Source organism: Rattus norvegicus, chromosome 17 (assembly GCF_021556685.1).
Source record: "Rattus norvegicus strain SHRSP/BbbUtx chromosome 17, alternate assembly SHRSP_T2T, whole genome shotgun sequence".
Taxonomy (NCBI): domain Eukaryota; kingdom Metazoa; phylum Chordata; class Mammalia; order Rodentia; family Muridae; genus Rattus; species Rattus norvegicus.
This window is the reverse complement of record NC_141550.1, coordinates 61,347,595-61,483,297: the sequence shown is the minus strand read 5'-3', so window position 1 is coordinate 61,483,297 and position 135,703 is coordinate 61,347,595. Positions and strand designations below refer to the sequence as shown.

At 43.6% G+C, this 135,703-nt stretch overlaps 1 protein-coding gene across 2 annotated transcripts; it reads left to right on the top strand.

Annotated features, from left to right (window-relative positions):
- The first annotated feature begins 16,249 nt into the window (after window positions 1-16,249).
- Mkx (mohawk homeobox) lies at window positions 16,250-94,984 on the top strand. Of its 2 annotated transcripts, none has more exon segments than NM_001432285.1 (7): window positions 16,250-16,356; window positions 18,311-18,583; window positions 20,270-20,426; window positions 27,151-27,307; window positions 27,713-28,048; window positions 92,185-92,227; window positions 92,341-94,984. In NM_001432285.1, coding segments are annotated over 6 exon segments (1,071 nt in total). In that variant the 5' UTR covers window positions 16,250-16,356; window positions 18,311-18,395; the 3' UTR covers window positions 92,531-94,984.
- The last annotated feature ends 40,719 nt before the right edge of the window (window positions 94,985-135,703 follow it).

Here is a 135,703-nt window from a genome sequence, read left to right as displayed (position 1 = left end):
TTTTTAGTGACTTTTCTGCTGTTAAGCACAGAGTCCAAAGACATGCATCTGCTTGTTTACCTGCACCTCTGGAATTGCCTGAGTCCAAATCCCAGCTCCACTGGTGCCCACCATGGGCAATCCTATACTGAGATGTGCTTTCCTACCACATAGGTCTAATGACTTCATGCCCTGAATGGTCACTGTGTCTGAGTCATGTGAGTAGTATTATAGAAGTGTGTGGGAATACAGTCAGTGCTGTGTACGGAAACTGTGAGTTTAAAAAATATCCTACACCACAAGAAGACTTGCAAAGTCAACTAACCTGGGTCCGTTGGGGCTCACAGAGACTGAATCACCAACCAAAGAGCATGCACGAGCTGGACCTAGCTCCCCTCCATTTGTAGCAGATATCCAGCTTGGACTTTCATGTGGGTCCCCTAACAATTGGAACAGGGGCTGTCTCTGACTCTGTTGCCTGCAATTGGATTCCCTTCTTTTACCTGTCCTGCTTGGTTGTGCCTCAGTGGGAGAGGATGTATTTAGTCCTGCTAGGACTGGATGTTCAAGGGTTCAGAAGAGGTAACAAGGGAAAGAATTGAAAACGTGGGACTGAGAATAGAGGGGGGAAGAGGGGCACAATTGGGGTGTAATATGAATAAAAAATCATGAAAAGATATACATCCTTTATTGTGTTCCTTTTCATGAGATTCTGGAAGAATGGTGTCAGAACAAATGTCCTGGAGTGACACCTCTGCTCTGCAGACATTTAGATATTGATAGTTCCACTTCTCCTATACTTGAGGTCATTTCAATTGACCCTCGATTAGAGCAACGCCTTTTCTCCAATCCAGAGCTCTCCCGTGCCTACGACATTACAGCACACTTAAAAATCACCAACGAAGTTGGTGGAAATCTCTTAGCATTTTGTAGGCTGCCATTTTGTGCTGTTGATGTATCCTTTGCCTTACAGAAGCTTTCCAGTTTCACGAGGTCCACTTCATTGATTGTTGTTTTTAGTGCCTCAGCCATTGGTGTTCTGTTAGGAACTAGTCTCTCGTGCCAATTTATTCAAGGCTGTTCCACACTTTCTCTTCTATCAGATTTACTGTATCGGTTTTATTTTGAGGTCTTTGATCCACTTAGATTTTGTTTTTATGGTGATAAATATGGATCTATTTGCATTCTTCTGTATGCAACATCCAATTAGACCAGCACCAATTTTTGAAGATACTTTCTTTTTTCCATTGTACAATTTTGGCTTCTTTGTCAAAAATCAAGAGCCCATTTACCTCCCAGTCCTTGAGTCTATTCTATTGATCAATTTGTCTGTTTTTATGCCAATACCATGCAGTTATTATTACTACTGCTCTGAGGTACAGCTTGAAATCAGGATAGTTATACCTCCAGAAGTTCTTTTGTTGTACAGGATTGTTTTAGCTATTCTGGGTCTTTCTTTTTTTCATATGAAGTTGAGTATTATTCTTTCATGGTTTGTAAATAATTGTGATGGAATTTTTATGGGAAATGCATTGAATCTGTAAATTGCTTTTGGTAAGATGTCCATTTTTTATTATGTTAATGCTACAGATCCATGAGCATGGGAGATGCTCTTCTGATATCTTCAATTTTGTTTGTCAGAGACTTGAAGTTCTGGTCATACAGGCCTTTAACTTGCTTGACTAGAGTTATACCAAGGTATTTTATATTATTTGTAGTTATTGTGAAAGGAGTTGTTTCATTAATTTCTTGCTCAGCCCATTTATCCTTTGTATGTAGGAGGGCTACTGATTTTTTTTTTTAGCTAATTTTGTATCCAGGCACTTTGTTGAAGGTGTTGTTGTTGCTGTTGTTACAGTCCAGTCATTATTCCCCTCCTGGTCCATCCTCCAACAGTTCCTCATCCCATTCCTCCTCCCCCATCTCCAAGAGGATATCCCCTCCTTACACACACACACACCTGCCAGGCCTCCCCATTCTCTGGGGCCTCAAGTCTCTCAAAAGTTGGGTGCATCTTCTCTCATTGAAGCCAGACCAGGCAGTCCTCTTCTGTACGTGTCTTGGGGTCTCGGCCCAGTTTCTGTTGCTATGTCTCCCTTTTCCTTTCTGATTTTGGTGATTTAGATACTGCCTTTGTGCCCTGTCTTAGTCAGGGTTTCTATTCCTGCATAAACATCATGAACAAGAAGCAAGTTGGGGAGGAAAGGGTTTATTCAGCTTACACTTCCACATTGCTGTTCATCACCAAAGGAAGTCAGGACTGGACCTCAAGCAGGTCAGGAAGCAGGAGCTGATGCAGAAGTCATGGAGGGATGTTTCTTACTGGCTTGCTTCCCATGGCTTGCTCAGCTTGCTTTCTTATAGAACCCAAGACTACCAGGGGATGGTGCCACCCACAGTGGGTCCTCCCCCCTTGATCACTAGTTGAGAAAATGCCTTACAGCTGGGTCTCATAAAGGCATTTCCTCAACCGAGGCTCCTTTCTCTGTGATAACTTCAGCTTGTGTCAAGTTGACACACAAAACGAGCCAGTACATACCCTTTAGTTAGTTTGGCTATGAGTTTATGGATCTTGTTGATTTTCTCAAAGAATCAGCTTTTGGTTTTGTTGATTCTTTGTATTGTTCTCTTTGTTTCTATTTGGATGATTTCAGCCCTGATTTTGACTATTTCTTGCCCTCTATTCCTCTTGGGTGTGTTTGCTTCTTTTTCTTCTAGGGCTTTCAGGTGTGCCGTTAAGTTGTTAGTGTATAATCTCTCCAATTTCTTTATGAGGGCACTTAGTGCTATGAGTTTTTCTCTTAACACTGCTTTCATTATGCCCTATAAGTTTGGGTGTGTTGTGCCTTCATTTTCATTGAATTCTAAAAAGTCTTTAATTTCTTTATTTCTTCCCTGACAAAGTTATCATTTAGAGTTGTTCTGTTTTTGTGCGTATATGGGTTTTCTGTTGTTTTTGTTGTTATTGAAATCTTGCCTTAGTCTGTGGTGATCTGATAGGATCCATAGGATTCTTTCAATCTTCTTTTATCTGTTGAGGCTTGTTTTTTGACTGATTATATGATCAATTTTGGAGAAGGTACCATGAGGTGCTAAAAAGAAAGTCTGTTCTTTTGTTTTAGGGTGAAATGTTCTATAGATGTCTGTTAAATTCATTTGGTTCATAACTTCTGTTAGTTTCACTAAGTCTCTGTTTAGTTTCTGTTTCAATGACATGTCTATTGGTAAGAGAGGGGTGTTTAAATCTCCCACTATTATTGTGTGGGCTTCAATATGTGTTTTGAGGTTTAGTAAACTTTCTTTTATGTGCTGTCCTTACATTTGGGTCATAGATGTTCAGAATTGAGACTTTCTCTTGGTCAATTTTTCCTTTGATGAAGTGTCCTTCCCCATCACATTTGAAAACTTTTGGTTAAAAGTCTGTTTTATTGTATATTAGTAGGGAAACTTCCACTTGGTTCTTGAGACTGATTGCTTGGAAGACTTTTTTCCAGCCTTTAACTCTGAGGTAATATCTGTCTTTGTCACTGAGGTGTTTCTTGTATGCAGCAAAATGCTGGATCCTGTTTGCATATCCAGTTGGTTAGCTTATATCTTTTGGGGGGAATTGAGTCTGTTAATATTGAGAGATACAAAAGACAGATGATTGTTAGTTCCTGTTATATTTGTTGTTGCTGGTGGCATTATGTGTAAGTGATCCTCTCCATTTGGTTTTGTTGTGAGATGATGAATATTTTGTTCTTTCTTTGATGTTGGTACCCTCTTTGTATTGGAGTTTTCCTTCTAGAATGCTCTGTAGGGCTGGATTGGCACAATGATCTTGTTGAAATTTGGTTGTGTCCTGGAATATTTTGTTTTCTTCATCTATGATGATTGAGAGTTTTTCAGGTTATAGTAGCCTTGGCTGGCATTTGTGTTCTCTTAAGGTCTGCATGACCTCTGTCCAGCCTCTTCTGGCTTTTAGGGTCTCGGTTGAGAAGTCTGGTATAATTCTGATAGGTCTGTCTTCATAAGTTTCTTGACCTTTTTCCCTTGCAGCTTTTAATATTCTTTCTTTGTTCTATGTATTTGGTGTTTTGATTATTATGTAACAATAGAATTTTCTTAACTGGTCTATTTTTTATTTTATAGGCTTCTTCTATGTTTATGGCCATCCCTTTCTTCAGGTTGGGAAAGTTTTCTTCTATGATTTTGTTGATGTTTTTAGGTCCTTTGAGCTTGGAATCTTTGCTGTCCTCCATACCTATTATTCTTACATTTGGTCTTTTCATTGTGTCCTGAATTTCCTGGATGTTTTAGATTAGGAGTATTTTATGTTTTGAATTTTTTTGACCATGTGTCAGTATCTTCTACAACTGAAATTCTCTCTTCTATCTCTTGTAGTCTGTTGTTTATGCTTGCATCTGTATTTCCTGACCTCTTTCCTAGTTTTTCCATTTTCAGGGTTGCCTCCATTTGTGTTTTATTTTTTTCTACTTCCATTTTTAGATCTTGGACCAATTGTTCAATTCATTCACTTGTTTGATCATGTTTTCCTTTATTTCTTTAAGGGGTTTATTTGTTTCTTCTTTAAAGGCTTCTACCTGTTTACCTGTGTTTTCCTGTATTTCTTTCAGTGTGTTATTTATATCCTCCTTAAGGACTCTATTAGCTTAATGAGATTGGATTTTAGGTCAGCATCCTGGTTTTCAGGAGTGTTAGTGTGTCTAGGGCTTGTTGTGGTGGGAGAACTGGGTTCTGATGGTGCCAGAATATATTGGCTTTTGTTGTTTATGGTAACGTGATAACCAATGGTTCCATCGCTAAGCTATGCCCCACCCTCACACTCAGCCCTAAAGCCTGACTTTTAACATGGACAAGACGTGACAGTAACTTCTGAGCATTCACAGCATGGAGTTCATGCTGTGTGGCTATCTCAGAGGGGCATTAATTACTGAATTATTCTTGAGTTAATTCTTGATCCACCACAGGAATTTAGACTTGCATTTTTCTTTTGTCCCCTAGACTTCGAATGTGTGAGATTCCATGTCTCCGAATTCTACAAAGAGCTTGCCTCTCACCATATGATTATCTCTGGTGTGAACTGGCCTGAGTATCTTTGTCTGGAGCCTGCCTCTTGTGTCCCTTCATTGTTGCAGGTCTCCTGGGAAGACTGTGGCCCTAGCTGTAGCAGACCTCCTGGGATGCCTTCAGACTGTGGAGTCTGTGGCCCTGGCTGTAGCAGACCTCATCGGGGGCCTTCAGACTGTGGAGTCTTCATAGGAGCAGACAAGCTGATGTTCTCCCCAGGTGGAAGGCCTGTTGAAGGTGTTTATCAGCTGTAGGAGTTCCCTGGTTGCTTATGCTTACTATTATATCATTCCTTGATAGTAATACTTTGAGTTTTCATTTCTAGTTTGTGTTTTCTTGATCTCCTTTAGTTGTCTTATAGCTCTAGCTAAAACTTTAAGGGCTATGTGGAATGGATATGGAGAGAGTGGACAGTCTTGTGTTGTCCTGGATCTTCATGGAATTGCTGTAAGTTTCTCTCTACTTAATTTGATATTGACTGTTAGCTTGCTGAATGTGGCTTTTATCATGTTTAGGTACATGCCTTGAATTTCTGATTTCTTTAGTACTTTTATTTTTCATGAAGGGGTGTTGGATTTTGTCAAAGGTTTTTGTCAGCACAATGGAAACTCCCAGGAATCTATGAGGGTGACCCTAGCTAAAACTGCTAGCAATGGAGGATATGGAGCCCAAACCTGTACCAGGTTACATGAGCCATCTTGTAACCAGGAAAGACTTCCAATGGAGGGACTGGAACACCAACTCCCCACAAAACCTTAGACCCACAGTTTGTCCTGTCTACAAGATGTGTATGGGTAAAAGATAGAGCAGAATTTGGAAAAAAAAAAAAAGGGCCAAGCAATGACTGATCAAGCTTGAGACCTATACCATGAGAGGGAACCTATCCCTGATAGTATTGATATTCTATTATACTTGCAGACAGGAGCCTAGCATAACTGTTATCAAAGAGGCTTCACCTAGCAACTGGTGGAAACTGATGCAGATACCCACAGCTAAACATTAAGTAGAACGTGGGAAATCCTGTGGAAGAGGGGGAGGAAGGATTGAAGCAGGCAGCAGGGTCAAGAACTCCACAGAAACAAACAAACAAACAAACAAACAAACAACCTATAGAATCGACTAACCTGCCCATCAGAGAACATGCATGGGTTATAAAAGCTGTGTAGCTCAGTCTACATGTGGGACAGCAGTAGCAGGGTCTGGTCTGTCTCTGACTCCATTGCTTGCCTTTGGAGCCCTTCCCCTAGCTGGGTTGCCTTGTCTAGGCTCAGTAGAAGAAAGTGTGCCTCTTCTTACTGCCTCTTGATATGCCAAGGCTGGTTGATATCCATGGGAGGCCTCCCTTTTTCTGAGGAGAAGTGGGGCAATGAATGGGGATATGATATGAGTGAAGTGAGAGGGAGGGGCTGAGGAGAGGAGAGAGGGGATGCTTGATGAGATGTAAAGTAAATAGCTTAATTTATAAAAAAAACACCAACGAAGATAAAAATCAAAGGAGGGCTGGTAACTTTGGGTCACAGTGTGACTTTACAAGCTACTCAGTATCTACTGCCTGCTCTGTAGGATTATGGTTCAAACACTTGGGAAACAGCCAGTGTCCCATACTTGGGACAGATGTCTCTCTAGTCTCAAGCTCTAACTGCTTTACCACCAAGTAGACAAGCGTGTGCAAACAATACCTCTCTCTCTCCAGTCCTGCTGTCTCTTCTGTTCACAGGTATGAGATGTTTGTGCTAGTGATGGGGAGAGGGGAGGAGGGTTAGAGCTTGGCTTAGACCAGAGAAGAAGAAAGAAAATCAGGACATGAACTCAATTCATTTCTTATTACCATACTTGTTTGTTTGATTATCTATTCTTTCAACGGAAGCCTTAAAAATCTCAGTTGAAACCGAGAGGGCTTGGGCATAAACTGTGAAAAAGACTGATGTGAGAGGGGAGAATGTTGTTTTTCAATCAGGCTCAAATTTCTGAAATAGTGTTCTCTCTTTGCATGTTTCGGGGGAGGATGTTGGTAATATGGTTACAAAGCCTTTAGCAGACACATAAAATGGTCATTCTATCGTCTCCGAGTCCCTGGTGCCTGCGCACAGATGACTTATAGATTGCATGGGTGAGGTTTGCTTTCCTTTGCTTCCTTAGCGGGGAGCGAGGGAGGCCAGGGCCACGCCTTTCAAATCAGATCTGATGTCCTTTGTGGCACAGGGGTTTTTCTTGCCGGTGCCCCATAAATAGTTACGATTTGTTGTTTTAAAATGGCAAAATACAGTTTAAACTTTTGCGGCTGCTTTTCTGTACTGGGACCTGGTGAATACGATGAGCCAGAAAACAGTGATTCCTAAAAATGAATCGCCACCATCCACTCACAAAGATACAGCATTAAAACGCAGACACTTTAAAATATGTTGAAAACCAAGAAGGGAAGGAGGGTGAGTAGGAAGGAAAGAAGGAAGGAAGGAAAGGGGGAAGGAAGGAAAGGAGGAAGGAAGGAAAGAAGGAAGGAAGGAAGGAAGGAAGGAAAGAAGGAAGGAAGGAAAGGAGGAAGGAAGGAAAGGAGGAAGGAAGGAAAGAAGGAAGGAAGGAAGGAAAGAAGGAAGGAAGGAAAGAAGGAAGGAAGGAAGGAAAGAAGGAAGGAAGGAAAGAAGGAAGGAAGGAAAGAAGGAAGGAAGGAAAGAAGGAAGGAAAGAAGGAAGGAAGGAAAGAAGGAAGGAAGGAAAGGAGGAAGGAAGGAAAGAAGGAAGGAAGGAAAGAAGGAAGGAAGGAAAGGAGGAAGGAAGGAAAGAAGGAAGGAAGGAAAGAAGGAAGGAAGGAAGGAAAGAAGGAAGGAAGGAAAGAAGGAAGGAAGGAAGGAAAGAAGGAAGGAAGGAAAGAAGGAAGGAAGGAAAGAAGGAAGGAAGGAAAGAAGGAAGGAAAGAAGGAAGGAAGGAAAGAAGGAAGGAAGGAAAGGAGGAAGGAAGGAAAGAAGGAAGGAAGGAAAGAAGGAAGGAAGGAAAGGAGGAAGGAAGGAAAGAAGGAAGGAAGGAAAGAAGGAAGGAAGGAAGGAAAGAAGGAAGGAAGGAAAGGAGGAAGGAAGGAAAGAAGGAAGGAAGGAAAGAAGGAAGGAAGGAAGGAAAGAAGGAAGGAAGGAAAGAAGGAAGGAAGGAAAGGAGGAAGGAAGGAAGGAGAAGGGATGGGAGAAGAGAGGAAAAAAGGAAGAAGGAAAGGAGAGAAGGGGGAAGAAGGGAAAAAGGGAAGGAAGGAGGAGGGACAGGAGAGAGGGAGGGACAAGAAGGAGAAAATGACAGAAGGGAGGGAGGGACAGAAAGGACAGAGGGACAGGAGGGAGAGAAGGAGGTAAGGAAGTCTGGAGTTTTGAAAACAAGCTAGAACACTAGAAGTGTTCTGGGCTGATAAACACAGACACAGGTCCCAGCAGTTGGGGAGGACAGTGGCTTCCAGTCTTCTTTCCAGTATCCCTGGTTGTAGCAGCTTTTGTGATCCACAAAGCACTCTTCTCATGCCCACCTCTGGCCACTAAGATCATCTTGTTACAAGTCTATTAGTTAGAGTACTGACAAAATCCTGTAAGTGCGAAGGAAGCCTCAAGGACAGAGGCTAAAATAAGATGTTTGTTTGTCTCTCTCTTAGTAACTCAAAGCTGAGAGCCAGTGAATGCTGTCCTCCCTTGAACAAATTCCAGACTGACCACCAGGAACTGGAGAGATGGCCCATTGCTGAAAAGCACTGGCTCCTCTTGCAGAAGACACAGGTTCGATTCCCAGCTCCCACATGGCAGTTCACAATGATCTCTAACTCCAGCTCCACGGGATCCAATGATGTTTTCTGGCCTCTGAGGGCACCAGACAGTCACATAATGTACATACATGCATCTGGTCAAAGTACTCAGACAGGAAATAAACATTAATAAACATACAAAATCACACACAGACACACAGACACACAGACACACACACAGACACTCACACACATACACACACAGAGACACACAGACACACACAGACACACACACACAGACACTCACACACATACACACACAGAGAGAGACACAGACACACAGAGACACACACAGACACACACACAGACACACACAGACACACAGACACATAAACATACACACACACACAGAGACACATACACAGACACACACACACTCACACACATATACACACAGAGACACACACAGACACACACACACATACACATATAGACAGACACACACACAGACACACACACACAGACACATACACAGACACACACACAGACACATACACACACACACACACTTACACACATACATACACAGAGACACACACAGACACACACACACACAACAGACACATACACACAAACACACACAGACACACACACACAGACACACACACACACACACAGACACACACACAGACACACACACACCATTACCTGTTTTGGCTCCTAAGAATTGCTTTTACATTTTAATATAGTTGCAAAAAAATGGAAAAATAATATTTGTGGCATGGGAAGATTGCATAAAATTCAAGCTTCAGTGTCCATTTAAATAAAAATCTCCCTCATTGACTCATGGTCAAGAGTTGGAAGGGAAGGAAGAAGGGTGTAAATGGTTAAATACAGTGCCCAGGTATGAAATTCTCAAAAATAAAAACATTAAATTTTTAAAAAGACAAGTTCTGAAGAAGCCAAGGGTCAGGAAGGACTGCTGCTCAGTTCACGGTCTCCATTGGATTCACCAAGAGCAGGGAATAGTTCCACTTGCTTCCTGGGTGGTCTTCCCACCTCAACTGACACCATCAACATAGACGTCAATATGGCAGGAACCTCGTGTTTTCTCTGCCTTTTTTTTTTCAGTTTCTTGAAACAGGGTTACTTTTTGTAGTCCTGGCTGTCCTGGGATTCCCTCTGTAGACCAGGCCTCCAACCCAGAATCTTCCTGCCTCTGCCTCCTGAGTGCTGGGATTAAGGTCCTGTACTACCACCTCCTGGCAAGTAGCTACTAGTTTAAGACTCTGGTAGAAATTTTGTGCTGTACACAATCCTCCCCTTCTCTCTGACACAAAGGGAGGGCCACCAGGAGACTCTAGGGCAGCTCAGTGCAGAAAATAAGCTGTAAGCTGCTTGTATTCCCCCTCTGATGCTCCTATTCAGATATTTTACACATGGATACTAGGTGAGATTATAAAATGGAATCAAGACGTATAGATGGGGGGTCATATAGAGTATTGGCACGTATTTAATTATATACACATGAGTTAAAATATAAAGTCTTGTTCTCTGGAGTCCATTACGGCCCGTGTAGAGTCTTACTAGGTGGTGGTCAAGTTTTTGCCGCATTATCCTAAATTCCTCTTTCCTTTATTCTTTCCTACTTACCTTTCTTCTTTCCTCCCTCCCTCCCTCCCCTCCTTCCTTCCTTCCTTCCTTCCTTCCTTCCTTCCTTCCTTCCTTCCTTCCTTCCTTCCTTCTTTCCTTTACTCCTGCCTGCCTGCCTTCCAAGGTGGGGTTTGACTACATGGCCCAGGTCTTCAACTTTTAGGTTTAAGTAATTTTCAGTGTCCACAGTAGTCAGGATTATAAACATGGTCACTTTGACTTAAGGAAATTGTTTCTCAAGCTGGAATGCTGTTCTCAAAATGATTTTAGTGTTGGAGTATTTCCAGGTCCCTGAAGAACAGCAGTGTGGCTATTCTCCCTGTGCATTATATAGTAGGTGCCCAAGCACACAGAAGGTCCCTAAGTACTTTGCTATCAAGGGGCTGAGATTCTGTCTATCCTATTTCAGCCACTGTGAAATAAAACAAGATGCAGGACTTTGGCCTCAGTTATTGATTGCTCATAATTTGTATTTTTAAACACATTATAGCCATTTTTTAACTGCAGTGATAAAATACCTGCATGTTTTCAAAGGGACAGGGTAAATTTGACTCATAAGTAATTATTATCAAAGACGGCTATCTCACCAGACACTGTGGTACCTATAATCCAGTCCTCAGAAGGATGCAGCAGGCGGGTCCTGAGTTTGAGGACAACCTAGATAACTCAGTGAGACTCTGTCTTTAAAAAGAATTAAAAATTATTGTGGCTGAGAGATGCCTCAGCAGTTGAAACCCTTGGAGCCTGCAGAGAACCCAGATTCAGTTCCCAGCACCCTCATGGTAGCCCACAACCATCTGTGACTCTAGTCTAAAGGGACCTGATACCCTTTTCTGACCTCCCCAGGTACTAGGCACATACTTGGTGTCCAGACATACATGTAGGCAAGTCATTCATACATATAAAATAAGTATGATAAAATAAGTCATTATTTTTATTTATTTATTTATTTATTTATTTATAAGTCATTATTATTATTATTTCTTATATTTATTAGCTGCTTTGTGTGAAACAAAGTTACTCTCCGTGGACATCAAGCACGGAGAAGGCAGTAGCAAGACAGTACTTGTACAAAGAATCCCATCTTATCCCATATCGCTCATGGGGACCAACCACATCCTTGTTGTGGAAAGCGGAGTGCGCGTGCCCCTGGCTCCCAGAAGCACACTGCTAAGATTACCGTCCTGCTTCTGAGTAGATAAGAGACAAGCCCAACCATCTGCATTAGAACCACAGACAGGAAGCATGTCCGCGCTGTGCCCTGATATTACATATGGGATTATATTAAAGCTCTTTGGAGCATAAGACAGCTTTGGAAAATTGAAGATTAAACGGATTCGAGCATTCTGGTCATTCTGTGGTATTTCTCAGTCTTGTTAGATCACCCTATAACCTGGTTGGGACTTTCCAGAAAGAAGAAAGTTACTTTAAATTAGTGGAGAGAGACTCCCTATTACAGTCCATGGATTAATTAGCTTCTCAATCAAGAACTTTTAACTATCGATTTATGTCTCTATCTCACAAGACAATTAGATTTCAGAAGACTTGAAGAGCCAAGTATAAACAATTTTTAACTATTAAAAGGAAGGGATGGGGGCTGGAGAACTTACTCAGTGGCTAAGATCATACTGCAGTGGACCCAAGTTCAACTCCCAGCACTTACGTTGAGCGGCTCACAATCACCCAGAGCCCCAGTTACAGAGAATCCAATACTCTCTTCTGGCCTCTATGAACACTCATGTACATTCATGTACATACATGATACACACACACACACACACACACACACACACACACACACACAGAGAGAGAGAGAGACACACACACACAAATAAAAATAAAATACCTAAAAAAAAAAAGAGGAAATGAGAGAAAAATCCCTTCGGTAAAAGACAAAATTAAGTATGGTGAAAAGAAAATCTGACATATAGAACACATGGGTCATGTTTAAACTTTCTGGAGATAACAGGGTAAGGATGGAGCAGAGAGCCAACAAGATATTTATTCTATGTAAACGGCCCCCATCCATCTGTCCACCGACATATGCTCTCTAAATCAGTCATCTAAAAGCACGTGCAAATGTAATTTGCTTTAAAAAGTCAAAGAGCTCGTCCAGCCACAGTGCTGCAAGTCTGTAACTTCAGCACTAAAGATGCCAAAGAAGAAGGAGTCACATGAGTTCAAAGCCAGCCTGGGTCACAAATAGTAAAAAACAAAACAAAACAAAAAAAAAAACCAACTTCTGTTAACAATAATAATAGACTAAGAAAGTTAAAAAAAAAAGAAAATCACAAACAATCAGACACTTTTCTCTCTGTACAGGCAGACTACAAACACTGAACTACAAATGTTCACATATTGCACAAGGAAAGGAGGCCTCAGGAATGTTTGTGTCTCATCAATAGGATGAGGTAGGGGAGGAAGGAGACACTAAAAGAAAAATCGGGAATCTTTATCAGTTTTTAGCAAGCAATATGTCTCCCTCAACCTAGCAATTCTGTAACTGTTTCTAGAAAAGGGTTTAAGCATGAATAGGAAGAAACATATACACGGATGAATAGTAATTACTAATAATGGAACTGGAGTAAATCGCTCAAGTGGCCGTGACTCAATAGAGTAAGGAGCATTACGCAGCAATATAAAAGAGAAGTTAGAGCCTCACACAGTGTGCAGAAAAGCTCTCCGTGATGTCACTTAGTGAAAAGGCTAGTATTTCGGTTTAGTGACAAGCAATTAAGCTATTTTAACATTGGTGTGAGAGTATATGTTCTTGTATACAATGTGGTACCGTTTATTAGCAAACTGAAAGAAAAACTGTAATGCATTTCTAATCACGTATGTGAAGGCTCTGAGAGAGGTCAAAGGGATGCACACAGAGGGCACTAGCCACATTTTGGTGTGTCCTTTGCAGAATGCAATTTGCCCAGGTGGACTCGGGGTGTGTGCTATTCTTTCCTTGAGAGTTAACTTATGGGGAGGGCTTCTACTCTTCCAAAGGTTGTTATTTATGCAATTAAACTGGAAACAATCTAGAAGGCTTGTGAGATGCCTTTCAGAACCTACTCAGATTTCGGCCTTTCCTAATTGTACTGCTGTCCTAAAACACCAACTTTGGGGCTCCGCAGTCAATTTGGCTAACTGTAAAGTGAGCCTGGTCATTGTTCATACACTTGCTACCTCAGAACATCTGAGCAGAAATGAAGCCTTTTATACCATTTGTTCATTCTCTGTCCATGAGTATTTACTGAGACCATGAGTTTTAAAACACTTTTTACCTCCTGCAAGCACTTTGATAAATAATAATTCTGAAATGTCAAGGTACCTTGGTAAAATATATCCAAACGCCAAAAGCAACTCCCTCTACACTATAAGGGGGGAAATAACATATATCTGTAATTATATATAAATTAAATAAAATAGATGAAAGATTTTTGCCAAATGTTCTGATGTGTCCCTAGCTTCAGAAATAGCAATGTGTTACTTTCAGGTTTTTCAAAATACCTTAAAAATAGAGTAAGGCAAATTTGTGGAAAACTTATTGTTTTTATTTTACACCTTAGTAAATTCAGATTAAAAACCAACCTCAAATTAACCAGAATTAAGTTTAGGGTTGGGGCTTCCTTTCTCTGAGCAGGGGTTTCCTGTTTTGTCTCTCCTCGAGCAAAGGGTACCTTCCACACAGTCCACAGGAGTCTCCCCACTGCTGCTTCAAAGGGCAACCTTCACATCTGAGGCTGACAATCCACCGCTTCAGAGATTGGGAAAGTCTAAGTAAAAATCCATTTAGGAAAAGGCGAAATTTAATGCGACAATAAAGGTGTCTGAGCTGTTCTGAAAGCAGATACTTCCCATCATGCACAGGCTGCAACCTGGACTGGGAACTGTTCGGAAGACACTTTCATTTTTAACACGGGCCCTCTACTGTCCCTCCACTGCAAAATAGACCCAAACCATTAAGCCCCCCAAGTCCAAATGGAGAAGTGATATATTAATTTTCAGTGACCTCATGTGACTAAGGTGCTGTAGCAAATGTATATTTGTTTAATTCTGATCTCTTATGTGCGGGGGGGGTTGGGGGAGGAAACTGTGAAACTAAAGTGCCAATGTATCGCGAAGTCCCCGGGATTTTTTTTTTTAAACGCTTTTAAGTACATTGAAACACTAAAGATCACAAAATTCCTTTTTTCCGTACTACAATAGCATTGCTGTAGCACACAGCTCCGTAATCCAGTAGAATATTATAAAATCAGAATCACATTTGCGATTCCCAGGAAGGGCAGCTGCAGAGAAGTAGGTCAGAAGGGAAGGTTGCACCCCAATGCCTCCCGAGCATCTTTACAGAGACCGCGGAAGAGAATGTACTTTCTTCCTACGGATTGTCAGCTGTACTTGCCTCTGTTGGGAAGCTTCCCCTCTGAAAATCCGTGGTTGGAAATGGTCAGATTTGTCCCTGGGGTTTAAGCCGCTGAGGTAGTGTCTGCGAATCACAAGCGCAGCGCAAAAGGCAGCAATGCAGCATGGCCAAGGAACATCATATAACAGAAACCCGGGAACAGCACAAAAGGCGATCGATTAAACCCTAGTGCACAACTGCCTGGAGTGGGGGAAAAAAAGCCAGTCTCTTCCTGATTTAAATCGTGCCTTGCTGAGTTCCTTGCCACTAATTGAGGAGATAGCAACTTTGAAGAATCGAGGGTGAGATTAGTTCTGGAAATATCAGCTTTATTATATATTTATTATATATTTCAGTCACTTTTAGACCATATAAAAGGCAGATTCTTAGACGGGGCTCTGCATCAGCCCTGTGTGGCTATCATTAAGGGAGAAAAGTCCAAAGGATGCTAATTCTTTCAGGCATTTTTTCTTTTTAAAATCTTCTTTAGCTCTTAAAAGACATAGCGGTACCAAGAATAGCAGGGCCCAGCCACTAGAGCGCAGGCGACTTCGTGTTCCATCTCCGTGACCCTCTGAGCTGTCACAATTTCTTGAAGCTTCTCCCATCCAACCGCGCAGTCTTTGCTAGACTACAAATCACACCTTAGAGAATGTTGCAGCCATTCTTTCGCCTTGCTCCATATGAATTTAGGTTCTAAGCCTGGGGTGCTTGTAGATCCAAGTCTCCTCGCACTCGGTCTGCTGCACACCTGGCTATGGCAGCACAGGCACCTGAGCTCTCCTTTCCCCACCCCTGTCTTCCCGCTCTGCCTTCCCGCATTTCTACCTCTGCAGTGCTCTTCCCGCGAAGCGGACGCTTGCCTGGCCTTGCCCTCCACAGCCGGGACTTCGCCGGCCAGCCTAGCGACACCAAAAGGGGTTCCCAGGTGCAAGAAGCTTTAACCTCCTGGTAATCAGGAGGGAAACGCCTGGGGCGTCTTCACCGCCTTCACGCTCCCGGCCTAGCTTGGTGACATTTCCGGCACCAGGAGCAGTTAAGACACAGGATTTGCACCGCAACCTCTGTACTGGTGACGCGAGCCCCGGGCTCCGGACAGCTTCTCCTATTGCTTCTCTGAGCGCAAGAGGAAAGAAAGAACCGGTCTTGCTGGGCGCTGCTAGGCGAAAGCATCCGGGAGCGTTGCCCCGCTGGGAGGATGCGACCGCCCGGGACTCCCGGCGTGGCCGGAGGCAGCGTCTACGCGAGGAGTTAACTGCAGCTCCCGCTGCCCGGCGGACGCGATCGCTTCCTCTCTCGCCGCCCGGGAACATGGATACCGCGCCCGCGGGATGTTCGCGGGCTGGGCCGGGCAGTCGGGAAACATGAGAAGGCTTCGGTATTCCGGTTCCCGGGCCGCGCGCGCCTGTCTGGGTAAATAAAGCCGAGACGACGCCGGTGGCCGCGGTGAGCGCGTTGGAGCCTGCGCCGAGAACATGCGGCGGGGATGGGAGTGTGCCTAGTCCTGAGACCGGACAACCAGCCACTGGCTGAGGTCTTCGCGGCCACAGGTACGGCCCCGAGTCCCCTCCCAGGAGCGCTGAACCCTAGGCTCACCCAGACTGGGGGCGCCGCTGCTCCCCTGCTCTCTGCACACCCGGGCTCTGCCCTCCCCTCCCCCACCTCCCTCTGAGGTCTTGTGGGGGACCCGCCCCGTGTGTCGGTCAAAGCTTCATGGTGGGTATGGGAAGTAGCTAGCAACCCACCTGGCCGCCCTCGCTTTGCTTTCGAATTATCCGCGGGGCAGTTCTGCAGGGATCGCGCTGGTCAGCACTGCTAAGAGCGTATCTGGGTAAGTGTAGGGCGCCGGGGCTGATAGGGAGTATTTGGGGACCTCTTACGGACACCCATGAAGAATTAGGAACCGCAGGTCTCAACTGCCTCGTGCCTCACACCGGTTCAGGGCTCTTCTGCCACCGCGCCTGCAGTCGCAGAGCTGGAGCATGGCGGTGTTTGCAGACTGTGGGAAAGGTCCTAGGTGGCAAAGCTCACCAAGGCTTTGCTTAGAAAGCGCGCTGTTGCATTTAGGACTGGACTGGTGGAAAGGGGTGGAATGGTATGGGGTTGGGGGAGGACGCTTACACCCACAAGGAGGCGTGAGTGCCAATTACTGGGATGGGGGCGCCAGGCTCCCAAACTTGCTTTGACACTTATCGACGAGGCTGGGTGCGCACTACAGGCCTGTACCTGCCTGCGCAGGATTCAGCCCTAGGGCACGACGCAGTGGCCACCGGAGGTCTGACTTCACTTTCTACACCAACACTGACCGTGGCTGTCGCCTAGTTGCTGTGGCTTGTCCTAAATGTCGCGTGTGGCAGCCACTGTGGTGACAAGAGGAAGGGGAGGGCGGCGTTGGCGAGTGTAGGCGCCGAGTATCGGAGAAGCTGTGTGTGTGTGTGTGTGTGTGTGTGTGTGTGTGTGTGTGTGTGTGTGTGTTTTGAAGGGGTGCTGGCAGCGCTGTGTGAGCAGCTCTGAGTAGACCGAGCTACCTGGAGTTGCGCTCAGTGTGTGTGTGTGTGTGTGTGTGTGTGTGTGTGTGTGTGTGTGCGCGCGCGCTGGGGGGGTGGGTGGAGGGAGATCCTGCCAGTGGGCATGTCCCGATTCTCGCTACAGTATTGCGGGTATTTTACAGCCCCGCGGCCTTGCTCCGGATATCCGCACCTGGCGGGCTGAGGCCCGAGGCACCCTAACTCCAGAGGTGAGCCCCGGGCTGTTCCGGAGCCCACAGTCTGAAAGATGTGCGGGTCTCTGCCAACTTGGAGGCTTCTGGCGTCCCAAATGGGCTCGAATTCCTGCGGACCTGTAATCTCCAGGGACACAGGACCTGGCACCTTCGCTGGGGGTGGGGGTATCTGTGACATCTTTGTCCTGAGACCATTTAATTTTCAGGTTTGGGGCTCTGTTCACAACTTCCCATTGCCCTTATCCCACCGGGAGAGTTTAACCGAAAGACGCAGGGTTCTTCGCCATACAGCCCAGCATCTAGAAAACATGAAAATCCTGACACCAAGATCTCGGGCGCGTTGACGCATCCTTGTGGATGCAATTATCTATTCATGTTACTTTAAAATCCTCTGTTCCTTCCAACCTCCGGATACCCCAGAAGAGGCTTTAATCTGTGTGGTGCTTAGTGAACATTTCCCTTACTTGTTTATTCTGCTCCGCTGTCCTGATTGTGTTTCTCTTAGAGACTGAAAGTTCCTTGGACATTGCTTTTCCTCAGTAGGTAAATTATTTGTTTGAAGTTCCTAGAGGTGTGGGAGCTTGATTGACCAGAGAAGGGTAGGGGACTGTCCCAGGAGTGCTGTATGATTATGTATGGAAGAAGGGTGTTCCCTGGTCACTAGCCGCAATACAGCCCCTCCCCTCAGCTCAGCGGCCCAGCAGCCCCACCAAGTTCAGGGCTCCTGACTTGCGGGAACCTGGGCACGGTCGGAAGTAACGTGCTGCGTCTTCGTCTTCTAGAACCCGAGCCCTGCTGCGGAGCTCCTGGTGGCCGGACTCTGAGGCGCTGCGGCAAGGCCGCCGCGCGTCCCTGTCAGCCCTTACCATGAACACCATCGTCTTTAACAAGCTTGGGGGAGCTGTGATTTTTGACGACCGAGGCACCCCAGATCGGGAACGTGGCAGCCGGCCATACGGCGGCGTCCTGGACAATCCACATACAGGCCCGGAGGTGGGCATTCCAGACGGCCCGCCCCTCAAGGACAACCTCAGCCTGAGACACCGGAGGACCGGGTATGCTCATGCTCGGTCCGATGCTGACCCACTAATTCAAAAGGGTAGGGGCGGCGAGAAGCGGGTGTGTGAAGTGTAACAAGATCAGGAGTCCGCAGCTTCCCCCAAGAGGGCAGATCTACGTCTCCTGGACCCGCACGCCAGGTTCTTAAGGATTTACCATCTCGAAACTGGGGGGATTAATTCCTTAGAACAGTGCGAAGGAGGCTTAATAAAAATTGAGTTGGCGCCGAGTCTTCCCATACCTTGGGGTGCCTTGGTACTCAGCGACCAGGCTCAGTTTCTTGCTTCCTCTGCAGTATAGCAGGAGCAGATTGAGCGCTGTGCGCTGTGACAAGGTGGAGTCAAGCAGATGGTTCCCAGGTGAGACCTCGGGAGCTTCCTTTTCTGTTACCCGAGGATCTTAACCCGGCCTGGGGCTAGATGTTGGGAAGGCGGACTCCCCCCATGGCGTCCTTGGCTCACACGGCTCGGCGGGGCCCGCGGCGAGCCCGGAGAAAAAGGCTACCGACCTGTAGTCTTTCTGTTCCTGGAGCTAAGAGGGTTGTCAGGGCCCGGGAACTCCGGGGCGAGCCCTCTCTCTGCTCCAGTACCGGGATTTGCAGCGCAGTGTGTGCCCGGCCAGGTCCTTGCGGCACCTAAAGCTGCCGGCCCTCTCCAGAACCACGGCACCAGCTGCTTATTTTGCAGCACCGCTGGTTGCTAAAAGAGATTAGGCTGTTATTATCAGTCAGCGCGGGTGGAATTGCGTTTCAAAGTTTGATGAAGCTCACGCCCTTGAGGCAGGGGCTCAGTCACACGAACGGGAACTGGGGGTGGGAGCGCTCGCAGAGGCGCGGCGACACCTCCCGGAGCCTCCCGGGAGCGCAGCACCCAGGGCCGGCTCCAGGGCCAGCTGCTCTACGTGTTCCTCCTAGGAGTCTGCTTTCCTGAGGGCTTTTTCTTTTCCTTTTCCTTTTCTCTTTGCTTGCTTGTTTGCTTCCTTCCTTCCTTCCTTCCTCCCTTCCTTCCTTCCTTTCTTCCTTTCTTTCTTTCTTTCTCTCTTTAACAAAAATTTAGCTGTTGGGACAACGCTTTGTGCTTGCTTTTCATGCTCTTAAAGAGGGAAAGGACATAGCGCTTTGTAGGGTCTGCTCTTTTTCCAGCGTCTCGCATTTTCAGAGCATTAAGAGAAACAAACGAGAGTTCATAGAGCCTAGGCCATCTTCTTTGGCTTTGTTTCCGGCATCTAGTGTGTGTTCCTTGACCACTGGTGACCCAGAGCAAGAGAATTTGGAGGGCTGGTCCTCCCCTGAGGAGAGGTCGCAAAAAGTGTCAGCTCTGAGTCCAGATCTGAAGTCTAGTGAACGGTTTTCCAACCACGTGGCATTCGTCCCTACCCCCACACCCTTGCCTTAATGGGATCAAAATAGCTACCCCTTTCAGTATAAATATAAGGCTTTGCATTTGGTGCGTGATTCCGTCACCAGCTAGCTATTCAGAAAGGTGCACAGGAGGGGCCGGTGCTCATACCGAGGAGAAATTGTAGGATTTCCTTTTCTTGTTTTGTCCTTGCTTTGGGGGGCTGTTAGAGTGGGTTACTGGGCGATTGTGGGATGGGAGTGCTCTGCGGTTAATCCCGAGGAGGGTGCTGACATCACCGAAAAGGTTCCGCTAACACGTCCCTCTCCTCTCCTCACGTCCCAGGGCGAGGCCTGGAGGGAAGGTGAGGCACAAGCGACAGGCCCTGCAAGACATGGCGCGGCCGCTTAAGCAGTGGCTTTACAAGCACCGTGACAACCCGTACCCTACGAAGACTGAGAAGATACTCTTGGCTCTAGGCTCGCAGATGACGCTAGTGCAGGTAATCCAGACTCCTCTAACGTGGGTCTCCCCGCTCGCTGCTGGAGAGCAGAAACACAGTAAGATTGCACCTCATCCCTCCTAGGATGGTGACACCGAATTCCGAGGCAGGTCCAGATCTTTGCCTTCTGTTGCCATGGAGGATGAGAGCTAGGTACAGGTACCAGGTCCTGTTCTGGAAAAGGGATTTCACCCTTATCAATCATCTCAGTGCGAACGATTGGGTACAGTAGGAATTTACATGATGCATTGTTGCGGGTGGAGGGAATGAAAGGCCAGGCAGGGGTGGTGTGATAGAAATATGGGTAGGAATCTGGATTTAAGAGCAATGATGGATAGGGATGGTGTACCCACCGTTATTTTCAGTCATCAGTGTGACTTGTTTTACATAGGAACTGCAGTGAAGCCATCTCATAATGAAAACAGTGTACTGCTTTATTGTTGAGCTCACTGCTAGGAGTCAAGCACCTCGGTCAGTGGGTATGTGTCCAGAACAAGTAGTAGGCATGTTTAAATTGAGATGGGAGCATCAGTTACCAGAAGTCTACTTAGAGCACAGATTGTTGTATCCTGCTCTGCTCATCGTTCCTGATTTTGTAGTTCTGGGGCGAGGCCATAATATGCATTTCTAAGGAGTTCCAGGCGAGGATACTGGTTCAGCTTTGAGAATCCAAGAGCCTGCAGGTGCATATTGGACCCCAAGTTAAAACTCACTCACGTACATACTAAGTAAAAATAACCATTCTTCAGAGGTAGGTCAGAAAACAGGAAAGGCAGCAGGGGAAGAGGCTTTTAAATGCTGCCTCATCCTGGCACAGCTGGAAACCCCAGCCCTGCTTACTGTTGGGCTAGGGGGAGAAGATTGTGAGTGTCTGGTTCACGATGTCAATCATGCCTGCACGTTTGTTTCTTTTCTAGTGAACAAACACTGCTTTCTGTTTAATTGGCTTCTGTGAGCACAATCAGTATTTGGTATTCTCCCAGACACGTGCTACAAAACAGTTACTATCAGTGTTTTACCAAAGTGAGTGGAAGCTGCGGGCAGAGGACTCCAGATAACAAGTCCCGGATTAAATGCTTTTGTAGCACTCTGCAGTTTCCTTGACTGAAATGTAGCGATGCAAACGTCTGTGTAAACACCAGACTCAGAAGGAGGAGTCCACAGGGTGAGCTAGAAAGTTCTTTCTATTACAGTAGCTGGGAATTGCTTTTATATTACGGTAGCACAGGCATGAAAGTTTGGACGTTTCATCAAACGTATGACAAGAGGATACTGTGAGATCCAAGATAAAACTGCACTCGATAACTAAAGATCTCTTCCCGGAGTATTTAAGAATTACTGGAAAGTTTGACAAAGCATTTGTGTTGGCTCGTAGCAGCTCTCCACAAAATTCTACCGTGTATTTTTCTGCTTATTTTCAGAATAAAGTTTTAGGGAAAAACATCTGCTTTCCTTCCTATTAACAGGAAATTGTAATAATGGTGATTTGCCACAGCACCGGAGGCAAAACCCAATTCTGTATTCTTGGCTTGAGATCTATTTAGCACAAAACTGTGGACTTTGCAAAAGCAGTTACTCAATAAGTTGTTGTAATCAGAAAAAAAATCGACTTGTGAAAATACATACACATGCTCCCATGTCTATTTAAACATGCCTGTTACTTGTTCTGGACACATACCCGCTGACGGAGGTGCTTGACTCCTAGCAGGGAGTTCAACAATACAGCAGTACACTGTTTGCATTATGAGATGGCTTCACTGCTGTTCCTATGCAAAACAAGTCTATTTGTCAAGTTTTTAAAAACAGTTTTTAGTGAGAAATTTAAACTATTATATTTTTAATTGTTATCCTGGGAAGACTGCAATATAGAGTTATATTTTTAATTTACTTATGCAGTAATTTGCCATTTATAATGACAATTTTAACACAAAGAACTTGGTAACATTATTACGTTTTTGAAAATTTTGTGAATTTTTTTTCCTTTGTTCTTTTATACCACTCAAATAGAGCAAAGATTGTTTACAATAATAAATAATACATGCATGACAATGGCTTTTTAATTGTTGTCAGTGTGATAAATTTCTTAAACTTTCAAGTGATAAGTGGAAAAACTTGAATGCATAAAATTACCACCTGGAGACCTTACTTATAACCCAGCTCAGGTTCGGTTACTTTCAACTATGCACAGTGGCGTATATAAAGAACATACGTCATATGCAAATGTAAACCCACACATCCACCTATCTGTGTTTTATATATAGGGATTTATGTAAGTCAAACATAGATTAAACATCCAAAGCATAGTCCAATTTTAGAAATTACATAAATTATGCAAATCCTTTATACTTCTGGAGGCAAAGTGTAAAGCTGTGATTTGAGTCAAGTTTTTGATCCCTGAGAATTAGACTCTGTCCTGAGTCAGTCTTTCCCTGAGCCACTTTCTCCTGTGGGGCCAGCCCTCCGGAGAGGAGTTGTCTTCTCTTCCTCACAGGATTCACCCCACAGCATGGCTTGTTCCCTGCAGCACATTAACCCTCAGAAAGCTTTCCTCTGGGAAATGACATTAACGTCACCCATAGCTTTCTAGAATGTCTCTCTGGCCATTCTAGGAAACCTTTAAGTCTGGTTGGTTTTGGAATGCTGTACGAAACACGCACAGGGCAGCTCCTTAGCTTTGTCCTATAGGACGATGACCAAGCTCGAGCTCGACTCACTTTAATTGTCTACAAATATACCATGCACACATGCCTGCAGGCGGTTATGGAAAACTGCTTTTATTCCTTGGTTCATGTTGACTGCAGGACCTCCTCTTGCTTCTTCCTCGAGCTTTATAGCAGCAGGCTGTCCCCCAAGGCTATTTCATTCCTCAACAAGATGCTCTAAGTTTGGACACTTATTCCACATTTAACATTTTCCTCTGAGTGTGTGCCAGGCGTTTCCTACACAGAAATTCTAAGTTGCTTTGCTCCTCTTATGCTGCTGAGGAAGGCTGTGGAAACCTGCTTTTCCTCATCTCCCATGAAGCCTAGAAGGAAAAGGGTGGAAATATGTTTTAGTACTTTTTCTGCTACACAGAATTCCAGAGGACATTGGTTAACATCTACAGTGTTCCTCCCCAGGAAAATGGAACAGAAATGAATGGACGGATGATGTGATTCTCCTTTATTATTAGTCATTGACCCTAATGGTTTGGTCCTAATTTGCTAGGAGTCTTTAACTCTTGTTTGCATGTGTCATCATCCTTGTGACATCACAAGAAGCGTTTTGATCACAATTAAGGATTTTGTGGCATGCTTTGATGTCAACCAGACAAAATATTATACTGGGTGTGGAGCCTATCACTAACAGTGTTCATGTAGTATAAAAACGTGTTGTGTGCTCCTCACATAGGAGTAGCTTGTGCTGTTGTGTAGCAGTAAGGAGTGTTGTGAGATGGAAAGTTGGTGTTATTATAAGATTCATAGCTCACCAAGGAATAATGACTGGGTGTCTCTGGTCTGTGCCTCTTCTGGGACTAGAGTTTCACATTCCTGTGATGTGCGACTGAATGCTTGGTAAAGTCCCAGTACTATAAAACGTTGCTCCCAACATTGGCATAGCTGCTTTTGCTGAAAGTGGATTATTTACTCTAAGGCAATACTTAACAATATTCAACAAAATCTTACATGAGACCTTGCACATCCTTCCAAGTGTTATAGGTATGGAAGGAAGGTTATTTAATTTAATAACTCAGACTAAGCTTCTTAATGTGATGTGTTTAAAACCGGACAGACTCTAGTTCATTCCTCTGGGTTCATGCCACAGTTTCTCTGTCCACGTGACAAACCTACATACCTTTGGTGAAGATGGCAGAAAGCAGTTTTCCCTTCCAGCTTCTAGATATTCCGCTCTCTAAGCTCTCATTTGAAAATGTGGTGTTTTTAAAGGCACTTCTGACATTTAAATGCTATTCTAGCACCCAACCTTGGAAAGAGAATACGCACGAATATGAAGGAGTCTGAAGCAGGTGTCAAAGGTAGAAAATGTGAGTTTATATTTTCATCGTCAGTGACACGGGACATTTCCATTAAGTCATAAGGAAATTGCAAAAAATAATGCAAATTCATCAACCATCAGTGCCTCTGCTGTTCATGGAGGTCAATATGAAATACCTCGTCCTGCACCTAGCTGTTAAGTTGTACTGTACGCGTCTACTGATAAAATACAGCAGCATGTGCACGCTAGTATATTGGGCATCAGTTGAACTTATAAAACCAGTTTAAAAAAAGCCTTCGTTAGATAACACAGACTATTCTGGGAATTCCCCCATGTTATTAGAATAAATAGGTTAAGTACTATTAAAAGGTAGAGATGGTCCCTAATTGTGAAGACAGTTAATATCCACGATGTTTAAATATTCTTCCATTTTTACACATTAGAATCATAGTGAACTAATGTTTATTTTCTAACTAGAAGGCCGTTCCACTCTTATTATATGAAGTGTCTAAGAATTGGGTTTTACTCTGCACCGTGTGGGTATAAAGCAAGCTGGTGACATTGGTCAGATCTAACGAGTACAGTTTCAATAGTAAAAAAAAAAAAGTAACACAAAAAGGTTTGGTGCTGGATCCTATGAAGAAGGGTAAAAATGGGCCTAGTCACATGCGAATGGCTTTGAATGAGCATTAGTGAGTAGGGGGTAGGCCGAACAGCTAGCGGCAAAGTGATTGACAGATAGACAGTTGGTGACCTATGGCTCTCAAAAATGTCAGGACACACCGGATCTGTCTTATAACGAAGGCATTGCTCTTTCGTGTCGTTTCCAGGCTAAGCATCCAGTCCAGAGCTTTGCATTTGCTAGGCAATTGCTCGAGCTGTGGGTTACATCCCAGATGTTTGTGAGAAGGTCAGGAGAAGTTGGAATGAGCGAACTAAGTCTACAGGACATGGCATGTTTTCAGGAAATTCAGACCAAGAAACCAGTCCACTTTTCAGTATTCCGTAGTCACAGGACAGCAGGGCACTAATGGTGATTTGAGGAAGTGAATTAACTAAGTCAAAATAATGCATCACGATTGCATTTGATAATAGTTGCTAAGATCCATGTAAGAGAAAAGAATGGAGAATAGGGAGGTTCCGAAGAGTGTTTTTAAAGGACCTAAGCAGTAGTCAGGGGATCGCATGAATCTTTGGGCCTCGAGTGAGAGAACGAGAGGCAGGGAAGAAAGTTAGTGAACAAGAGGCCAGGTGCTCCCGCTTCCAGGGTCAATGGCTGCCTTGGGTCTCAGAGCATCACTTTTATGATAGGGGTTCAGGTAAGTTTGTATGTTTGTAGATTCATGTGTGTTGATATGGCCTTGTCAAGGCCTGCACTTCACAACACAGCTAGTATACAGTACTACTCACTGTCTATTTGCTGAGTAAATGGACGATGCCTATGTGTGGAAATGGAAGTCTGAGAATTCTATGACCCACTGAGTAATAGCTCAGCTTGGCCGGAAGAGAAGTTGATGCAGAGTAAGGTTTTGCTATGGCTTGGTACGCAGTGCAGAAGGACAGCCATCTTGGCAGAAGGGAACATATGAGTGTGCCAATGTTTAATTTATGTGAATAAAACAGTACAGGCTAGACGTGGAAGGAGAAAAATATAACTCTGCTTTTTAAAGCAGAAGTCACAATCGTTTCATATAGTAATTAGGAATCAAGTAATTTCCAAAGCTACTCATTTTGTAGTTACAGCACTTACACTGTACTATAAATGCCTTCAGTGTATTTTATACAATGACTGAGGAAGAAAAAAATCTTCCAGTGAAAACATTGTCATACAAACCATTGTAATAATAGTTTGTGTTCTGGGACAAATTCACAGAAAAAAATAATTATATTTGTATAGTTTATTTTTTAAAGCAAATATTGTTCTTTTAGCTTTTTTTTTCCTTCTGAGAATGTTATATGCCTTTGATATCCTGATATTTTATGAGAAAAGTACATTTTACCCTCTGGGAACTCAATGGCTCCTTGCAGAAAGAGTGAAAGTAATTTTTCTTTGCTTTCAAGTATCTTTTTTTGTCTTCACTGATGTGCATAAGAAGCAACGTGCTTTCAGTTTCAAGCTGGGTGTCCGTTGGCCTCTGTCTCCTCACTGCTCCGACTGCACTGCCTTTGGTCGGTTGCTAGCTCCTCTGTTAAGTGTCCAAACTCCTCAGTTGGCTCTGAAGCTTGGCCCTCCCTGTCTTCATTAAGCCCACTCACAGGTAGCCTTCCCCTCCCTCTGAGCCTGTTGGTCTCAAACTTCACCTGCCCCCTTTTAAGTCTCACGCGTGCCTTTTGTTCTCCTGTTGGCTCTTCGTCCCCGTGCTTCTACAGTAACTTAGCTTAGACAGGACACACTGGCACATCCTCAGAGGACACTCTTACTTTTCAAAATTTCAAGAAAACAAGTTACTCCACTCAATACCCTCATTAGTTTTTCTACTCCTTGTGCTTGTGTAGTCTTGTATCGTTTGTCCTTCCACTCCCTCTCCTCCTCCTCTTCCTCTCTCCCCACCTCCTGTCTCTTTTGAGATGACTGTCCCCAAACCTGACTCTAAAACCTGACCTCAAGTGATTCTCTTACTGCCTCCTCCCAAGTAGCTAAGACCATGGGTGCGTACCAGGGACCCTGGACTTGGATCCAAAAGAGAAAGCAATTGCATGACAACCATGTTTTAATGCACTGTTAATTGAAAAACTAATGCCGTTTTAGGTGTCAAATTGGTTCGCTAATGCTAGACGACGGCTGAAGAACACTGTCCGGCAGCCGGATTTAAGTTGGGCCTTAAGAATAAAGTTGTACAACAAGTATGTTCAGGGCAACGCCGAGCGGCTCAGTGTGAGCAGTGCGGATGACTCCTGCTCTGAAGGTTCGTTCTGGTTTCTGTTTCCCTGTCTTTGCTTTGCTATTGGAACACGTTTGCCCTAGGTGCTGTCTTAAGACCCCATGAGATATGGTAGTCCACAGATTGTTTTCTATTGCCTGAGGCCACTTCCTCTTTATAGTTTTGTAAAGCATCAGGAGTTATAGCCATTTCTGCTGTTTATAGATTTGTCATGTGGGGGAAAAGCATTTTCGTCTAAGTTAAATAATCTGGGGAACAATTACATAGGTTCCTGCTTCTCTTTACCTAAAAATAATTATACATAAAAATAATCTTACATATGTCATGTATTCTTCTGTGTGTGTGTGTGTTTTCAATGACTAAGTGTGACAGTTGAGCAGCTGGGGAAAGTATGTGCAAATACTATTTGGTGATATTTTGCCCCCTTAGATGGAGAAAATCCCCCAAGAACTCACATGAACGAAGAGGGCTATAGCACCCCTGCCCACCACACTGTGATTAAAGGGGAGAGCTCAGCGATAAAAGCTGGTGGGAGACCGGAGTCAAGGGCAGCTGAGGACTATGTGTCACCGCCCAAGTATAAGAGCAGCTTGTTGAACCGTTACCTTAACGACTCTTTGAGACATGTCATGGCCACCAGCACTGCCATGATGGGGAAAACAAGGCGAAGGAACCATTCGGGGTCTTTTAGCTCGAACGAATTTGAAGAAGAACTGGTGTCTCCATCATCATCAGAAACTGAAGGCACCTTTGTCTATCGCACAGGTAAGCCCATGCTTTGTTCTTATTATGGTGACGTGTGTAAGATAGATAAAAGCTGTGTCGTAGAGATTTACTGCAACAGATGGGAGAAACTGATACGTGGGTTGCTATAATTCTTGTGCAAAACTTTTAATTTGTTTTAAACCGGCAATAGGTACATTTGTTGGTAGATGATGGTCTCAGAGAGCCTTGAGACTTTTCTCTTTAAGCATCTTCATTCTCACTGACAATGTTAGTCATGATGACATGATGTCGGTACTTCTGTCTTTGCTGTGCATCTTGTGTGTGTAGCCATGCATGGGCCCGTGTATGCAGATGCCTTCCCCTATGACTTTTGGCTTTATTCCCTTGAGACTTGGTTTCTGCCTGAACCTAAATCTTAGCTTGTACCCAGTGAGACACAGAAATATTCATGGCTCTGACACAGGAGCACTGGGTTATGGGCACAAGTCCCATCATGATTGACTCTTTTAATGTGGGTGCTGGGGATTGGAACTCAGGTCTTCGGGCCTGTGCAGCTCATTTTCTTGCACTTGGAGCCATTCTGCCTGCCTGATGTATTTAAAGTATTTAAAGGATGTATATGTTCCCTTCATGAGTAATCCACATGGTGGAGAGATGAGCTGATCGTGACCAGCCATGCAGATGTTTCCTGTTCTGTCTTTTCTTTCCCATACTTTGATTGCTAGAAGTGATAGGAAATGAATACAAAGTAACACAAGGGCCAGAATTTTCAGAGGGGAAGACACAAGCCTGGATCTCATGACTTTGAAATTTCTCTTTCATTCCTAGAAAGTACAAGTAGGGCTGACCAATAGCTTTGAAGATTTTATATTCATTCCAGAGATAATGAGCTGGTTCTACCTGACCAAGGAATCCAGATGGCAAGTAGTAGTAATCTTGACTTTAGCACAGTGAGATTTGCATTCAAGAAGTATTTGAGCAGGGCCACTTTGGAAGAAAGGATAGATGAGGTCTACATCTGGTATATTTGCCGCCTGGCTCCTAAAAACTGACAGTGGATGAGTGTGAATGTTAGATCTGGAGACAAGAAAGCACTCAATCTAACCAAGGTGAGAAAAAAAACCATGAACACACAATGGTTAATCCTTGTGTGAACAGCACAGCCTAACCTGCATAAGAGGTTCCAGAAGGGACACCTCTGCCAGAGCTATGATTGTATCTACTGCCAACAGTCACTGCCTGTAGTTACTGTACCATTAATCAATGCCTAGAGCTATCCTGGTTATACTAGTACTACCAACCAGGATGCCTATAATCATCCTACAATCAACCAGTGCCTGTAGTTATCCTACCACCACCAACCAGTGCCTGTAGTTATCCTACCACCACCAACCGTGGCTCTAGTTATCCTACCACCACCAACCAGTGCCTCTAGTTATCCTACCACCACCAACCAGTGCCTCTAGTTATCCTACCACCACCAACCAGTGCCTCTAGTTATCCCACTACCAACAATTATTTTCTATAGCTATGCTACTACCATTGACAATAATGGTATTTTCTCCAAGAATTTGTTGAGTACCATAAGGCCAACAACATGGCAGTTGTGACAACTAAATTATATTTTTAAGGAAGAATGAGGTAGGAAATTCCCTGTTCCTGGAGACCTTTTCAGTCAGATTTAGTTCAAGTCTCTTTTCATTATAAGACTCATTTTTCAAAGTATGTTATAGGACAGGGACCAAGTCAGAAAGACCACAAGGTGGAACTTGTAGCTAAAATAAATGACCTAAGCGATCTAAGCATATCATGGCAGAAAGAGAAGATCGCAGTCAGGGATGCTACCTCTCCATCCACTGCCATGACAAGGATGTAGCTTGTGTATGGAAGGCTCTTCTCTGTCTACTGGGCTCTTCTCCTTCTAATAATGATATCTGTTTAACTCTTAGTGACTGAGACTTTGTGAGTTACACTACTGCCACTCATTGACAAAGTAGCAACGAAACACTTGGCCCTGCTACCAGGACTGCAAACCTTTGCACAGCCTGGTGCTACTGAGGGGGCCACATGGCAGCCACAGAGTGTGAGGAAGGAATCCAGTTAGCGCACTAACCTCAATCGTCACATTGGTTAGTCTGAAATCTCAAGTGTCTGCAGATATGAGCAGCGGTGCCTTTCTAAAGTGTCAGGGCACCCTATAGACCCGAGTCAACTTTAGTTTGCATCTCTAGCTCCTACATGAAGTAATGCCAAGCAAATGCAGAAACACCCTCAGAAGGAGGGACTGGATCTAGGAAGAAGTTAAAATAAAAAGCCACGTAGCCAATAATGAAAACGAAGGGACCAGGAGATGACTCTGTGGCGAGGGCATCTGTTACACAAGCAGGAGGACCACAGTTCAGATCCTCAAGCCTACACGATGCCATTTGGGTTTGGTGGCCCTCCTAAAATCCCAGCAACTGGAAGGCAGACAGCGAATCTCCAGGGAAAGCCAGCTAGTGAGGCAAGCTGGATCAACAGGCTCCGGTTTCGATTGAGAAGCCTTTTCATAACAGATATGGAGGCAAGTGATTGAGGGTGACTCCAAGTATTAACCTGTGGCTAATATATGCACATCCACATAGTGTAAACACAGGGGAACATGTGTAATCACACACACAAGCACACACACATGTCACGAAGAGCCGTGAACAACTGTTTAACAGTGTACCACCTGTAACTGACTATGCACAGTACTTTTATATTAGTCTTAAAATGAATGATAAATTCATAAATAAGAAAGTCTGATCAGTGACAAATAACTCAGGGGAAAAAATCAGGTTTTTAGTAAATCCGGTGCCCCAAAATTGTGAATCAGTGGAACCATTAGGTTTTGTTATTTAAAACTTTGAGTAAATAAGCCCTCTGTTTTCCACATTTTCTGGAACATTCAAAACCACAGAAAATGTCTCCATTTAACAATCCTACTCTCACATCAGATTAAGGTAAAGTGAAAGTCTCTTTATGGTACAGAACACTGAGCTAGCTGCAACAAACTGCAGAAACATGGAATGAAGCTATGATGATACAAATGAATGTTCATGCATGGGTACAGCAAAGGGTTTTCTGGAAGAGAAATGCAATTAGTGAGGTGAGTTAGGAAGCAACTGTCTATTTAGAAAAAAATATGTTTCTTATAAATGTGTTTATGTTGACGGAAGTGTTGAGTCTTTTGAAAATGCATGCTTTTTTCAAAGGTGACAAAACACACTGTCAGAAGAAATGCTGGGCCTGCAGGTGATGCTTTTCAGACCTAGATATTTTGGCTGTTTGTGTTTCTTAAACCATCCCTAACGTCCTTGGTCCATATGAAGCGCTATCCATTGGCCAAGCTCTCTTTATAAATAAAGCCCACTTTTCAGTTATTCAGCCAGTGAGAAAGCAACCTATACATGTAAACTTTTTCATGCATGCATGTAAACTTCAAAAGAGCAATCTGATTTTTCCCTCTTAATGTTCAGGCTTGGAGAATTAAGAGAGGCTAAGGGCCTAAAAGTGCTGTGCGAAGTTTTGAGCCAAACAATAGATGACTGTCTTCAGCAGGGAACTGAGGGATAGCCCTGTCATAGCCAGGTTACCTTGTGTGGAAATAGAAGCACAGGAGGGCTTCCTGAGTAGACACTGTGGCTTTCCTCAGCATCCGAGCCTCCTCCAGACTCCTTCATGTCCATCTGGCTAAGTCTCTGTCCTCATTAGAACAGAAATGTTTAAAGTCAGCCATTCATTCATTCTCCTACCCCACCAGCTGTAGTTACAAAGACTTTAACTCCATTTTAAAAGACCACTTGTCCAGACTAAGCAATTATATCTCCCTGCCTCCTTCTCCCCTGCTATTTAAAAACCTCATGGGCTGGGGATTTAGCTCAGTGGTAGGCAAGCGCAAGGCCCTGGGTTGGGTCCCCAGCTCCGAAAAAAAAAAAAAAAAAAGAAAAAAGAAAAAAAACCGTACCTCATTAAGAATATGGAATCGGGAATCAAAATGGAAGTTGGGGTGTGGAAGGATCTCGGGGCACTGAATTATATTTCAAAGGTTTTTTTTTTGACAGTCTCTGTGTAGACCAAAGAAGCCTGGAACTCAGAGGTCTGCCTGCCTCTACCTCTGAGCACTGGGATTAAAGGTAGCTCCACCATGCTCAGCGTGGACCATTCTCATTAAATCTTCAGAAGGAGGAGAGAATCTTTGGGTTATGAAGTAAAAACCATCAATGCAAAGATGTTTTGTTGACCTTTATGTAAACATTGTTTCTCTGGGTTTCCCAGTCTTGGCCAGTATGCCAAGGCCATAATAGATCTTCAGTAAATAGTCACTGAAATATTTTCAACACAACCGATTGTAATTCCCAGTGTTCTAAATGAACTAAGTGACAGGCAAGCAGTCACTCGGTGTGTCCCTGGGAAGAAGTCCTGTGAATTGAAACAATGATCATTTTTAATCATGTTGGACTGATAAACAGGAATGCTCAGGACTTGCGGGAGGGAATTTTGGTTATAATCTGACACCTTGTGCTTAGTTGCTTCGGAAGCATCAGAGTAAAAGTCTCTAGTATCGTCAGTCCCTCTGTCTAATCTCTTCCTCATATCTCTACACAAGACCAACTAGCTATGCTACCTTATAAAACGAGTCTTTGTTAGGACCTTGCCTAGACAGTTTAAGTTTGAGTCATGCCTCAAAAACAAACCTATTGAATTTTCTTTTCTGTGGAAAGAGAAGAAGAAATTTCTCAAAAGTGTGGTGATTGGAAGATATCAGGAAGCCTGGAAATAACATTTAAGGACTTCTACACTCCACTTGACTGGAAAGCAAGTGTGTGTGTGTGTGTGTGTGTGTGTGTGAGATTTTTGTGTATGTGTGTGCACTGTTTATGTGTGTATATATGTGTATGTTTGTGTATATGTATTTGTGTGTGTGTGCTGCATGTGTGTGTGTGATCGTGCATATGTGTGTCTGTGTATGTGTGTGTTTGTGTGTATGCACTGTTTATGTGTGTATATGTGTGTATGTTAGTGTATGTGTATTTGTGTGTGTGCGTGTGTGCGTGTGTGTGTATGATTGTTCTCGGCTCACAAATGAACCTCATTATAAGTGACTAGGACATACAGACATTTTTCTGAGCCCCACCATCAGTCTATAACTCATCAGTGTAACCTGCTCCCAAGAGACTGAACATTTTAACTTACTCTAAGATGACTTAATTAGACACATCTGGCCTAGACAAAAATGCAGGTCACTGGGACTGTGTGTATGGATTAGTCATGTTTAGTTGTTCCTGTGCTTGACTGAGGTGAATGTTCCCAAGTAAAGGGAAACTTTTGATGGAGAGCAAAAGGAAGCCATGTTCTGATGTGGGAACTATTTGCCATGGTTGCCAACTTGGAGCCAAGACACTGGCGTTGCTGTTAAAGCACACAAAATGTTGTGGCGAGTAAGGACAGCTGCCATTGCTCTTGTTGAGGATGCCCTTGAAGGGATAAGATGTTCATTTCTCTCTCATTCCCTGCATACTCAACTACGTCAGAATTTAAGCTGGTGTCTGTAGCAAGGTTCAGGTGTGCTAGAGAGCCCAGCAAGCCATTGGGTAAGCCTGGGATGTCACCCAGGTTCATACACTCTGGTTCTGACAACTGTTGAGTTCTGCTCTTCGGAAGTCTGTCTGTCCTGCCCAAGGCTCTCCTACCTATACACTTACACAACAGGGCATGAGGGCCAAAACCCTGTGCCCTGGCCCAGCCCACTTCTCAAGGAAACCTGTGGAGATGAACCAGAGGAAAGATTTTAGAAGACATCTTAATGGGCATTTTTCAATAGCTAAAATCAATTATAACAGGTCTGCATCAGTAACTTCAACAAATGCACTGGAACATTGGCCTTCGAGGAGTGATGGGGTTTTGTGAAGGGCAGTGTATTTGTCTGTGCACTCCAGGTTTCTCTTTGGATGGTGTATTCCTGAATTTCTATTTTGGGGTGCAGTTTTTTTTTGTTCTAGTGTGTGTGTGTTATAATTTGCCTGCTTCTAAGTGGAAGTGTTGAGCTTTGCCATTTTGGATTATTCAGAACAGTGCTTTCCTGACAGGGCAACAAAGTTGATGGAATACAGCAGAAAAGGATAAGACCATCGCCCTCTGGTCCAGCCAGTGGCATTTAAAGGAGATTTGAAAGTTTACCCAGTTGGTTTGGCTTTGTAGCCTATCTATCAAATGCTACCTGGGAAAGAGGTTTAGACATGGATGAAAGTTCAAGTTAGCAGAAACTGATGTGTAAAAACACAGAATCACCTACTCTTCAGGTGGCATAATACTTAACCCTGCTTTCAGGATGTGTTCCAAGGACCTTTCTTTTCTCCTCTTATGCTCCCTGCCTCCCCCTAGAGCTTCATTAAATTATTATTTTCGAGGGCTGATATCCAACCCCGGCCTTAGGCAGCAGGACAGCTGCTCTATGACTGAGCCACACTCCTCTCCACACATTTATTTTAAATACTTTTTAACTTTTTCTGGCCAGAATCCTCAGGGTTTATCTCAATACTAAATAGACTCTAACTTCTTTGGATAAAAAACAATGACTCCTTCAAAGATTTTGATAAGGGGAACCTTTTCAGTTTCTTATTTCAAGGCAATAATACTTCGAATGAGATTTACAGACATTCTGACGATTGAGTAAGGTCAGGAAGCATGAGAAGATCTGTAGGTTCTTAGTAAACATTCAGGAATGAGGAAGACTCCTATACAAGGATGAAGCCAAATGATGTTTGAATTTACATCTCCTCTTTTCATTTTACTTGAAAAATTTAAATGGAGTAACACAGAGCGTCCCACCCATTGTGTAGAGCTGAAAGGGGCACAGGAAGAGAAAGAGACAGAGACACGGAGTGACAGAGACAGTCAGACAGACAGACGGATGGCAGACAGAAACTAAAACTCGCTCACTCCTTGAGTGACTCATTCTTTGCTATCTTACGGGGACCTAAGAAAGGCAAATGAAGACTTGAGACTCTCGACCTCAGTAGCAGTGTGGCTTGTGGGTGAACACAGAGCACATCCTAGCTTGGCAAATGTATGGATTTTTTTTTAAATATTTATTTATTTATTTAATACATGTCAGCACCCTGTTGCTCACTTAGAACACACTAGAAGAGGGCATCGGATCCTATTCAGATGGTTGTGAGCCACCATGTGGTTGCTTGGAATTGAACTCAGGACCTCTGGAAGGGCAGTCAGTGCTCTTAACCGCTGAGCCACCTCTCCAGCCCCAAGATGTATAACTTCTTTTTTTTTTTATTATATTTTTTTATTAACTTGAGTATTTCTTATATACATTTCGAGTGTTATTCCCTTTCCCGGTTTCCGGGCAAACATCCCCCTCCCCCCTCCCCTTCCTTATGGGTGTTCCCCTCCCAACCCTCCCCCAATTGCCGCCCTCCCCCCATAGACTAGTTCACTGGGGGTTCAGTCTTAGCAGGACCCAGGGCTTCCCCTTCCACTGGTGCTCTTACTAGGATATTCATTGCTACCTATGGGGTCAGAGTCCAGGGTCAGTCCATGTATAGTCTTTAGGTAGTGGCTTAGTCCCTGGAAGCTCTGGTTGCTTGGCATTGTTGTACTTTTGGGGTCTCGAGCCCCTTCAAGCTCTTCCAGTTCTTTCTCTGATTCCTTCGACAGGGGACCTATTCTCAGTTCAGTGGTTTGCTGCTGGCATTCGCCTCTGTATTTGCTGTATTCTGGCTGTGTCTCTCAGGAGCGATCTACATCCGGCTCCTGTCGGTCTGCACTTCTTTGCTTCATCCATCTTGTCTAATTGGGTGGCTGTATATGTATGGGCCACATGTGGGGCAGGCTCTGAATGGGTGTTCCTTCAGTCTCTGTTTTAATCTTTGCCTCTCCCTTCCCTGTCAAGGGTATTCTTTTCCTAATTTAAAGAAGGAGTGAAGCATTCACATTTTGATCATCTGTCTTGAGTTTCGTTTGTTCTAGGGATCTAGGGTAATTCAAGCATTTGGGCTAATAACCACTTATCAATGAGTGCATACCATGTATGTCTTTCTGTGATTGGGTTAGCTCACTCAGGATGATATTTTCCAGTTCCAACCATTTGCCTACGAATTTCATAAACTCGTTGTTTTTGATAGCTGAGTAATATTCCATTGTGTAGATGTACCACATTTTCTGTATCCATTCCTCTGTTGAAGGGCATCTGGGTTCTTTCCAGCTTCTGGCTATTATAAATAAGGCTGCGATGAACATAGTGGAGCACGTGTCTCTTTTATATGTTGAGGCATCTTTTGGGTATATGCCCAAGAGAGGTATAGCTGGATCCTCAGGCAGTTCAATGTCCAATTTTCTGAGGAACCTCCAGACTGATTTCCAGAATGGTTTTACCAGTCTGCAATCCCACCAACAATGGAGGAGTGTTCCTCTTTCTCCACATCCTCGCCAGCATCTGCTGTCACCTGAGTTTTTGATCTTAGCCATTCTCACTGGTGTGAGGTGAAATCTCAGGGTTGTTTTGATTTGCATTTCCCTTATGACTAAAGATGTTGAACATTTCTTTAGGTGTTTCTCAGCCATTCGGCATTCCTCAGCTGTGAATTCTTTGTTTAGCTCTGAACCCCACTTTTTAATAGGGTTATTTGTTTCCCTGCGGTCTAACTTCTTGAGTTTTTTGTATATTTTGGATATAAGGCCTCTATCTGTTGTAGGATTGGTAAAGATCTTTTCCCAATCTGTTGGTTGCCCTTTTGTCCTAACCACAGTGTCCTTTGCCTTACAGAAGCTTTGCAGTTTTATGAGATCCCATTTGTCGATTCTTGATCTTAGAGCATAAGCCATTGGTGTTTTGTTCAGGAAATTTTTTCCAGTGCCCATGTGTTCCAGATGCTTCCCTAGTTTTTCTTCTATTAGTTTGAGTGTGTCTGGTTTGATGTGGAGGTCCTTGATCCACTTGGACTTAAGCTTTGTACAGGGTGATAAGCATGGATCGATCTGCATTCTTCTACATGTTGCCCTCCAGTTGAACCAGCACCATTTGCTGAAAATGCTATCTTTTTTCCATTGCATGGTTTTGGCTCCTTTGTCAAAAATCAAGTGACCATAGGTGTGTGGGTTCATTTCTGGGTCTTCAGTTCTATTCCATTGGTCTATCTGTCTGTCTCTGTACCAATACCATGCAGTTTTTATCACTATTGCTCTGTAATACTGCTTGAGTTCAGGGATAGTGATTCCCCCTGAAGTCCTTTAATTGTTGAGGATAGCTTTAGCTATCTTGGGTTTTTTGTTATTCCAGATGAATTTGCAAATTGTTCTGTCTAACTCTTTGAAGAATTGGATTGGTATTTTGATGGGGATTGCATTGAATCTGTAGATTTGCTTTTGGTAAAATGGCCATTTTTACTATATTAATCCTGCCAATCCATGAGCATGGGAGATCTTTCCATCTTCTGAGGTCTTCTTCAATTTCTTTCCTCAGTGTCTTGAAGTTCTTATTGTACAGATCTTTTACTTGCTTGGTTAAAGTCACACCGAGGTACTTTATATTATTTGGGTCTATTATGAAGGGTGTCGTTTCCCTAATTTCTTTCTCGGCTTGTTTCTCTTTTGTATAGAGGAAGGCAACTGATTTATTTGAGTTAATTTTATACCCAGCCACTTTGCTGAAGTTGTTTATCAGCTTTAGTAGTTCTCTGGTGGAACTTTTGGGATCACTTAAATATACTATCATGTCATCTGCAAATAGTGATATTTTGACTTCTTCTTTTCCGATCTGTATCCCCTTGATCTCCTTTTGTTGTCTGATTGCTCTGGCTAGAACTTCAAGAACTATATTGAATAAGTAGGGAGAGAGTGGGCAGCCTTGTCTAGTCCCTGATTTTAGTGGGATTGCTTCAAGTTTCTCTCCATTTAGTTTAATGTTAGCAACTGGTTTGCTGTATATGGCTTTTACTATGTTTAGGTATGGGCCTTGAATTCCTATTCTTTCCAGGACTTTTATCATGAAGGGGTGTTGAATTTTGTCAAATGCTTTCTCAGCATCTAATGAAATGATCATGTGGTTCTGTTCTTTCAGTTTGTTTATATAATGGATCACGTTGATGGTTTTCCGTATATTAAACCATCCCTGCATGCCTGGGATGAAGCCTACTTGATCATGGTGGATGATTGTTTTGATGTGCTCTTGAATTCGGTTTGCCAGAATTTTATTGAGTATTTTTGCGTCGATATTCATAAGGGAAATTGGTCTGAAGTTCTCTTTCTTTGTTGTGTCTTTGTGTGGTTTAGGTATAAGAGTAATTGTGGCTTCGTAGAAGGAATTCGGTAGGGCTCCATCTGTTTCAATTTTGTGGAATAGTTTGGATAATATTGGTATGAGGTCTTCTATGAAGGTTTGATAGAATTCTGCACTAAACCCATCTGGACCTGGGCTCTTTTTGGTTGGGAGACCTTTAATGACTGCTTCTATTTCCTTAGGAGTTATGGGGTTGTTTAACTGGTTTATCTGTTCCTGATTTAACTTCGATACCTGGTATCTGTCTAGGAAATTGTCCATTTCCTGAAGATTTTCAAATTTTGTTGAATATAGGTTTTTATAGTAAGATCTGATGATTTTTTGAATTTCCTCTGAATCTGTAGTTATGTCTCCCTTTTCATTTCTGATTTTGTTAATTTGGACGCACTCTCTGTGTCCTCTCGTTAGTCTGGCTAAGGGTTTATCTATCTTGTTGATTTTCTCAAAGAACCAACTTTTGGTTCTGTTGATTCTTTCTATGGTCCTTTTTGTTTCTACTTGGTTGATTTCAGCTCTGAGTTTGATTATTTCCTGCCTTCTACTCCTCCTGGGTGTATTTGCTTCTTTTTGTTCTAGAGCTTTTAGGTGTGCTGTCAAGCTGCTGACATATGCTCTTTCCTGTTTCTTTCTGCAGGCACTCAGCGCTATGAGTTTTCCTCTTAGCACAGCTTTCATTGTGTCCCATAAGTTTGAGTATGTTGTATCTTCATTTTCATTAAATTCTAAAAAGTTTTTAATTTCTTTTTTTATTTCTTCCTTGACCAGATTATCATTGAGTATAGCATTGTTCAATTTCCACGTATATGTGGGCATTCTTCCCTTATTGTTATTGAAGACCAGTTTTAGGCCGTGGTGGTCCGATAGCACGCATGGGATTATTTCTATCTTTCTGTACCTGTTGAGGCCCGTTTTTTGACCAATTATATGGTCAATTTTGGAGAAAGTACCATGAGGAGCTGAGAAGAAGGTATATCCTTTTGCTTTAGGATAGAATGTTCTATAAATATCCGTTAAGTCCATTTTGGTCATGACTTCTCTTAGTCTGTCAACATCACTCTTTAATTTCTGTTTCCATGATCTGTCCATTGATGAGAGTGGGGTGTTGAAATCTCCCACTATTATTGTGTGAGGTGCAATGTGTGTTTTGAGCTTTAGTAAGGTTTCTTTTACGTATGTAGGTGCCCTTGTATTTGGGGCATAGATATTGAGGATTGAGAGTTCATCTTGGTGGATTTTTCCTTTGATGAATATGAAGTGTCCTTCCTTATCTTTTTTGATGACTTTTAGTTGGAAATTGATTTTATTTGATATTAGAATGGCTACTCCAGCTTGCTTCTTCTGACCATTTGCTTGGAAAGTTGTTTTCCAGCCTTTCACTCTGAGGTAGTGTCTGTCTTTGTCTCTGAGGTGTGTTTCCTGTAGGCAGCAGAATGCAGGGTCCTCGTTGCGTATCCAGTTTGTTAATCTATGTCTTTTTATTGGGGAGTTGAGGCCATTGATATTGAGAGATATTAAGGAATAGTGATTATTGCTTCCCGTTATATTCATATTTGGATGTGAGGTTATGTTTGTGTGCTTTCATTCTCTTTGTTTTGTTGCCAAGACGATTAGTTTCTTGCTTCTTCTAGGGTATAGCTTGCCTCCTTATGTTGGGCTTTACCATTTATTATCCTTTGTAGTGCTGGATTTGTAGAAAGATATTGTGTAAATTTGGTTTTGTCATGGAATATCTTGGTTTCTCCATCAATGTTAATTGAGAGTTTTGCTGGATACAGTAACCTGGGCTTGCATTTGTGTTCTCTTAGGGTCTGTATGACATCAGTCCAGGATCTTCTGGCCTTCATAGTTTCTGGCGAGAAGTCTGGTGTGATTCTGATAGGTCTCCCTTTATATGTTACTTGACCTTTTTCCCTTACTGCTTTTAATATTCTTTCTTTATTTTGTGCGTTTGGTGTTTTGACAATTATGTGACGGGAGGTGTTTCTTTTCTGGTCCAATCTATTTGGAGTTCTGTAGGCTTCTTGTATGTCTATGGGTATCTCTTTTTTTAGGTTAGGGAAGTTTTCTTCTATGATTTTGTTGAAGATATTTACTGGTCCTTTGAGCTGGGAGTCTTCACTCTCTTCTATACCTATTATCCTTAGGTTTGATCTTCTCATTGAGTCCTGGATTTCCTGTATGTTTTGGACCAGTAGCTTTTTCCGCTTTACATTATCTTTGACAGTTGAGTCAATGATTTCTATGGAATCTTCTGCTCCTGAGATTATCTCTTCCATCTCTTGTATTCTGTTGGTGAAGCTTGTATCTACAGCTCCTTGTCTCTTCTCTTGGTTTTCTATATCCAGGGTTGTTTCCATGTGTTCTTTCTTGATTGCTTCTATTTCCATTTTTCATTCCTTCAACTGTTTGATTGTGTTTTCCTGGAATTCTTTCAGGGATTTTTGTGTCTCCTCTCTATGGGCTTCTACTTGTTTATTTATGTTTTCCTGGAATTCTTTCAGGGATTTTTGTGTCTTCTCTCTATGGGCTTCTACTTGTTTATTTATGTTTTCCTGGAATTCTTTCAGGGATTTTTGCGATTCTTTCAGGCATTTTTGCGATTCCTCTCTGTAGGCTTCTACTTGTTCTCTAAGGGAGTTCTTCATGTCTTTCTTGAAGTCCTCCAGCATCATGATCAAATATGATTTTGAAAATAGATCTTGCTTTTCTGGTGTGTTTGGATATTCCATGTTTGTTTTGATGGGAGAATTGGGCTCCGATGGTGCCATGTAGTCTTGGTTTCTGTTGCTTGGGTTCCTGCGCTTGCCTCTCGCCATCAGATTATCTCTAGTGTTACTTTGTTCTGCTATTTCTGACCATGGCTAGACTGTCCTATAAGCCTGTGTGTCAGGAGTGCTGTAGACCTGTTTTCCTCTCTTTCAGTCAGTTATGGGGACAGAGTGTTCTGCTTTCGGGCGTGTAGTTTTTCCTCTCTACAGGTCTTCAGCTGTTCCTGTGGGCCTGTGTCTTGAGTTCACCAGGCAGCTTTCTTGCAGCAGAAAATTTGGTCTTACCTGTGGTCCTGAGGCTCAAGTTCGCTCGTGGGGTGCTGCCCACGGGCTCTCTGCAGCGGCAGCAACCAGGAAGACCTGTGCCGCCCCTTCCGGGAGCTTCAGTGCACCAGGGTTCCAGATGGTCTTTGGCTTTTTCCTCTGGCATCCGAGATGTGTGTGCAGGGAGCAGTCTCTTCTGGTTTCCCAGGCTTGTCTGCCTCTCTGAAGGTTTAGCTCTCCCTCCCACGGGATTTGGGTGCAGAGAACTGTTTATCCGGTCTGTTTCTTTCAAGTTCCGGCGGTGTCCGGATTTTTCTTTTTTTAAAGCTGGTTTTGATCCGGATATATGTATCCTTTTACATTGTAATATTTAAGACATAACAATACTAACTTCATACTTGTCTTCATGTAAACAAAATGTTGTGTGTTGTGGGTTTTTCAAAATTCTCTCTCTCTCTCTCTCTCTCTCTCTCTCTCTCTCTCTTTCTGTGTGTGTGTGTGTGTGTGTGTGTGTGTGTGATGTCCATGGTAGAGAAGCACACAAATGGCAACCAGAGAATAATTTTGTGAAATTTGAGTCTCTTTCTACCGTTTTGTGGGTCGTGGAGTTTAAACCAAGGTTACCAAGGGTGAGGTGCAAGCACTTTTACCTGCTGAGCTATCTTGCCAGCCACAAGGTGTTTTGAGATGCAGGCACATTCTTTCTCTCCGTTAGGTAGTGGATCCCAGTACCTTGTGTGCACTGCAGGTTCTCGGCAGCCCTGAATGGGTGCTGTATTGTTTGAGTTTTGATAGGCTCCCTCGCACTTCAGATAGTAATATGTATTTCTATGTAAGTGTTTCTTAACTTGGTATTTTTATGATTTAGTGTGTCTGTTCTTTAAATATTGACAGACGTTTCAGTGTGCGTCAATGTATGTTGCTCCCTATTTGTCATCAGAGCAAGAGAAAGGAAGACAGATTCTGAGTAAGTTTCAGTTAATAAAACCCCAGGTTTTTAAAAAAGATATGCACAATTTTGAAAGCAGAAAAATCCTAGGTAAAAATCTAGCTCCAAAGAGAGGGTAAAAATGAGAGTAATTGGATTTGACATAAAAGGGAAACTTCCAGGAAATTCATAGGTGATTCGTAAGCGGGAGAGATAGGCTAGTTTGAAGAGTCCATCGATGAAGGAAAAATGTCGCAAGGATGTTTAGCTTCATGGGGTACACAGTCTTGGACACAAGGCTTCGGGGACCTTGGGACTGAGACAGACTCATTAAAGCTCTTCTGTCAGTCTCAGGGTGGCAAGAATCCAGAACACAGTCTTGCCTTTGTAAGAATGATTGTTTGGGTTTGAGGGTGTCACTTAGAGCGCACAGCTCCCATTTGTGAAGACTTGGGGAGGGAGTCTGTGCACTCCTCACCCTGACTGACTTCAGATACATCTCAGGACAAGAGAAAGATTTTACAGAAATCACACATTTCTCTCCTCTTGTATCTTTAAGAATGGAGAGCCCATGCAGTTTATGTGTTTTCCTACCAAAAATGGTCTGTGAGGAGGGGCCTTTGATGCTGCAGACGCAGTCTCACTGTTTAGTCCTGGTTATTCTGCTGGGGTCTGTCGCAAATCTAGTGTGACTGGTCTCAAACTTGCCCGGCAGCCAGTCAGCTCCCGGGTCAGTTCCTTGGATGTGCCTGTCCATGTCAGTATGTCTAAGACTGTGTCAATGTTTCCATTAAGGGACTTTTCATTCCCTGGGGTTTCTAAATAAGTCATTAGAATTAAAGCCAAATTCAAACCCTGATGTAAAAAGTCTTTTCCCCTTGTTTTATGCATAAGGAATACAGGCCAATAACCCCCACTAATTCTAAGTTTAGTTAGGTGCTTAAGCTTTCTGTACACCAATGAGACTAAATAACTGACATCAGCACCACTCTGTAGCCTGGGACCAAAGAAGATGTAAAACGTTTTTTACTGCCTGTAAAAAATAAGACGTCTGTGTAATGAACATGACTCCCATCTGTCTGTCTCTGTCTCTGTCCCTGTCCCTATCCCAGTCCCTGTCTCTGTCCCCCTCCCTCTCCTATCTCCACTCCTCCTCCCCCTCCCCACCCCTCTGTCCTGTTTCCTTGTCTTCCCTCTTTCCCTCCCTCTCTCCTTCATTTCCTCCCTCCATGCTTGATCAGTTACAGTTTGTTTTTCCATTCCTACTCCCTTACTTTTTTTCTAAAGTCCAACAGGTATTTTTCTCTGGGTAAATGTGTCTTTTCCGCCAGCCCTAGATGTTTTGGTCCTTTGAAGGTTTAAGGCTTCATGCTCATGTTTTCTATGATGTATTAGATCACTGATACTGAGTCTCCAGGAAGCAAAGGTGAAGAATAATTGTTTACCCTAAGCAGTATTTTTTCCCTCAGTACTTTTTTCCTTGTTTTTTTCAGGTTGATAGAGGATGGCATGTTTCAATAGCAATTGTGTACTAAACCTGTCCTTCCTCCATGATGGCTTTGTTACAATTTCTCTCAGTGTGTGTTCTGACTAGTTTTGTGTGTTCTGACTAGTTTTGTGTGTTAACTTGATACAAGCTGGAGTTATCACAGAAAAGGGGCCTCAGTTGTGGAAATGCCCTCATGAGATCCAGCTGTAAGGCATTTTCTCAACTAGTGGTCAAGGTGGGAGGACCCAGTCCATTGTGGTTGGTTCAGTCCCTGGGCTGGTGGTCCTGGGTTCTTTAAGAAAGCAAGCTGAGCAAGTCAGGGGAAGCAAGTCAGTAAGTCACATCCCTCCATGGCCTCTGCATCAGCTCCTGCTCCTGACCTGCTTGAATTCCAGTCCTGACTTCCTTTGGTGATGAACAGCAATGTGGAAGTGTAAGCTGAATAAACTCGTTCCTCCCCAACTTGCTTCTTGGTCCTAATGTTTTGTGCAGGAATAGAAACCCTGACTAAGACAGTGTCAGGTGGGCATGGACTTTCCTGAAGGATCCTCAAATTCCATCTCCTACTTTATGACGAGGAAATGACTTTGGGTGCTGTCATAGGTCTTGAAAGGTGCTTTTGTAGATATGAATAGCTTAGACTAATTGCTTTGGGCAATTCCAGGTACTTGGTATTTGTTTAAGAATTCTTAAATCGTTAGTGTTGAACTTTTGAGAACTTAGAATGAGTAGGGGTATATACATTTCTTCCAATTTCATTGCAATTAAAAATCATTTATTATTATTGTGTGTGATAGGGTGTGCACATGTACTCAAGTCAAGGTGTATTTCCGTGTGTGTGTGTGTGTGTGTGTGTGTGTGTGTGTGTGTGTGTTTTAAAGGACAACTCTGTGGACTGGATTATTATGTTTATGTGCTCAAGCTTGGGTTGTCAGGTAAAATGGAGCCTTCTTGCCGGTCCAAGTTCTTTTTTTTTTTTTTTTTTTTAATGACTATGGTGGAAGGTCTTGCTGACATTATAAATTTGTAGATTTTGATGGCCTGTCTGTCTGTCTTTGTCTTTCTGTCTGTAGTACCTGGGGGTGATCTTCTGATAGAGGAAATAAGAATGGTTTGCAGATCACTGGTAGTTAACAGGGGTGGCAGGAGGTCTCTGTGGTGTGCACATGCGCTTGTTTGTAGCAGCAAGGACACTGAGACGTGGGAGAGCATAGCAGCTCTTGAAAGGGAGGATTATCATCTTCTGTCTACCTTGGCACTGTGGGAGCCTGAGATCAATACTAGGAACAATTCCAATGCTAATAGCATCCTAGTTCGCTGGTTCCTGTGGCTTGGTGTCAGGTTTAAGCAACAACACTGTTCTTCTGCTTCTAGTGATCTTGAGACTTCTCAGTCAGACAAATTAATTATTCCCCTGTTCCAGGACCAGGGCACCTGAGCCTCTGTAAAGGAATTTCTTATGGGCATTTCCTAGGTCATATGGAAAATGCCCCATCAGGTCTGTCTCAGGGTTTCTTTTCCTGCACAAACACAATGACCAAGAAGTAAGTTGGGGAGGAAAGGGCACATTGTTCATCACCAAAGGAAGTCAGGACTAGAACTCAAGGAGGTCAGGAAGCAGGAGCTGATGCAGAGGCCATGGAGGGATGTTTCTTACTGGCTTGCTTCCCCTGGCTTGTTCAGCTTGCTTTCTCATAGAACCCAGGACCACCAGCCCAGGGATGGAACCACCCACAATGGGCCCTCCCTTACAGCTGGATCTCATGGAGGCTCAGTCTCTCAAGGGAGACTCCTTTCTCTGTGATAACTCCAGCGTGTGTCAAGTCGACACAGAAAAACAGCCAGTACAGGGTCAGTTTGTGAACATTGTCTCAGATCAGAGTGGGAGTACTCCCTTAGGTCATATGGGGAGCACGTTCTCAGGTCTGTTTGGGAGCACTCCCTTAGGTCAAACGTGGAGCTCAGATTAGAAATACTTCCTAGAGTCAGATTGGAAGCACTCCCTCAGTACTTTCTAAGGTCAGGGTCTAAGAGAGCTAGATGGTGTTTAAACTTCACGGGCTCAGGACACTGGGAAGCATCGTATGCACTGATCCTGTAACCTTGGTGTTCTTCAGTATCTTCCAGAATTGCTGGACTGCAGATAGGGTTGAATACTGCTTCACTGCTGACATTTGGAACATATAACCATCTCTGGTTGTAAAAGTGGTGGTGGTGTGTGTGTGTGTGTGTGAATGTGTGTGTGCATGTGAGAGCACGTGTACACATGTGTGTTATAAAAGAAATTTCGCCTTTGAACAGTTTTCATTCAAATAAAGAAGCGGGTTGTTTGTTTATTTAACAATATCAATGCAGAGAGGAGTACATTGGGAATGAAAACACCAAGAACTCAAACAGAAATCAAACGTTTTAAAACACTGAAAAGTGGCAGGTGACGCCATCTGCACAGAGGAATTTCCAAGGGACAGACTGCTCTGGGTTTTCACATCGATGCCTGTGTCCTAAGAACTCCTTGTCCCGTCAGTCGAGCCAGACTCAGGCGATGGTGGACAAGGCTCAGTCTGCAGGGCTGTTTGGAGTAGGAATGCCCTGTTCTGCCAAGACTGTCATTATGACCCTGAAAAGTGCCCTTTTGCGAAGGGCCAAATTTCAGAGTCTGTCCTTTCAGCTTCTACGCTGATTTAGACAGCAGATGCATTAAAAGCAACGTGGTATTTAGAATCATTTGTCACATGGCTTCAAGGCAAAAAAAAAAAAAAAAAAAAAAAAAAGGCTGTTGGCCAGAGCAAGAATTCCTTAAGTGTTACTAGGCCCTATATTTCTAAATGTAAAATCCTAGGCCAGACGTCGCCGGGTGCCAAAGACCTTTGCTGATGTCTTAGCCTAGAGTGAAGAGGACCGCTGTGCTGTCGTGGATGCTTGTAGTCCACATGGCCTTCGACAGTGACCGAGGGAAGCTGAGCCTGAGGACATCATTGCTTTCCGTGTTCACTTAGTTCCGATTCCGTCTTCAGGGCTTCGTTTCCTTCCACCCTTAACTCCCCCGTGAGCGGCTAAATCTGTCGAGCTATAGTACAGGGCTCTCCCGTGAGAGCCGCGTCAGTAGCACTGTCGGTCTTATTTCAGTTGTCGCGTCTCCTGGGTACCCTTATTTTAGATCTCTTAAGAAATATGGCCCCGATTCTGACTTTTTCCATGTCTTACGGGGACCGTGTCTCTAACCTGTATCCTTGCCCTTTCAGATTTTTTTTTTTTAATATACACTTTTCCTCCTTAAACTCTGCTTGGAAAATGTAAATTTAAACATCAGGAATTGTAATGATCAACTATGATAAAAGGTATTTGAGAACAATTTCATTATGGTTGAGGCTTTAAGATTTCATTTATAGATGCAATAACTTTTCTTTCCTTTTTTCTCATGATTTTCATTGAGCATATATATTATACATATGCATATGCATATGCATACGCATGCGCATGCGCATATACATATACACATACACATACACATACACATACACATACACATACATATACATGTACATGCACTCAATGTTGTGTCATCTTACCAACTCTGAAGCACAATTCCTACTCACGGCTGGTAACATATGGAGTGTAAGGCTTTCCAGGAGCCCAGAGAAGAGTCCAGGTAGCTGCATTGGCCAGAACCCACCCTGTACTCTCTTGTCCCTCGCTTATATTAAAGCGATAGTGTACTAAGCTCAACGAGGGACTCCGCTGGCACATTCTAAGTTGCATCGATATTTTTACCATAGTTAAACACCTACAGTTTCTGCTGAGCTTTGGAAAGCAACCTTACTGGGCCCAGATTTCCTCTCTGGCAAAACCTCCTTACCCGACTGCAACAAATGACCCTGTTAGGCCAGAACTGCTAGCAATCAGTCCGTGTCCCTTTACCAACCCAGACCTCCAGTTTCTTCACTGTGAAGTGAAGAAACGTGATGACATAATCATATAATCATGTGATTCATGTAATAATAAAGTTACGTACCCCTAAAAGTCTGTGTCTCTGCAAAAGGGATAGGAGAGAAGGAAACGCACAGCTTGCAGAAAGACCCAGTGGGATAACTGCACTTTACCCAGGAGAAACAGAGCTGGGGCTCTGAGCCTCAGGCCAGGAGCACATCGCAGAACTGTTAGGTCCCATGTCAGAAACCCTCCCTGTGGCAGGTAAAGGACTTATGGCCATGGGAGGATGTTGTGCCCCAGGGTTGGCTAGGGGGCTCAGTCATGTCTGTCACAGTGGGCTCTGTATGGTGTGTGTCATTTTAGAAAGGTCTAGCTCACATTTATAGACATCTGTTTCTATATTTTCTTTAATATTTTAAATATTTAACTTGTATAGCATAGCTTGTACTCTGTCCTTAGAATTTATTTTTGTAAATTATTTGAGGTAATGATCTGACTTCTGTGTTTTCTTATTTATTTATTTTGTTTCTTTTTTTTTTTTTATTGTTTTAGACAGGGTCTTAAGTAATCCCAAACTCTAACCAAGAATAATCTTGAACTCCTGATCCTGCCTATTGCTCCCAAGTGCTGGGATTTAACTTGTATTTTTCTTACCCAATGGACTGCCAGTTGTTTTAACATAATTAATGGATTCAGCAGAGTTCCTAACTGACTCGAAAGGCTATGTACCAACTTCATTAGAATGCCTACATCTAGATGATGTCGACCATACTTAATACACTCACTGTTTAACCGCAGACCACTGTCTCAACTCTGGTTTTATAGACCATTTTGACATTAAGAAGTATATGTCCATTTTCATTTTCTCTCGAGACACTATCATGTAGATTCCTAAAAGTTCAATTTCCAGCTGAGCATTTGAGTAAATTTGACAAGTTCCATTACAAAATACTCTTGTTAAAATCAATTTGGTATCACCCTGGATATTAGTCTGACTGTTAGTGTTACTAGTTTGTAGAATATTTTTGTCTTTCATATATCACGTCTTTCTACTAAGGAATGTTTATTCTGGTTGACTTCTATGACATTCAGTAAATTTTTACACTTTATGTATAATGTGCATATTTCTAACGAATTTCTAGGTATTTTTGGGTGTTCTTAATTGCTTCATTATATGCAATTTCTTGCCAAGTATATGTTAGAATAGTTAGCACTGATTTAAGGGAAGCTATTGTACCTTGTATATTTTCGTTATATCCAAGTGGCTTTTCGTAGTATGCAGCGTCTTGTGCAGATACCATTTTGTATGTATCCTCTCCTCTCCTACGTCCCACTCCCTTTACTGTGACTATTGGTGATTCTATTACACCATTGGATAGCAAACACTAAATGTAATTTTTCTAATGTTTTGCTATTAAGTATATACTTGTAGAAGGCATTAGTTTGCAGAAACCAATAATAAGGAAAGTACTGAGTAAATGAATTCTTCAGCCATTCCTACAATAGTTAATAAGGGCACCCGCACCCAGTAAGCACAGGGGTGTATGTTACACCAAATGCTATCTCTACAGCTTAAGATACTTCTCTAGTTACCTTTTAATCTATTTGTGTTGTTATTTTAAAGGAAAACTTCCTATAATTAAGTGTCCTTGAATTCTTGGGGAAATCTTCATTTTCATCATATTCTATCAACATATTTCAGAATCCAGTTTATATTCTATTAGTGGTGTTACATCAAAATTCTTGAATGAGATTTGTCTATAATTTTGTCATGGGTGCTCTTTCAAAGCTTTAGTCAAAGGGTTACATTATCTTGTAGAAAGTGCTAGAAACTCATTTACTATTTTTATTACTCTGGAAACATTTAAATGATGTATTAGTGTTTCTTCATATCTTGAAAGTTTGTAAGTTTCACCTCTGAGATGACCTTGGTGTCTGAGTCACTGAGAGGGTCATTGAGATGATCTTGGCCTTGAGTAATTGAAAATAACTTGGCCATGAGTCAAGTTGCTTCTGCTTTTTCTCATTGTTCATCTTTCTTCTGTATGTCATGAACAGTTTCATAATTTTCTCTTTCAAATTACTACTTTGGGCTTCAGTCTCATCCCCATTTATTAAGCAGCTTTATACTGAAGTTGTTCTTTTTTCAGTGCCTTATTTTCATTTTATTGTCATCTTTTTATCTTCTGTTACAGTGAGGACATTAGGTGTTCCTCAAAACTCTTATGTTAAAGGTGGGCTCACCAGGGTAGGGGGAATGATGGGACCTTTGGGAGATGAAACGTAGGGGAAGAAAGTTGGGCCATGAAAGCTTCCTTTGAAGGGGCTATTGGGATTTCGACCCTTTCGTTCTCTCTTGTCTCCTTGTTGCCATGAGGTGAACAAAATTGTCCCTCATTTCTGCTGCGATGTTCTCCCTCTCCACAGACTTCTCTCTCACCCTCCCTCCCTCCCTCCCTCCTTCCCTCCCTCCCTCCCTCCCTTCCTCCCTCCCTCCCTCCCTCCACCCCCTTCCTCCTCTTTTCCCTCCTTTTCTATTTGGTGATTGAACCCAGGCTTCATGCATGCTAAGCACACACTCTACCAGACACTTCACTCACTCCCAGCCCACGCACGACCATTGAGGGTTTTAAAGCCTTTCTTTGCTAGACATCCTTCCTACCTTTTCAACACATTTACTGATTTGCTTAAAGAGTATTTAGAATATTAGGGGTCAGTTGACCCATTAATCGCTTGTTGAGTCAAGAAGGCAGGAAAGGTATGATGTTCTTCTGGAGGATGTCCGTTAGCTGGTGCCTCTCATGCTTTCACCTCCTTCCCTCAACTCTGTGTGTTAATTTCTGGCCTACAGTATGATTTGTGTTCTGGGGACAAACAGCACACAATCTGTCCACCTTGCTGAACCGCGGTTCCCCGTCCAGATTTCTACAAAAACGTGAATCTGTACCTCCTCCTCCATGAATTTCTCAACTTTTCTGATTTCACAATGATGGTTTTGATTGTTTTTATGCACTGCCATGTATATATTTGATTTTGAATTTATACCCTATTGTTTTAAACAACAAATTAAGCATTTCAGTATACTAACTTAAAGGAGAATTCTATAATTCAGACTTAGTAAATGCTTTTATCATAAAAATACTTCCTTTGTTTCAGATGGTTTTTAAAGTGAGACACTGGACACACAATTGTGCACCCATATGAAATGCCAAGAATTCATAAATTTAAAGTAATTGACTGAACTATCACAGAATGACTAATGGGAGGACAGTCGATGGCTCAGCTGCTAAACGCTCTTGCCAAGCAAGCCTGACGCCATGATTAGAGTCCCTAGAACCCATGGAAAGCTACTGGTTGTGGCAGCTCAGATCTGCTGCATAATGATGATGTGACAAGAGATGAAGACAGGAGAATCATCCCAACTCTTTAGACAATCTAGCCTGCAGGATGCAGCATAGGAAACAGGAGAGACCCTGCCACAGCGGGGTTGAAAGAGAGAAACGAATCTCTTCAGGTCCTCTGACTCCCATAGGCACATCATGGTATATATGGATGGCGACACACCTCCTACACATGCACAATGTCACTTTTTTTTTAATTAAACGTTTGCTGGAGAGATAGATGGCATAGTTATTTATAGTGCTTGCTGCTCTTAAAAGAGATACAAATTCCATCCCCAGCACCTATGTTCTGCTCACAGCTACATACAACTCCAGCTTCAGGGACTACCACACCCCTTTTTGGTCTCTGTAGGCAGACACACACATAAACAGACACACACACACACACACACACACACACACACACACAGGCACAGAGATAAAAACATTTTTAACATTACTAATAGGTTTTGTCTGCATGAACATGGTTTGTTCTAATACCAAAGATTACGTACGTTACATTTCTGGTAGAAAAACTTTAAGTATAAGTAATTGAATTAGATAAACGTGCCTGTCATTAGACCAGTGTGATGGGGGTTTCTTGACACTTGTGCTCCATGGACACACAGCCCTTGAAGTGTTACTGGGTTTGATAGGCTCTTTACTCTTTAGTTAAGTGTGTAGTGGAACATGTTAGAGACGTACTATTCTTGTCTTCCCATGGAAAACTTTAACCTCTTTAAGAGGAGACTAGTGCAAATTTTTAAGTGAAACAAGGAACTACGAATTCCACTGCTTTTTGCCAACCTTCTTTCAAGCAAAATGACCAATAAGTAGAGCATTACATGTCACATGGTTCCAATGTCCTTTTAGCCTTTTGTACTTGAGTTCCTTTTATGATGTTAGCTGGTGCTGTAAGTGTAGTTGATGAAAATCACACGGAAAAAGCAGCAGGAAGAAGGGATCGTCGTGTTTGGAAAGCATTATACTAATTAAAAGACATACTAAATTTGATCCGTGCACTTGACTGGTATCGAAAATGTCACAAATATATTTTCTTTCCCCCACGACTTCTGTTGCTCCTCTCGTCTTCCTGCCTTCTGACAATAGCACCCATTGTGTCTGTGCAGAGCACTCCTGTTTAGATCCCCCCCCCCCCCGGGAGGATTTGACTGTGACTGGTCTGAAGAAGTGTTCCACAGTAATTCTGTGTCTCTATGCACTGAGAAGCCAACCTCGGGGTATTTTTCTGTGTGTTTTCGTTCCTCCTTTAGGAAAAAGCCCCATTCTCCTTCTCTGTCAGCTTACACAGCAGCCGCACTGGTAACAGTATGGTTTTAAACAGGCCACTGTCCCCAGGTGTTTTCAAGGCTGGCTCGCTCTTTGACTGGAATAACTGACATTTCTGGTGTCTTTCGCCTGCTGTGAATTATGGCCATCTTTTAGTGGCATGTGTTTTACCAAATGAGACTTCCCTGCGTGCATAGCGATTTTCTTCATCCTTGAAGACTGGTGAGTTTCAAGGCCTTTGAGCCCTTTCACTGCTCGCTGCTTTTGCCATTGGAAAGGAAGCGTGAGAGAGTGCGGCTGTGAGCAGAGATCTCGGCAGCTTTCTCCCCTTCAAAGCTTTCCCTAGGAAGGTGGGGATTTGAAGAAATTTTTTCTTTATTTTTTTATGCCTTTTTGTTAATTGACAAGTAATAATTCCATACATTTATGAAGTACAATGTGGTGTTTGGTACATGTATACATGTGGAATGATCAAATCGTGCTAACCACACACACACACACACACACACACACACACACACACACACACACACACACACACACACACACATCACCGCAAATATTTACCAGTTTATCCTGGTAAGAACAGTTAAAATCTCTCAAACCTTCTGACATGTACGGCACATCTTTCCTAACCATGCTTGATTCTCAGTCGTGAATGGCTTGATCTCATGGTAATTCTAACCAGGCCTGTTCTGGAATCTCATGCTGTTTCCTCTGATGGCTGAGGTAATTTACATTCCTATCAACAGTGTACAAAGGAGCCCTTTTGTCCACAGTGTCTCCAATGCTTGTTACCTTTATATTTTTTTTATAATAGACTCCATAACTGATACTAAGGTATTTCTTGTTTTTTTTAAATAATTGCTGGGGAGAACATTAACCCTCTAATTTTAATCTTAGACAAATACTGGCACAAAAAATATTCAGTTCTGCACACTCAATTCCTACCTTAGCCATATTTCAAACTAAAATTTACGAGTTTTTAACTAAGCTTATAACCTAAAATGTCAGTGCCTTACTTCAAAATATTCTGATATCTATAATACAGGTTTATTTATTTCCAAGTGTTTATTGGCTATTTCTTTAAAGATATTTTTAAATTATGTGCCTGTGTGTGTCTCTGTGCTATGTACACAGAACTGCAGGTACTCATGGAGGCCAGAAGAGGGCGCCAGAGACTCTGAGGTTGGAGACATATGTCAGCTGCCAGACTTGGGTGCTGGAAACTGGACTCTGGTCCTCTAGCGGAATAGCACACATTCTTAACCACTATATCATCTTCCCCGTCTGTTGTGATTCAACCACTCTCTTGCTGTTGGCACATGCTACTTTTTTTATAGAATTGATACCATTTTATTTTCTTTGTCAAATGAATCTATTTCCGTACATGATAGGAATAACCCAACTAAATAATGCCTACAAAATCTTTTTTGATTAAAATTTTAAAATTTACTTGACTTTTACTTGAACTATTAAATTTAAACAATTATGTCTGTGCTGGATGGCCAATGGTCTATATATGAAGCAGCAAGCTTTTATTACCTATGATATTTTAGGTCCATGGAATAAAAAAGAATCATTTAAGCCTATCTTCAGGTTGAAGAAACATCAAGACTGGGTCTAGCTGGTGGAAATATGACTCATACAATCCACTGTCTCCCAATGGATTGAGCTACAAGACCCTGAAGATGACTGATGTGGTTAGATTAATCATGTCAAACAGAGTTTATCAATCACCTGTAGACAGACAGCTAAAGTTTATATTGTCTTGGCTCCTCCAGAACTTAACTAAAAGACCATTGGAAAACATCACTGAAAATACAAGTGTTCCTCCCCTTGAAAACCAGATAAAATGTTATGCTCTCAAAAATAAATAAATTTTAAAAAATTAATAAAATAACCCACACTATAAGATTTTTCTATAAATTCCCCTTAAGTCATCTGCTGATTTATACAAGTTAGCATTTTTTGACTTGCAAAACCTTGAATTATATTGGTTATTTTTATGACACATTCACAATCAGTGGAACATGTGAGGCATGAGTTAAAACCCCAGCGTTTATTGAATGTTGAGCACAAAGGAGTCGATGGCCATACTGTAGGTTATTGTAGACTTAACATCTTTTATACACAATGATAGCCTATCTGGCCACACCAGTCACAGACCTTAAAGACTTATCCCAACCATCACTGAAGAGTAAACCTCTGGAGGCACAATATAACCCCCCCCCCCCCCCAGTGTCCCGTCTAATCTCTGTAAAGTGGATTCTGGAGAATGAGCTACTCTCAAGTTACAGCTTAAGGTTGCCTTTTCGCTTCCTTATCTGAGAGACTTTCATTTTTGAATATCAAAGAATATTTAAACTATTCCAAGTATTTCAGGAGAGCTCTAGGCCCATATCCCCCATCTCAACAGTTTACAGTTGCTGCCACCTGTAGGCCCAATCTCAAGAGGAAAGGCTGGGGTTGGCTCAGGAAGCAGCTCCACAAAGATTTTTCTTACTTTAAAAAAAAAAAAAATAGTGGCTGGTCGCCAGAGACTTCCTCTTAGGGGAGGTTGGAAATGATAAATAATGTGGGGTTTTATCGGTGATAGTCTTTTTTAACCACCCAATTGTGGCAGAAATTTGAAAGCAGCAGCCTTTCTGCTCGCAAAGTAAGCAAGCAGAAAAGCAGGCAGTCAGCTGGCCTCATCTCCAGCCACAGGAACTGTGACCGACCGCCGTGGCTCTACCTCTGTCTTGGCTTCTTTGCAAAAGCAAAGAGTAGGGGTTAGGAGCTCTGGTCCCAAAGACGTCTGTGTGAAGTAATGCATGGGAGTTAATCCTTTCCTTAGTGGCCCAGATTTAACCATTGATAATGCACACGGGTTGCAAAACCTCATGTTGTACATAATTCACGCATAGTTTTTGTCTAACAATTTTTAAAAACTAAAAATACTTTCTGAGAAAGTTAGAAAATTAAAGATAATGATTTTTATGAGTAGCTTTTAATGTGTCTCACACAAAGAGATTGTTCAAACATTTGTCCTTACCCAGCTTCAGCTGACCTCTTTAGGAGGTAATTTCTTTAATTTTTTTCCCTCTCTTTATTTTTCAATTAAAATGAAAAACTTAACTTTTTAGTTTTTATTATTAATCATTCTATTTGCTTGCATCTCAGATGAAATCTCACTTTCCAGTTACCCCTCTGCCAACCCTCATCTCACATCAGCTCTCCCACCTCCCCTTTGCCTGTACAAGAGTGCCCCCCCCCACTCTCCCGTCCCACCGCTCCAGTATTATCCTGTGCTGGGGCATCAAGCCTGCCTGGACGTCCTGTTGCTGTCAGGCAAGGCCATCCTTTGCTGCCTGTGTATCTGGATCCACAAAGGGATTTCTTGTGGGCTTAATTTGCATTTATTTTATGCCTAAGAGACATCGAATGTTCCTTAATATATCTTTGTTCATATCTTCTTTTGAGGATACCCATAGAAAGCTTTTCTTTTAATGCTTCATAGGTTGGTTTTCTCGCTGTGGAGTAGTTTGTGTTCTTCCTGTGCTTTGGGTATCAGACTCTTCTCTGATGTGAGATTTGAACTTTTCCCTTCCTGTTTATGATCTGTCTTTTCCCTCTGTCGTGTGCCTTGTTCTGTGGAGATAAAGAATACTAACCACCTCACTTGTCTAGTTTTCCTTCATTGCCTGTGCTTTGGGGTCACATCCAGGAATCATTGCCTTGCTGTGTCATGGAGCCTTCCTTCTGTTTTCTTCTTGTAATATTATGACTCCCAGGTCTTTGGTCCTAAGGGGGTTTCTTTCCCCATGATCCTGCACACCCTTTGCTGGTTGGACATGCTGCTTAACAGTGGCGTAGCCCAACATGTAGCCCATAAGAATAGAAAAGGAGACTCCTAAACCAAGCAGGGCAAGGAAAATGCCAGCGCTTAGCTTCAGATAATCATATGCATGTTACCGTGAAGAAATAGCTTGGCAAGCATCAGACAAGGAATGAGGTAGCCAAGGACGTGAGGCAGTCAGTGTGTGTTACCTTATTAACAATGTGGTGGTTGTGAGTCTGGTTGCAAAGAAAAGAACCATTCTGTGTCTGTGTATTTCTTTTCTAGTTTCATATGGTAAGTTACCATAGATGTTATAATTCAACTCTGTTGTATGATGTCACGATTCTGTAGGTCAGAAACCTGGTGCAGAATTGCTGGAGTCTCCGTGCACAGGGTCTCACAGGCTAACATCAGGATGTCAGTCATTTGGCTCCTACGGGTACCACAGGCAAAGAACCCACTTGCAGATTTACTCAAGCTGTGGGTAGAATGTATTTCTTTGTGGTTATGGGACTGAGATAAACATTCCTCACCTTCCTGGTTCTAGAGAATTCCTTTGCCTCTTTTTCTTCTTCTTCTTCTTCTTCTTCTTCTTCTTCTTCTTCTTCTTCTTCTTCTTCTTCTTCTTCTTCTCCTCCTCCTCCTCCTCCTCCTCCTCCTCCTCCTCCTCCTCCTTCTCCTTCTCCTCCTCCTCCTCCTCCTTCTTCTTTTTCTTCTTCTTCTTCTTGTTTTTTTTTTAGAGCACTATCACATGGATTCCCTGCCAAGCATGAATTTCTCTGACTCTCTTTTCCCTTTTAACCAGAAAACCTTTGTGCTTAAGGGTTGCTGCACCCACCTATATGATGAAGAGTGAGCTCTCTGTTTTGGGGTCAGTTAGATGGGGACTTAATCAAATCCACAGAGTTCATTCCCCATATATAATACAACATATTCATATGGCACCAAGGATAAAAGTCCTGTCGGGCAATGTTTTACCTTCTCCAGTGCAGACTACACAACGAGAAGATTTCACAAGGTTTTTCTCATCCCTGCTCCAGTGTACAGATGATAAACACAGTACTAATAGCCACTGAAGCCCTTTAATTATAAATTATCAAAGGTAGACGACTTACATGCTTTTGGTATGAACTGTCTTAAAGAGCCTGTCTGGATACGGAAGTTAACATTTCTATTTCACTTATTTGTATCCATTTATCTTCAGAGAAACCCCCATCTCTCACTCTCCAGGACTCCATATATACTTGATTTAGTCTCCTAAACATTCGATACTCTCTCCTAACGTGAGGTAGGCCAGCGCCCCGTGAACAGGCAGCTGAGCACCAGACCATTAACTCCCAGGAAGCTGCTAGGTATTTGCAGTGGCAGACAGATGCTGAGTGTCAAGAGTGACCAAAGCTGCTGTTTGTCACACAGCCAGGCGAGCCTGGTGATGTGTGAAATGCTTTACCTACACGTGTCGCCTTAGTTTAGCCCTTACGGTAACTCTGTAGCCCGATCTCTGCTCTCACTTTCAGGATGAGAGCATACTCACGTAACAGGTTGCACATGCGAGAGCTGCTGCAGCAGAGCCAGATTCTAAGGGGCCATTTAACTTTAAAGCCTGGAGAACATCAGCAAGATGGGCACGCCCAGATGCTACCTTGGTGGAGATGTCACCAACATGGAGGTTTATCTAGGTGGAATCTTTTCACCCCCTTCTCTAAGTCTATTTCTGCCTCCCAGGTCTTTTTGCCCTCTCTACCTTATGACCTAGGGATGTGCTGGGCCCCACGCCATCATAATGTCATAGTGGATCCTTTGCCCCTGCAGAGTTGGTGATCTGCATCTCCACTGAAACCTACAGACTTCCATTCTGGGCACAGCTGATGGCATGGAGGTCTGAGAGCACTGGCAAAGCACTTACAGGAGAGCATTGGAGTGGCAGAGATCTCGGTGTCCCTGAATAGTCACAAGAGCCACTTGGCACTGAATTCCCCACTGAGTTCCTCACTCAGCTCCCACAGCCCCAGAGAGAGGGCATTGTTACCGCCCTCACTTCCCATAGAAAGCCATGAATCTCCAGGAGATGAAGAGGGTATTTGGTTGGACTTCTTGGCTACTGTGAGCATCATTCCTGAAGATTAGGATCGTCCCTGAGAGCTCCTTCATTTCTGCCCTCACCCTTAGTCTTTGGAATTTACTCCTCCCCTCTGTCCTCTGGTCGGCTGATCCTTTTTGTGAGGCCCACGTGAGCATGTGAGACTGAAGACAGTGCGGTAGAATCAGCTTAGGACAGTCAGTGGCATTCAGGCCTTAGAATTCCAATGAGGAGACCAAAGAGTCTTTGCAGAGAGGACTAGGAATTTGGGGACATGTAAAAGCAGAGGGAGGCAAGTACCTAAAGCAGCAGTTTGGCAGAGAGCTGTCCAGTCCCAAACTGAGGAAAGTAGGAAGGAGAATAAGCAAGGTGCCCTGTCATCTGTGACCAGAGTATCGGGCTCCTTAGAAGAGGAATAGCTCATCTACAAGGGACAGCAAGTCTGTTGAAGGACAGGCTTGCAGGGGGTTTCCTCCCTTCTCAGAGTGGCCACAGGATGTGCAGAGCAGGCCTGGACAGACCCTGGAGCCTGGGGCTAAGGGCAATGCTTACTGCCTTGCTTGTAGATTGGTCTTAAACCTTTCTTGCTCTTCTCTACAAATCCACAGACTATGATGGTATGCCTTGATTTTCAAAACAGATTCCAAAGTTTTAAAAAGCTTCAATGACCTTAAATTTTAAGGCCAGTTCCGATCGTGTTTTCAAATAATGCTGCCGGAAGCCCTTTGTCCTATGAACAACTTGAGTGTTTTGCGAGCTTCAATTCTTAAGATTTTGGCCTTTTCTTAAATTTAGGGTAAAGCTGCATGGTCAGCTGTCTTCTTTAAGGTCTGTCCCCATGTCAGTGGTAACAGTGAATGAGATGTGACCACTGTGATTTAAAAGCCTCACCAGTGTTGTCTTTATGTGTGCTGTGGGCACTATACTCCATCTTCCCATGTTAATGAAGATGCTTAGTTTAACAAAGAGATTAATTAAATTTTAATGCTGTCTCCAATGGTGGGATTCAATGGCACTCCTTGGAAATGACTTTCACTCGTAATCTGTAATTAAAGCCAACATTGTCTTTTAATTTAAAAGCTTGTCCTTGAACTAAAAATATCTCAGAACATTCTAAAGCATGGCTGTTCCAAGCTATAGATGCGTTTCATTTAAACCACAGAGATGGCGGTTACATTTCTCAGTGCCAGACAGCCTGAAAACTATGACTGCAGCCGAATCAGAAGAGAGTGAACCTCTGGATGCTGCAGGATGGGTGTGGCTGGTGGGGATTTCAGGAGTTGTCCCTCCCTGCCTTTGGGGATGACGTAATCCTTGCAGGAGATCAAGCAGCATGCCCTTTGCCCTGTTGGGAAGCATGTGAGGCCTCCTCGGCCCCTTACTGCATCTTGCACAGATGTGCTCACCTCCAGAGAAAGGAAGCCATGTGGAGAAAGCTCCCAGACAGAAGTTGTAAAGTAAGGCCAGAACCCAAGGAAACGCCAGGGCTTGGATGTGTGATAGAAAGGACATTTAAAGTGAAGGTGATTGTTTATCATGGCAGGAAAAAGGGTTACAATCCATGATTGAACTGTAGAAATATTTTTACTGAGTTCGTTTTCAAACTTACTATTCTGGTATTTGATTAGCAGAGCTCATGCCAGATTAGGTCTAATAATATCTTACGTTGTGTTGCACCGTGTACTGCAGAGCACACGGACATCTGTTATTCTATTTGATCCTCATTACGACTCTATGAGGTAAAAGTACGGATAATTATTCCCATGTTCTATGGGGTGGAGGGCGTGACCTGCTGTAGCTGCTTAATGGCTGAGGCAGAAAGAGAAACGAATTCTATCAGTGCTTGATTCCGGTTCTTTCCGTCCAAAATTGTGGTGTTTTCCATTCTGGTGAAATGGACTAAAAAATTAATAATGATTTGCAGAGAACTCTTGAAAATAGTGACTGAGTTTATCTGAAGCTATTTTGGGTAAATAGTCTGCTTTAAAGTTATGTAAGAGGTTCCAGAAAAAAGCACTCTGTCTCCCGCCTGCTCCAACTTGTATAACGTGACTGTGTCAGGGACATCTCCCGGGCTGGTGTGGCTAGGGGGATCGGGTGCTGTCACAGCCTATGGCCCCTTACTTCCTAAGGCACATTCTTTACATGGTTGTTCTATACATGTGCTCCTGTTCTTCAGCGTGTTGATCCAGACACAAAATGAACCTCTTCCTCCAAGTGGCATGAGCACAATATAGTGGGCTGGATGGAAAATATGAAGAACATAACTAAGGGCCTTCGGTCACATCACTTGCTGACTTACCAGAAACAGCACTTCCTCTTCCTCCTGCCTGCCATCCTCTCCCACATGCTTGGGGGCAGCAGTCTCCAACAGCATAAGCTCATCCCTCCTTCTTTCCTTTTTCTACCCTGTTACCTAATCCAAGGGCCTGGTGTAGTCAGGGTGTCTGGTCTAGAGGTCTGTGAGCGTCCATATTTGTGGATCTGCTCATTTTCTTCAACTGGCTAGTCAAGAGATAGGGCTAGTAAAACAATAAAATAAAATAAATCATCCCAGGCAGAGATAATTATGATTTATCCTTACCAGTCCACTTGGTCCTTATCCTTTATAAAAAATAAAGTATTCTTTATAAAGAAAAGCAAAATTACGTTACAGGAGGAGAGAATGGTGTAAAAATATGACATGGACAGAAAATGGTATAAATAACTAAATCATTTTTACTTTTTAGTGGATATTTATTTTTAAAGTTAAATATAATGTTTTAATCTTAGAGATTTTTTACATTCATGCAGTGTACTTTTATCATATGAATCCACACGCTTCTCTCTAATTCCTCCTAGGTCCACTCCTTATCTCCCTTTTAGACTTCCTTCCCCTTTGTTTCTTTAATCTGAGTCCAGTTTGTGCTGCCCCTATACCCTTGGGTGGGGAGCCATCCACTGGATGATGGGTGACCTACCAGGAACCACACCACCAAGGAAAACTAGTCTCCCTCCTCTAGTAGTCATCAACTGTCAGTAAGTCTTCAGGTAGGAGTGGGGATCAATACGCGAGCTCTTCTTATCTCTATGCTGGAATGCTGGTTAGCTTGATCTCTCCCACTTCCTGTGAAGGCAATTTCCAGAAGACACTCCAGTCTTTTACCACAAAGAAACTTCTCTGATGAGGTCTGAGAGCTGCACCGATATCTGAGAATAGAGAAGTGACATTAGAAGGCAGTTTGATACTGTTTCCACTTGGCAAAATAGTAATAGTAGGTTCAACCCTGGATCCTATGAGCTCCCCAATGAATGAGTTCTTAACCAGATTTTCAGTCCCAGTGCTTCCTCCTGCAGTGTGGGCTAAAAATCCATGTGGTAGGCAGTTAATTACCGCTGTAGTGACGGTACCACTATTGCACATAAGAGTGTATCTTACCAGACTAATCATTACTATAGCTCACAGGACTCACAACTTAGTAGCACCTTCAGGTTCTATGGAAGCTGACCGCAGGAAAGCTTTATGGTAAGTACCAAGTTAATATCTCTTTGTCCTGTCACCAATTTATGTGGTATCTTTAGCAATTCAGTCAGATGATCTAGTTCTGGTAGACAACCAGGACCAATGGGGGTGACCTATACTCTTTGAGATGGGGTCTCTTGGACATGCTTGACCAACACCTCAAGGGTTTGCATTCTATATTGACACTGGGATTTTGTTAACGCACACACGAAGCTTACACAACAGAATGTTTCTGTGGGCTCCCTGCAAGCTCTACTGCTGACAGTAAAACAATAGAGAGGCAAGAATGAGAACTTGGTTCAGCTCAACTCTGTGAGCCAAGCTGGATCAAACTTCTAGAATCTGGCACAAGGCAGTTTATTTTAGACATATTTAAGTACAGTATAATCTTGTGGGAATAGTTTTCCTGGGAAAAATTATCTCAATCCTATGTACACCATAAAGTTTAAGGCATGACTACATCAAAACCCTTTTGCTAAGTACACGTGACCTATAATATGAAGATGGATTCTATAACTTAGGAACTTAGGGTCTGGTGTGGTCTCTGACCAAGATATTGTCAAGCCTACCAAAGTGTAAAGTACATGTGTCATCTCCCAAAGGATAATTCTATTGGGAAAAAAAACTAAAGATAAAGGTATAGGGATGGGGAGTCTGAGATAACATTCTAGGTAATTTGGAGGTCTGGCTTTACAGTTATCAGAGGTAACCAGGGTGTTTAAAAATATCCATCCCAAGCCTTCTGGCTGGAAAATGGGTATTGATTTCCTCCACCGAGGAAACAACCCTGTGTGATTAACATTCCTGGTTCCTCCACTGCTTACCTGTGAGCACTCTGCCTTCTACAGGTTGCTTTTCAAAATGCTGGACCTGCTCCACCCTCCCCTCCCATCCGTCTTCCCACTTAACCACTTCTCCCCATTATTCTCCTTTCCCCGTTCTTATTTCTGTAGTGGATATTGATTTTAATTACATTTATTTTAAGTGTGAGCTGTTGTTCTAAGTCACCTTCCTTTCTCAGCCATGAGCATCTGTTCTAAGTGAGACCTGGTCTGTAGCTCCAGGGTAATCCAGCAGCTATGCTTTTAGTTTTAGCAGAGATCAGGCATTACATCATCCTATTTGAATAACATTCTTGACTCTGCATCTATCGCATTTCTGAAGGAAACATTTAAAGCTCCAAGGTGACTTACGAATATAACTGGTCCCAATGTGCCTTTAAAAAACTTGTATTTCCACCTCCACCTTCCCATCCCCTACTGATAAGGGGTATCAAAATAAGTTATGAGGGGCTTTGTTCTGCTGTTATAACACACTGGGGTAGCATAGTTCACAATGACACCTTAGACATTATGACGGGTTAGAGGACTCTGAAAATAAAGCAATGAAAAGGAAGAAAGCACTACTTATCCTGATTTGATCAGAGCAGGCTACATGCATGTGTTGCCACTATGCAATACCCCAGAAATACATACAACCATCACTTACACACTACCTGCATTTGTTGCCACTATTGATTTGGGCTTGTATTTTTAGGGTATTACAGTGCTTCACCGAGAAGATGTGGCAGAATGGCTGTACAGCAGAGGCTCATTCCCATGAAGCAAACAGGATACAGGGAAGGTAGCTAGAACCAAAGAGAGGTATGGCATTTCAAGGATGGCTAGGCACCACCTCCTAAAGGTCCCATAGCCTTCAAATAGTGCCATGAGCTGGGGGCCAAGTCATAACACGAGATGAACATTCCAGATTACATTTATAAGTAAAGCTAATTCAAACCTTTAAAAAAACGAAACAAAACCAAGGTCAATAACATGGAAAGAAGGAAGGAAGGAAAGAGCCAGGGAGAGAGGGAAGGAAGAAAGCAGAGATCAGGAAATTAGGGGTAGACAATAAGCACCACACAATTGCTGGCTTTGAAGCTGAGCAGGTGGAAATTGATGAACTGGAATTTGGGTCCTGGCCACACTGTCCCTGCTTTGCAGTGTGGTCTGGTGCCCTTAAGGCTTCAGTGTGTGCACTGGATGTGCTAGATGCTAAATCAAATGGTCATTTGCAGCGTATGTGGCCTGCTCTCATGAGCTTATTAAGATGAGATTCATCTCCCCTCTCAGGGAGAGTCAGCCAGGGTCAAGGGCTCTTGACCGTCTCTTTATGCCACTCAAGTACCACTGAGTATTTGCATTTAGAGAATTACTTGTAATTTTCTTTCCTGGAAAATATGGATGTCTTCATAGTGGAGGACAGTATAGGAGTTAGTATAGAGTGTGTGTGTGTGTGTGTGTGTGTGTGTGTGTGTGTGTGTGTGTGTGTATACATGCCTATAATCCTGGCATATACATGCCTATAATCCTGGAGACTGAAGCAGAAGGACTGAGAGTTCAAGACCAGCCTAGGCTATGTCATCAGACCCTCTCTGAAAAAATTAACAGAACAGTTGAAAGATCTGATTTTAAGGCCAAACGAGCCAGAACAAAACACAGGAGATAAATGCAATTACTTGGCCAGTTCAGCCCACGATGGTCACTGATTAATAGAGAAACAGAAGAAACATAAAGGGAAATCCAGAGGTGGGGGAAAGTTACACAGCCTCTTAGTGGTAGAGAGAAAATACATGTGAAGAGCTGACTCAATTAAAGTAATAAACTAGGGAAGGAAAGGGGAAATAGGGACCTCAGCAAAAGAGACTTTTAGGAGTTGGCCCTACATACTAAGGATCAGAGTGCATAGGTACAAGGAAGTAACCACTGAGAAATGGGACTGAATGAGCTCCTGAAGAAAATTGTGGATGCCATTCTGAGGAGATCTGGTCAAGTCAGTCTTTCCATGGGATTCTCTATTGTACCAAAACATAACGTAGTAGTGCGATAAATGCCACATTTTACTTTAACACCATTCTATTTACTGGGCATTGGGCACTTGTTTATAAGTGTTATCCCATCTTCTCCCAGAGTCCATAAGGAAAGTTCACAAGGAGGGAAATCATGATGAGGTGTAGCCTGATTGGGCTGAGAAGGTCTTAGAGGCCATGCTGGCCCCATCTAGAACCTCTCTCCCCAAGGCTCTAACCCCATTGTCCCTCAGAACCAGTTCCTGCAAGTTGCTCTCTCATGCCCACATCCTCACCTTGGCCATGCTGTCCTCTCCCACAAATAAATAAATAAGTGGAAATGCCAAAGGTCAAGAAAAACCACGTCTTTAGTGACTCATGATGCGCGCAGAAGTATCTGATTGCACAGAAATGCTGTATGTAGAAATGACAGGTCTTCCTGTATATTCTGCTTTAAAAGACAACTCTTGTGTGGCTCTGTGGGCATGAAGTAGCTAGAGTAGTCTGATTCACAGGAACAAGACAATGTGCCACAGGGCCTAGAGACAGGGAGCTACGGAGAGCTAATGTCTAATGAGCATGTGTTGTGTGTAGTTTTAAAAAGCACAATTGTTCCTTGCCTGGTGAGAATCCCCCTCTCTGTGTCCCCTTCTCTTCCCCCTGGAATTTGGAAGTCCCACCTTACCCTTCACCCAGTAATTAGGTTCTGCTGTCTTTATTGACCCAATCAAGAAACAATTAGGGATCCAGATTTTAGTTATCAGCTCCTTCCCCTAAATCTCACCTTTCCTGGCCAATAAAAAAAAAATTTAAAAACCTCTTCTCCCAGAATAAATTGGAAAAGAAACCATGACAAGTAAATTACACAGTATGAGGTACAAATGACATTCGGTCCATCAATTTGTCAGTTTAGATAAAGCACTCTACCATCTATCTATCCTAACTTAAAAGGCTTACAATTCTACACCTGAGTTATGTCCCAGTTTTAGCTTGTATACATTTGGAAACCATCCTCTCAAATCTGTATCACCTCTCCCAATGCTGAAGAGCTTGGGTTGGCTATGAGACTATGACCAGTCTTCAGAAATCTAAGAATGACTTAAATATCACCTGAAAACATAGGAAGCACTAAACATGGCTTCCAAAACTAACCCAAGGTAGAGACAGCTGACTATCTGCACAGTCCCCCATTTTTAGAATCCAAGAACATCCATCTCTGGCCTTCTGGTCAAGGATCATCTATCTGACAGACTTATTATGCAGAAAATTGAAGAGCCACTGTCCCTGTCTCAACAAAGCCAGTAGTTGACTATTCAATTGTCCTTCTCTGGACAGCATTGTCTGGCGACTTCCGCCCAGTGGCTGCCCTGCCACAGAAGCAGCCTCCTGGAGGTAATGATGCTCCACATGCTCTCCGAACCCTGAAGTGGGTAGGAAGTAGCAGACACGTGGACCGACGGTTTGTAGCCTCCACAGGTGGCTGCGGAGGTTAAGGAGGATGGGAGAAGAAATTCTTCACTCAGCAGCTGTGTTATCTGGTTGGTTTTAAAGTAGTAAGGCTGTCTGCTGTTTTCCATCCATGGTGACTCAGGTGGGAGGAGACAACGGCCCACCAGGGCGGTGGAGTGAGAGTGAGCAATAGCCCCGAGCATTCTCAGGAGGGACGGTTGTTGGGCAGCTTGGCAGAGCCAGCAGGAGGAACAGATGGGGCGGAAGTGGAGCTGGTGGCCTTGTGATTTTGGAGCTGAGTCGAGAGGGGCCATGGCACCAGGCAAGAAGACCAGGCAAGGAGACCAGGCAAGGAGCAAGCGTGCTTTTAAAATTACACACAACAGCTGTAGACATTCAGTTTGGGAAATTGAAAACCTTTCTGAGATGGATGGTGGAGACGGTTGGATAATGGCAGTGTGCTCAAGCTACTTCCTTGAGTGCTTAAAAATGGGGGCTGGAGAGATGGCTCAGCGGTTAAGAGCACTAACTGCTCTTCCAGAGGTCCTGAGTTCAGTTCCCAGCAACCACATGGTGGCTCATAACCATCTATAATTAGGTCTGGTGCCCTCTTCTGGTCTGCAGGCATACATGCAGGCAGAAAGCTGTATGATATATACATAATAAATAAATGTTTAAAAAAAATGGTTAAAGCGATAAATGTTGTATTAAGTATGTTTCCCCTGGAAAGGGGAGAAGGAACTTTCATCAACACTCTGCCTGAGCAGTAAGTGTGCTAAAGTGTTAGTTGTGCCTCTGACTCAGACTTCTTATCCATATTCAACAGGTTAAAAATGTTCGTCACGGTTTGCATTGTGTCTAGCTATCAAGAATAAAGTAGTTACTTCATCTCCCGTGTATGTAGCAGCAGTACGTGAGGTATTTCTGCATCATGTAAGATGGCCGCCCTTGCCTGTCAATTACCGTCTTCTCCCAATAAGATTATGGCTTTCAGCTTTGAAGTGCTGAGTTCCAGTTTTCCATTATCACTACAGACTGCAACGCATTGTTAGCAAATTCTTCGGACTCCCTTAGTTTGTTTTTTTAAATATGCATATAAAAATGCAAATCTCACAAAACTCCACTGTGGGTCAAATGAGGTCAGGCCCTTGACCGCAGGTGCCCGGCTGTGCCGTGTAAGTGTCTTGTTCTTTCTCTCCTGCGTGGCTACTTCCCACAACTGTAAACGCTGGGTTCTCCCGTGTGGCTCTCAGACTCCTGTAATTCTACTCACCACACAGTTTCTGCATATACTCCAAGTGTGGAAGGAAAAAAATATTCTTTGAACAATGAGTGAATTCCTTTGCTGACATTTCAGCAAGATACATTCCAAACCTGCAGCTTTTTTGTAAGGCTAAGAAAATATTGGTCACCTTTTTGTAAAAAAGTGGAATAAGAATGTTTATGTTATCTCAGCCCTTCCTCGGTGAGCTGGAAGCAAGCACACTGAAGGTTGCTTACTTTGTGGTGTTTGAATTCCGGGAAAAATGAAACCAGAAAATAGAGGAGATTTTCCAGATTTTTGTTAGGAAACCCTTCTTTTTCTTTTTTTTCCTTTTTTCTCTTCTTTGTTTTGTTTCCATTTTGTGATGTCTATGCCAGCATTGCTTAAGACTGTGAAGGTCATAGACCTCCAGTTGCATACGGATTTTCAGCAGACTGATTTTGGTTAGTGGTTCATGGCTCTCTCTTCTGAATTAATGGACTTCAGAGAACGAACTGCAATCCGTTCCCTATCTGAGACACAATGCTGACTCATGACAACCCAAACGAGTGGGAAATAATCTGCACACCTAGGATGTTTGTGTGTCCTTCTGTGAGCAAATGTACATATTAAGTTTCTGGCCTGTCCCAGTCTGACTATTGACTTTTACTTCATTAGAACCCAGCCAGCTAGGGGGCTCTTAAAAGAACTTACTTTGAGTTCTGAGTATCGACTGCCTCCTCTGCCCCTCTGGAAAGGTGAAAGCCTACTCTTTTGCCTGTCTCCATGTTTCCTCTCCACTCACCTCCCTCCCAGGCTGTTCTGCCCAGCTGTAAAACTGAGTTTTTCCAGAGAAGCAGCTTTGGCCCTGCTGGCTGGGCTATGTTTGGCTTTCTCCTGTGCCTGGGCTTTGGGAGAAGAATCCGCATACCCTTGTTTCTCTGCAATCTAGAATAGTTAGAATCGAAGGAATCTTGTAGGTCTTGGAAGACTGGGGGTCAGTTTTACAGTAAAAGGAAGCGAGGCCTCCCTCACTGCATTCTCTTGCAGAGATGGGTATGGAGAGCCCGTCTTGTCTTCCACATGTGGTGCAGATTTGTTTGCTGATATCAAAGGCAGGCACACAGGAAAACACACGTAGGCATGCATGGTCCTTTATACTCATATATTTGTATATTCAATCTTTTATATTGTTATCATCTTATAAATACCTGTTGTGTAAATTCATCAGTTGTGGATGGACCTCGAAGCAAAATCATGGGGGAAGACAACGTGGAAACGAGCTGAAGAGCCTTCTGAAGGCCTCCATGGTTGAAGTTCAACAGCTGTTGCTCCATTGTGGGACGCATCATTAACTTAATTTACAAAATACTTATCTACGCTAAATTTGCAAGTTAGAGTACAAGTCAAAGGCATCAAAACGAATGAGTCTTGAACTCAGAGCCCCGCAGACGTTCATCAGAGTGCAGTAGTGACTGTGACGCCCTCCTCCTTCAAAGGGGGTTTGCTAACCCGAGAGTGCACAAGTGTCACGCAAGAGGGTAGTTCTGGGGGTCAGGAATCGTCTCTTTATGATTTTACAAAGCAACCGAGAAAATGTTGACTTCTCTCATCTGTTACTCTTTGGATACTCTCATTCCATACCAGCCCAGCAGTTCTCACCGTGTGGTTTGTAGCCCCTGGGGATGGGGGTGGGGTGGGGGTGGGGAGTTGTCCAGCCACCCTTTCACAAGGGTCACCTAAGTCCATTGGAAAACACAGATATTTACATTAGGGTTCATAACAGTAGCAAAATCACAGTTATGAAGGAACAACAGAGATTGTATGGTGAGAGACTGTATCAAAGGGTTTGCAGCATTAGGAAGGTTGAGAACCACTGTCCTAGCTGTTAGCAGCAGCAGTGTGGCCAGAAAGTCTGCTACTGGCAAGTTTGTTGATTGATCACTGGGAAAACGAGGCGCTGCCACCTTCTCTTCCTGCTCTGTTTGGTGAGGAAAACTTGGGTAGCTTTTGGTGTGCAAATCTGACAACAGGCAATGTAGATATGACAGGCAAGAGAAAATTCTCATCTAATTAGGAACAGAGCCTGGGCAAAGGAAATGGTTTATGTTACTGTAAAAGCAAAAAAATCTGCCCTTAGTGTCAGATACGGCGGTAAGACCTGGAGCGTTTGCCTTCTGCCCCTAGTGTACACATGATTCCAGGCCGCCTCTGGAAGTCATTTACTCAATTCTTATTTCATATGAATGTTCTGTTCTGGGGTTTGGGGCAGAACTTGATGGAAAGTTATTTTCTTTAAGTGACAGCTTGTTTACAGAAATTCCTTGAAATCTGCATGGTTATTGAAAAGAGTGAAATGAATGTTGCCTGCAGCTGCCTGTCGCAGAGCTCCGCCACACCTTCCAAAGTGCTGCCATGCCTCGCCAGGAAATCATCCGGCATCCATAAAGCTCATAGAGACGGCTTCCTTTGTAATATGAAGAATTTATGTTACTATTGCAAAAAAAAAAATACCGCGTGAATCATTTTGGTGTTTTTAGGTTGAGGGTACATAGTAAATTATTCCAAAATTATGGGGGCCAAATGCCTTTCCTTCCAGAAGTTTGTGTAATATCTATTTATCTGAGGGCAGATGACTGCTCTGGATAACCAGCCACAGACTTTGTCAAGTTAACTCCAAGTAAACACAGCTGAACGTAAGCAGTTGGGCTACAAGGGTTTGTTGAGCTTTGCCAATAGCATATGACCTTTGATTTTTTTTTTTTAAGTACAATCTGCTTTCAATGGGAAAAAAAAAAGAACTCTTCTTTTGCTTTAAATTAACAAGTGATGACTAGAGGTTTGCTATGTTCTAATTTTTGGATGCAAGGCAAATGAACATGGATACAGGCACCCAGCAGAGCCGCCCTGCTGGCAAAGCTGTCTCCAGTCTGGGAGCTGAAAATGGCCAGGATGCTAGGCAGAGGCTAAATAGAGTTTGTGTTAGCAAAAGGGGGCGGGGCCATTGTCACTTGTTTCCTTTGAGTCTTTGTGCTTTTCAATAGATTGAAATTGTGGTTCTAATGGGCACCGGCAAATGAGAGAGAATGTGAGAGAGAGAGAGAGAGAGAGAGAGAGAGAGAGAGAGAGAGAGAGAGAGAGAGAGAGAGAGAGAGAGAGAGAGAGAAGTGTATCTGGAAGTCAGAGTGGTTTTTCTCCATCAACCAGGTAGGTCCTGGGGTTGGAGGCCAGGTTGTCAGGCTTGGCTGTGACACATCTACAGGCTGCCCTGTCTCGCAGGCTGCTTTTCCTCTTTAAGATGTGCCTGGCCTGGTCTCAGTGGGAAAGGAACCCCTAATTTCCAGCAGAAATTCCCATCATTCAAGATGTTGGTATTTTATTTTGAAAATCACATTGAATAGAATCAGATGAGCACATGGACACATTTTCAGCTCGTTATGCTGGTGTTACTCTACAGTTAACCCCCTTTGCATTGTGCTGCTAGCCCTAGTACACCATAGATCTCTAAGGGTCTGTCCACATTGCACTTGAAGATCACAATACATCAAACTCTGCATGTACAGGAATCAAACCTGTCTGTTGCGTGCTGTAGAGGGAAACCTAGCCTTCTCTCTCTCCTCTCTAACCCAGAGAACGCCACTACCATTCTCTCAAGGCAGAGTCTTGAGAAAAACTTAGGTCTTGGCCTCCTGCTTCTAGGTCCGTTTGGTCATTTAATAGCTCCCCGGTGTGACGCCAGCCTGCCTTCCCATCTGTACTGCTGCTTCCAAGCCCCCCTCCTCGTTTCTCCCTTAGGTCCTTGCGAGGATCCTCCCTGACTCCTCGCTCTTACACCTCAGTGAGAGGAATCTCCCCAATGACTAAATAGGATCCCATTTAACCGTCCATGCTGTCTCCTGGTACCTTTCAAAATGTCCACATTCCTTATATTGCATACAAAGCTAGAACCTTTGGCTTATGTTAAGACCTCCTGATTCACTCCCAGCTGCCTCTCCCCATCGGTAACTCAGAGAGATTATCAAAGGGGTCGTGACCCTGCCCTGTGGCCAAGTCCTTCTCTTCCTATGGCATGTGCTGTGTTATGTTATTCGCCCTAGTAGCCCCCCTCTTCTGTACCTTTGCTGTGTCTTGGCATTTGCATAGTCACTGGCTGGGTACACGGCATGAGGAAAGGAGACTGCTTGCTGTGTGGGATTCTGTGGCATGTTTGTCTGTCTGCTACAAGCTCATCCTCCTCCCATGACCCTCATTGCTCCATTCAGAGCTGCATTACTGTCAGCTCCTGTCATTCCTCCTGGGAGTGAGTCTGTCACAGCATCTGGTGTAGTGTTTGCTGCAGTGTCTGGGGTAGGTGTCTGCTGGGTGAGCCGATGAACGTGTGAGTGGATTAATGAAGGCAACATAAAGAAAGTTCTACCGAGCTTGAAAGAAGAATTGGTGTCCAGCCCTATTGTTATTGACAACTGAGACCTGGACCTGCAGAGAACTTTTCTGAGTTTTATTTCCCACAAGGGGAAGTGAGGAATTTCCCCCCAGGGGTAGAAACTGAGCCTAGGGCCTTGCTCACACCAGACAAGCACTCTGTCATTGGGAATCCTCAACCCAAGAATATGTTAAATCATCTCAGTGTGCACAAAACCAGATTAAATAAATCATGTGGTTATGTTGTGCAATGATTCACAAATGTTGTTATTATCACCATAAATCATTTTGATGTGTCCTGACCCTTAATTATTCAAAAAAAAAGGACGAAAAGGCAAAATTCTATGTACAAAATATAGGATTTTTTTCTGACATAAGATTATTTGTTTTTCACCCAGACAAATTGAGATTCATTAAAATATGGTTATATATTTCATACCAAGGCACTGTAGATGAAAAACTTCCAAGGGAAGTCACTATCTGTTAGACAAGCAAAAGCAATGTGGACTGTCTGTTTATAAGGTATCAGTAAGGTATTAGGAGCACTGAATAACTTGCACCTTCCTGCTCCAGTCAGAAGATCCTGGGAACTGCTTAGCATGAAACAATGACACAAGTAACAGTGCTTAGCTGCCTGTGCTCACAGAGGTGGTCTGGGCCATGAAAAGCGGATGCAGGACTGAAACAGATCCTCAGGAAATCTGGGAGAAGCAGTTGCTTTAAAGTGGGAACTCTCAAATGTCTTTCTCTCCTCCCCCTCCCCCTCGTCCTCCCCCTTCTCTCCCCTACTTCTCTCTCCCTTTCCCTTGTAAGGGAGGTATTCCTACTTAAAATTTGCTGCAAGAAATTCAGAGTAAAACACTTAGGAGTAGACCTTCCCAACATTCAAAAGGCCCTGGGTCCAATCCCTAGTGTTTGGTTTGTAAGCACAACCTTTTCACAGAGCGAGTGCATTATGCGTGTGCAAACTTCTGGAGCAAAGGCCACTACAGGCGTGAACACAGCTAGTGGACAGCAGGTGGGCAGCTGCCCTATGCCTGTTAAACGCACCCACCCTCGCTGTCGCTGAAGATTCCTTCCTGCGTATTGAGGCTGTTCACAAACTTAAGTGACCTTCTCCAGGCTGTTGCAAAACTGAAGCTCCCATAATTATGCATTGTGCCCTTTTGAGAATTTTCCACACTGGAGCTGCCTAGACATAACATGGCTTAGACATTTCAAACACAAACTGTGAAGAACTGTTGTGTTTCTCATTATCTGTTCCATTTCAAGGTAAGTCTTCAACGGTCTTCAACTTTTGCTACAAAAACTAGCAATGGCAACTGTAGAATTGCCTCTTATCGTTATTGGGCACTTAGCAGCTTACAGAAATCATTTTTGATTCTTACACTCTTTGTGCATATTTTTAAAAGGGAGACCAGAACAACTAAGCCACCTAACTCACTGGGGTGGCTTCTTGGCCCTCTCAGTCCTCCTTTTTGGTGTACCTCACTGTTTCAGGAATAAAGTCCTGTGAATGCACAGTGTTTATTTCTGGAATTTTCTAATTAACTTTAGGAGAGTGAATTTGATTGGACCTGTAGATTGTGAAACCATAGACAACAGGAGACCACTAACAACTGTAACTCATTGATGGATGCTTTTAACACGTGCCCCACAGAAACTCCTATTAATCTCTTCCTGAACTTTTTTATGTTTTATGCATCTTCCCAACCAATTTGTATACTAATCTATGTCTTCTAAGGTGACTTTTATAGAGCTCTGAAAATGCACTGTAAATCAGCCAAATGAGGTTGTAGCTACCTAAGGCTTGGACAAGATGAGAGCATGTTTTCTCCAGGAAAGGTGCACTGTCCACTTCCTCTCTCCTGCTCCTATTCTTGTCTTATGCTGACACCAAGTAGATGAAGAGATGCCTTGGAGCCTAAACAATGGCTCACATATCCCTGACCACTGATCCTAGCTGAGAACCGAACCCAGGGCCTTGCACTTGGTAGGCAAGCACTCTACCACTGAGCTAAATCCCCAACCCCTACATCTGGTATTTTTTAATGCCTTGTGTGGGGCTCCCATCTGTGGCCAGGTAAGGAACCTTTCTCCTGTGTCTGGTAGATGCCTTCAGCTCCAGTGGGCTCTGCTTGCTCATGTGCAAACACTTTGCGGCATAGGCGCACACTACTGCAGGATGACAATTAGGCATGTGTCTAACTGGACAGACATTTAAACTAATAGAGACCATTACGAGCAATGGTGCTGGTGGGTGTTTCTAGGTCTAGGGAAACCTCTTGGTTTCTTCCAAGCTATTCAATCCTTGAATTCTGGCTTATCTGTACAGACAACTCTTGCTTCCCTCCTCCGACTGATGGACACATGACTAATATAACCATGTTTTACTAGGACTGGGCATATGTCTGTATATGCTTTGAAATCTTACAAAGAATGTCTGACTTTACTGGCTATTAGTATACACAAGCACAAGGACATTTGCTTTTAAATCTATGACAAAAGTATGTTGTCTGTTTATTCCTGTGTGGGAGAGCCAGGCTCATTTGTGTAATGCTCGATTCAGGAAAGTGCCTGCTATTGGCTTCACATTGCACATTTACTAGTTCTGGATGTCTTAGGAGGATGCAGGGATTTGAGATCATGAAATTTGATTTTCAAACCACTCTTCAGTATATTGAGAGTATATTCCACCACCTGACCCTAAATGTCTGAGTGGATAGATCTGATTTGTCCTGAAAATATAACATTTCTGACTCTCTATGTCTTTCTCTGTCTCTCTCCATCACTTCTAACTTATTCTGCCCATACACTCTTGGCTGTGTGCCATCACTGAAGCATATCCAACCTACCAAGAAAATTACACTCTTAAAAACCTGACTCTTCCTCCCCAGATGCTATCAGTTGCCAAGAGCTCTACAGCTAGGGGCAGAGCCTACGCCAACCTCCCCTCAGCTAGGAGTGGGACTTCATGCCAACCTTCCATCTCCATTGTTGGGATTTCTTTCTGTCTTGAACCTGTGTAAGCCATGTGCATGCTGTCACAACTGTGTGGTTATTTTGTAATATTTTATGATGTCAGCGCCAACACAAAAATGCCCTCATGGATTAGATTGTTGGCATTGTTGTATGGAACTATATTAGTCAGAGTTCTCTAGAGTAATAGAACATATACAATGGGAATGCATTTGTATAGACAAAGGGGGTTTATTAGAATGACTTACAGGCTGTGGTCTACCTAATCCAACAATGGCTACCTGCAGATGGAAGGTCCAAGAATCCAGTAGTATCTCAATTGGTCTTCAGTATATTTGATGGGATCCTGAAGAAGTAGGCTCTAAAGCCAGCAAAGGGATAGGCTTGCTAGGGGGTGAGAGCAAGCAGGCAAAAAGGAAAGTCTTCCTCCTCCTATGTCCTTATATAGGCCTCTAGCAGGAGGTGTGATCTAGATTAGAGGTGAGTCTTCCCACCTCAAAGGATCTGGATTAACGATGTGCCTTCTCACCTCCAAGAAGATCCACATTAAAAATGGATTTTTTCCACTTCAAACTAAGCAAAAATGTCTTTCATTTGTCTGTCTCCATTTTGGGTTTTAAATTTAATTCCAGAAGTAGCCAGGTTGACAACCAAGCATGACCGTCATGAAAGCCCGATTTCGGGCAGTCCACTGGAGAGACGCTGTGAGCACAGGATGGCTTCCCTTGCTTTGGTGGAAGAATGAACTCGTCCACCTTTGGACCAATCCTCCTTGAGGCACTCTCAGATCTCGGTTTCTTCTCTGTCTCTGAAATCTTTAGGGACTTTGTTAGATTCATTCTCCTCAACAATTTAGTCACAGACTGCAAAGAAAATAAGTGCATTTTTAAAATATCGCCACAAGCTGAAATCCTCAATATCCAGGCACTGGCATGGAGTGAGGATTATCTTGCTATGCCATCCTATGGCAGAATCCAGGAGGACCAGAGAATGCCAGTTAGCAGAATAAAGGGATTAAACACATCTTTTCTGCAGAATCCCACACCAGCAGTGACTGACTCACTAGCCCATCCATGGGATAGAGCCCTTGAGACCTACTCACTTCTCTAAAGTTCCAGCCTCCCAGCAGCGTTGCATTAGCAGTTAGGCTTCCATAGTACGAACTTGAGGATCATTCAAACCACACGGTGCTCAGCCCTTTGGTTCCAGATGACAATAGCTTGTTTATATTCAAAAGTGAGCAGCAGCCTGGGAACCACTCAATCCTCTGTCATAGCCAAATTTAGTATGTTGGTCCCTCTGTCCCATGCCCATGGCTTTAGGCTTGACGGCTGCCAAGTTGACTTCAGGGTGCTGCATGAACTTTCCCTAGTGAAGAGGTGATCAAACGTCTACTCACCCCAGTATACCAACAAACCAAAGTAATAGTTTCACTACAGTGAAACTCAGTCGAACTCAGTGAACACTGACCTAATGGGGTCACAAGAGCAACTGTTAGGAGGAGGAGTTGGATGACCCCCACAGCAACTGTATCACCCAAAATTCTCACCCTCGCATGGATGATGACTTCCTGTAGCTGTGTAGGTAGAGTTCCCCCTTCCCTTGAACTTCTACCCTCTACATTTCTAACACGTCCCAGGGCCACAAGATCATACTCAGCTGGGGTAGAATTACATACAGCTGGAGGGGAGATGAGGAACGAATAGTTTGCATCTCCAACGAGGGTCGAATGACTCCCTCAGTCCTCCCTTTATGAGAGAAGGTCAGCAGTGCAGATATTGAAAGCCTTGATCTCTCCCTCTTCAGAGACCAGAGAGTGGCAGCTACCTCTCAGGGATGCCATAGAGATGACAGATTAAAATAACCCTGTTTGGAGGTGGGGGGATGGCTCAGTGGTGCTTTCTGCGCAAACACAAGGACCTGAGTTTGTATCTCCAGTTCTCCCATTGGAAAGCCGCACGTTGATGGGTAAGCCTGTAATTCCATTGCTGTGGGCTCTGGAGACCGGAGGACCTCTGGGGCTTGCTGTCCACCCGCCTAGCTCCAAGGGTTCTCAAGGGTAAGAGTGCATCCGCATGAGTGCCCACATGTGGAACATTGCATATTCCATAAACACCAATGAAAAATACAAATATAAAATTAAAAAATAGTAAAAAAAAAACCCTGTTTACAGAGCCTTATCTTTGTATCAGTACAAAAAGAGACCTGTTGATTACGTACACTGTAGGTTAATGATAGCTTGAATCCCTTGATTCTGAAGTTTCTATTACTAGTAACTCCTTTTATAGATGTCATGGCATAGGAGAAGTATAATAATAGAGTAATGTTATACAACTGGAGTGGACTGCTGGCCTCCCTCCGGGGGAGCATTTTCCCAGTTTCCATTCTCCCACATTCAAGCAAAGGCGAGTGAAAACAGGTGTTCTTTTCCTCCGCTAAAAGGACAACCTTATGGAACCATTAACAACCATACAGAATTGTTGTGATAGACACTTGCACTAAAGTAAAACCAGGAACACAGCACACAGTGCTCAGCCAGAGACTAGTTGATCTTTGTCAAAATTCTGGGAACCCAATAGTGGTTTTGAAGATACCAAAGAAGTGCTGCCGTGCTTGAGTGAAGGCCCAGACATTCCTGTGTGTCGTAACTAAAAGTAGCATGCATCCCTGGTACTGTCCCACTGGGCCAGCCTCTGCCTTCTGTGTCAGAATTCCTGAGATGTTTCTTCCAAGTCAGATCCATCAGCTCCACACCTAGGACCCAGGGATCTGCCCTTTGGAGACAGCCCCCACAGAGCTCACCCCCAAACCCTGGCCACTTTTATTCTCTTCTTTACAAAATTCCCCCTGAAGAATGGCAGAAGACTCTTTTTCTCTTCTTTCTCTCACCTCTTCCCTTTGTCTCGTTCCCCCATTAAACTTTCCACGTGGAAAAAAAAAAGAATGGCAGAAGAGACCCAGGGGCAGTCTGGGCACCCCCATGGAGATGGAGCAGCCTTTTGATCTGAAAAGTAGCTACAGTATAGTTCAAAATGGCAGGAGTCCTAACGCCATGCTCCTAACTCCACACCACATCTGCTCGGGCATCGTGCTCATGGTCCCTTGTGTTTCAGGCAATCCTAAGAATGAGATGTTGCTGTCACCCTATTTTACAGGTAAGCAACACAGACACCATATGTGAGCAACCCACCTGATGGGACCTGCTTAGTGAGTCTGATCAGAATTTTCCTGTGAGCCCAGTTCAAACCTCTGCCTTACTCAAATTAGTGCAGTGAATATGGTTTGTTACCTATAAAGCCCGTTTTCTGAGCTGGCAGGATGGATCAGTGAATAAAGGTGTCTTCATCCAAGCCTGATGAGTTCAATCTCCAGCATACACATGGTGGAAGGGAAGATTTGTCTGCTACAAGTAGTCCTCTGACCTCCACATGTATGCATGTAAACACGCACACACACACACACACACACACACACACACACACACACTCACACAAGTAGCCTACATCAAGCTAAATGGAGAGAAACTTGAAGCAATCCCACTAAAATCAGGGACTAGACAAGACTGCCCACTCTCTCCCTACTTATTAAATTTAGTTCTTGAAGTGCTACCCACAGCAATTAGAACAAGAAAAAGGGGTCAAAGGGATACAAATTGGAAAAGAAGAAGTCAAAATATTACTATTTACAGACCATATGATAGTGACCCCCAAAATACCACCAGAGAACTACTAAACCTGATAAACAACTGCAGGAAATTGGCTGGATAAAAAAGTAACTCGCACAAATCAGTAGCCTCCTCCTACTCAAAGGATAAACAGGCTGAGAAAGAAATTAGAAAAATGACACTCTTCACCATAGTCACAAATGATATGAAATACCTTGAGGTGACTCTGATCAAGCAAGTGGAAGATCTGTATGGCAAGAATTTCAAGTCTCTGAAGAAGGAAATTGAAGATCTCAGAAGATGGAAAGATCTCCCATGCTCATGGATTGGCAAGATTAATATAGTAAAAATGACCATCTTGAATCTGTAGATTGCTTTCAGATTCAATGCAATCCCCATCAAAATTCCAAGTCAATTCTTCACAGAGTTACAAAGAGCAATTTGCAAATTCATTTCGAATAAAAAAATAAAACCCAGGATAGCAAAAACTATTCTCAACAATAAAAGAACTTTTGGGGCAATCACCAACTGTATTACAGAGCAATAGTGATAAAAAAAACTGTATGGTATTGGTAGAGAGACAGGCAGGTAGATCAATGGAATAGAATTGAAGACCCAGAAATGAATGAACCCACACACCTATGGTCACTTGATCTCTGACAAAGGAACTAGAACCATGCAGTGGAAAAAAAGACAGCATCTTCAATAAATGGTGCTGGGTCAACTGGAGGTCAGTATGTAGAAGAATGCAAATCAATCCATTCTTATTGCCCTGTGCAAAGCTTAAGTCTGAGTAGATCAAGGATCTTCACATAAAACGAAATACACTGAAACTAATAGTAGAGAAACTGTGGAAGAGCCTCGAACACATGGGCACTGGGGAAAATTTCCTGAACAGAATACCAGTGGCTTATGACCTAAGATCAAGAATCAACAAATGGGACCTCATAAAATTGCAAAGCGTCTGTAATCAAAGGACACTGTCAATAGGACAAAATGGCAACCGACAGATTGGGAAAAGATCTTTACCAACCCTACATCCATTAGAGGGCTAATATCCAATATATACAAAGAACTCAAGAAGTTACACTCCTGAGAATCAAATGACCCTGTTAAAAAATGAGGTACAGAGCTAAACAAAGAATTCTCAGCTGAGGAATATTGAATGACTGAGAAGTACCTAAAGAAATGTTCAACATCCTTAGTCATCAGGGAAATGCAAATCAAAACAACCCTGAGATTCCACCTCACACCAGCCAGAATGGCTAAGATCAAAAACTCAAGCAACAGCAGATGCTGGTGAGTATGTAGAGAAAGAGGAACACTCCTCCATTGGTGGGATTGCAAGGTGGAATTTCCTCAGAAAATTGGACATTGTATTACCTGAGGACACAGCTACACCACTCCTGGGCATGTTATATGATGCTCCAACATATAACAAGGACACATGCTCCACTATGTTCATGGCAGCCTTATTTATAGTAGCCAGAAGCTGGAAAGAACCCCTTCAATAGAGGAATAGATACAGGAAATGTGGGACATTTACACAACGTAATACTATTCAACTATTAAAAACAATGACTTCATGTTCTTAGACAAATGGATAGAACTAGAAAATATCATCCTGAGCAAGGTAACCTAATCACACACACACACACACACACACACACACACAAACAAAAACAAAAACAAAAACACGGTATGCACTCACTGATAAGTGGATATTAGCCCAAAAGCTCAGAATACCCAAGGTACAATTCACAGATCACATGACAGTCAAGAAGAAGGAAAACGAAAGTATGAATACTTCAGACCTTCTTAGAACAGGGAACAAAAATATTCACAGGAGGGAATATGGAGACAAAGTGCGGAGCAGACACTGAAGGAAAGGTCATCCAGAGACTGCCCTACCTGGGGGATCCATCCCATATACAGCCACCAGACCCAGCCAACTTTGTGGATGCCAAGAAGTGCATGCTGATAGGAACCTGATAGGAGCTGTCTCCTGAAAGGCTCTGCCAGAGCCTGACAAATACAGAGGTGGATGCTTTCAGCCAACCATTGGACTGAGAATGGGGTCCCCGTTGGAAGAGTTGGAGAAAGGACAGAAGGAGTGGAACGGGTTTGCAACCCCATAAGAAGAACAACAATACCAACCAACCAGAGCTCTCAGGGACTAAACCACTACCCAGAGTACACATGGACAGACCCATGGCTCCAGCTGCTTATGTAGCAGAGGATGGCCTTGTTGGAAGGAGGAGAAGCCCTCGGTCCTGTAAGAGGATGGCCTTGTTGGAAGGAGGAGAAGCCCTCGGTCCTGTAAAGGCTGGATGCCCTAGTGTAGGGAAATGTCAGGGTGGGGAGGTGGTAGGGAGTCAGTGGGTGGGTCCAAGAGCACCCTCATAGAAGCAGAGGAAGCGGGGGATAGGTTAGAGGGATTTAGGGCTAGGAAACCAGGAAAGGGAATAACATTTGAAATGTAAACTAAAAAAAAAAATCCATCAAACACATACACATAAATAAAACAAAACAAAAAAATGTAGTAACATCTAAAACAATGTTTTTGCCTCTTAGAATGAACTTTTTAGGGTAAAGCAATTTACTTCCTATATTTTTTCCTAGAAATTCCCTACATTCTAAATGTAGATGTAAGTAGTGAAGTGATTCCCGTGTGCCACTGAAATTCAATGGATGATATTATTTTTATTCAAATTCACTTTTAATCAATTTAAAACATAAAGATCACACATATGTATAGGATGCTACATGATAACTGTACATTTAGAAAGCAGACAGTGTATATTTTAGTTGAAATTCCTTTTTATTTTGTAACTGGCAAACAAAAATATAACAGTCTTATCTTTGTGGAGTACCATGCAGTCTTTGTATTATAAATCAGTGTGAAGAACACAGTCAAAGATTGCTGCAGCCTCTGTCACCAGCCGCTAGGTGTGGCTGCTGTTAGCCAGAGCCCAGTCCCAGAGCGAGACAGCTGCCATAGGCATGCCGGGTTGGCTCATTCCACAGGCAAGCAGGGGTAACTCTCAAAATGAGATGGAGATGGCTCATCCCTCCTTTCCTGGGGCTTCTGTTTCTGCCTGGCTTGCAATGTACATCCCTGGGCAAAATTTAGAATGGATTTCTCTGGTAAGACAGAGTTATGGTAGGAAGGATTTACCAGTGTTTTTCTGGTCAAAATGGGTCTCAGAGGCCCCTTAGAGGCTGTCTGTCCTCTAGCCAGAGCCACCACACAAAGACCAGTTAGGCACCTCACCTTTATGCATGGTTTCTTTTCCCTTCCACCCTTCAGTGTTATTGGAATCGATCTGGGTAAGGAGATCTCCATAGCACATGTAAACGAAAGGTCAGAGGACAACTCCAGCGGTCAGTCCACACCTTCTGCTCAAAGACATATTTTCTGTGTTTTTTTTTTTTTTTTGCACTTCTGTATAACTGGCCGGTTGGCCCTCGTGCTTCTGGGATTTCTCCTGTCTCCGAACCTCCCATCTAGCCTTAGGGGAGCTGGGGTTGCTGCTGTGCCCATCTTTACGTGAGAATCCTAATTCGGATCTTCATGTGTGCTTGTATGTCGAGTGCTTTTACCCTCTGAGCACCAAACCTTAGCTCCTGTTAAAGTTTTACACAGTGTTTCAGAATTATATATACAATAAAGATCCAAATGCTAGAACACAGAGCACAGCTAAGCTAACTTCATTTTTAAGGTTCAAGTTTATCAAGAATGCCGAAGTGCCTTTGGAATGTAGGAAGGCTGGTGACAGAGTCCCTCTTGTGACTACAACATGTTTTCTTTTTCCTTTTGCCATAAATACAGCAGCTAAACTGTAAATATAGAGCAACTGTCAACCGCTATTTTCCTGAAAGAGCCAAGATGATTGCGCATGTCATCTTTTGATTGTGTCATTTCTGGTGTTAATGCAGTCAGACAGATTTAACCCCGAGGTCCCGCAGTCTGAAGTATTGTTTCTGGAGATGATGGAGACGTGTGGAATTTGAACACCCTGGCAACAGTGTGAGCCAACTCAGAGATACACTGCAGTTCATATATCAGAGAGAAAAAAATACTTTTTGATGGTTTTTCAGAGATACTGAAGAGTTCGAAAATGCACAGAGGGAGCCAGACGTTCCAGCCCATTTCCAGATTATTACAAGTGAATATTTTTTCCATTTAAGAGGCCTTTATTTTGCTAAAGAAAGCCATATTAGAAGTTTGCGGCCTAATGTTATTCAGCTGTGTATTTGTTAAATAACATTACCCTTCTGGTGTTGCAGTGGGCAGCTATAAGCTTGCTCCTGTAGGAAGCGGCACCGGGGAAGAATGCAGAAGACTGGGGAGCAGTGTAAATATGAAGGAACAAAATTGGGAGCGTGCCAGTTTCAGAGACGGTTGCCCAATTTGTATGCAGAGCGGATGCTTTCATAGACAACGTGTGCCCCTGCAACATGTAGTCTCCCAGAAGCGATTCATGCAGAGCTAGGAAATCATTCTTCTGAGACTTGGCTGGAAACCTGGTTTTCATGCATGAAGCATTTTGGGTAGCATCTCCAAAATTCCCTTTGAGAAAATGAAGTAACAAAACCCATCAGACACTCGAGGTCAGCAGCTCTTTAATGTGGCTCCAGGGCTCTTTGTCCTGGCGTGCTGTGTCCTGGCACACAAGAGCAACAACAACACCATCTTTGTCTTTGAAGATGATAGATTCCACACACTTAGTCCATTAATCTGAGTTGGTGGGCTTTGTCTGGAGTTGAATAGTCTCTCCTTACACAGTGGTTTTCATGTTAATCTCTTCACAGTACTGCTTTTCTCAGTGACTGCATTCAACCCCACTTTACAGATGTAAAAGGATAAAGTGAGATAGGAAGTTAGTATTTTTTATTTGCAAGGACCCTTGTCCTATGTGTGTGTGTGTGTGTGTGTGTGTGTGTGTGTGTGTGTGTGTGTGTGCGTGCGCGCGCGCGTGCACGCGAGCTTGTGTGTTCAGATCCTCCTCTGGCGTTTGACAAGATGTTGTCATGCAGTTTTTATACACCTGACAAATCTATGATCCATTTTCTAAATGAGAAAGTAGAGATGCAGAAAGTCACACAGCTGGCAATCCCTCAGGCAGCAAGAAGAGAGCAGGGATCCAGTTGAGCATCCAGTTGAGTCCAGACTCTACCTCTGTGTTACCAGTGTCTACTGTGACCTCCTCTAGAGCACCTTCCTAGCTAATACAAGAAACCAGGAAAAGTAAGTTTTCATCATCTCAGAGCCTCTGCCTGGTCACCCCCCCCCAGCTCCTCCCTCCCACAGACGGCACTCTAGTCTTCAAAGCAAAGTTTCAGACTGGAAGGTTTCAGCTTAGCAAGGGCGGGGCAATCTTGGAAGAAGAGACTATGCAGAATAACTTCACATCAAGAACACTCCAAAATGGTTAGTGGAAAAGACTGAGCGTGAACCAAAACTTTATCCCTGGGTGATACCCTGTTTATTTTAAGAAGCTACTTTGAAGTTCCAAATCTCATTCCCTGCATGTTCAATCCACCAGTTCAGATCCATGAGAGTGGAATGGCTGTACATCTTAGAAGAGCAAAGGCAACCGGGATGAATGGAGCCAGAATAACTGTACATCTCACCAACACAGAAGCACGGGGAAATGAGCAAAGATCTCCCAGCAGAATCCCATGTGCTCTGCCCAGTAGGGGAACTCCATTAAGGCCAGTGTCCCCCAGTGAGGAAGGGGCTACACGGCACATTCACAGGGATATCACAGCACTGGTGCTCCAGCACGGAGAAAGACGTTGTGCGTTCCTGTTAGGCAATACTGTAGACCCTAGACGTTTTGAAATGTCAGTGTCCCTAGATAAAGAGTTCTTCACCACTGGTCCCACTGGTCCCACAGCAGTGGGTGTGGCTTCTTTATTTTATATTCTGACATGACCCAAAGAGGATTGTGCACTGACAAAAAGGCAGCTGAGGTGGGGATCCTACAGCTCCAAGACATCTGGGCATCATTAGCTTTAGCCGGAGCCAGCCCACATGAGAGGTAGCAGGAAGGAAAAGAATGTTGGGCCAGATGTGGAAGCCATGCTAAGGGAAATACTGGCTCAATTTTTGGAAAGATTTTTCCTCTGACTCTTAAATGATTTTGGAAGCCACCTAATAGTGGCCCTGAGATGAATAATTTAGCTAGAATAGTGCAAAGGAGGGGAAAGGCTGTAGATCCATCCATAAAGATGAGGTTGGTTTCATTTTCTAATTCTCCTGAAGTAGAAGAGCTCCACCCCACTGCTGGCTCACTAAACAGACACCTCATGACTCTTACAGAGGCAACAGACCGGCTAGTGACTCAGTATTACTCCTCAGTTCAAGGCTTGGAGGAAACTCACTCAGGAGGGACTCTTAGAAGCAGTTTAGTCCTCTAGGTATGGGTGTTACATTGTTGGGATTTTCCTTCTTTCTCTTCCCTTTTGGTCTGAAGAAGTCATTTTAAATGATTTACGTTGACTCTGCAGAATCTCTAGCTGTCGCCAGGAGAAGATAACCGCAATTCCTTTTAAAAGTTGTGAGACAGTGGCTGTCCTGCAGTGATGTAGCAACACTCACTCTAACATCGCTCTAATTAAAGCCTGGTGATGCTGTGGTGGCTTGTCTACATTTCCTTTCTGAGACTTGGAGAGATGCCTTGATCACAGATCCACATAGGGAGAGAAATAGGCCTTTGTTGGTGTCCTTGTGTTGCTGGTCTACAATTCTAGAAAAAAAGAAAAAGAGTGGATTTGTGGTGTGTGTGTCTGTGTGTGTCCATGTGTCTGTGTTTGTGTATGTCTATGTTTCTATGTGTGTATGTTTGTGTGTGTGTGGATGTATGTGTGTGTGTGTGTGTCTGTAGATATGTTTGTGTGTGTCTGTGTGTGTGTCTGTGTGTGTGTCTGTAGATATGTTTGTGTGTGTGTGTCTGTGTCTGTGTGTGTGTGTGTGTGTGTGTGTACGTGTGCGTGTGTATGTGCCTGTGTGTGACAAGTGGAAGTTTGGTGAGGAAGAGCGCTCCAATATATGCACTGCTGAAGCTGGAGCGATGTCTCCGTGGTTAAGAGCACTGGCCAATCTTCCAGAGGACCTAGGTTTGACTCCCAGCACCTATATCATATCACACAACTGCCTGTAAATCCAGTTCCAGAGGATCTGAGGCTTCCTTCTGGCCTCTTCAGGTACCAACACACACACATAGTACACAAACATACATGTGAGAAAGACAAAAATACACACAGAGAAAGTACTAGTAAAAATGTGTGCACTGAGTATCCTGTCTAAACTGAATGAGTACTAATCGCCTAGAGAGCCTCCTGTCTCTCTTGCCCTCATTTGCTTTCTGTTGCTCTGATAGACACCATGACCAAAAGCAATCTGGAAAGGAAAAGGTTCATTTCACCTTACAGACTATATACTCCATCATCAAGAGAAAACCAAGTAGGAACTCAAGGCAGGAACCTGGAGGCAGGAACTGAAGTAGAGACTATGCAGGAACACTGGTTCCCTGGCTCATTCAAGTACCTCCTCCTACAGCCCGGGACTGCCTAAGTAAGGGTGGTGCTCACTCACAGAAGGCTGGATCTTCCCACGTCAGTCATTAACCAAGACAACAAACTGTGGGCATACATATATATCCGCAGGCCAAGCTGGTGCATGCAACTCCCCAGCCGAGGTCCCCTCTTCCCAGCACAAATGTCACTCTTAGGCCTAAGTGTCCTATCTTAGTCTATTGCATACCATTTCCCAGGTTTTACACAGCGAACTTTTACTACTGTCTTATTTTGATATGTGAATTCTGAATTCATTTATTTTTTTTGTCTACAATAAATGGAATAAAACTATCACCTGATTCAAACTATTAGCAGTAAGAGTGAAAAGCATTAGTGAGTTTTATTTATACATTTATTTATGCACACAAAGTTGTTTCTTTCTCTAGGAATAACTCAGAACAGAACCATCAGCAAACCTGGTCTGGAAAATCTCAGATTACAATAGGGCAATGTCATGATTTGAGCTGCAGCTAGAGCCTGCCTTTCATGCTAGGGCTCACATGTGCTGACTGTATAGTCTGATAATACAGAACCTTCATTCAGGGATCAATAAACACTGTGACACAGTTGTTCCCTATTTTATTAATTTCCTATTGGGAAAAATAAGAAAAGCTCTTTATTTTTTTATCACACTTACTTATTGGGGGAGGGATGGGGACTATGGTGTGAGTATGGAGGTCAGAGGATAAGCCACACCAGTTCTTTCGTGCTCTTCTGGGTTCTAAGTCAGGCTGTTAGACTTGACAGCAAGCACTTTACCCCCTGAGCCATGCTGCTGGCCCAATTACTTTTATTTTAAAGGAGAAAAAAGTGAAGCCAGCATAGAAACATCTGTGTGGGTGGAGGGGTAACCAGGCATCCTGAGGTGGAGAAATAAACATTTAAGGGTCACAGCGGGATGAGACTCATGGGTGGTGGCCACCGCCTTCTATGAGGTCCTACGGCTTTGAAACAGTCAGGTTTCTGCCCTCCATGTTTGCTGGGTCTTCTTCTTTTCTTCAGTTGTCTCATTTCCTGTAAAAAGCAGATCTGTGTGTGGTGTCCCGTGCCCCTGGGATGCACACAAACTAAACCTTGGCTCTGCTCAACCTTGGCTCTCACAAGCTCTGGCTGCCAAACTGACCATCTTTGTGGAAGCTTGGTAATCAGACATGGGGATTCGTGGCTTGCTTTAGAGCATGGATATAAGCCACAGGGTTTTAATTTCCCTGCAAGGACTTGAGCCTTGGCGTGATAGGTGAGGTGGGTACGGTCTTCTGTCTGTCACCGTAGAACACAAGCCATGGCTTCCTCTCCACACCCAACTGGTCCAAGGACCTGTTTTGCTTTTATCTTCCTCATTCTACTCCATACATCCCACAGTTTCCTGTCTTTTACTCTTCCCATTTTAATTTACGGAAATACCTGTTATGGGATTTCACATTATTTAATTTGAGAAATAGTCCCATACTTAATCTTCCTTAGTTTTATCTACGTTGTGGTGGCACAAGTACTCTTTTGTGAAACACTTAACAAAACATTTCCAATCTTAGGATTTATTTAGAGTTTGAAAAACACACCACAGAGAGGAAAGATACTACTCTCCAGGCCTACCGATATTATTTCAGGAATCCAGCTCCGTATCGGAGTGCTTCTGCATGGTATGCATGAAGGCCAAAAGGATCCTTGGCTACTGAGCCCCACGGTGAGATAAGCCGAGTCTGCCACACAACTGGCATTTCATAGGGTTTTTCTCTGCCTGCCTTTCTAAGGAAACACTCACCCGAAGTGAGGATAGCCTGTCTTTAAGTTTCAACATGCTTTGAGTTTTACAGCATCCAAGATTTCCCTAACTGCCCACCTCTTTTCTTCTTTCTTTTCTTTTTCCTTTTCTCTTTTTTGGTCTTAAAACACGCTCTTTTGGCTGGCTCAGTAAGTGGCTCTTGCCAACCAGTTGCTTTTATGGTAATTGACAGCATAGCTGATTTTTGGAACCTTAGAATCTAAAAAAGGCATTTTAGCCCAGACTTCGGGGATGCTAAGCCAAGCCACTTGCAGAGTGAGATACTGCTGAGGAAAGGTCGGCGGTCAGGCCCTGCTCTGTGTATGCTCAAAGCCTCTGCCAAGGAGCCTTACAGCACCGCTGTAGCACGGACCTGCTTTCTCCTCATCCTCACTCGCCACTCTACGTAGTCTGCGTCTTCCCTTCTACTGACTGGAGCCCCTGGTACTCCTCCCCGAAGGGAACTCCTGAGACCAACTGCAATGGGGAGGACAGAAGTTACCCGAGCGTCATGACCACTCCTTAAACACTGACTATGGACTTCAAGGCAACTGGTTCAAGCAGAAAAGAGGGAGCAAGTGTTTGCTTTGGAAAAGACAACAGTAGGGAAGAATCGTAGCCTTTAGTAGCAGCATTCAGTGTGAGCTGTAGATTGCAAACCTGCTGAACATTCCTCAGGTAGTATTGGTCTCTGAAGTGTCTGGGACATCCCATCTCCACACGGTTAATAGAAGTCCCCAAACCAGCAGATCTTTAGGGTTCTTGCTGTCCAGAAAATGCACAAATATTTCCCAGAAGTGGGAGGTTGTTTATGAATTCCCTTTTGTGGGTCACATGGGAACTACATTCATCACTCCTCAGGGATGGGCCAGACCATAATATCCCAGTCACACTGGAAAACCCCCAATAATAGCTACAACAGATGCAGAAAAGCTCCCAGGTATGACAGTCAGCTTCTGTGCCTAGTCTGACATCCTCAAGAACGCACCTTGGGACAGTTTCAGCTGTGATAGAAACACAAGGTGTTTCCCAGTCATTTCAGTTTATGCAGCTCTGTCTCAGGCTTCAGACCCAGTCCTACCCGACACCACCCAGTGTACCCACAATCCTTAAAATAAAGTGTAAAGTTTAGCCTTCAGACCTGGTCCTAGGATCTGTAGAAGTAGGGGCTAGCAAGAGGCCTCACTGGATAAAAGCACTGGCATGCAAGTGGAAGGACACAGGTTCAAATCCTCAGGACTCATTAAAAAAAAAAAAAACCCTAGGCACATAGTGGGAGTGTCTGTAATACTAGTGCTCCCACAGGGAGGTGGGAGGCAGGGTCAGAAAAAACCTTGGAATCCAGAGAAACCCTCCAACCAGGTGTACAGGACAGTGAATAAGCTGTTTTGCTTGGAACAAGGCAAAATCAACACCAGAGGTCGCCCTGTGACCTTTCCCTCTGTGCATCATGAGGACAATTCACACCCACAAATGTGAATGTGTGTACAGACTCATTGTACACACACACACACACACACACACACACAGAGAGAGAGAGAGAGAGAGAGAGAGAGAGAGAGAGAGAGAGAGAGAATACAGACACAGAGACACAGAGACACAGAGATACTAATTAGGATGCCCAAGCGAGGATATGAGCGGCTTTTGCACATCAGGGATGTGTTCATGGGCATGTTCATCTCTAACTTCACAGCCTGTTGCAGGAATCTTCATCTGTTCTCTGTGGCCGTACTTTAAGGAGCCAACCATTGTAGGTGCCATCCACATCCAGCCTCTCTGGGGCTGCAGAACATAGGCTTTCTCCTCATTCTGAGGATTCTGCGTCTTCAGGATTTTGCATCGCATTACATGTCTGACAGCTGCAAGCTTGTCCCCAGTCACCATTCATCTGACTGATCAGGTCGAAAACCATATTCCCTTCCCGGCCACAGCAGCAAATGGTTCAGCTGGGACCAGGAGCATCAGAACGTAGTCTTTTCTAAATTCAGTTTTCTTATTTCCCTAGTGTTTGCACTTCATGGATCTTAGTCTGCTTTCGACAGAGCTTTTTGTTGACTAAACTTCCCCTACCTATTGTTTCGCTTTTGTTAACAGATGTAGGTAAATTTGAGCAAAGGCCAAAATATTAATTTTCTGTTTCTGTCCCTGTTGTCTCTGCCTCTCCCCCTGACCCCTGGTAAAATTCCCAGTGTTGCTGACCTACCCTCTGAAAGGCTTGACTTGTTCTCTGGTTCTGGTCGTGTCTTGTACCTGTCACTACTGAGTGAAAATAGATAACAGGGGAGACTTCGTGGGCACCAACAACACACGGGACCCTGTACAGAGTCTCTAAAGCTGAAAAGAATGGAATGGTGAGGGTGAGGTGGCTCAGTGGCTAAAGGTCCTTGTCATCTTGCCTGACAAGTTGGCTTAGATCTTGGGATTCAAGTAGTGGGAAAAAAAATGCTTGTCCTCTGACTTCTATACATATGCCCCATTAATAAATCAATGTGATTTTTAAAAATTTTATAAAGCAAAACTGAAGAGACTCGACACAAAAGAATCATCTATAAATCAGGATTATTGGAGTTCTGTGGGCCAACAATGACTGCTGTTTCACTCCATTTACATGAGTGACTTTCAACCCCAGATTATCTAACACAACAGGGTGGGGTTCTGACTGTCCAGGCCAACCCAAATGATCAGAGGATCCCAGGCTAATGGGACTCCGGACCCAAACATTTCTCCCAAGCTATATTAAATGCTACCTGAATGTTCAGCGGAAGCTAACTGAGGGCTAGCAAGAGCCTGGAATGGCAGATCACCTCCTGCATTCGCAGCAGCCTTGAAGTACCTTCACTAAGTACTTTTGATTTCCTGCGTTTTCTTTTCAAGTTTGCTGATTCCTCAGATTGTAAGTAGCTCAAAGCAAGCTATCCCCATATGGAGACCTTCCTGTCAGCAGGCTTCGGGATTCTCTGTCTGCAGAGGACCTTGAATCTGGCTACCTTTCACAGCCATGCATTTATTTTCTTGTGACTATCTTCTTTATCCTGGGAACTGTTGCCCAGGTTAGACTACACTGTAACCCGTTCCTCCCTCTGAGATTTCCAGGGCTCTGACTCTTAGAGTCTGCATTGGGAATTAAATTACACTGTCTGGCATACCTTGAGCATGTCAGAGAAAATGCAAAAGGCCTAGAGAAATGCTGACTTGGAAGGCAAAGAGAAAGACTGAAGCCAAGAGCGGACAGTTTTGCAGAGGTCATAGGAAGAGGAGGGCTTTGAATACACTATGTGCATTTTCTGCCTCCTTTCTGTCCTGAGAGGCTTTCCTAAGTAGATTGTTTGTCCCCTCTTACCTCAGACGGTGGCCGTGCCTGTGGTGACCAAAGCTTATCCACTACCTAGATTCAGAATTTGTGACTTTATAGGGAGATCCTGCCCATTCCCACCCCTGACCTACACAGTTTTATCCCCAATGGATCAGCTTTTGTGTTTTGAAGGCCACAATCCTTAAACCAATGAAATGAATCAACATCCAGAACCCATTTCAGTATTTCATTATGTTTTCATGGTGTTGGAATTGATTAGTGATCAGGGAGCAGATGTGCCCATCTCTGGCATAAGCCAGGTCTCCCTTGTTTCTCATGAGAGCAGGAGGAGGAGTTTTGGAGACTGAAGACTGATGTCTCCTGATGGGCCAGGAGCTCGTCAGCATTAGGTCTGTTACTCATGCATCGACCATCCAGACTATCAGCCTCACCTGCCCCTCAGGCTAGAGTCTCAGAAAATGGCAGAATAGAAGGTTTCAGGAGCCCCAACAGCTTCTAAGAAAGCCCTTGTTTTGGAGTTGAGGAAACATCTGCCTTGTGGGTCATGGTGATGGGCTGATGGCTGCAGAAATGAACAAGAAATTGGCCAGTATTGTCACCACGCCTCCCTGTACAGTTCTTCCCCTCCAAGGCTTGGCTTCTTAATAACCTTAATAACTTACAGGATGTCTGTAAGAAAAATAATTTCAGCCATTTTTCTGGATAAATTTTACTCTTGGCAGTAATGAAGAAATCCCTAAGATTAACCAGGACTGGAGGAGTGGCTCAGTGTTCAAGAGCAGTGTCTGCTCCTTCAGGGGACCTGTGTTTGGTTCCTGGCACCCACATCAGGTGACTCACAGCTGCCTATATCTCCAGCTGTTGGAGACCTGATATGTGATGCCCTCTTCTGGGATCCAAGGGCAACTGCATTCATGGGATATATATGTATATATATGTATATATATGTATATATATGTATATATATGTATATATATGTATATATATGTATATATATGTATATATGTATATATAATTTATATATATGTATATATATGTATATATAATTTGTGTGTGTATATATATATATATATATAGAGAGAGAGAGAGAGAGAGAATAAATCTTAAAAGACAAAGTCCAAGAAAGAGACAAGTGACTGAATTTGTGCTTCTCTTTACAGACACCCCAGACATTGGATCTACTAAGGGTGATAAGGGTGACAGGTGAGCAAGATGACTTTCCTTTGCCACTGGTACTTTGCAGGGATGCTGTCTCCAGGGCACACAACGGTGGGTCTGATCTCTGATCCTTCCTGTTCTCTCTTGCGCACCTGCAGCACTGCTAACAGAAGGGGGCCGAGCAAGGACGACACACACTGGAAGGAGATCAACGCAGCCATGGCCTTAACAAACCTCGCCCAGGGAAAAGACGAAGCGCAGGGGACGACCACCAGTTGCATCATCCAGAAGTCTTCCCACATAGCAGAAGTAAAGACAGTCAAGCTGCCACTGGTGCAGCACTTCTAGAGTGGCCAGGGAGTGCTGGGCTTGTCAGTGGGTTTGTTCGTTTGTTTGTTGTTTGTTGTTTGTTTGTGTTTTACCGTAATCCTCATCCTAAGAGCCAAAGCAGGGGTGAAGAGGACTCCCATTTAAACCTCCTGAGTTCAACTATCCTAAATATATCCGTTGCTTCTATAAAAAGATGTATAAGTTATAAAAATTCATTTTAGTCAAAAATATTAACTTATTTTATGTTACTGAAACTATGCATAAAGCGTCTGCATTGCCATTACAGTAAGTGCCTTGCTTCCCTGAGGTAAGCTCCAACGTGGGCACAGTGGAGCGCTGTGCCTCAAACTGTCAACGCCAATACTTGCTAGACTACATCACTCCAGACTGGCCCAGGACTGAAGCCAATCGCGGAAAGCTCCCGAAACAAACTCAGTCATTCACACGTTCAAACTTGGAGATCTGTTCAGCCCAGATGAGGTGATCTTTTATTTGCCTTTTAATGCCTTCAGGACTGGAAACTGTTCTTTGTGTTTTCCAGGGCGATGGTGAGAGTTTTATGTGTGGGTTTTGTTTGCATAGGTTAGCGCATCCAAAATGGAAGGCCCAGCAGGGCCACGTGATGCGTATGTTTAAGAAGGGATGTTTTCAAATCGGTTTAACATTGCCAGAGTATATTGTCGTGAGGATTTGTTTTCCCAAGCACTGTTGGAAAGTATCCCAAAGCCCTTTACAACTAATTGGGATTTTTTTCCTGAGGTTTTAAAAAGAACCTTATTATATAAATCTTTGAATTTTTTCCTGAGGAAAACTAAACCTAAAGTTTAGTTTTAAATTATAATCTTGTTTGCATTAGAGCTCAGGGTTCCTTTGTGATGGAAGCAGTTTTCATATGGAGTAACTAAAAGCGTTTTATTTGGTTCATTTCTTTTTTTAACGGATTTTTTTTTTTTTTTCGGAGCTGGGGACCGAACCCAGGGCCTTGCGCTTCCTAGGTAAGCGCTCTACCACTGAGCTAAATCCGCAGCCCCTTATTTGGTTCATTTCAAATCCCAGTTCAGATGGACAATTTGTATTGCAATGAGAACAAGACAACGAAGAAAATAATCTGTGTGTGTGGATATACATATACATGCAGAAGGATTAATGTTTAAAATTTAAAGCGTATGGGTAACAAAACATGAATGGTCTCTGATTTTTGCCAAGCAGGACATTCAAGTAAAAATTAAGTGAAATCTTGAGTCGAAAGGAAGAACGTCTTATTTCTAAATGTCACTACCACAGAGTGAGAGTAATGGATATCAAGGAAGAAGAGTGTCTTTTCCATCAAACAATAACGTCCTCCCCAGCTTCGGAAGACTGCGAACGGAAGGGATGTGGAGACGCCCAATAGAAAAGGAAATCTGGAGATGCCTTAATGTAGGAGAGCAAAGGTTTAACGGCAAACTAGGCTCTTGGGGGAAGGGCATTTTTTCTGGATATGTGATATATTTTGTAATTGGTTTAGGCTGGAAAACATTTTTGCAAGTGTGAATGACATCTGGTTTCACCGCACACACTGACATTTTTTTCTTCATTTTACAAAACGCTTTTTACCCTGAAGGTTAATCTGGTTGCTCAGCAGACACGATGGCCTCGATGGCCATCGTAGGACACTTTCTCCTGTATCATAGCATAGTGGGGTGGGGGTTATCTAGTGTAATGAAGATAATTTGATATGAAAATATTTTGTATGTATATTTTTACTTTGTTTTCTTAAGTGCCGTTGGCAGTTGCAGTAAGCCCTAGGTGAGATGTGTAAGTGCTGACTGTATGAGTGGATGAAGTATTGGCTTCTTCTGGTGCATCCTTGATACTGGGATGCGAAGTGGGAGTCACTACAAAACAAGCCTGCCCAGATGTATGCGAGGCAGTGAGAAACAAGAATGAATACTTCACTCCTTTTCATACTATTATAAGTTATTCTGGTATTAAATATTTTAATAAAAATGTTCTTGTTTTAACATGTTGCAATTAGATAAGTGAACTCTGGGTTGTATTTTATTTGAAATTGTCATGTTTTATTTTTTTCTGTCCTTTGGGGGAAAATTCAGCTAATTTGTTCTGTATTATGAACACAACCAATGAGAGGATACTATCCCATAATTTCTGTAAAGTAACAAAGCTTGGAGTCTGGCCTATGCACACATGAAAAATAGGTAATTAGCATATTCTGGGCAATGTCTCCAATTGCAATCATTTTGAATTTATTATTTTTCTTGTGTTGCTGTTGTTTTATCTGGAAATCAGAGTCCCTTGTCCCTCAAAAGAACCTTGAACAATGCCAAGCCAGCAGCCGAGAGAGAGAGCTTGGCTGACATGTAATTTATATGAAAGAGAAAGAGACTCGCTCTCATTTTACAGTTGTATTTGAATAAAATTAAAATCTGTCAGGAGTTCTTGACAGATTTAAAATAAAAGTTCATTTCTAGACTTCAGTGATCATATGGGGTTTGTTTGCCTTTGAAAGCTGGCCAGGGGGAGAGAGCAGGAGACAGGAACAGCCTCACATGTGGGTCACGGACTGGGGAGTGCTACAGTTGGACCAAGATTGAATTCTATCACTTTTAGGCCACCAACCCACCTGTTAGGACCCAGGCACAAGGACACAACACAGATGGTTCAAATACTGGGTTGTACTAAATTCTCTTTTTCCATAGATAATATAATAACCATTCCTTTTCCATATTTGTACATTCATGGATTTTAATTGCCTTAAGAAGAAACTTCTTATTAGCATACCAAATCATGGGCATTGTCATGACATTTTCATGCTTGCGTATCTTTAAGCTTTGTTCATACAGAGCCTCCATTACTGGCGTGTTCTGTTCAGGAGAGAAGCTTGGCTTGGACACCAGGCAGAACTGCACAGCAGTGCTAGCCCTGCACCCTCCCACACACACACAACTGCAAGATTTAGACTCAGTCCTCGTGATCCAGATGCAAACTGTGAGGGAGGAACTAGACCTTGTAGACTCTGAGGGATTGACATAATAGATGTTACACAAAATGCAGGGGCCAGCAAGATGGATCAATGGAAAAGAACATTTGCTGACAAACTTTTGCTCTCCAAACCCCATGTGGTAGAAAGAAAGAATCAGCTCCTGTCAGCTGTCCTCCGGTCTCCACATTCACGGAGTGAAGGAAGTGTAAAAATTTAAAGTGCCTCCTACAGTGGCTGAGAAATAGGTGCTCAATAAATGGAAAAGACTATCACACACTATAATTTGTCCCATGTAATGTGTGTATAGGAGCTGAAAGTCTAGGTGGAATAGGGATAGGAGACACAAATACCTTGACAGAAATCTTGAAGTGTGGAAGGATCTCTGACTTGAAAGACTGCAGTGGGAAAGTTAGTTCCGGAGTTAGGCTTGGAGGGTGATACTTTCACTACCATCATTTTGAACTTCTACGGCGAAGCATGAAGTAGGGCGGAGAGAGGAAAAGCGAGCACACCCACCAAAGACAGTGTGCTTGGAGGTGTCCCTCACTGGCTGCTTCTGCTTCTGTCCCCTCCTCACACTGCCTAGGATGCCTACTCTCAAGCTGTTGTGTGTTCCTTGAATGCTCTAAATAGCAGTGTTCAGCACACAGTGCCGGCAGCCACCGTCCTCTTCTGAAATTCATCTAGCTCAAATGGCATGGGACGCAAAGACTAATAAACAGAGAGGAAGAGTGAACCAAGCAGTGTCCGGAGGGGATGAGGGAGGTTACCGGTGGGCCAGAAGGCATCCCGGGGCAGTTGGAGTGGAGGAACTAGCAACTGGGGAAGAATTTTCACCAGCCAAGGCCACCCTGAAGTTTCCTCAGTGTAATCGGGCCTCTGCTGTTCACCGAAACAGCAGATGAAACACTTCATGTGTTCACAGGGCTGTGATCACAAGTGTGTACCACTGGACTGGTGGGCAGCATAGCTGTCCTTTCCAGCTATCTAGGTTGTGGTTTTCATGGAGAGAACAGGGTTGCTTGTTTTAGGAGACACAGGTTATGGTAACAGTTAGGTTCTCCTATGCACAAAGTGATTCTTGGACCAGGGATTCTTTGTGACGGGCCCAGAAAATGGCAGGTGCTTGTAATTCCATGGGAATACTAGCACTGAGAACCTGTCTTGGTTTGGGAAAAACAAGCAACAGTAAAATCCTATATTTTCTAAGGTGAAAAGACTGGCAGGATTGGAAAAAAGAGTCCACAGAAATCTACAGGAATCCATCCCATATAAAGTACTCTATTAGAATTCATCCTGTGTAGAGAAGTGTAGGGCTTTGAAAACAAATCCACAGTCAGTTTCTGCAAATTTTGCTTGTAACACATCTAATACAATTGTTCAGTTTGGGCTTTAATTTTAATTAATACACAATAGTATATTGTATGCACAGATTATTGGTAGAGTGTGCGATCTATATATTGATGTGTTGCATAATAATAGAATTAGGGCAATCAGCATATCCCTCCAAAGATTTGTTTCTTTGTGGCAAGCATTCCAAGTCCCCTCATCTAGAGCTTTTCAATTATTTAGGTAGTTTGAAGTGTACAGTAGGTACATTATTACCAATCAGAATGAAACTGTAGCACCCATTCTTTTCTATCATATCTTTGAACCATATCTCTGCTCCCTCCATACCCCAATGCTACAATAATAATTATTAAAAAATATGGGAACATGTCTTCAACACACCAATTTCAATGTATTCAGACATATATCCAGGGGTCATGCTTGTATCATATTAAAGAGCTATTCTGAGTACATAGTATTTGTTTTAATCTATTTTGTTTGAGGGGATGTCATACAGATTTTCATGACTATACCAACTTACCTCTAGCGGTATGGATGGATTCCCTTGCTTTCACATGCTTGCCAGCACCAGTTACCTTACGGTTTCTACAATAACAATCTCTACTAGATTGAGGTGATGTCTCCCACAGTATCCCCTAGTAATTGATGATGACAGACTTTTTTTTTTATTCTCCTGTGGTCTCTTGAAAAACACTATGTTGCACATATCAATTCTCTGAGGAAGATTTGAACATCTATGTCCTTCCTCCTAATGTCCTAGCAACAAACTACAGTAGAATCCGACCGCCATTCCCTCTGGGAACCAATGGGTCTTCTGAGCTCACACTACAGAGTGAGGGGTTACTGGCAAAAGCCCAAAGCAGCTGCACTGAAAAGTCTTTATCCAGCTTGGATGATGGCCTTCCCAAACCACATAGGGAGCCCCCTCTCTTTTATTCTTCCCAGTCTACGTACTGTAGTCCCTCACTCATACCCAAAGGTCATGTGCAGGTAGGGCGCAATTGCATCACTGTGAAATTCACATTGCACAGTGTCTGGAGGAGGAGTGGTCAGATATTCATGAGAGCATTCAGTGAGCCTCTCCCCCAACCCTCAGTCCCCTCTTTCTAGAAACAAATGCCATCGGTTTGTGCTCTCCTTCTATGGAGTGGAGTCCTTTAGCCTGCACATCCTGTACTTTAACACCAGGTCAGGTGCAGTTTGCATAAATCTGTGTCTGTAGATCATCTCTTCCTCCTGCCAACTGGTTGCTACGGCGGTGGTTTCTTGGCTTGATATAACCTAGTTTTTCTATTGTTCTTACAGCTTGATTCTGGGGAATCCTGTCTGAAAAACATCTCTACCTAGCCCAGTGTCTTGAGGTGTTCCTTCTATTAGTTCTGTGGCTTGAGGTCTTGCTCCATTTCAAAAACTGTTTTTAGTTGATTTTTATACATTTTCAGAGATTCAATGATTGGTTTGTTGACTTTGAGTAAAAGTTTAAACTTTAGTGTTTTACAAGATCATAGGTATAACTTTCTATCAGTAGTAGAAAGATGTATATTGTCTCAAAGCCAGGACATAGAGGCTCTACACCTCACTCTCCAGGGTTCCATGTCTGATGACTGTGACCACGTGGTCTTTCCTAGGCTTCTGGAGCTCAGCCTTCTTCTCACCTCATGGTTTTTACTGTGTGGGCTACTTCACCCCACGTTTCCATGCCCATGTTTATCTTTCCATCCGAATGTGTAGACTTCATTTTTAAAAAATAAGTAGACAATATTTTTTTTGATCTTTTATAATCTGTTACCAAATGCCCATTGGTAGACTTTGGGTTATTGGTACTTAGTTTTATTCTACACCAAGATAAGGAGCTTGCCCCAGGAGATGAGTTAATATGCTATTTTCTCCACTAAGAAAACCTTCCTATGAGAAAAAGAAGTCAGGAAAGCTGAGTGCCATTGAGACATCTTGTCTACAATGAGCAAGGCTATCACAACACTGGCTGCATGGGCAGCCTTGTGTTTCTGTGCCTTCGAGCGGGAGCCTTTGGACTAGATACTCACACAGTGAACTAATGGGCCAAAGGACAGGTACACTGGGTTCTTGAGAAGTTGTGACAAATTATCATTTTAAAATTCTACTAATTTACCTTTTCAACCATAAGGTGTTCCTGCTTTTCCTTCGTTCAGTCAGAACATTAAGGGAGAGAGCGTTTCCAGGTTCAACAGTGCAGTGGGAATTTGCTTGTGCTTGTGACAATAGCTGGCCCCAGGTGAGGTTAGTAGCATATCTTTTCTGTGGACTGTTTGTTCGTGGTTTTTCTTCTTTTGACTTTAATTGTCCATTTGTGGGTATTTTAAAAATATATTTAAAAATCAGTACCTTATCTGAAATGAGATGCGAACATTCGTCTGTTCTTTTACACTTTAAACTTCGAACAGCATCCACACATACATCCAGTTTGCATGGCGTGTACCACACAACTCTGCACACTGCAGAACCACTCTGCTAAGAACCATGGCTGCCCTTGCCTGCTCACTGACACTGCAGCCTCGGACTTGACAGCCATGTGGTCGAAGTAAAAAAATGTCCCCACAGGCGCATGTAGTTAACCTCTTGGTTCCAGTTAGTTTCACTGCTCCAGGGTTGAGAAACCTTGGGATTCAGGACCTAACTTTGTTTTGCTTTGGAACTCGATGAGGGCCATTAGCCAGGCCGTCTGTGTGACTGTGAGTGTGGAGTTATCCATTGGAACCTGATCGGCTACCTGACATTGCTTTTCTTTACTGTCCCCTCACTTCATGTTAGTTTCTTCTAATTTTTACATTCTTCTTTGTATCTTTGCTTGACTTTTACTACTCTGCAATCTGTCTAATTTTAAATTTATGTGGCCTGACAGTGCCGTGGTCTTCAGCGATGACCTTCTCCTTCACGAGCTTCAGCCTTGACTTCTAGAGAGTCAGAATGCTCCCAAGAAAATAAAGATGGAGTGGTCATGGAGAACCAATAACCTGTGCTTCATGTTCACCCTCTCACAGGCAGCAAAGCTTAAATGTGCGCTATAAAATCTCCTCAGCCAACAAGCCCAACCGTTAATCGCTAAAGCCTTAACAATCTCTGCCTTTTGGATATCCTAACTCCCCAAAGGACTGTCAATTTAACCATAACTACCTAACAACCGCCAAGCCAGACTTTATGAGAGTTCAGCTATTTAAGGCTGATTTTAAAAATCATTGGCATTTCATGGCATTTGCTTGATCACGGGTGCTGTAAATAACCACAAATCAGAAAAATTTATTTTCCTGTAAAGTATGGGCAAGGATTGCCATGTCATCTTTCTCCATGTGGTTAGCTCATTGCCTGCTCGTTCTTTCAAGTTCGCCCAAGCCAAACAGGAGAAACAAGGTCAGCTCTCAAGAGGCTGCAGGTTTTCTAGGAAAAAAAAAGCCTAAAGACAGGAGGCCAGGAGAGGTCACTGGATCTCCGGAAGCTTGAGTTACAATCTGCTTCTAGCTCTGGGAGGTGTAAGAAAGGTGGCTGAGTGTGAAGATAAGCAAGCACTCTTAACCACAAAGCCATCTCCAGCCTCTCCTAGCTTCATTCCTGCTGTCCCCTGTGTTAGGGCTTTGTCTTTTGTAGGCCTACCTAACACTGAACTTTCCTTGTGGTTTTTTTTTTTTTAATTGTTTATTTGTTTTATTGTTTTGTGATTGTTTTTTTTGTTTTTGTTTTGTTTTTTGTTTTTTGGGGGGGATTGTTTTGTTTGTGTTTTGTAGTTTTGTTCAGTTTTTCCCACAGCAACTTAATCTTCCTACTTTGAATACCTTTGAAAAAAAAAAGCCCAGACTATGTGATTAGTTACACAAAACCATGGATGATGTGTCAAAGGCTTTCTCCAAGACCCTGGAGCTAGGTAGTTACAGGTCTCCTTGCAGGGTGATGGCCAGCAGGAGGTCTCCACTGCTCTCAGAGCCCGTTTCCTTTATGAGACATGGTGACATAGATATGAGTGTGTCAATATGGCTACCCGCTCTGAAACTTACCAAGACTCACTGGCTGACAGCTGTTGCATATAGTCTTTCTGGAACACCGCAGCACAACCCACACATCCACAACTAGGTGGAAACTGGGGAGTTGTCAGCTTTCTGAGTGACCTTGGTCTTGAAGAACCACAGCCATCGCCCCACACCTGCCTGGGATGCAGGCCAGATCTCTCAAATGAACATGTCAAGTCACCAGCTGGTGACTGTAGACCTTGAGCTTGGTTCCAATCCTTAAACCATGATAAAGAATTTGCTGTTGATCCATTGCCACAGGTAGACAGGAATCATCAGACGCTGTATGTGCCAGGTGGGCAGAAAATGCTGGGCAGACAGTAGGACTGGGGCAACCCAGTTTTCCCAGATATTTTTTCCTAAAATGCTGTATGTAGAAGCAGAGGGATGGATGGCTGAAATGGCAAATGCCAGGGGAGGAATGAAGTCTGCCAGGGTAGAGAAGGCCCTAGGCAGGTTTGGGTAGGAGAGGTGGGTACTGAGGAATGCCTCAGTCATCCGGGAAACTGGTCATCTGGGGAATTGGTCTATGGCAAAATGCTTTCAGGAAAATGGTTTGAAGCAGCTCAACAGTCTGTCCAGGGACTCCTTCAGCTCGATGCTGACTCCGGGACCTGTGCCTCCAGTTCGCCAGCTTATTTTCAGAGTTCTCAGAGACTAGCAAGTGTCACACAGATGGACGACAACCCTGATGTGGCTGACATGTGCCACGTTATTTTGCCTTGTGATTTCTAAAGGTGTGCACTGCTCTATGACTCCTACATATGGGGAATGTCATTGCATTTATCTGCAGAGAAGCTTGGGAAGGCCTCTCGTGAGGAACCCTCTCACCAGTGGGTGAAGCTGCGTGTTACACAGTACAGTTGGGCTGGGTGAAGCAGCAACTGGGGTTGCCTTATCATTTAGGGGCTGGAGAGAGGGCTCCACAGTTAAAAGCACTTGCTGCTCTTGCAGAGGACCTGAGTTCATTTTGCAGCACTCACATGAGTGTCTAACAGCCACCTGTAGCCTCAGCTCCAGAAGACCTGAAACCTTCTTCTGGCCTCTTTGGCTGTCAGTACCAATGTGTGGATGCAAGCAGGAACACACACATGCATGGTCATATGGGCACACACACACAAATAAACTTTTTTAAATTGCATTTAAGTAAAAGGAAAAGAAAATATCATTAGGAAGGAAACGTGCTTTCCTCAACCTGGTCGTTGTATATATACTATGCATGGCTGAGCCAAATTCAGGGGCAGTAGTTTTATTTACCGTTCTTCTGCTTTCTGTTGCTGAGATAAAACATCCTGACATATAGGAAAAGATGTCAAATGACCCCTTTGCAGAGGACAGGCCGTTATACAGAAGAGACCCCCAAAGTTCTACTAGATCAGTAGCCTTTAAATATACCAATAGCAAATGTTCTGAGAAAAAGATTCTGAACACTACTATTTGTAATATCCTCAGAAAAGAAAAACAAAACAAAACAAAAACAAAAACAAGAATAAACCTAACCCAGGAGGTGAAAGACATCCACAATGAAAACTTCAAATCTCTGAAGAAAGCAATTAAAGAACATATGAGCATATGCAAAGACATCCCATTCTCATGGATTGGCAGAATCAATATTGTTAAGATGACAATTCTACCCTAAGTAATTTACAATCAATGCAATCTCAATCAAAATCTCCATCATGTTCTTCACAAAACTAGGAGTGGGGAATTGTACAGCAGATCCCAGATAGCTACATAAATCCTGAGTCAACAGAACAATGTCAGAAGGGTCACCATACCAAGACCTGTTGCAGAGCTGTAGGGATAAAAACAACACTACATGGACACGCAACTATGTAGATCAACAGAAAAGAATAGAAGACTCAAACTCAACCTCACAGAAGTATATCCACCTTATTTTTGACAGTAATGCCCAAATCACACACTGGAGGAAAGACATCTTCAAGAAATGGTGCTGGGAAGACCATCTAACTACACAAAAAGAATGAAACTAGACCTATATTTGAAGCCTGTTTCGGAACATGGTCAAAAGAATGACCAATGAACAATGTCTTAGGGAACTGTGAAACAGGCTCCAGAAAAAAGACAGAGGGCCTTTCATCTCAAGGGCAGTTTGTTCCCTGGATTGTTTTTGGAAGTGACTTTTTGTTTCCTGTGACAAACATTTACACTCAATTTATAAGACATGTTCATTCTTGTTGGATGTCAGATCATAACTACAGAACACAATCTGGCCAGTGCACCCTGAATCTGGATATGGCTTTCTGCCTTGCTTTCATGATTTCCTAGCAATATATAAATATATGTATGCATTATATAATCTATACTGTGTGGTGGCAATTGTGTTTAAATTGATCCGTCCTGAGAAAGTCTTGGGAAAAGGAATGCTCTATTAATATTTAGTATGTGCGTACTGATGTTTATTTACATGTTTTTCTGACCATGTTTTTTCTGAATTCAACCTTTCTGGGATCATTGCTTTCTTTGTTACATCTCTGTATGAAAACACACTGAAACTAAAATAAGGCAGCATTAGCCTGCAGTCTGCCCCATTCTTTCAGGTGCTCAGATTCTAGGTCTAGCAAAGAAGATCTGCACAGGTTCAGCTGGAAAGTCAAGAACCCTATATAGAAATCAACTCCAAATTGATCAAAAATGTCAGGGTAAACCTGAAGTTGCTGGAAGAAAACATGGGCAATGCCTGAAGGACTCTCTGACTAAGACTCTCTCCTCAAGAATTAAAGCCAACAATTGACAAATGAAACTTTATTGAACTAAAAAGCTTTTGAATATCAAAGGAAGCAATAGATCAATGTACCTAAGAGGAATCTTTGCCAGGTATACATCTGATAGAAGATTGATGTTCAGAATATCCAAAGAACTAAAAAACCAGGCTACTGATCTTAGCAGAATGTTCAGAAGAATGGCTAAGAAGTATCCCAAAAAGTGCTCATTATTCTTAGTAATTAGAGAAATATAGATTAAAACTACTGTGTGATTTCACCTTATCCTAGTCAAAATGGCTAAGATTGAGAAAATAAGTAATAGCAAGTGCTGGCAACGATGCAGGGAAATGACAAATCTTCATTGGCAAACTGGTGAGGCCACTATGGAATCAGTGTGGAGAATCCTCAAAATACTAAAAATAATCTAACATCTATCCCAGCTATATAGTTTCTGGCACATGCCCAAAGGACTCAGTATCCTGCTACAGAGATACATGCATTCTCAAATCATTGCTGGTCTCTTCACAATACTCAGGAAATGGAAGCATCTACTGTTTAATGAATAAGAAAAATGTGCACATGTACAATAGAATTCTATTCAATTGTAAAGATAAATGAGATAATAAGATTTTCAGGAAAATAATTTGCTGAGTAAAGCAACCCAGACGAACAAATGCTACATGTTCTCTCTTATTTGTGGTTCCTACTTCTGAATCCTTAGATTTTAGTATTGTATTGACTAGCTTCGTGTCAACTTGACACAAGCTGGAGGCATCTGAGAGGGCAGATCTTTAACGGAGGGAATGTCTCCATAAGATCAAGCTGTAGAACACTTAATTAATGATTGATGAGGGAGGGCCCAGCCTATTGTGGCTGATGCCGTACCTGGCTGGTGCTCCTGGGTTCTATAAGAAAGCAGGTTGAACAAGTCATGAGGAGTAAGGCAGTAAGAAGACTCCTCCATGGCCTCTATATCAGCTCCTTCCTCCTTTGATGATGAACCAGTCAGTATATGGAAGTATAAACAGAACAAACACCTTCCTCCCCAAGTTGCCATTGGTCATGGTGTTTCATCACAACAATAGAAACCCTAACCAAAACAAATATATAACCTGAAGTAACTGAAGAAGCCAGAAAAGATAGAAAAGGATAACGGAGGAAAGGGGAGGAAAAAGGAGCTCTAGAGATGAGGAGAGTGGGGCATGCATGGGTTTTATGAAAGGGGAAGGGAAAATGGGAAGGTGTAGCTAGGAAGAGATGAGGGTGATACATGGGATAGGGGTGGGGGGGTAGAGTACACAAACAATGCTTGAAAAAGCCACAGGGATGCACTTTATAGCCTTACTTTACTATATGTACACACACACATTTTAATGAATATCTAAGAGTAGAAATTTCAAAAGAAGAAATAGGACCAACCATATAACTTAGTTGGAACCAACTGCCAAGCCTAATGACCTGAATTTGATCCCCAGAAACACATGGTGGAAGGAGAGAACCAGCTCCCTCAAATTGTCTCCTGACCTCCACACTGTGCTATAGCACACCCACCCCAACACCCCGAACATCCACACACACAAACACTGTTTGTATTGGGTTCACAGTTTCAGAGATTTCAGCTCATGGTTGGATAGCTCCATAGATCTGAGCCTGAGGTAAAATGAAATATCATAGCAGTAGGAATATGGTAGAAGAGAGCATCTCACCTCATGGTGGCAAGGAAACAGAAAAAAAAAAAAAATAGAAAGGGTCCAAGGCTACATTACTCTTTTTAAAGCCGAACCCTATGACCCAGTTCCTCCAACTGGACACTATTTCCCATGGTTCCAGCATATCTAAAAGTCTACTCAAATCTAACCACAAGTAAATTAAATCATCAAATTGGACATAACTCTCATAATCAAACTGTCTCTGGAAATGGACACACAGATACATGAAGAGATGTGTCTTCCTAATCCCAAAAGCAGATGTCCCTCAATCTAACAAAAACAAGATTCATTTTTATGCTAAAAAAATGAGAGGGGGTTGTACTTCTCTTCCCATGGACATCACAGGGCCTAATCTGGAAGAGACCACTCAGGGATCACTCCTTATTGGTGCCTATGAGATGTGAAACATCTCAGCTCAAAGATAAACTGGATACCAGAGTGCCACACTGGACTGTATGTAACCTTTGAGTCACAAACTACCTTGCATGTGGCCTCAATTTTCTGCATCTCCAGATCTATAAATAATTTTTTTCTCACATAGTCACATTAAGAACCTTTATTTTAATCAAACTGTATGTTCAACTTTACAGTGAGTCTCTGAGGCCAGCAGGACCATTAGATGAGAAATTCTGGGAAACACAAAATTGGGGTTGCTCTGGACTGGAGAAGACTCTTCTCATTGCTAATTTCGAAGGTATTGGGCAGTTTTCATTTGGGAAGTGGGAATCTCTTTCTTTTTTTTAAAGATTTATTATTTATTATATATAAGTACACTGTAGCTGTCTTCAGATACACCAGAAGAGGGCATCGGATCTCTTTACAGATGGTTGTGAGCCACCATGTGGTTGCTGGGAATTGAACTCAGGACCTCTGGAAGAGCAGTCAGTGCTTTTAACCGCTGAGCCATCTCTCCAGCCTGGAAGGTGGGAATTTCTTTTGCCTTTTTTTTTGTCAATTCACTTACTGGCCCCATTCATCCTTACCCAAACACATGGAATCAGTTATTAATTTTGCTCAACAGCATGAACTCAGTAAGAAAAGAAATCAGGTGCTAGTTGAACCAGCAACTTTTCCCAACTCCCACACACTAGTTGCAAGTAGGGTATACTGCCACAAGACGGTGCAGTCCTGTAATTCTACTAGTTCAAACATAACCCTGACCAGCTATGTCAAAATGACCTGAGATTATTTTTCAAATACACATTCTTTGCCTCTGTTCTAGACTTACTCAATAAGTTATCTTGGACCTGGATTTGTGGAATGTCCGTTTAATGGTTTTCAGATAAGTGTCACATATGGTCGTCAACATTCTTGATATAAACACATATTTTGTTGTTGCTAAAATTTCAACTGCTTCTAGAGAGTACTGACTTGATTCCTCCATGTCTGTGATCAATGTGTGTGGTGTATTTGGCAATGTGGTCTTATCGTCAAGTTCTGGTGGGCTACCAAGAATAATGACAATAGCTCAAAGAGATTACGGGGGTCTGTGGGATGTTTCTGATCAGTCACTCAAAGGGAGTATTTAGCACTGGGATTTTTATTTGGCAACCTATGGATTCTGGAAACATCATCCTTTATATAAGGTATCTCCAATTGACCTCTTCCATATGAACACACACATACACACACAGGCAGGCAGGCATACACACACACACACACACACACACACACACACACACACACACACACAGCTTACATGTCTCCATAGGCCTTTTTCAAACATCCTAGACATTAGCTATCTCTGTCTCCACCCAAAGATTTCTCCCTGCTACCTGTCTGTTTCCTACCTGTCTGTCATAGCACTTGAAGTGTTACTCAAGCTTCTGGAAGTGAGGATAGCAGTACTCATCAGTCTTACATAGATGTGAGCACTGTAAACTGTGGTGATGACCACGTGGGTCCATATGCCCATGAATGAAATGGCGGCACAAATGTTATGAGGGTAACCAACCACTGTCCAATTGGATTTAAGACCCACTATATAGGAGGAAGCATATTGTTGATACTGCAAAGCTGGCCAAGAGCCCACGGTTGGGGAGATCACTGGCTACAGGAATGGTCCTACTACTATTAATTTTCTAAGTGAACATAATATGCCTCTAGTTATAGGCTATACGAAATAACCCCCAACTCTATATGCCTCTACCTATAAACTATATGAAATAACTTCCAAATCCATATGTCTACCTATAGACTACTGTAGCTCTCAGATCTCAGCTCATCAGAGAAGTGATGATGTTAACACAGAAACTCACAACTGGTCAAAGGGAAGATAGGAGGTGACTGGAATGCCCTGCTAAAAATGAGACATCTATGTCACCCTCGTCCCCATAGCTCAGGAATCATCATGGAAGGGACTGAAGAGTGAAAGAGTGTCTTTCTTCTGTATGTAACAGGACCACTGCATTCAGAGGCTCACAGCTCTGTGGGTACCCTCAAGTCTATACAGAACCAGGCAATATTCTAGCATGGAATGGGAAAGAAGGTTATGGAGTCCCTACTTCTGACTGAGGAGCTATAGACAATTGATGGATTCTTGGGAGGGAGAATTAGTTGTTTTAATGGTGTGGATCCTAGTAGGTCAACCTTGTTCCAGTGCACAAATCCACACCCAGACGTATATGGACAAAGCAAATTGAAGTTTGTGGTCTAGAAATTAAAAAAAAAAAAGTACAGGACTTCAAGGATAATAACATGGGGTGGATCTAGAAGGAGTTAATGGGAATATGGGTGCATATGATCAAAATACATTGTATAAAATTCTGAAAAGATAATAAAAGTTTTTAAAAAATGTTTTTAGAAGAAAAAATTTTCAACTATTTCTTCAACCATGGCAACTTCAGCTCTCTAATAATTTCCTCAACTTGTATTTTCCAAAATGTAGGACTCATATACTAAGTTTAGAAAGTTGGTTTCCAGAATGATGTTCTCTCAGAATATTTCTTCAACTTCTCTCTATTATACAAATATTTGTGTATTAATATATGACAGCGGATCTCAACCTTCCTAATGCTGTGACCCTTTAATATAGTTCCTTAGGTTGTAGTGATCCCCAATCATAAAATTATTTTCATTTCTACTTTATAACTGTAATTTTGCTACTATTATGAATCATAATGTAAATACATGATCTGCAGATGGTCTTAGGTGACCCCTATGAAGGCATTACCTTGACTCACCTCAAGAGGGTTTGATCCATAGATTGAGAACCACTGGTATATGGTATGTGTTCTTCTATGTATGTGTGCATGCATGTGTGTAGATGCACTTATGTGTGTGCACATGTAGAAGCCTGACATGACATCTGATATATTCTCCGACTCTCTTCATTTCATGGCCCTGGAGTCACTCAAGAGCTCTTCAATTCAGCTTGTCTAGGTAGCCAACCTTCCAGAGGAACCCTGGCTCTGATTTCCTAGTGCTGAGATTACAGGTGGCTACCAGAGTCACCCAACTTTTTTACATGGTTTCCGGGGACTGAACTCTAGTCCTCATGTTTGCAGCAATCTCCCTGGCCTCCCTGGGAAGTTTTCTCAAGCCTGTTTTACATGTTCAAATCATTGCTTCAAATCTTGTAAGTCACTGCATGCCTTCATTACTCCATTGTTTTTGAAAGTTCTCTTCTATTATATTTAACAGTGTTAGCTTTTCTACAGAAGATACTGCCCACAGATGACTTCCCTTCAGAACTAAATCCTTTATAAAGATGTTTTCTCTGTCCTTTAAATATTAGCTGTTAAGTGTTTCCCTTTTCCTCCTCCTCAAACTCCTCCTCATCATCATCCTCTTCCTTCTCTTCCTCCTCTTTCTGCTCCTCCTCCTTCTCTTCTTCCTCACCGGGGCTCCTCCTTCTTCAGGAATTTCTTCCTAGGTCCTCAAAAAGTCAGAGTTTAATCAGGAAAACACAGACACAAGACATTTTGAATGAGGACATTTTAAACAGAGAACTGTGCAAAGAGGTGGTTCAGTGTTTGGGAGGTGAAGTGTTGGGAGGTGAAAGGAACATTCTTAGTAGAGACCAGGAGCTGGGTCAGCTGAAGAATCTGGGACTCCACCAGACTAGCACAAGGGGGTCGATAACTCAGTGGGAGAGGTTTTCCTTGGGGAACTGGAGCCACAGAGGAAGTGTGGCTCTTGCTGGAAGAGCCTTCTGAAGCAATGACAACCCTGTGGCTTCTCCCTTCCTCCAAGTGCCCCATCTCTGAGCAGTGTCTTCGAGGATCAAGAAAATCTTTGAACAAGGTGGTGGCCCACACCTTTAAAGGCAGTGCTTGGGAGGCAAAGGCAGGAAGATCTCTGAGTTTTAGGCCAGCCTGGTCTACATAGTAAGTTCCAGACCAGCCAGGGAAATAGATAGATCTTGTCTCAAAAGAGGAGAAAGAAGAGAAGAAAACAAAGGGAGAGGAGAAGGAAGAAGCAGGAGGAGGAAAGAAAGAGAGAAGAAAGGAAGGAAGGAAGAATATAAAGCTAATTGTTTTTCTAGTTTTAACTCTGTCGTGAAGGTTCCATTTTGGGTGGTGGATAATTGCATAAAATATAACTGAGAGCAGAAGTGATAAGCCCCACAGCCCCTGTTCTGACTGGCTCTTCTAATTACATCAACTTTTATAGGATTGTATAATTATTGGATCTGGGGGTTTTTGTAGGGCGACAGGCTGTGAAAGGTACCCTGATTCCTGGTCAAGATAGGTTGAATTCCCGGGGAACCCTAAGGGAAGACAGGCACATTCCTAGTATCCCAGGAGATCAAGGCCTTCTCATATAACTGGGGCCCCTCACAGCCCCCTGTAGACAGGTCAGTCACATAGGACAACGTCCCAAGCCCCTCCTCCACAAACGAGGAAGTGACCACAGGTCACATAGGCTGAAGACAGATCAGACATAGAAGCGGGACCACGCCCCCAAATATGTAAATGATGTCTTCCCAAGCTCTCAGGCCAAACCAATAGGAAGTACCTGCTGTCAGACTGACCCATCCAAAAATGTTTTTAATAATTGTGTTCAGAAGGATTAAAGGTGTGCAGGAATTATTCCATTGTCAGAGCTTCTGTCATACGAGCTGTAACACCACCGCTTGGGGAAGAGATCTGCTCTCCTGAAATCGCCGCCAGAAGCTCCCCTGCACCCCTCACCAGCTCCCCTCATCCCTCAGTCAGTCTCCTGCTGGCTCAGCCATGCCTGAGCAACCAAAGCGGCACTGGCGGAAGGGAGAAGGATCAGCTATGCAGGCAACGAGTTCCCCCTCCGTACCTGAGTTCTCTCCCCCTCACCCAAACCCGCGCACCTAGCCCGGCCAGAGATCACCAGGGAGAGCCACCGGCATGCAGCCCCACAGTTTTTGGCATGATTTTCAACTGTTTTATAATCAATTTTAAAGTAACTTTTTTTCTAAATAACAAGGACACCCTCCCCTCCCCCATGCTCTTTTGAAGGCATCACAGAGACCAGGCTGGCAGGATCCCTTCTTGTGACATAAGGAAAAGGCCATGGGCTCTCTTTTCTCTAACTATTCCAGTCTCAGTGTCCTCCTGGGTCTAGGCTGCTCCATCACTCCCAGATCGTTTTTACTGGGGACACGGCAATCATGTCCAGCACGGACCTATGCCCAGCGAGGCACCTGGAACCTTTTGCATTCTGTTATATAGGCTCACAAGAAACAAGAAATTACGAGGTCTGAAAACACATCCTGAAATTCCTTCTGATGTTACTTCCAAGCTCAAGACCGATGTGAATGGAACGTGCCCCACAATCTTACGTAGGTGGCCAGCTGGTCCCCTAGGGTCAGGGAGCTATTTAAGACACAGGCAGGTACAGAGTCAGCACTGGTCACATGCAGCAGTCCTTCGTGGAGTGGGCTGCCTTGGAGGAAGCCCTGCTCACAGCCACCAACAGCACAAACAGGACTTTCCCTGAGCAAATGTGGCCAAGTCAGGAGCTGTGGTGAGGCTTGGTCTCTATCAGAATGTCTCCAGAGAGCCCGAAACACGTTTTAGGCTGTTTCGTAGAGATCCTGCTTCAGGGACCTTTAAAGCGGCAACTTTCCGTTATGCTGTGAACAGTAAGAAAAACATTTTTTTTCATGAACATTTTCTTTTCCAACAGAGCGTTGGCTTGTTCTGCCTTCCTGCTGAAATACTGCTCTCATTATGTGAGGAGCTGCAGGGTGTCTTACAAACAGATTTGAGCACACTTTCAGGGATCTACCCTGAACCTTTTTCTAGGAACTAAATGGAATGTAAATTCTCAGCATCACTGGTTATGTGAAGTATTCTTTGGTACTGTTTGGCATGTACACACACACACACACACACACACACACACACACACACAAATACATTCTAGAATGACAGTAACAATAGGGTGAACATGGCCTGACTACTGGGGTTCCATTTTTTCTTTACTATGTCATATTTAGTTGCCACAGGCCCTGCTATAGGTCCACAGGCAATGGAAAGGAGAAATCAGGTGATAGGGCTGCTCTCAGCCTCCTCAGGCCGCCCTTCAAATGTGAAGATGGGCAAGCAGCAAGCAGTTAACTTGACTTCCACCTATGCTGAGAGATACGGAGACCTGACTAGAATCAGGGAGGCTGGGACCCAGAATTAGAAAATGTTTGGTGACGACAACTGTGTTGGCCAGAGTCCCACAGAAGACCAGTTCCCTTTCGGAAAGAATGTTATGAAGAAATTTCTGAAAAAGCAAAGTCAAGAGAGCCAACGGGGATGGCTTAGGGTTCAGATTCTTTGAAAAGCAAGAAGACTCTCGGGAAGAAAGAGCAAGGAGTTCCAGGGAGGAAGCATGAAGAGAAACAACTCACGGATGGTCACTGTGATAGATGCAGCTTGGCTTACCCTGAGGGAGGAGGCGATGGTCCAGTGGTTACTGTGATAGATGTAGCATGGCTTATCCTGAGGGAGGAGGTGATGATTTTCATGTCTTCACACTCTTCTCCACTCTCTTAGCTCCTCCTAGTACCTCACTTTGGATGAGCCCAAGCCAGAGCAGAGGGAAGCCGTATCATAGTCTTCAGTGGTCCTGCCTCCCAAGCCAGGATTTGGCAGACAGATGCATTTTGGAGACCGACGGGGGGGTTAGGAGGGTTGGCTTGGCCCAAATCTCTCCATATCACACCTTTTACCAAGCAGTAATGGGCAACACAGAAAACATTTGCTAACAACCATCCAATCTGTTTCCAGTCAAATACATACTCAAGGCCCCTGGTAAGGAAATTATAGTGGTACCCTCCCCCACCCCCCAAGCTCATACTTGTGTTGGAAAGAGTGGCGTTGTTTAGGGAAGACTTGGAAATAAACATTTGGCCTTCTGTGACAACTGATGGAATCTAAAATTAATCTAGGTATTTATTATACATAGGTTGTATCACTAAAATAGGTCAAAACGATGTTGTAAGTTTACAGGGGGTTTTAGGTTTGGCCCTGGAAGGGTTGTGTTAGTGTTGAAGGTGGTTCTCCATGTTTGATGGGTCATTTTATGATCATCTTTCCAGTAATTTCATTGAGTCTTCAAACATCCTAGTCCATCAACATGTTATTCTTTACCCTATAGCATGGTAGATAAGGGTGGAAATTCACATCCCATAGTACTTAAGAACATACAACATACTCTGTCCCTGCCAGTCCTGACATGTTCAGTAAGGCTACATAGATTGTAGGTTTCTTCGGCTTCCAAAGAGCTGATAGCATTACAGGTGGGACACCTGGAGTCTGAAATCCAAATTGTGAAACTCTTTGATCATTGGCACAGTAAAAAGTTACCCACCAGGACAACGATTTATGTCAAAAATTGTTACAAAAGTTGCATACACTTCCCCTAAGACTGTGAATTGCTTACTTTTCTGTTGCTGTGATAAAATATCCTGACCAAAAGCCGCTCACAGGAAAAGGGGTCTACTGTGACTATTGCAGAGGGTCAGAGTCCATCATGGTGAAGAAGACACAGCAGCAGGCAGCAGGAGACAGAAACTGAGAGCTTGCATCTCAGCCAGACAGGAAGCAGAGAGCACAGGAAATGGATCGAAGCCATTAACCTTCAAAGTCCAGAGTCCCTGTAGCCGGGCCACATCTCCTAAAGGTTCCATAGCCTCCCCCAAACAGTGCCATCAACTGGTGATGGGTGACTCTGTTCCTGGAGAGACTTGGGCAAACATCTACTCACCCCCACAGAGAACGGGCATGGTGAACCAATGAGTTTTACTGAAGTTGAGCAATTTGGGTCAGGGGTTGCTTACAGGAGCAAAAATGACTCAAAGACAGCTACATCACCAAAGGGTCATACCTACATGGGTTTACAAAACCCGGAAACCTGGGGCACCTGGACAGCCCGTAGATCAGTGAGTTGGAGAGCGTCCTTTCCAGGTGACTCATGTATAGACCTCTTCCAGGAAGCTAGCTGGTCTCTGCTTCTTCCAGGCAGCTCAAATGTCCTGAAAATTTTTGCAGCTTGGCCTGCGAGAATCTTCTCTGTGGGTTGGCTTTCTGAGAGTGACTCGGCAGTCTTTACAGCTTATATTCTCTTGGGGAGGGAGGGACCCAGGGAATTGGGTTGGACCTCCTGCCTTAAAGAGCTTTCCTTCAGGATGGGAGGATTCTGATAAGGCTTAACCTCAGAGACACCATTTTGTCTCAGTGCCCTGAGATGTTGTTTATAAGACGTGGATGGGTTTTGACTTCTCACACAGATCCACTTCTTCTGGGAAGACAAAACCATCATCTTCTGCATTTCCAACACTGTACCAAGTCACATTAGAGAGCATGCTCCCTTATTTGGAAACATTTAGTCCTAGCTCAGTCAAGCTAGCAAGCTTGCCCCTATTCTATACCCTATGACATAAGCTCCAGTAGCTCCCTCTGAGCCTGCATTCTCTTCCCACCCTGAGTGCAGCCTGGTGGATTCGATGAAAGCCTGCTCCACGGTGCCTTGTCTTCTGTGGGACTCTGGCCAACACAGTTTTTTCCTGAGTGTTCTCTTCCAATTTCAAGTTCAGAGGAAACTGCTCTACAACAGCTGGCTACCAAGTCTTCAAGCACAAGAAACTGTAGGAGACAGTTTTTATTCAAACCACTACACAGTGAATTTAATGTTAAGACTTACGTCTTGTGTTAGCTATTTGTCTTGTTTCTGTGATAAAATACCCTGACAATGGCAATTTAAGGGAGAAGAAACCGACTTCGGCTCAGAGTTTAAGGTGCAGCCCATCATGGAGGAGGAGTCATGGCAATAGAAGCTGAAGTGGATGGTCCTAGTGTGTCTGCAGTCAGGAACAAAGATGAATGGATGCTACTTTTCAGCTTGCCTCCTCCTTTTCTTTCAGTCTAGGAGTCCAGCCCATGAGGTGCTGCTGCCTATGTTAAGGGAGATCTTTCCAGTTCAATGAACATAGTTTAGATATTGCCTCACAGGCATTCCCAGGAGATTCTAGGTCTCGTAAAGTTGACAATCTTGAAAGAGTGCCACAAATTAGCAGTATGCCTTCCACAAGCATTGAAGATCTATGATGCCGTAATGTAAGGTGAAAAGCACAGAATGCTGGGTAAAGCAACAGTATCAACTAACCAGACCTCTTGGAGCTCCAGGAACTAAACCACCAACCAGAATATACATGAGCCGGTCCACGGCTCCTCCTACATATGTAGCAGAGGACTGCCTTGTCTGGAATCAGTGGGAGGGGAGGCGCTTGGTCCTGTGGAAGCTTGGTGCCCCAGAGAAGGGAGATGCTAGAGGGGTGAGGCAGGAGTGAGTGGGTGAGAGAGCAGCCTGTTAGAGGCAAAGGGGAGATGGAGGGGGTGGAGGGTTCATGGAGAGGAGACCAGGAAGGGGGATGACATTTGAAATGTAAACAAAATGATTAATACATTTTTTTAAAAGTGACATTTTTCAAGAGCCAAGAAAAAAGCCTATATTTAAATGATTTGTTTTCCAAGACATTTAAAATTTTATTTGTGTGCATGTGTGTGTGCACGCCTGCCTGCACGTACTCTAGAAAGAACAGGATCTGTGGTTAGAAGGCCTCATTTGGTAAGCATGTTGGGATATAAGTCATAGACATGATAAGAGCTTACAATAAAAGGGTTGAGTCCAAAATATATCTAAGGAATTCAAGGGCGACTGGGCAGTGTAAACCCCTGAATTAGGACTTAGCAAACTAAGGGAACCACTCCTCTTCAGTACTACCCAAACCCATCATTATCCATGTACATCTGATGGATTATTTTCTTGTGCTTCAGGCTATCTTTCCTGTTCCTTTCCCTCCAGAGTCTCTGAAATACACATTCTATAATCATAACCATAGCTGACAGTAAACTAATCATCTCACATTTTGAAATCCAAGATCTTGTTGGATAAAGAATCAGACTTTGTTTGGGGCAGCAGAGAGCGCTTCAAGGAAATGGTGAGAACTCAGATAAGGCTGCCGCATGGGGGCCAGGAAGGAGTCTGGAAGGCAAAGTGTCTTAGGCATTAGAGAATGACAGCATTCGAGGAGTAAGAGCAACCTTGTGCGGGACCGTGTCCTGCCAGCAGGCTGATGTGCAGTCCCGAGACCCAGGGTGTGTCCAAAGCAGCTTTGCTTTTGTGTCTAAGAACCACAGCAAGCTTTCCAAAAATTCTATGAGACCCTAGATTAACACAGCCATCATTAAACAGTAAACTATACAAATTTGTAACTGGAAATTATATTAGAGATTAAGTAGTGTAGAAGATGACTTCTGGAACCCAGAATCTCTCACATAAAATGGTGCACTATTTACATAGAGCCACACTCCCTCCCAAATGCCTTAAATCATCTCTAGGTGATTCACAATGCATAATGCAAAGGGTACACTATGTAAACATATGTCTTCTTGTATTGTTTAGGAGACAACGACAGGAAGAAAGCCTGTGCAAGTCTAGCACAGATGCCAGTGTTTTTATTTATTCATTCATTTGTTTACTTGTTTACTTCTTCCTCTATATTTTTCATTCTGAGTTGGTTGCACCCACAGGTGCCAGTTTCACAGGTGAGAAGATCCGATATTCACGCTCATCGCTTCTTGGTTGTTTTCTCCCAGTTGACTATCAGCTCTGATTTTATGATTTTTTTTCAGTCATTGTACCCGTGCAGTGGCAGGGTTAAGTAAGCGCAGTACTGTGACAGTGAGAGGCCACTGCACAGTCAAGGGCGAACCTGTCAGCAGCAGGTGGGAGGGCTCAAACCAGCAACACTGAGGAGCTCCACCAGTCAAAGCGTGATTTGTCAACTGCAGCTTCCTTTTGAAATTGTTTGTGTTACAGATCAGCAAACTGTGACTGGCAGGGAAGCCTGCCCTTTATTTCTGTGAAACTCATGATCCTAGATTGTGTGGCTTGTTGTTGTTTAAGGATTAGGAGAAAAGAAAATGATATTGCTTGACACGTAAAAATTATATTACATTCAAATTTTCAGCATCCCCAAATATATTGTTCTTACTATTGTGTGGTGGATGTGTCTGTCTCTGTGGGGTATGATATGTGGTGGTGGTGGCATGTACGTGTGTTCACACGTGGTGTGTATCTGGGAACACATGCCACAGCTCACATTTAGAGGTCAAAGGACAACTTTACACACTCAGTCTTCTTCCACCTTTACATGAGTTCTGGGGATCAAACTTAGGTCCCCAGTCTATGAGACGAGTGCCATTACCTACTGAGCCATCTTGCCAACCCTCAAATGAAGCCTTATTGGAACAAGGCCACTCTGACATATTGTCTCCTGTTAATTTCTGCTACAACAGCAGTGCTAAGTAGTTGCAAACAGGGACCATATGGTCTGCAAAGCCAAAATATTTACTGTGTGGTTCTTTAAGACAGAAATAGTTTTTCTGATCTGGTCTAGATTTAAGAGAATGAGAAAAAATGCTAAGAATGAGAAGATTCTTAAATGTTAAAATTAAAGTTGTGCTGTGTCCTGTAGTGTTTCATTATGAATAGCAGACAGACTGGAAGGAGAACCCAAGAGCTTTTACTCGGGTCAACAAAGAAACCTGTCCCATTACTGACAAATCAGTGAGGTTCTGACAAATGTTTCATGGCTTCACTTTGTAATTAAGACTAATGGAACTGCCAACAGAATCCTGTGATATGAATGTGCTTTGCTCAATTAGTCCACAGACATTTATTCACAACTGTTCTGTTGTGACACTGTCGCTGGCAATGTCTCTGTGAAATCAATACTGGGGAAAAGACGGAAGGCAGGTAGCAGGAAGCAATACCAAGAGCCCATCTCTCCAGATGACCAGTGGCATCTCCCAGGTCAAAGTCCTTGGAGTTCTAGAGTCTACTATTACCCTCCCAGAGAGACTTGTCCAGCAAGTCCTGTTTGCTCAGGGCACCCCAGCAGTTAGCATCATCGTAGTTCCAATCTCCATCTTCCGGCCTCAGCCTCCAGCCCCACGCCACTCAGCTTCACTAGCATTTGTGGGGTACCTAGCACTACCTCAAGTAAGCAAGAGAAATCCGGTGCTTGAATGTTTGGATCTGGGAATGGGAAGAAATCTGTTTCTCCCTTTCATTTTCCAGCTTCTTTCCTTTATGGGTTTACATTTAAAGACCAGGATACAGTAAAGCGCACAGAGAGGCCTTTAGAAAGTCATTGCACAGGCCCAGAAGATGAGAAAGACCCAGGGACACCCCAAATTTACACCTCAAGCTGATTGCCAGCACAGATATATACTAATAATTAAAAAAAAACTAAATAAAACAGAACAGCTAGAAGCACAGCATACTCTGAAGCGCAGGTCAACCCTCATTTCAAGAGTTACCGTTCTATAAGACTCACATGTCTACCATAAGCAACAAATCACAAGGCTTACCTCGTATCAGAAGACTGTGGCTCCTCGGAAGGGAAAACATCGAACAAAACTGTCCATCGGGACTAGGAGATGGTGGAGTGACTAAGCATCACACGGATCCAAAAGCATCTGTGTTTAAAGAGCAAAGTACGGTGTAGACAATGTCTGGGTCACAGTGCAACAAAAAGGCAGAAAACTTAATCACGAACAAAGGAATCCTGGAACTGGGGGTTGTTGCAACAGCTGGAATAAAACACTCTACAGAGAAGTCAGAGGCAGATCAAACAGGTGAGATAATCAATAAACTCACAAGTCAATGGTGATGGTGAATGTAGCACACACACACACACACACACACACACACACACACACACACACATCCCAGAGCCCAAGGAAATAATGGAATGCTATTAAGTACATCGATACATAGTATGATGCTCTCAGGAGGAGCAGAAAGAGGTGACTGACAGGAGAGGCAAGAAGAGAGGAGAGAGGGCAAAGAAGGTGGAGGAGGAGGAGAAAAGAGAGGGAAGGGGATGGGAGGAAGAAAAGTATAGTGGTTTGAATAAAATGGTCCCCACAGGCCCGTAGGAAGTGGCACTATTAGGAGGTGTGGCCTTGTTGCAGGAAGTGTGTCATTGTGGGGACGGGCTTTAAGGTCACATATGTTCAAGCTATGCCCAGTGCAACAAAGTCTCCTTCCCATTGCCTACTGATCTGGATGTAGAGCTCTCAGCTTCTTCTCTAGCACCATGTCTGTCTGTCTGCCACCCCGTCCCACCATGACAATAGTGGATTAAACCTCTGAAACTGTAAGCCAGCTCCAATTAAATGTTTTCCTTTATAAGAGTTGCCTTGGTCTAAGTGCCTCTTCACCGCAGTAGAAACCCTAAGACAGGAAGGAGGAGGAAAAAGGGAGAGGGAGGAGAATGAATGAAAAAAGAAATAGAAAGAAAAGGAAAGGGCGTGACTGCTCCCAGGAATGGCAGAAGAGAAAGTTTATTGTTAATATGTGGGAGAGTATAGCCAAAGGCAGGAACATCTGGGACAGTCCAGAGTGGCTGTGACCCTGTGAGGAGAGGAGGGGTGGGAGAGGGAGGGGAGAGAGGGGAACCTGATACAGCAGTCAGGAAGCCAAAGGTACAAAAACTTTGGGTAACCAAAATGTCTGAATTATATAGGGAAGAACCTCTGGGGAAAGGACAGCCCAGTTCCTTCCTGGGCTGGAGAAGTTTAGGGTAAGGGGCAGGGTATGTCAGCCATACCCACTAGTAAGAGGTAGGGACTGAGGAATGCTTCGAGAACCTGGCGGCTAGGTCCACTTTGATATGTGGAATAGGCAACTTAGTCTTTTACTTTGGGTTTGTAACTTAACCAAGGGGTAGGGGGTCAAAGAAGAAGGAAAGGAGGAAGGGAAAGAGAAGAGAGGGAAAATGGAAGAAGAGGAGAGGAGGAGAAGAAAGAGAGTGAGGGAAGAAGGAAGAGAGGGAGGGAGGGAAGGAGGGAGAGAGGGAAGGAGGGAGGGAGGGAAGAGCAGGGAAGACTGGTGGCACAGGCTCTATACTCAGGAGCTTGAGGTGGGAGAATCATGAGTTGGAGGTCAATTTGAGCTTTGTGTGTGGAGAAACGTTTCAAAAATAAGCAAGTAAACAAATAGTTATGAGCTATAAGACATCTGTTGGAACTGGGCAACGGTAGAGGTGAGCAGGCATCCTGCCCCAGAATAGCCCTCAGGGTCCCTCAGGTTTGGGAAATTACACCCACATTTTGCTTTCACTCCTGACCCATGAGCCCCAGTTGGGCGCTCAGCTCTCAGATGAGTGCACAGTATTTTCGTCAGTCTGCTGGCTTCCCCACCACTCTAGAAACCTCTCCATATATCCTCCCCCCTCCTCCTTCACAGTGAAAGGTCTTGATTATTCCCCAAGAAAACAGAAGCAACCACAGCAGTCTTCCACAAGTTCCAGCCACCACACCCATCTGCAAAACCTCTCTGCTTTCTGGGTTTTGCTAATCCATCTGCCTGAGGCCAGCCACTTTACTACATGTGTGCTAGGGATATTAGGATAATAGCCTGGCAATCGGATTTCTTTTCTCTCTACCTTCCTCTGTGCCACTGGACAAGTTTGGAGGCCAGAAAAACGCGCACATGGAAACAAGAACCTGCTGTCAAATGCTTCCGCAGTGGAATTGGCCCTGGGAAGCCAGAGAAGCATCCCCATGTTTTTAGGCAGGTTGATGAGAAGGGATTCTGTAGTCTCTTGAAAGGAGAAATCATTCCAAGACTTTGAGAACTCTACAAATGCGGACAAAGAGGAGGTGACTTGATAGAACATTTTGAAAAGAGTATTTTACTATGTATGGTAATACATGCCTGTAATCCCAGCATTCAAGAGGCTGAGTCAAGAGGACCATGAATTCAAGGTCAGCCTGGGCTATTTAAAAAGACTATGCATTTGAAAAAATAAAAGTAAAAGGGGACAGAAAACTAAATGGGTGTTTTAACAATTTCTTTCTATTGTTCACGTACATTTGTGCCCACACCAAGTAGTGTAGACGCTTCAGAGAGGTTTAAGAACACAAGCCAAGTATATGATAAGATTGGTTTAAAATGTGTGTCTATATGATGTTGAGCCTGACCATTCTCATAGCCTGAGGAGTTCAGAGGGCAGTAGAACCCTGAAGCCGGAGTTACAGGCTACAAACTGCATGACCTACTATACTGGGAATAGAACATCATTTTTCTATGAGAGTAAAAATCTCTCCTAACTGCTGAGCCATATCCCCAGCCTCTAAACGGATGTTTGTTAGTTTTTAATGTGTTCTCACCTGTGCTAGGATTCAAGGAATCGGTGAAAGCAATCACAACAGCGTTGCAGAGATCAGAGCTGTGAGCAAAGGGGAATCTCATGTGAGACGAAACCATCATTGCAAGGCCAAGCCTGACCCAACCTTCGTTGCTTGAGGTACAACCAAGGAGGGCGCCTGGCCAGGCCTCAGCACAAACGTTTCAAGCGCTCGCTGAAAAATATGAATGCAATCAGTTCCAACATTAACTGAGACAAGGGGGGTAAGTTTCCAGAAAATGTGGAGGGAACTACCCTTCCAGAGCAGAGCCAATCATCTCAAATCCTTGCTGAAGTTCCTCCAGCCCAGACTCACCGCAGAAATCCCTGCTGGCCTGAGGCCTGCCTCTCTCAGCTTCCACCATGCATCCTCCTCCTGGGCAGATCCTCTCTCCCCTCCCTCACTGAGCTTAGCCTCTCCACTTTGTACTCTCAAGAAAACCCCTTGTCTTCGCCAAGGTAAACATCTTGTTCTCACTTCTCCAGTGATATCTTGGGGCAAAGTTGCCCGGAGTCGAGAAACAGAGGATGCAGGAAGGGCTGGGACCACAGAGCATTAATGATGTTTCTCCATCACAGAGAATAAAGTCTCTCCCCTCCCCTTGCATTCCAAGTGTCTTAGAATATCTAATTTCAAAAGGAAAAGGGAAAACACCCTTGGAAATGCAGAAACACTGGTTAAGAGAGAAATCCCTCTCCTTGAGTAGGGACGGTGGCCCAGGGAGCTCAAGGGCTGGGATTCTTTTAAGCCATCCAGGCCGCAAAATGTAAATGAATCTATTTACTCAGCAAAATATTTCCTTATTACATTTTGAGTAATTTCCCATTGAAAACAAACAGTGCATGTCAAATAGCTAGAGTTGTCCCCCAGGCTCCGGAGGTGCAGGACAGCCCCCCTTCGGCAGCCTTTCATCCTATTTCAATACAGAAAGGCAGACGCTTCTATTTTCGTGTTTGTCTCAATGTTTTGATTCAGCAAATGCCACTGCCCAGTTGAGCTTTGGAAAAGACAAAAAACAGCTGCCCCTACCTCTGCTCAAACTGACTCCACGTGAACCCAGACCGAACCCATGGGGGAACCAAGCTGCCTCGGTGACAGCTTAGCATTCAGGGTGCTGTGGGCTGTGCCTTTGGGATCAGTGCCTGTGTGTAAAGGGAGGAAGTAATAAAAGTACCTCCGGGCTTAGAACCCCAGCCAAACCCACGGGGAACTCTGGATCTGGAAGGATACATCCCCACTGTCCTATGTAAAAGCACCCAGCTTCATCTGCCTTTATGCCCCACCCAAATCAGCAGAGGTGTGTGATTGGCCTCTCCGAGAGTATGGCGCTCTCTCTCTCTCTGATACTTCGTCTGGAGCAGCTGACAGCCAGAGGCTTTCGTGTGTATGTCTGTGCAGACATGCACATGTATGTATGCATACATGTTGGAGGGTGCATTTGCACATGTGTATAAATGTTCCTCTGTGGGCGTGCTTGCAGTGCTTGTGTGAAGGTGTGCCTATGTTTGTTTGTTTAGAAGCATCTTTCTATGAACCTGCAGGTCCCTGATTAGACCAGCTAGACCAGCAAGCCCCCACAGACCTTCCTGCCCCCGTCTTCTCATCTCTGGGATTATAAGCGTACACTGCCATCCCTGGCTTTTATTTAAGCTCTAGGGACTAAACTCAGGTCCTCAGATGTACAAGGTAAGCACGTTACGTTGTGAGATTCCCACGCCTCCTCTTTAATCTAACTTAAAAAAAAAAACTTACTCAACACTGTGAATGTTTCGTTTTTCATTTGAATAGATCTACCTTCTAGCTATGATAGTATAACTGCTTGTTCCAGAAATTATTTAATCTTGTACCAGAGTGTCTACCCTGACTTTTAACCACTTAGTCCTGGATAAAAGACAAAGGCGACCTTTATATTTACAACAAGCCTTAATCAGCACTAGAGCAGGGCAGACATTTACCCTCCATGCTATTAGAATCTACTTTCCTATTGATAACCTTGAATTATTGCTTATTAGTTACTATGTTTCATCTAAGCTACTCTTAAATTAAATTGGCCAGCCCTCAGCCACGCTTTCATGACTTACCTAACCTGTGACAGCTTGTCCTTCCTCCTTTACCTTCTTCTCCTCCTGGTTCTCTTCTGACGCCAAGCCCAGAAAACCTAAACCCTACCTGTGTCTCTTCTTCCTAACCATTGGCTGCTGTCATCTTTATTTACCAATCAGAAATAAGTTGGGGGCAGGGTCACATAGAGTCACTTGGATCTAACATGCAGACTTCAAGTTTTGGGGGCCCCCACTTAGTATTACAATAGACAGCAAGACCAAGCCTCCACTCTGCTCAATACACTAGTTGTTACTAACTCTCTGGTATCAACCAATATCAAAACCATTAACTATGTTGACCGCACTCAGTGGGAACCCTTCTCTATGCCCCTATCAAGTGTTTGTGTCTTAAGCTTTCATGAGAAGTTTTTGCTTCTTAAGTCCTTTGTGACCACCAGGACAGATGTGTGCTCAATCCTCTTTTTAAAACGCAATCCCCAAATTTTGCACAGACTTCATTTTATGTCTCTCCCACCTCTGTACACCCCAAATCTGCCAGAAAAGATACATGTGCTTTTAGACTTTATGGTTATCAGCACCTGATTTCAGTATGTCCCTGATTTATCTCTATACATTAAAAATACCTGATTTCAGTGTGTCCCTGACTTATCTCTATACATTAAAAATACCTGATTTCAGTGTGTCCCTGACTTATCTCTATACATTAAAAATACCTGATTTCAGTGTGTCCCTGACTTATCTCTACACATTAAAAATACCTGATTTCAGTGTGTCCCTGACTTATCTCTATACATTAAAAATACCTGATTTCAGCGTGTCCCTGACTTATCTCTATACATTAAAAATACCTGATTTCAGTGTGTCCCTGACTTATCTCTATACATTAAAAAGAACCAATGCAGTTTCATTCTTGCTAACCTGAATATACTCAATTTCTGTAGCGTGCTCTGTAGTAGGCTTCCTTTCAATAATATTTGAGCATCTGTAAAGTGCTTGCCACACAAGCATGAGGACTTGAGTTTAATTCCCTAACTCAAGACATACATTTAAAAAAATTCATAAGTTGTGCACACACTTGTAGTCCCAGCATTATGGAGACAGAACCAGGAGGATTCCAGAGACTCACTGAGACTCATTGAGACTCACTGGCCAGCCGGCCTCATTTACTCGGTGTGTTCAGATCAATGAGAGACCCTGTCTGGAAAAAAAGGTGGAAGGTGTCTGGGGAATGACACTGGAGTCTGACTCAGGCCTCCACATGTGCACACCCTCATGGCTATGTTCCCACATTTACACATTAATCATAATAATGCACCTAACCTGGCATGGTGGTACACACCTATAATCCCTGCACCCAAGAGGCCAGCCTGGGCTACATAAAAACACACAGTATGAAGCTATAGCTTAGTAACCTATAGGATGCCTTGAGTCCGATCCCCAGCTCCACAAAAATGTCCCCATTACAAGCCAGTAAAAGTTGTCCTAATTCACTATACTCCCCAACGCCCCTAACCATGCAAAACAAGACACCAAATGGCCTTTTTCCTCCTCTCCTTCAATGCCCACCTTCTATTAATATGATTTATAGTTCTAGATATAAATAACTCACATTAATTTTTAAAGTTTTATGTATTCTTGAGAACTTCACATATGTACAGAATGAAATATGATCATATGGAGCCCCTGTTCCCCCCTCTAGCTCTCCTCAGCACCACAATTTTTAAATGCAAGAGTCCCTCTATGCCTCCCTATTTGTCCCTCTGTCTTTGTTCCCAACACTGACTCTGCCCTCACTCTGAAGTTATTGACCTTTGTGCCTCCTGAAAGTTTATTCAAAGAACAAAATACATTTGAATATCCATCCAATCTGTTTTCGTCTTAAAATGCTGAACATTTCTACCATTTAACGTAGACTTTACTCCTAAAACTGTTTAAATTTGAGAGTGTGTGTGTGTGTGTGTGTGTGTGTGTGTGTGTGTGTGTGTGTGTAATTAAATGCACCAGCAGGATGTTATTTAAAGGAAACTTAGAGCGAACTCATTTTACAAACTGAAGGATCCAGACCACTGCCACCTCCTCTTCCCACTAACTACAATGACCCTAAAATTTTTGTTTTACAAATTTGGATTTCTGAATAGCATATAGGGCTTACTATATTTCATTTAAAAACCAAATACAAGCCTTACGCATTATGCAGCACAGTTCCTTTCTATCCTATTTTATAAAAATCACCCTTTCTCTGCATTCGAGAACTTGCTGGGTTTTTTTCAATGTTCTTTTGTTTTTTTTTTCTTCTAAGTGTCTTTTTTTTCTACCTTTTCCCCAGACTACGCCAGTGCACATAGGTGAGAGGGAGGCCAAGCAGGAAAGGTCATTTTAAAAAATGAAGGATGTCTTTCTTTGTATATTCCAAGCTTCTTAATTCTTCCTTCCTCCTGGACTCAGAACACTTTCAAGTTCTTCCTCCTGCCATTTCCTTAGTCTTGGCGTCGAAGCTGGTGTGCTCCTTCTGGTGGTACTTTCCCTAGTGGTGTTCCCTGCATAGTTTCCAAGCACTGCCTAATGGACAAATGGTCTGAAACTTACAAACACTGCAGTGAGGGGCGAGCTTTCTCCCCGTTTGTCCTGAAAGCCCTGTGGAGAGGCTGCTGAGGGCGGCTTTCAGGCTGGAGCTGCTGTCGGGGGTTGGAGGAGAACCTGGTGGGATTCATGCTGTAGCCATTACTGCGTTTTTGATTATGTTCTGACAAGTCCAACACCGACTTGTTTGCTTTCTCTCCGCAGTTTCAACACACATGGAAGGCACATGTGTCCTTGACTGGTGTTTTTCTGCTTTGGAGGTGTTGATACAACATTTTTTGAAAATGTAATTCACAAGCCTGTAACAGTCCTCAACCCTACAAGATGTAAACCCTCCTCCCAGTCAAAAGGCAATGCCTTGGCAGAGAACCCGCCTGCTACCGAGATGCTCCTACGATCCAAGCCAGCGTTAACTGCCCAGCCCTGAGCTTCAGCCTGGGCAGTTTGCTGGGACCTTGCCTGGCACAGTGGAGCTCCATGGACCGGAGTGACACCCAGTTGGGGTCTCCTCTCATCATCTTCTCCCAGCTTTTGCTAAGTTCTTTCTACTGGAACCAGCCAGGCCACCGTGAGAGTCACATGTTCAAACCTTAGGAGTCAGTGTACGAACGGTAAACGGACAAAGCCAACACCGTGCAGTCCTATGGCTCTTCCTTAGCGTTTCTTGTGCACACGGCACCTAGCAATCATTGTCCGCATCTTCCCTTAGGACCATCATTGCCTTTGCCTGGCACTGAAACAATAATCGTTCTGATTCTCTAGGCTTCTGGTGTTGCTCATTTCAAAACAGATCTTCTACTGTGGTCAAAGTGACCTTTCTAAAATGGAAATGTGATTGTGTCTTCCCTTTTCAAAGCTTTCCCTGGCCCCTTAAACCACTGGGATTAAGTTTAGCATTCTCGGTATATATTAAATAGGATGGCATGCGTTGTCCACAATGATCATAATTGAAAATAAAGAATGGTCAGTACCCAGGTGTGAACAGAGACGATCCAAAGCTCTGTGGGGCACAGGTCGCCCAGGCCATGAGCAGATAGGTACTTCTCAGCCTAATCCCAGCACATCCGCCCAGCCTCCTAGCCCATGGTGCAACTGGGAAATGGTGGGAATTTAAGGAGGTGGAGCTTAATGGAAGGAAGTTGTGTCACTGAGCTTATGCCCATGAAGGAAGACATCGAAATACTATCCCCTCCCCCTTTACCTCCTTCTCTCTTTCCTTCCAACCCCCTGCCTTCTTGGCCAAACCATGAGGTAGGAATCTCTAGTACATGCTTCCTACCATGATGCTTTGCTTCGTGGCAGGCCAAAACCAGTAGCATGGGCTGAAGTACTCAAACAATGTCATCGTGAGTAAGTTGGTACCTCAGGGCTTTTGCCATTGCAATGAAACAGCCAACAAACAGCCCTTGCCGTTCTACTCACACTGCCTTCAACAACTCCATTCCTTTCTACTTACTCCACATCCTGGACAGCTCTTCTTCCTCTGCTTTCACTCAGCTTGCTGTAGGAAGCTGTCATTGACCTCTTCAGACAAAGCTTAGCATTCCCCCTTTGAGGCTAGGCTTATCTCTACTGTGTTGTTTGTCTGATTTCCCCTGGTCCCCCACGGAGCACTAAATACCTTGAGGACTGGGATCCTGGCACTGGCTGACTCACAACTCGTACAAGTGAATTAATGAATCCTGAATGCCAGCAGGACATGGAGAGGGAGATCATGGGAGGGGTTTGGAAGAGACCGGGTATTATCAGTAAGCTTGGAGTTTTGAGCTCCAAACTGTGCTAATGCCTGCATACAGGGCTCAGTGTAGTGTTTGTATCCATTTTCAAAAGGAGGGTGAGCCCAAATAAATACACATTTGAAATGTCCACTGCAAATGCATGCACAATTAACAGAACTTTGCCTAGCAGAGTTGCCTGACACCACCTAACCTTAAGGACTTTGGTTCACTTTGTCCTGGAGTTCCAAGATGAGGGAAAAAACCCTTCATTTTCATTGGTTGCACAGTAAAGCACACCTTACAGTACCATAAGCTGTGGGACCAGGATCTTGAGCGACACCTCTAGGATGTGAATTGTTTTCTTACAACCTGGACACTGGATCCACAGACACGTTCAGTTTGAAAATTTCTCCGCATGTGTATTATAATAAGTTAAAAATAAATCGGGTAGATCCTCTCTCCAGACAGCATAACTGAGGTCACACAGGGCATCAAAGGTAGTAGAAAGCTTTGCTGTCAGTCAGTCTGTCTGTGCTTCCCAGTCACAGCTCGAACCTGGAAAGCTGCACAGAGGAAATGTGTCTGCAAACCTTCAGAATCCTGCCAATGCACCGAGGTGTTGAACACATACCAATGAGCTAGCTTGTTTACTGCCAAGGTGCCAGTTTAATTCTTCTGAGAGATGCTTTCATTTCTGTTAATTGTGCATGCATTTGCAGTGGACATTTCAAATGTGTATTTATTTGGGCTCACCCTCCTTTCGAAAATGGATACAAACACTACACTGAGCCCTGTATGCAGGCATTAGCACAGTTTGGAGCCCACCTTGCTGTGCGTGCATATTCATAGTCTGCATCTCTGTTCTGGGCACCCTGACCCTCCTCTCCCCAACTCCAGCCCCCACCCCCTCCTTCCAAGGCCAACTTGCCTAGAGATGTCTGGGCTGTTGCTCAGCCCATTCCCATGGTTTTAAAGTGACACTAACTGCTGACATCCAGTGGCAGCTTGGCTTTATTACAGATGTGTGTTCGCTCTGCTAATGCTCTCCCTTGTGTGCCTGTTTGCGTGCTCTGAACTGCTTAAGTGGCCCCAGAACTGATAGGAGGGTGGAGCGTGAAGTCTGTTGCTTTGTTGATGGCTAAGCTCTGCCATATCTTGAGGTTTTGCATGCTTTCAGACTCTGAGGAAGAAGTTGAATGCATGGTGACCCCTACCAGTGAGTGACAGTGGGCTTAAGACTCAGCAGCTTTCTGACCTAAGCTCCTGAGGCTTTCTACAGCCTGCTCCTCCGTCCTCCTCCCTGTCCTCGGCCTTGCCTCCTCTCTGCCACCTTGAAGACCTAATGGCTAATCATTTCCTTACAGAAGGCTTGCATTGTGAAGCAGGAGCCATTTTAAAGCACCCAGCTCCATATTTTATTATTTTTCCAGAAAAAAAAAAAACAAAAAAAAAAAACAAGTTTTGCCTTGGCCAGCCTTGGTGCCATGGTAGGATATGACTTGTGACAGGTCTGAAACGCATTCAGAACAGTAAACAGAGGGCCAGCCACAGCTCCCTAATTTAAACAGGGGTAGGGGGGAGCAGCACAGGCTGTGTTTACCACTCAGGAGCACACGTGGCTTCACTTCAGAGGAAGGCATTCCTTTGAATCTGAGACTGGGACAGAGAGAGACTATAAGAAGGAAAAAAGTTTGGTTTCAATATGTGAAATTGGTGCCCCTAGGGGAAACTTTAATTCTTGTCAAATGTTTAGGGAGAACGCAAACGGGAAGACTTCCATGTCTACAGATGTATCCCTTGGCGCCTGCCTAAAAGTCTCTTGCTGTCGGCTGAGGTGCTTCTGGAGGGCACCGGTGCTAATTGGCCTAAAAGGAGGAAACAACCAGTCCAGCCCCTGTCATGACAGACTGGCCATCCAGTCACAAACAGTAAGATGACTTCCTTGTCTGTTTACTGGGCATAGTAGCTCACGCCTGTAATCCCAATACTGAGAAACAGAGGTAGGGAGACCGAGTTCTGGGCAAGACTGGGCTACAAAAAGAGTCTGTCTCAACAAACGACCGACAGTAACCACCATAATTATTGGAAGTCACACACTTACCCCTAGTATCTTAGAAAACTAACGTCTCCCAAACCATTAGAACTTAGTCCAGCCCAGACTACACAGTGAGAGCCTGTCTCAAAAGAAAGAGAAAAAGAGGGGGCAAGGGGTGGGAAATGGAGACAAGGCTTTCCAGTGGGAGAGCCTGGGGCTGGGGTGGGGGAGGCACCGGGGTGGGCTCAGAGCCTCTTCCTAAGCTGTAGGGGGCAAGGAAGGACAAGCCTGAGCAAATTCCTTTCATCAAGTAACTTTAACCTTCCTTCCCCTAGCTACCAGACCTTTGAGGGCCTAGGCCTTTGCAGCCAAAGGTAGGCCAGGCCAGGCCACCTTTACCCTCCAGAAGCTGGAAGAGTACAGTGCTCTGCATTGATCTACCAGCTGCATAAATGTAGCCTCTGAGATGGTTGTCAAAAACACATTTCCAGTGCCCTTGGGAGGGAAGTCAAAAATTCTAATTATAACCGGCAGCTTCTGCCTTTCTGGGCATAGCTGATGTTTTGAAGAGGAAGGGGAACTCCATGGGCAGGGCTGGCAACCGCAGCAATTGCATGGAAGTGTTACAAACATCTTCCCCATAGGGCATAAATGACCCTGCAGTTAGGTGAACACCGTGGGTAAACCATAACTAACAGCTGTAATATGAGTAGAGCTGGAGTCTGAAATAGATACACCTCTCCCGAAGCAGACAAACCCTCAACCACGGGAACATCCAGAAGAGCTTCTGGGATCTCACTCAGGTCCCAAACAGCATGTGACCTAGGGGAGGCATCCTTCCTGTGCCATCTCCTGCACCCATGGTCCTGGTTGAATGCAGGAAGGACCTGAGCAGTCTTTCTGGTGACCTGACAGGAAGTCCTATTATCTACTCCCTGTCTTTCCAGATAGAATTTGCATTGTCAAGACTTCTGAATGTGCTGCTGGCCTCTGAATTCTATGTGGCTTAGAAGGTGCTTACTGACTCTGTTGGGTTAACTTTGGCCCACTGCTGGGAAGGAGAAAGACTGAACAAAGCAAGGGAAAAAAGAGGTCTGTTAGGAAGGGGGCTCAGTCCCTGAAGGGCTTGCCACACAAGCACAGGACCTGGGCTGGCTCTCCACGATCCATGTACAAAAAGGCAATGTGCTGGTTCGTGCTTGTAATTTCAACTCTGGGGAGGAAAAGACAGCTTTGGATTTAGATAGCCCTCCTAGCCTACTCAGTGAGCTCCAGGACAGTAAGAGACCCTGTCTCAAAAACACAAGCAAACCAACCACCAGGGTCAGGGCAGAGAGGAACCTGAGGAATGATAATCTTTGGCCTCCACACACAAGCACACACATGCACATGTCATACCCACAGAAGGAGGGAGGGAGGGAGGAAGGGAGAAAGAGAGAGAGATGGTTTTTATAACTGATCTAAATTAGATCAACATAATTTAAAAGTAAATAGATAAATAGTTTTGAAGGCTATTTCCCTCCCTTTCATTTAAAAAGTGTGAACATGCATATTGACTGGATCAGAGTTAACATATCTACCCAAACATTTACAGTGTCTTGACAGCAAAGCTGTTGTTTAGAGCTATTTTGAAACGTGCGTGTTTCCCACATCACATCTGCTGATACACGCACAAGATCGCTTTGCCTATTTAACTGTACCTAGGTGTCATTGACTCACCTCTCTCCAGCCCTCCTTGTTTTCCTTCTCCCCATGATGTCTTTGAGGCCATTTTCAACACTAGCTAACCCTAGCCTTCTCGGGGTGTGCTCATGTTTGCTAGTGTTGAACTACATAGGATTGGGAGAGACGGTCATGGGTGTAGAGCTCAGAGGCACGCTATTTGATGTGGAGCGGGCTGGGGGTGTAAAAGGTGTGGAGTGCTTGCCTGGCACTCACAAGACCTTGGCTTTGATCTCAAGGCAAAAAAAAAAAAAAAAAGAAGAAGAAGTAGAAGTAGAAGAAGAAGAAAGAAAGTGAAAAGCAGCCTTTAAAAATGGATGGTTTTTCTCTGACTTCAGAACATGAGGAAGTTAGTTCAGATAAACGTTTTGATGGTTAACAAAAGAAATCTTTGGTTCTTGGAACTAAGATAAAGGGAGTTCCAGGGTGGGTCAGTCAGGGAGAAGCTTCTTTCCTATTTAGAAAACTGTGACCTGTGGTGCTGGAGTAGTTAACTATAGACACCAGCTCCATCTGTGACTTGCTCTCCAGGTGGATGGAGGAAACCACAGTAGACATATGTGCTATTCAGCAACGCATTCGACAAAATATCAACCATATCTTCATAGAATGTTCTCCAACTATGACAAAATCCCTGACAGAAGCAGCCAGAGGAACTGTTTGCCTTTGGAGCAACGGAAGCAGTTTTATAGTTGGCTGTGACGTGAGCGAGAGACAGCAGCTCATATCAAGTCCCTACACACCCAAGCAGCCCAGAGAAGCCAGAAGTGGGATTGGACCAGGAAACCTTATAAGCTACCCCCAGTGACACATTTCCTCAAGCTAAGCCCCAAACTTCGAAATGTTCCAAATATCACTACCAGGCGAGGACAAACCACAGGAACCTGTATTTGAACCACAACAGAAGGATAGGGAACTGTGGGCTGGGTCTGAGACGGTTGAACATTCAAAAGTGAAGAGACTCAGAATGAACGTGGTGTGTGGAGCTCAACCTTTTTATCAATGACTGTTTTCAAAGGCTGAAAGTACAAACTATGCTTTGGGGAGAAAAGTCAAGAGATAGCCTGTTCTCTAGAATATGAGTCAAAGATTCAAACCTTCAAACACTGCTGAAAGTGTTGTACACTGGCTACAGTTCACAGAGTGAGCCTAAATCAGGAAGAAATGTAGTCTCTCGTCTCATATTCCAAAGGTAAATCAGAAATAAACATGATGGAAGGTACTCCAGCCAGTATTGATGATTCGGAAAAGGTCTGCTGATTAGGGACACCTAGGACATACACAGAGCAGATTCAGGGACACACTGGATGGAGAAGGTTCTGAAGAACTAGAGAAATGACTGAGGACAAGCAGATCTATCAAGAGTGTGAACTTAATTCTCTGAAAAGAAAAGCTGTATGTAAACTGAACCTTCTAGAAAGTCCGATCGATTGACTGGTTAGAGCCACAGTGACTGTGGAGAGGTTGGAATGTTGCTGGTCCACAGCTAGATCGTCCTTGCCGACCTCTGTGCCTGACTCAACGTCCTTGGGCAGTCCTTTTGGACATAAAGGAAACCTTTCGGAATGCCCTGATTCATAGACCCACGAGAGAGCACCGGAGACCTGCAGCAAAGGATTCTTCACTTTGCCGTAACTATCTACCCAATGCACCCACTAATGTATTCAAAAAGGGTGCTGATTTATGACTTTCTTTTTTCTGTTACTACAAAAACAGCCTGGGATTGTTACCTCACTAGAGTATGGTATTTGAAGCAACCTTAATCGGTGCCTAGGGCCATGGGGGTGGGGTCTGTATTTGATCCTAGAATAAACTATCGCTTTTCTCACTTTGGGACAAGAGCTGTGTTTCATGTTGTCAAGAGGACAAGGGAGCCATTGCAGGAGGGAAGGGTCAGAAGACAGGAAAGCAGTCTTGGTCAATATGTGACCACTCTAACAAGCCAAGACTGCCTCGGGGCACAGTGAGAGCGGAGCAGATGCTGAGACGCCGCAGAAACAGCCAACAGCGTGTCATCAAGAGCACACAGAGCCCAGACAGGCTTCACAGAAATGCACAGAATACAAGACAACCTGGGTGGTCACGACCGTCTGAACGTGACTGTGGAAGAAGGTTCCACTCTGCAGACAAGAGTAATGAAATAGTGGGTTTGAGATACTGGGCAGCACATGAGGAGATTCCCTTAGCTCTGTGGCCAAGACTTCTCTGGGCACTGCCATCCCAAATGACTTCCGTGTTCCTCTTAGCATTTTGACCCCAGCTCTCTCCTCCCTTACTGCTTTTCTATTCCTCAATCTTGAATGAGTGGTTTTTTTTTTATCCTTCTCTCTCACTAAATCTTGGATCAGTTTATTGTAATATTTTCATTTTGTTTTGTCTTAATCTCTTTCTCTTCCTAGGCCATCGGTCACTTTTTAAAAATTCCCCTTTTTCTCCCTAGGTCTTGGCCAGGACAGGTCATTAGACCGTTGAGTTCTATGAATCACTCATAGAACAAGTGTTGGTTCAACTATGTCATAAAATATCTCTCCACTTGAAGACACAAAGGGATTTGTTGTAAACACGGAGATCCTGACCTTCCCTATTATTAAAAATCCCTGAAATGGTCATTCAGAGAAAGACCCGAGGAAGGGAAGAAGGAAAGGGGTGTCTGTTCCCAAAATCTCCAGCACTGGGCTGATTCCTGGTAGGTCTGATTCCACCATCTGGCTGGCCCCGTGAAACATTCTACTGTGTACCTTCTGAGGCGGTTGGAGGAGGCAGAGTAGAGATTTATAGCACCACTGGTGTTCACTCCAGCCCAAGCAGTCTGGCAGCAACAGGCGCTGTGTTTCTCAGCACAGCTTTCCACACTCCTGCCTGAGCAGAAGCGCATGACAATTTCAGTTTGGAAACACACAGATGTCAGGAAAGAAATACACGGCCCAAAGGAGCTGGGAAGACAAGCCCCAGGGCTGGGGAGACAGCTCTACAGAGAGCTCACATCTTACAGCGCCAACCAACCTCTCGCCACCATTAGCTTGCTTGTCTGGAAGCCAGAGTCTATTTAATTTTTTTTTCCTTCCCAAGGATTCCTCTCTTGCTGTGAGGAGGCTAAAGGTTGAGAGTGAAGAAACTCGCTCACCCACGCTGGAAATGCTGGCATGGAGGGGTGCTCATGGCCGCGGCAGCCGATCCTTGTAGCAGAGCTGACCTCAAGGAGGCATGTTGAATGGGCCACAGGATGTAGCAGAAATAACCCGGGGTTCACCCGTAGGGCTCCATGGAGATGGAGGAGCCATGCCTTTTGTAACCCCTGCCTCAAAGGTCTCTGTTCTGCTCTCCTTACAAATACATGGTACTAACATCTCTGCGATCAGTGTTTGAAGAAAAAAATTTAACTTTTTCCCAATAAAGATGCCATGCACTAATTCGAAAATCAAAATCGCTTCATTTGATTCATTGAAATAAGCCTAAATGATTACACTGAGCAGTGTAAACTCAGATGGAAGGAAAGACAGCCAAGGGCTTCCGAGCGACGGCACAGGCTTTACCCTGGGAAAGGCCTGCAGAGAGGGTGCTGGTGTAAGAGTCAGGGACACTTACAGCCTGGCACAGACTTAGGGAAGAATGGCACAGTGGAGTCTTTGGGGGTCTGGTCGCTAGGGGTCGCTAGAGAATAAGGTGAGTAGTGAGTGAAGAAATGTCTCAGGTAGGCCATAAACATGGAGGCACTTCTGGGAGTGGGGAGAACAAGAATATAGGAAACCCAGTCACTTTAGCACTGGAAACCAAATCACTTCATTGTCACTGTTTTATCAAAATGGCAGAGCTTTGCAAAATGGTACGGTTTTGGCTATCACACGGTGGAAGAATCTTTCAAAAATGATTCCAGTTTAAAAAACTCCATTGGACTGCCTTACTGTGAATCTAACTTTTAATTAAGAAAAATATGATCCAGGACTTATAAATAACTGGTGGATGATAGAGAGGCCAAATAAGGTTTTGTTTGAAGGGTGAGCTTTTACGTAAGTTCCTCATATCAGTTCCTCATGTCTTTTGGGACAAGTGTTTGCTGAGGTTGTTGAACAAGAGTAACCCAGAAGTCATACACCTCTTCCTTGCTGGTCTCTGTCGAGATACCCAGAATGTCAGCTGCTATGGTCAGTATAGTGTCAGGCTTTCTAACAGGTGTATGTATACCTAACTATAAGCCAGAGAATAGGGGCCCATCTGGAGATGGGGCTTAGGGGCAGGGGACGGAGCCTAGGGCCAGGGAGTAAGGCCTGGAGCCAGAGGATGGGTCTGGGGCCAGAGGATGGGTCTGGAGCCAGGGGATGAAATGGAGAAATAAATGTAAAGAAAAGAGCTACTTGGCAGAGGAAGACTAGGAGTCCTTTCTTATGTGGGCTATAAGCATCAAACTGAACATGCTCAAGATCTCACACACACACACACACACACACACACACACACACACACACACACGTAGGAATGACTGTTGCAGTGTAAGCAAACTTATAAATAGCCAAGAGCCCTCAGGCCCCGGGTTTTTTTGGAGTACACTCTTTTCCCAACTCACTAGCCCACTCCATTCTCTGGAGCACTTTCTCAT